Below are 139,932 nucleotides of genomic sequence, written 5' to 3'. Positions count from 1 at the left end.
CTTGTTTTACATGGTGACATACTAAGATGTGGTTTTACATGGTGGCATACTAAGCTGTGGTTTTACATAGTGACATACTAAGCTGTGGTTTTACATAGTGGCATACTAAGCTGTGGATTTACATGGTGGCATACTAAGCTGTGGTTTTACATAGTGACATACTAAGCTGTGGTTTTACATAGTGGCATACTAAGCTGTGGTTTTACATAGTGACATACTAAGCTGTGGTTTTACATAGTGGCAGACTAAGCTGTGGTTTTACATGGTGGCAGACTAAGCTGTGGTTTTACATAGTGACATACTAAGCTGTGGTTTTACATAGTGGCAGACTAAGCTGTGGTTTTACATAGTGACATACTAAGCTGTGGTTTTACATAGTGGCAGACTAAGCTGTGGTTTTACATGGTGGCAGACTAAGCTGTGGTTTTACATAGTGACATACTAAGCTGTGGTTTTACATAGTGACATACTAAGCTGTGGTTTTACATAGTGGCAGACTAAGCTGTGGTTTTACATGGTGGCAGACTAAGCTGTGGTTTTACATAGTGGCATACTAAGCTGTGGTTTTACATAGTGACATACTAAGCTGTGGTTTTACATAGTGACATACTAAGCTGTGGTTTTACATGGTGGCATACTAAGCTGTGGTTTTACATGGTGCCAGACTAAGCTGTGGTTTTACATGGTGGCAGACTAAGCTGTGGTTTTACATGGTGACATACTAAGCTGTGGTTTTACATGGTGGCATACTAAGCTGTGGTTTTACATGGTGGCAGACTAAGCTGTGGTTTTACATAGTGGCATACTAAGCTGTGGTTTTACATAGTGACATACTAAGCTGTGGTTTTACATAGTGACATACTAAGCTGTGGTTTTACATGGTGGCATACTAAGCTGTGGTTTTACATGGTGGCAGACTAAGCTGTGGTTTTACATAGTGGCATACTAAGCTGTGGTTTTACATAGTGACATACTAAGCTGTGGTTTTACATGGCGGCAGACTAAGCTGTGGTTTTACATAGTGGCATACTAAGCTGTGGTTTTACATGGTGGCAGACTAAGCTGTGGTTTTACATAGTGGCATACTAAGCTGTGGTTTTACATAGTGACATACTAAGCTGTGGTTTTACATGGTGGCAGACTAAGCTGTGGTTTTACATAGTGGCATACTAAGCTGTGGTTTTACATAGTGACATACTAAGCTGTGGTTTTACATGGCGGCAGACTAAGCTGTGGTTTTACATAGTGGCATACTAAGCTGTGGTTTTACATAGTGACATACTAAGCTGTGGTTTTACATGGCGGCAGACTAAGCTGTGGTTTTACATAGTGGCATACTAAGCTGTGGTTTTACATAGTGACATACTAAGCTGTGGTTTTACATGGCGGCAGACTAAGCTGTGGTTTTACATGGTGGCAGACTAAGCTGTGGTTTTACATAGTGACATACTAAGCTGTGGTTTTACATGGCGGCAGACTAAGCTGTGGTTTTACATAGTGGCATACTAAGCTGTGGTTTTACATAGTGACATACTAAGCTGTGGTTTTACATGGCGGCAGACTAAGCTGTGGTTTTACATGGTGACATACTAAGCTGTGGTTTTACATGGTGACATACTAAGCTGTGGTTTTACATGGTGACATACTAAGCTGGGGTTTTACATAGTGACATACTAAGCTGTGGTTTTACATGGTGACATACTAAGCTGTGGTTTTACATGGTGACATACTAAGCTGTGGTTTTACATGGCGGCATACTAAGCTGTGGTTTTACATGGTGGCACATTAAGATGTGGTTTTACATGGTGGCAGACTAAGCTGTGGTTTTACATGGTGGCATACTAAGCTGTGGTTTTACATAGTGGCATACTAAGCTGTGGTTTTACATGGTGACATACTAAGCTGTGGTTTTACATGGTGACATACTAAGCTGGGGTTTTACATAGTGACATACTAAGCTGTGGTTTTACATGGTGACATACTAAGCTGTGGTTTTACATGGTGACATACTAAGCTGTGGTTTTACATGGTGACATACTAAGCTGTGGTTTTACATGGTGACATACTAAGCTGGGGTTTTACATAGTGACATACTAAGCTGTGGTTTTACATGGTGACATACTAAGCTGTGGTTTTACATGGTGACATACTAAGCTGTGGTTTTACATGGCGGCATACTAAGCTGTGGTTTTACATGGTGGCACATTAAGATGTGGTTTTACATGGTGGCAGACTAAGCTGTGGTTTTACATGGTGGCATACTAAGCTGTGGTTTTACATAGTGGCATACTAAGATGTGGATTTACATAGTGGCATACTAAGCTGTGGTTTTACATGGTGGCATACTAAGCTGTGGTTTTACATGGTGGCATACTAAGATGTGGTTTTACATAGTGACATACTAAGATGTGGATTTACATTTTACATGGTGGCATACTAAGATGGGGTTTTACATAGTGGCATACTAAGATGTGGTTTTACATAGTGACATACTAAGATGGGGTTTTACATGGTGGCATACTAAGCTGTGGGTTTACATGGTGGCATACTAAGCTGTGGTTTTACATAGTGACATACTAAGATGTGGTTTTACATAGTGACATACTAAGATGTGGTTTTACATAGTGACATACTAAGCTGTGGTTTTACATGGTGACATACTAAGCTGTGGTTTTACATAGTGACATACTAAGATGTGGTTTTACATAGTGACATACTAAGATGGGGTTTTACATGGTGGCATACTAAGCTGTGGTTTTACATAGTGGCATACTAAGATGTGGTTTTACATGGTGACATACTAAGATGGGGTTTTACATAGTGGCATACTAAGATGTGGTTTTACATGGTGGCATACTAAGATGGGGTTTTACATGGTGGCATACTAAGCTGTGGTTTTACATGGTGGCATACTAAGCTGTGGTTTTACATAGTGGCAGACTAAGCTGTGGTTTTACATGGTGGCAGACTAAGCTGTGGTTTTACATAGTGACATACTAAGCTGTGGTTTTACATAGTGACATACTAAGCTGTGGTTTTACATAGTGGCAGACTAAGCTGTGGTTTTACATGGTGGCAGACTAAGCTGTGGTTTTACATAGTGGCATACTAAGCTGTGGTTTTACATAGTGACATACTAAGCTGTGGTTTTACATAGTGACATACTAAGCTGTGGTTTTACATGGTGGCATACTAAGCTGTGGTTTTACATGGTGCCAGACTAAGCTGTGGTTTTACATGGTGGCAGACTAAGCTGTGGTTTTACATGGTGACATACTAAGCTGTGGTTTTACATGGTGGCATACTAAGCTGTGGTTTTACATGGTGGCAGACTAAGCTGTGGTTTTACATAGTGGCATACTAAGCTGTGGTTTTACATAGTGACATACTAAGCTGTGGTTTTACATAGTGACATACTAAGCTGTGGTTTTACATGGTGGCATACTAAGCTGTGGTTTTACATGGTGGCAGACTAAGCTGTGGTTTTACATAGTGGCATACTAAGCTGTGGTTTTACATAGTGACATACTAAGCTGTGGTTTTACATGGCGGCAGACTAAGCTGTGGTTTTACATAGTGGCATACTAAGCTGTGGTTTTACATGGTGGCAGACTAAGCTGTGGTTTTACATAGTGGCATACTAAGCTGTGGTTTTACATAGTGACATACTAAGCTGTGGTTTTACATGGTGGCAGACTAAGCTGTGGTTTTACATAGTGGCATACTAAGCTGTGGTTTTACATAGTGACATACTAAGCTGTGGTTTTACATGGCGGCAGACTAAGCTGTGGTTTTACATAGTGGCATACTAAGCTGTGGTTTTACATAGTGACATACTAAGCTGTGGTTTTACATGGCGGCAGACTAAGCTGTGGTTTTACATAGTGGCATACTAAGCTGTGGTTTTACATAGTGACATACTAAGCTGTGGTTTTACATGGCGGCAGACTAAGCTGTGGTTTTACATGGTGGCAGACTAAGCTGTGGTTTTACATAGTGACATACTAAGCTGTGGTTTTACATGGCGGCAGACTAAGCTGTGGTTTTACATAGTGGCATACTAAGCTGTGGTTTTACATAGTGACATACTAAGCTGTGGTTTTACATGGCGGCAGACTAAGCTGTGGTTTTACATGGTGACATACTAAGCTGTGGTTTTACACGGTGACATACTAAGCTGTGGTTTTACATGGTGACATACTAAGCTGGGGTTTTACATAGTGACATACTAAGCTGTGGTTTTACATAGTGACATACTAAGCTGTGGTTTTACATGGTGACATACTAAGCTGTGGTTTTACATGGCGGCATACTAAGCTGTGGTTTTACATGGTGGCACATTAAGATGTGGTTTTACATGGTGGCAGACTAAGCTGTGGTTTTACATGGTGGCATACTAAGCTGTGGTTTTACATAGTGGCATACTAAGATGTGGATTTACATAGTGGCATACTAAGCTGTGGTTTTACATGGTGACATACTAAGCTGTGGTTTTACATGGTGACATACTAAGCTGGGGTTTTACATAGTGACATACTAAGCTGTGGTTTTACATGGTGACATACTAAGCTGTGGTTTTACATGGTGACATACTAAGCTGTGGTTTTACATGGTGACATACTAAGCTGTGGTTTTACATGGTGACATACTAAGCTGGGGTTTTACATAGTGACATACTAAGCTGTGGTTTTACATGGTGACATACTAAGCTGTGGTTTTACATGGTGACATACTAAGCTGTGGTTTTACATGGCGGCATACTAAGCTGTGGTTTTACATGGTGGCACATTAAGATGTGGTTTTACATGGTGGCAGACTAAGCTGTGGTTTTACATGGTGGCATACTAAGCTGTGGTTTTACATGGTGGCATACTAAGATGTGGTTTTACATAGTGACATACTAAGATGTGGATTTACATTTTACATGGTGGCATACTAAGATGGGGTTTTACATAGTGGCATACTAAGATGTGGTTTTACATAGTGACATACTAAGATGGGGTTTTACATGGTGGCATACTAAGCTGTGGGTTTACATGGTGGCATACTAAGCTGTGGTTTTACATAGTGACATACTAAGATGTGGTTTTACATAGTGACATACTAAGATGTGGTTTTACATAGTGACATACTAAGCTGTGGTTTTACATGGTGACATACTAAGCTGTGGTTTTACATAGTGACATACTAAGATGTGGTTTTACATAGTGACATACTAAGATGGGGTTTTACATGGTGGCATACTAAGCTGTGGTTTTACATAGTGGCATACTAAGATGTGGTTTTACATGGTGACATACTAAGATGGGGTTTTACATAGTGGCATACTAAGATGTGGTTTTACATGGTGGCATACTAAGATGGGGTTTTACATGGTGGCATACTAAGCTGTGGTTTTACATGGTGGCATACTAAGATGTGGTTTTACATGGTGACATACTAAGATGGGGTTTTACATAGTGGCATACTAAGATGTGGTTTTACATGGTGACATACTAAGATGGGGTTTTACATGGTGGCATACTAAGCTGTGGTTTTACATGGTGGCATACTAAGATGTGGTTTTACATGGTGACATACTAAGCTGTGGTTTTACATGGTGACATACTAAGCTGTGGTTTTACATGGCGGCATACTAAGCTGTGGTTTTACATGGTGGCACATTAAGATGTGGTTTTACATGGTGGCAGACTAAGCTGTGGTTTTACATGGTGGCATACTAAGCTGTGGTTTTACATAGTGGCATACTAAGATGTGGATTTACATAGTGGCATACTAAGCTGTGGTTTTACATGGTGGCATACTAAGCTGTGGTTTTACATGGTGGCATACTACGATGTGGTTTTACATAGTGACATACTAAGATGTGGATTTACATTTTACATGGTGGCATACTAAGATGGGGTTTTACATAGTGGCATACTAAGATGTGGTTTTACATAGTGACATACTAAGATGGGGTTTTACATGGTGGCATACTAAGCTGTGGTTTTACATGGTGGCACATTAAGATGTGGTTTTACATGGTGGCAGACTAAGCTGTGGTTTTACATGGTGGCATACTAAGCTGTGGTTTTACATAGTGGCATACTAAGATGTGGATTTACATAGTGGCATACTAAGCTGTGGTTTTACATGGTGGCATACTAAGCTGTGGTTTTACATGGTGGCATACTAAGATGTGGTTTTACATAGTGACATACTAAGATGTGGATTTACATTTTACATGGTGGCATACTAAGATGGGGTTTTACATAGTGACATACTAAGATGGGGTTTTACATAGTGACATACTAAGCTGTGGGTTTACATGGTGGCATACTAAGCTGTGGTTTTACATAGTGACATACTAAGATGTGGTTTTACATAGTGACATACTAAGATGTGGTTTTACATAGTGACATACTAAGCTGTGGTTTTACATGGTGACATACTAAGCTGTGGTTTTACATAGTGACATACTAAGATGTGGTTTTACATGGTGACATACTAAGATGGGGTTTTACATAGTGGCATACTAAGATGTGGTTTTACATGGTGGCATACTAAGATGGGGTTTTACATGGTGGCATACTAAGCTGTGGTTTTACATGGTGGCATACTAAGATGTGGTTTTACATGGTGACATACTAAGATGGGGTTTTACATAGTGGCATACTAAGATGTGGTTTTACATGGTGACATACTAAGATGGGGTTTTACATGGTGGCATACTAAGCTGTGGTTTTACATGGTGGCATACTAAGATGTGGTTTTACATGGTGACATACTAAGCTGTGGTTTTACATGGTGACATACTAAGATGGGGTTTTACATGGTGGCATACTAAGATGTGGTTTTACATAGTGGCATACTAAGAAGTGGTTTTACATAGTGGCATACTAAGATGTGGTTTTACATAGTGACATACTAAGATGGGGTTTTACATGGTGGCATACTAAGCTGTGGGTTTACATGGTGGCATACTAAGCTGTGGTTTTACATAGTGGCATACTAAGAAGTGGTTTTACATGGTGACATACTAAGATGTGGTTTTACATAGTGACATACTAAGATGTGGTTTTACATAGTGACATACTAAGCTGTGGTTTTACATGGTGACATACTAAGCTGTGGTTTTACATAGTGACATACTAAGATGTGGTTTTACATAGTGACATACTAAGATGGGGTTTTACATGGTGGCATACTAAGCTGTGGTTTTACATAGTGGCATACTAAGATGTGGTTTTACATGGTGGCATACTAAGATGGGGTTTTACATGGTGGCATACTAAGCTGTGGTTTTACATGGTGGCATACTAAGATGTGGTTTTACATGGTGACATACTAAGATGGGGTTTTACATAGTGGCATACTAAGATGTGGTTTTACATGGTGACATACTAAGATGTGGTTTTACATGGTGACATACTAAGATGGGGTTTTACATGGTGGCATACTAAGCTGTGGTTTTACATGGTGGCATACTAAGATGTGGTTTTACATGGTGACATACTAAGATGGGGTTTTACATGGTGGCATACTAAGCTGTGGTTTTACATGGTGGCATACTAAGATGTGGTTTTACATGGTGACATACTAAGCTGTGGTTTTACATGGTGACATACTAAGATGGGGTTTTACATGGTGGCATACTAAGATGTGGTTTTACATAGTGGCATACTAAGAAGTGGTTTTACATAGTGGCATACTAAGAAGTGGTTTTACATAGTGGCATACTAAGATGTGGTTTTACATAGTGACATACTAAGCTGTGGTTTTACATGGCGGCATACTAAGCTGTGGTTTTACATAGTGGCATACTAAGATGTGGTTTTACATGGTGGCATACTAAGATGTGATATCATATCAGCTGCTCACACAGTTAAAAAACACTGTGCCCTCTTAAGTGTAAATCTACTGGGCAGCAATTCAAATTCATGAAAATATAAATAGTATATTAATGAGATATTAAACTCACTCCAAGTTGAAATCAGGTATAAATAACATCATTTTCGTAACTGCATCAAACAAAATGTATTGTTGTGGTTAATGGATCTCTAATTACATTACAATTATTCTCAATAAGCAGCAACTTCTTAGTAAATGAGCTTGGGTTGAAATAGTGTGTCCAGCGTTCAGTGTTTCAAAGGAAATGATCCCATGGGAACGCAGGCTGTTGTTGAATCAGAAGTTCACCAAGATCTATAATAAGACCAACATGGACAGAAGTTATCCTCTGATGTCAGACCTTACAATTCACATTTTAACTTTCGTGATGTGAAAAACATTGCAAATAGAACATGTAAATCAGAATGGTATTTTGAATGCCCAGTTATAGAGGTACAACACTGTGACAGAATGAGGACCTTTGATGCCAACTCTGTTCAGTTCCCTTTCTGTGAATAATTAGTGTGTGTCAATATTGCGCCCCATAGTAACCATATGGTTAGTCCTGTCAGACAGGCAATTGTTTGGTGCTGTGAAATATTGTGTTGCCCTGTGAGTGCTGGAGCCAGTGGATGCAGGAACTGTTGTTCAGACTGACAGTTACATTGTGTGAGTGAATGGGAAAACTTCTGAGGCAGAGATGCGAGTGGACCCAGACAGAATGTCCTGACCCTGGATAGAAAGGTCGATTTGACATGGTATAGGCTCTTCCTTCATCTCCCAGCACTAGCCATTGGGCAGACCAAAAGGAAGCCCACTTAACTTATGGGTGCCTTTCAAATAGGAAATAAAAAAACTCATATTTATGTCAGACATGTTGCGGAAAAAGCCTTTCTCCCCCACTGCACTGTGATTTAGTTAAACAGGTTTCTTAACAATAGCGTACTAGTTAGCTTTCTTAAACAACAAAACAACAACAGTTGATATGACACCAGAATACAAATATTTTGTAAGATTTAACAGAACCTTTAGCTCTATAAATGGTCATATTTTATGGACTGTCTTGGTATTTATTTGGATGTCAGCCATCCACAAATGTTTTCTTACGTTTATTTGCCAGGGACCCTATGCATCTTTATTGCAGTCAAATGCAGTCTTTTGATGCAATGCACCAGATTTTTACTATTTGATTTCCATATGCAGTCCTTAGTTACACTGTAAATTCTGAGTGTATGTGAATCAGAAATGCTTTATTGACAGCTAGGTACAAAGAACCTCCTTTTTGTTTTTTTGTTTCAAATTTTTATATGCAATAGAGTAAATTAAATTAATTGTGCCTTAACTTTTGCTCACCTTATAATTATTATTCTGGATAACGTGGTGATTTCCATTTGGAGTTTATTTTAAATACAGAAATATATAAATACTTAAATACAGAAATATTTCAATATAGAAATTCTTAAATATAGAAACACTTCAATATTGAAATATAGAAATACTCAGAGCCAATATTAATCATGTGTACGTACAGTGGGTTATTGCTTCCCAAAATGTGTTAGATGAAAGTTGAAATATCTCAGAATGAAAGTAACATGGAATGCTTAATATCACCATAATATGATTCTCAACAATAATTTAACGTAAAGGCAGGGCCGTAACCAGGGTTTGAGTTTTACTGAGGTCCGAACGGGGGAAGCTCAATTGATGAAGCTCATTTTCTGCATTTCTATGCAATTAGAAAACTTTTAAATGCTATTTGGAGAACAGCAAAAGCCAAAATGACCGCAGCTGTAGGTTTATTCACCTCAGTCCATCTACAAACACATAGCCCATTAGCTATACAGTTGTAATGTCAAACCCCTGAAAGGGGATAATATGAGAAAAGATTCACACTGACACGTAGCTTCAGTGACTGTTCAGTCAGTTGTAATGATGAATTCCATAAAATCATCAATGCTTTACATACAGTGCATTCAGAAAGTATTCAGACCCCTTGACTTTTTCCACATTTTGTTACATTACAGCCTTATTCTAAAATGGAGTTTATAGTTTCAAAAAAATCCTGTTCAATCTCAACACAATACCCCATAATGACAAAGCAAAAACAGGTTCTTAGAAATGTTAGCAAATTTATTAAAAGTAAAAAACTGAAATACCTAATTTTTCCATAAGTATTCAGACCCTTTGCTATGAGACTCGAAATGAGCTCAATTATCATCCTTGAGATGTTTCTACAACTTGATTGAAGTCCACCTGTGGTAAAATCAATTGATTTGACATCACTTGGGAAGGCACACACCTGTCTACATAAGGTCCCACAGTTGACAGTGCATGTCAGAGCAAAAACCAACCCACGAGGTCAAAGGAATAGTCCGTAGAGCTCCGGGACAGGATTGTGTCAAGGCACAGATCTGGGGAAGGGTACAAAAAATGTCTGCAGCTTTGAAGTTCCCCAAGAACACAGTGACCTCCATCATTCTTAAATAGAAGAAGTTTGGAACCACCAAGACTATCAAGAGTTGGCCGTCTGGCCAAACTGAGCAATCGGGGGAGAAGAGACTTGGTCAGGGAGGGGACCAAGAACCTGATGGTCACTCTGGCAGAGCTCTAGAGTTCCTCTGTGGAGATGGGAGAACTTTCCAGAAGGACAGGCATCTGCAGCCCTCCACCAATCAGGCCTTTATGGTAGAGTGTTCCGCCAAAATCCCCCCCTGAGTAAAAGGTACATGACAGCCGCTTGGAGTTTGCCAAAAAGGCACCTAAAGACTCTCAGACCATGAGAAACAAGATTCTCTGGTCTGATGAAATCAAGATTAAACTCTTTGGCCTGAATACCAAGCGTCACGTCTGGAGGAAACCTGGCACCATCCCTACAGTGAAGCATGGTGGTGGCAGCATCATGCTGCGGGGATGTTTTTCAGCGACAGGGACTAAGAGACTAGTCAGGATCGAAGGAAAGATGAATGGTGCAAAGTAAAGAGAGATCCTTGATGAAAACCAGCTCCAGAGCACTCAGGACCTCAGACTGGAGTGAAGGTTCATCTTCCAACAGGACAATGACCCTAAACACACAGCCAAGACAATGCAGGAGTGGCTTCAGGACAATTCTCTGAATGTCCTTGAGTGGCCCAGCCAAAGCCCAGACTTGAAGCCGATCGAACATGTCTGGAGGGAACTGAAAATAGCTGTGCAGCGACACTCCCTATCCAGCCTGAAAGAGCTTGAGAGGGTCTGCAGAGAAAAATGGCAGAAACTCCCTAAATATTGGTGTGCCAAGCTTGTAGCGTCATGCCCAAGAAGGCTGTAGTCGCTGCCAAAGATGCTTCAACAAAGTACTGAGTAAAGGGTCTGAATACTTATGTAAATGTGATATTTACAAATGTCAAAACAAATGTTTTTGCTTTGTCATTATTGGGTATTGTGTGTAGATCGATAAGGGAAAAAAACAATTGAATCCATTTTAGAAAAAGGCTGTAATGTAATGAATGCATTGTAGATATATCTTTTCTCAAATTATAATGGCGTTTACATTTGTATTCCTAGGCATTACTAATCAAGCGCCGCACAAACAGACATTATTGGAGCACACAGATGATCGTATCACCACATTTACATTAATTATTAGAATATTATGTTAAGACACTGGGTGTCAAGTAAAGTGTTACCAAATATTACTTACGATTCTGTATTAATATCAGTGATGTAGTGGTAACATAAAGGTGGGTAATGAGTAAACTATAAACTCCAGTGGGCGATCATGATGAGACGAATAACTATCGATATAAATGAAAACTTAGGACATTTTTAGAACTGTATTATTTGCATGTCGATTGCACTGCCTAGGCCAATAGAGAAGACAGGCCATGTGGAGATGTTCATATTGAAACATATCTTCTTCTTTTTTAAGTCCCTAACTTGTTTGATAAGAGTAGAACAAATTTTCTCAGGGGACACCACATGGAGCCCCGACCGCAAGTTTGGGAACCACTGTACTAACCTCTCTCTCTGCTTTCTTCCGATCTCTTTCTGTCTCCTCTGCTTCCTCCTGAATGCATTGCAGCCTGCCTCAGACTCACCACTGAGCGCCACATCACTGTCTAAGTAGTCTACTCTCTGTAAAGCAAAGTTCATTTACGAACTTAGTAGCCATCCTTCAGCTGGATAAGTACTACTAGCCAGAGCCCTTCAACGTTACTGCAATAGAAGTCTGTGGCAGCCAGCCACCTGAATGACAGTCTATAAGAGACTATTTAACAGTTGTGCTCTTATTCTCCGAGAGTTGTTTGTTTGTTTGTTTGTTTGGGGGAAGTCTGTAGACACTGCAGGAGTCCAGCATCTCGCTGACACACTGTCATCAGCGTCTCTAATGTCTACTTGAGCCGACTCCGAGCTGGGGTAGTTTGTTTCACGTCTCAGGCCCTCGGCCTGTGCCACAAGGGCGGAGTTAGCCGGGCGGAGTTAGCCGTTTGAGAGAGTGGTGAATATGCTGCTAAAAAGGCAAATCCCGGAGACAAATCCGTGAGACGCAGGCGAACATAACGAACAAACCACTGTTGATGTTTCAACTCATTCGCAAAGAGGCAGGCGTGATTAGAAGTCAGACAATAATATTAGTGTTCTGATCTTCGATCAACACGGGAGTAATATGTAGATGTTGATCTGTACTACATTTTCTTTATTGTGCACAAAATCTCTCTCTCTCCCTCCATCTCCATCTCTCTTCCTCTTCCTCTCTCTCTTTCCCTCTTCCTCTTCCTCTCTCTCTTTCTCTCTCTCTCGCTCTCTCACTCTCTCACACTCTCTCTCTCTCTCTTTCTCTTTCTCCTTCTATTTCTCTCTTCCTCTTTCTCTCTGTCTCTGTCTCTGTCTCTGTCTCTGTCCCTCTCTCTTCCTCCCTCTTTCTCTGTATACAGTATACAGTATATATTTTTCATTTATTTATTTATTTTATTAGCAAAGATTACTGAGGTCCGGACCTCGGTGTCCTCATAGTTACCTAGGGCCCTGTGTACAGGCCATTACATATAGTCCCTAGCAACTTTATATAAGCTTACATTTGATATGTTGTTGTTTGTTTTGTTACCCTATATGACCATGGCTTGTTACCCTATTTGACCATGGGATGATACCCTATATGACCATGGTATGTTACCCTATATGACCATGGCATGTTACCCTATATGACCATGGCTTGTTACCCTATATGACCATGGCATGTTACCCTATATGACCATGGCTTGTTACCCTATATGACCATGGCTTGTTACCCTATATGACCATGGCATGTTACCCTATATGACCATGGCATGTTACCCTATATGACCATGGCATGTTACCCTATTTGACCATGGGATGATACCCTATATGACCATGGCATGATACCCTATATGACCATGGCATGTTACCCTATATGACCATGGCTTGTTACCCTATATGACCATGGTATGTTACCCTATATGACCGTGGCATGTTACCCTATATGACCATGGCATGTTACCCTATATGACCATGGCTTGTTACCCTATATGACCATGGCATGTTACCCTATATGACCATGGCTTGTTACCCTATATGACCATGGCATGGTCCCCACATCTTGTCATTGGATTTTCAACATTACAAAACATATTTTGTTTTTGTAAACTTAAGTTAAAACAAATATTTAGAAAATAAAGACACTACTTGGTTGCACAGCCTTTGGTCAAGATAATCGCAGACAAACTCTTCTGTAGCCACTAATTGAGCTTGCTGTACCTTTCTAATGGCAATTTGGCCCACCTTTCAGCAGCAAAATGAAGAAATTCTTTAATGTTTGAGGGGTACCTCCACCACCTGCTGTTTTCAGCTCAACCCATAGGTTATGGATGTGATTTAATATTATTCTTTTTCACCTTTATTTAACCAGGTAGGCTAGTTGAGACCAAGTTCTCATTTGCAACTGCGACCTGGCCAAGATAAAGCAAAGCAGTTTGACACATACAACAACACAGAGTTACACATGGAATAAACAAACATACAATCAATAATACGGTAGAAAAGTCTATATACAGCATGTGCAAATGAGGTAGGATAAGGGAGGTAAGGCAATAAATAGGCCATAGTGGTGAAATAATTACAATTTAGCATTAACACTGGAGTGATAGACGTGCAGATAATGATGTGCAAGTAGATATACTGGGGTGCAAAAGAGCAACTACAAAAACATAACAATTTGGGGATGAGGTAGTTGGGTGGGCTATTTACAGACGGGCTGTGTACAGGTACAGTGATCGGTAAGCTGCTCTGACAGCTGATACTTAAAGTTAGAGAGGGAGATATAAGTCAAAAGATATAAGTCGAAAGCCTTGGCCAGGTCGATGAAGACGGCTGCACAGTACTGTCTTTCATCTATGGTGGTTATGATATCGTTTAGGACCTTGAGCATGGAAGAGGTGCATCCATGACCAGCTCGGAAACCAGATTGCACAGTGGAGAAGGTACGGTTTGGATTTGATATGATCGGTGATCTGTTTGTTAACTTGGCTTTCGAAGACTTTAGAAAGGCAGGACAGGACGAATATAGGTCTATAACAGTTCGGGTCTAGAGTGTCTCCCCCTTTGAAGAGGGGGATGACCGCGGCAGCTTTCCAATCTTTGGGGATCTCAGACGATACAAAAGAGAGGTTGAACAGGCTAGTAATAGGGGTTGCAACAATTTCGTCAGATAATTTTAGAAAGAGAGGGTCCAGAATGTCTAGCCCGGCTGATTTGTAGGGTCCAGATTTTGCATCTCTTTCAGGACATCAGCTATCTGGATTTGGTTGAAGGAGAAATGGTTGAGGCTTGGGCAAGTTGCTGTGGGGGGTGCAGGGCTGTTGACCGGGGTAGGGGTAGCCAGGTGGAAAGCATGGCCAGCCGTAGAAAAATGCTTGTTGAAATTCTCAATTATAGTGGATTTGTCAGTGGTGACAGTGTTTCCTAGCCTCAGTGCAGTGGGCAGCTGGGAAGAGGTGCTCTTATTCTCCATGGACTTTAAAGTGTCCCAGAACTTTTTGGAGTTTGTGCTACAGGATGCAAATTTCTGTTTGAAAAAGCTAGCCTTTGCTTTCCTAACTGCCTGTGTATATTGGTTCCTAACTTCCCTGATACATCTGGACCCTATGATCACTCGGCTACACATGCCTCTCCCTAATGTCAATATGCCTTGTCTACTGCTTTTTCGGTTAGTTATTATTGTTTAATTTCAATGTAGGGCCCCCAGTCCCGTTCAATATGCCTTAAATAGCTCTTTTGTCCCACCCCCCACACATGCGGAGACCTCACCTGGCTTAACTGGAGTCTCCAGAGACGCAACCTCTGTCATCGTCACTCAATGCCTAGGTTTACCTCCACTGTACTCACATCCTATTTTATTTATTTTTTTATTTCACCTTTATTTAACCAGGTAGGCTAGTTGAGAACAAGTTCTCATTTGCAACTGCGACCTGGCCAAGATAAAGCATAGCAGTGTGAACAGACAACACAGAGTTACACATGGAGTAAACAATAAACAAGTCAATAACATGGTAGAAAAAAAAGAGAATCTATATACAATGTGTGCAAAAGGCATGAGGTAGGCAATAAATCGAATAATTACAATTTAGCAGATTAACACTGGAGTGATAAATCATCAGATGATCATGTGCAAGAAGAGATACTGGTGTGCAAAAGAGCAGAAAAGTAAATAAATAAAAGCAGTATGGGGGGTGAGGTAGGTAAATTGGGTGGATAGTTTACAGATGGACTATGTACAGCTGCAGCGATCGGTTAGCTGCTCGGATAGCAGATTTTTAAAGTTGTTGAGGGAGATAAAAGTCTCCAACTTCAGAGATTTTTGCAATTCGTTCCAGTCGCAGGCAGCAGAGAACTGGAAGGAAAGGCGTCCAAATGAATCCTACCATACCCTTGTCTGTACAATATGCCCTGAATCTATTCTATCATGCCCAGAAATCCTTTTCCGTACCACATTGGGTGAGGCGGGTTGCAGGAAAGTATATTCAATTCGTAGATGGAAAGTGAGATTTAAAGAAACGCAAAGTACACAGGACAAGACAAACACACGTCCAACTGCTACGCCATCTTGGATATTATGATTCAGCTCTCACCATAGGTTATGGATGTGATTCAGCTCTCACCATAGGTTATGGATGTGATTCATATCTCACCATAGGTTATGGATGTGATTCAGCTCTCACCATAGGTTATGGATGTGATTCAGCTCTCACCATAGGTTATGGATGTGATTCATATCTCACCATAGGTTATGGATGTGATTCAGCTCTCACCATAGGTTATGGATGTGGTTCATATCTCACCATAGGTTATGGATGTGATTCATATCTCACCATAGGTTATGGATGTGATTCAGCTCTCACCATAGGTTATGGATGTGATTCATATCTCACCATAGGTTATGGATGTGATTCATATCTCACCATAGGTTACAGATGTGATTCAGATCTGGACTCCTAGTGTTTCTTCTTGAACCATTCCAGAGTGCTTTTGATGTGAGTTTGGGGTTGATGTAATATCAACTAACTAATAATAAACACATACTGATGTTTTGAGGACATTTTTTACCTTCTGTAAGTTTAAGAAATATTGCCTTGTGATTTGTAATTTTGTTTGCAAAAATCTGCATATATTTAAGACATTTCTAAAATTCTCTCTGTCATGAGGAGGGACAATAATCCAGATGTTTATAAGAAATCCCGCTATGCCCTCAGACGAACCATTAAACAGGCAAAGCGTCAATAAAGGACTAAGATTGAATCCTACTACACTGGCTCTGAGGCTTGTCGGATGTTGCAGGGCTTGCACACTATTACGGACTACAATTAGAAACCCAGCTGCCTAGTGACGCGAGCCTACCAGACGAGCTAAATGCATTTTATGCTCGCTTCGAGGCAAGCAACACTGAAGCATGCATGAGAGCACCAGCTGTTCCAGACGACTAAGTGATCACGCTCTCTGCAGCCGATGTGAGCAAGACCTTTAAACAGGTCGACATTCACAAAGCCACGGGCCAGACGGATTACCAGGATTTCTACTCAAAGCATATGCGAACCAACTGCCAAGTGTCTTCTGATTTTTTCAACCTCTCCCTGACCGGGTCTGTAATATGTTTCAAGCAGACCACCATAGTCCCTGTGCCCAAGAAAGCGTAGGTAACCAGCCTAAATGATTACCACCCCGTAGCACTCACGTCGGTAGCCATGAAGTGTTTGAAAGACTGATCATGGCTCACATCAACACCATCATCCCGGAAACCCTAGACCCACTACAATTGGCATACCGCCCCAACAGAGCCACAGATGACGCAATCTCAATGGCACTCCACACTGGCCTTTCCCACCTGGACAAAAGGAACACCTATGTGAGAATGCTGTTCATTGACTACAGCTCAGCGTTCAACACCATAATGCCCACAAAGCTCATCACTAAGCTAAGGACCCTGGGACTAAACACCTCCCTCTGCAACTGGATCCTGGACTTCCTGACGGGCCACGCCCAGGTGGTAAGGGTAGGCAACAACACATCTGCCACGCTGATCCACAACACTGGGGCACCTCAGCGGTGCGTGCTTAGTCCCCTCCTGTACTCCCTGTTCACCCACGACTGTGTGGCCAAGCACGACTCTAACACCATCATTTAATTTGCTGATGACACAACAGTGGTAGGCCTGATCACCGATGAGACAGCCTATAGGGAGGAGGTCACATACCTGGCAGTGTGGTGCCAGGACAACAACCTCTTCCTCAATGTGAGCAAGACAAAGGAGCTGATCGTGGACTATAGGAAAGGAGGGCTGAACAAGCCCCCATTAACATTGATGGGGCTGTGGTGGAGCGAGTCGAGAGTTTCAAGTTCCTTTGTGTCCACGTCACCAACAGACTATCATGGTCCAAACACACCAATACAGTCGTGAAGAGGGCACGACATCACCTTTTCCTCCTCAGGAGACTGAAAAGATTTGGCATGGGTCCCCAGATCCTCAAAAAGTTCTACAGCTGCACCATCGAGAGCATCCTGTTGCATCACCGCCTGGTATGGCAACTGCTCGGTATCTGACCATAAGTTCGCTACAGAGGGTAGTGCATATTGCCCAGTACATCACTGGGGCCAAGATTCCTGCCATCCAGGACCTATATACTAGACGGTGTCAGAGAAAGGCCCAAAAAATTGTCAGACTCCAGTTACCCAAGTCATAGACTGTACTCTCTGCTACCACACGGCAAGCAGTTCCGGAGTGCCAAGTCTAGGACCAAAAGGCTCCTTAAAACTTCTCTAGGATAGGGGGCAGCATTTTCACTTTTGGATAAATAGCGTGCCCAATTTCAACTTCCTTCTACTCATCCCCAGAATATAAGATATGCATATTATTAGTAGATTTGGATTAAAAACACTCTGAAGTTTCTAAAACTGTTTGAATCATGTCTGTAAGTATAACAGAACTTATGTAGCAGGCAAAACCCCGAGGACTATGAAGGTAGCCATGAAGTGTTTGAAACTCCCAAGTGTAAGTCGCTCTGGATAAGAGCGTCTGCTAAATGACTTAAATGTAAATGTAAATGACTAACCATAATTTTTTTTAATTTAATTTAGGTCACTGTCTCTTCAATGAGATTTCATTTGAATAGTGGATTTCTAATCAACCTGTTCTCAGTTCCTACCGCTTCCACTGGATGTCACCAGTCTTTGGAAATAGGTTGAGGTTATTCATTTGTGCAATGAAGAAGTAAGGCCACCTGGAAACAGTGTAACGTCATGTGTACTGTTTGAGAGTTGCGCAAGACTAGAAAAGTAGCGTTAGTTTGTTGATCTCCTGTATTGAAAACAGATAGACCCGTCTTCAATTTGATCGATTATTAACGTTTACAAATAGCTTCAGTTGTATTACAAAAGTAGTTTGAAATGTTTTGGCAAAGTTTAGAGGTAATTTTTGAGATATTTTGTAGTGATGTTGCGCAAATTGGAAGCTGTTTTTTTCTGGATCAAACGCGCCAAATAAATGGACAATTTGGATATATATGGACGGAATTAATCAAACAAAAGGACCATTTGTGATGTTTATGGGACATATTGGAGTGCCAACAAAATAATCTTGTCAAAGGTAAGGCATGATTTATATTTTATTTCTGCGTTTTGTGTCGTGCCTGCAGTGTTGAAATATGCTACACTGTCTTTGTTTACTGTTGTGCTATCATCAGATAATAGCATCTTATGCTTTCGCCGAAAAGCCTTTTTGAAATCTGACATGGTGGCTGGATTCACAACGAGTGTAGCTTTAATTTGGTATCTTACATGTGTGATTTAATGAAAGTTTGATTTTATATTATTATAAATTTGGCGCTCTACATTTTCCCTGGCTATTGGCCAAGAGGGACGCTACCATCCCACATATCCCAGAGCAGCTTCTACCCCCAAGCCATCAGACTGCTGAACAATTAATCCATTGGCCACCCAGACTATTTACTTTTACACCCTCCCCCCTTTGTTTTTACACTGCTGCTACTCGCTGTTTATTAGTTGTGCATAGTCACTTTACCCCTACCTACATATACATATTACCTCGACTAACCTGTACTCCAGCACATATACTCGGTACCGGTACTCGTTATTGTTATTTTATTGTGTTACTTCTTGTTTTATTTTAAATGTTTTACTTTAGTTTATTTATTAAATATTTTCTTAACTCTATTTCTTGAACTGCATTGTTGTTAAGGGCTTGTAAGTAAGCATTTCAAGGGAAGGTGTACACCTGTTGTATTCGGCGCATGTGACAAATATAATTTGATTCAATTTGATTTTATAATGAAAGCTCACAAAAGTAACAAGTAATGGTAGACCTACCAATTATTTATAGTGATTTTACTGATATACATTTTGTTTATTCATTTTTAAGTGATAAAACTCGTAATTTCTTTTTTGTTTATTTCTGTTATTTTTCTGTGGCTTTATCCAAATTGAATTCTTATTCAGACTCTTGAAAAATTTGCTCTATACAGCCAAAACATACCCTTAACATGTGAATGTAATTATCACTCCTTTGTAAAGACAGCAAAGATATGTTGTGTATGTATGGTACATGTTTACTTTATAAGCTCTTGAATAAAAATGTCTACAAAATTCCGTTAACAAATTGGTAACGAATCACCCAAAAATCGGTAACGGAATTACTGGAATTGAATTGGTTACAATGGGGAAATCATAGGATCTCCTCCTACTGTCCTCCCTTCCACTGGCATATTGTTATGTTCAGCTCATAACTGTTTTATTTCTCTCTGTTGTCTGTGGTCAAACCAAGAGTGTTCAAACAGTCTGTCTGGACAACTCTTACTTTGTTCTCTCCCTCGCTCTCTCTGCCGCTTTCACTCTCTCTCTCTCCAAATAATGTCACCTGTCCCGTATCATACTGGCACCGACCTATCCATGAGCCCCCTCTCTTTCCATTTACTGTAACCAGCATCCTACCCATGAGCCCCCTCTCTTTCCATTTACTGTAACCAGCATCCTACCCATGAGCCCCCTCTCTTTCCATTTACTGTAACCAGCATCCTACCCATGAGCCCCCTCTCTTTCCATTTACTGTAACCAGCATCCTACCCATGAGCCCCCTCTCTTTCCATTTACTGTAACCAGCATCCTACCCATGAGCCCCCTCTCTTTCCATTTACTGTAACCAGCATCCTACCCATGAGCCCCCTCTCTTTCAATTTACTGTAACCAGCATCCTACCCATGAGCCCCCTCTCTTTCCATTTACTGTAACCAGCATCCTACCCATGAGCCCCCTCTCTTTCCATTTACTGTAACCAGCATCCTACCCATGAGCCCCCTCTCTTTCCATTTACTGTAACCAGCATCCTACCCATGAGCCCCCTCTCTTTCCATTTACTGTAACCAGCATCCTACCCATGAGCCCCCTCTCTTTCCATTTACTGTAACCAGCATCCTACCCATGAGCCCCCTCTCTTTCCATTTACTGTAACCAGCATTCTACCCATGAGCCCCCTCTCTTTCCATTTACTGTAACCAGCATCCTACCCATGAGCCCCCTCTCTTTCCATTTACTGTAACCAGCATCCTACCCATGAGCCCCCTCTCTTTCTATTTACTGTAACCAGCATCCTACCCATTAGCCCCCTCTCTTTCCATTTACTGTAACCAGCATTCTACCCATGAGCCCCCTCTCTTTCCATTTACTGTAACCAGCATCCTACCCATGAGCCCCCTCTCTTTCCATTTACTGTAACCAGCATCCTACCCATGAGCCCCCTCTCTTTCCATTTACTGTAACCAGCATCCTACCCATGAGCCCCCTCTCTTTTCATTTACTGTAACCAGCATCCTACCCATGAGCCCCCTCTCTTTCCATTTACTGTAACCAGCATCCTACCCATGAGCCCCCTCTCTTTCCATTTACTGTAACCAGCATTCTACCCATGAGCCCCCTCTCTTTCCATTTACTGTAACCAGCATCCTACCCATGAGCCCCCTCTCTTTCCATTTACTGTAACCAGCATCCTACCCATGAGCCCCCTCTCTTTCCATTTACTGTAACCAGCATCCTACCCATGAGCCCCCTCTCTTTCCATTTACTGTAACCAGCATCCTACCCATGAGCCCCCTCTCTTTCCATTTACTGTAACCAGCATCCTACCCATGAGCCCCCTCTCTTTCCATTTACTGTAACCAGCATCCTACCCATGAGCCCCCTCTCTTTCCATTTAATGTAACCAGCATCCTACCCATGAGCCCCCTCTCTTTCCATTTACTGTAACCAGCATCCTACCCATGAGCCCCCTCTCTTTCCATTTACTGTAACCAGCATCCTACCCATGAGCCCCCTCTCTTTCCATTTACTGTAACCAGCATCCTACCCATGAGCCCCCTCTCTTTCCATTTACTGTAACCAGCATCCTACCCATGAGCCCCCTCTCTTTCCATTTACTGTAACCAGCATCCTACCCATGGGCCCCCTCTCTTTCCATTTACTGTAACCAGCATCCTACCCATGAGCCCCCTCTCTTTCCATTTACTGTAACCAGCATCCTACCCATGAGCCCCCTCTCTTTCCATTTACTGTAACCAGCATCCTACCCATGAGCCCCCTCTCTTTCCATTTACTGTAACCAGCATTCTACCCATGAGCCCCCTCTCTTTCCATTTACTGTAACCAGCATCCTACCCATGAGCCCCCTCTCTTTCCATTTACTGTAACCAGCATCCTACCCATGAGCCCCCTCTCTTTCCATTTACTGTAACCAGCATTCTACCCATGAGCCCCCTCTCTTTCCATTTACTGTAACCAGCATCCTACCCATGAGCCCCCTCTCTTTCCATTTACTGTAACCAGCATCCTACCCATGAGCCCCCTCTCTTTCCATTTACTGTAACCAGCATCCTACCCATGAGCCCCCTCTCTTTCCATTTACTGTAACCAGCATCCTACCCATGAGCCCCCTCTCTTTCCATTTACTGTAACCAGCATCCTACCCATGAGCCCCCTCTCTTTCCATTTACTGTAACCAGCATCCTACCCATGAGCCCCCTCTCTTTCCATTTACTGTAACCAGCATCCTACCCATGAGCCCCCTCTCTTTCCATTTACTGTAACCAGCATTCTCACCCATTGAGCATCGACCGACACCGGACATCCATGAACGTTGAAAATAAGTTGACATTTTGCCATTCCACCCTGGCCACGATGTTAACGTCCACAGACGGACCGGACTGGACCAGTTTGAATCTATCATAGACCTATGTTTCACAAGTTTGGATAGCACAGTACAGTGCAGTACAATGCAGTACAGTGAGTAGAGAACAGTAGAGTACAGTACAGTACTGTGTACAGTAGAGTACAGTAGAGTACAGTAGGGAAAGCTGGATACCTAGTCAGTTGTACAACTGAATGCCTTCAACTGAAATGTGTCTTCCGCATTTAACCCAACCCCTCTGAATCAGAGAGGTGCGGGGAGCTGCCTTAATCGACATCCACGTCTTCGGCACCCGGGGAACAGTGGGTTAACTGCCTTGCTCAGGGGCAGAACAACAGATTTTTACCTTGTCAGCTCGGGGATTGGATCTAGCAACCTTTCGGTTACTGGCCCAATGCTCTAACCACTAGGCTACCTGCCGCCCCAGTACTGAGTACAGTAGAGTTCAGTAGAGTACAGCACAGTACTGTACAGTGAGTAGAAAACAGTAGAGTACAGCACAGCACGGTACATTCAGTAGAGTACAGTGGAGTACAGTACTGAGTACAGTAGAGTATAGTACAGTACTGAGAACAGCAGAGTATAGTAGAGTACAGCACAGTACTGTACAGTGAGTAGAAAACAGTAGAGTACAGCACAGCACGGTACATTCAGTAGAGTACAGTGGAGTACAGTACTGAGTACAGTAGAGTACAGCACAGTACTGTACAGTGAGTAGAGCACAGTAGAGTGCAGTACTATACTGAGTACAGTAGACTACAGCACAGTACTGAGTACTGTAGAGTACAGTACAATACAAAACAGTACAATACAATACAGTAGAGTAGAGTACAGTAGAGTACAGTATTTTGTACTGTACTCTATTGTACTGAACTATACTCTACTGTACTGTATTGTATTGTACTCTACTGTACTGAACTCTACTGCACTGTACGGAACTCTACTATGTTGTGTTGTATTGTACTGCACTGTCCTCTACTGTGCTCTGCTGTGCTGTATTGTACTGCACTGTCCTCTAGTGTGCTCTGCTGTGCTGTATTGTACTGCACTGTCCTCTAGTGTGCTCTGCTGTGCTGTATTGTACTGCACTGTCCTCTACCGTACTCTGCTGTGCTGTATTGTACTGCACTGTCCTCTGCTGTGCTCTGCTGTGCTGTATTGTACTGCACTGTCCTCTACCATACTCTGCTGTGCTGTATTGTACTGCACTGTCCTCTACTGTGCTCCGCTGTGCTGTATTGTACTGCACTGTCCTCTACCATACTCTGCTGTACTGTATTGTACTGCATTGTACTCTGCTGTGCTATATTGTACTGCACTGTCCTCTACCGTACTCTGCTGTGCTGTATTGTACTGCACTGTCCTCTACTGTGCTCTGCTGTGCTGTATTGTACTGCACTGTCCTCTACCGTACTCTGCTGTGCTGTATTGTAGTGCACTGTCCTCTACCGTACTCTGCTGTGCTGTATTGTAGTGCATTGTACTCTACTGTGCTCTGCTGTATTGTGCTGCACTGTCCTCTTCTGTGCTCTGCTGTGCTGCACTGTGATGTCCAAACATGTAAAACATAAGGAGCATGACTTTCATATCCATAATTATGCATTTCTGTGTAGTACAGATCAGGGACCCATGATGGAATTGCGTTACCATAATTCTGTTCCCGGGTGTAATTCCACGTCACTTACTGTAGTTCAATAACCAGGTTTCATGTCATAGCTGACACCCCATTCTTTCTGCAGACATCTATGAATCTTCATTAGGATCAGATATTTAACAGTTTTTGGAAAACGTGGTCGCATAAAAACCTGAGGAGATTTTACCGTAATTCCGTTACCTAAATTTGCAACTGCACAGTTCTTCCACTAAATTTGTTTTTGTGAAATGTTCACAAAGTAGTCCTTGTCTGTAAGTAGACTTGTATGGTTTGTTACATTTTGAAATCAATGGGGTTTTTTTGGCATACATTTCAAAGTAAAAAAAAATAATTAGTCACAGTGTAATTCCGTTAACGTGTGCCCATGTGCAACCTGATCAAAACCCATATCTACTCTGACACAGTAATCCACATCACTTCCATCATCCTTTGCGTTTCTCTGCCAATTAACATTCTGTTAGCCCATTGTTAGCCCATTGTGTTAGCCCATTCTGTTAGCCCATTCTGTTCTGCTCTTTAATAAGACAGGTTAAATTGATGCCCAGTCCGCCTTTATCTTAAAAATAAAGCTGAACAATTAAAACCCATGCCTCTTTGCACAGCTTTTGATCCTTCACAAAGCTTTCGCTTGCTGCTTTTGGGGATGTAATGTGAAGCGCCCTGGTGGAACTCAAGTGAGGCAGTAAGAGGCATGGGACTGTTCCCTTGTTTTTGCTCAATCAGGGGCATTGTTTAAACTATCAGTATGATTTATTTGTCTACATTGACCTGCAGACACTGCTTAATTATCCTGGGATAATCTCAGGGAGCGCCTCCTGACACCCGCAGAAAGGCCAGCGACTTGGGCTCTGTGGACCAACTGTTGACCTGATGGTCAGCCTGACAGGCAGGGGTTATAGGTCCGCACTGACCACTCCACCACTGTTTCTCTGTGTTGGCCGGAGCCAAAGCCCATGTAGTCAGGCCCTTATGGCTGCTGGGTAAATTATTCTCATTCCCCCTAATGAGGCGTTAAAATAGGACTACGGACAGGACAACTCCCATTAACATCAAGTGATGGCACTTAACCAGTCAGTCCGGCCATCAGTGATAAATTATTGAGTAAATGTGCTGCTCCTTTGCAAGGCTAAGCTCATAATTGTCATGTCCAACACCTTTCTCATGAAATATTCAGTGTTGCAAGAAAACAGTGATGTTGGAGTTTCACTTTCTTTAGAAAACCGTGATGTTGGAGTTTCACTTTTCTTTAGAAAACCGTGATGTTGGAGTTTCACTTTCTTTAGAAAACAGTGATGTTGGAGTTTCACTTTCTTTAGAAAACCGTGATGTTGGAGTTTCACTTTCTTTAGAAAACCGTGATGTTGGAGTTTCACTTTGTTTAGAAAACCGTGATGTTGGAGTTTCACTTTGTTTAGAAAACCGTGATGTTGGAGTTTCACTTTTCTTTAGAAAACCGTGATGTTGGAGTTTCACTTTCTTTAGAAAACAGTGATGTTGGAGTTTCACTTTCTTTAGAAAACCGTGATGTTGGAGTTTCACTTTGTTTAGAAAACCGTGATGTTGGAGTTTCACTTTGTTTAGAAAACAGTGATGTTGGAGTTTCACTTTTCTTTAGAAAACCGTGATGTTGGAGTTTCACTTTTCTTTAGAAAACCGTGATGTCGGAGTTTCTCTTTCTTTAGAAAACAGTGATGTTGGAGTTTCACTTTCTTTAGAAAACCGTGATGTTGGAGTTTCACTTTTCTTTAGAAAACCGTGATGTCGGAGTTTCTCTTTCTTTAGAAAACAGTGATGTTGGAGTTTCACTTTCTTTAGAAAAACGTGATGTTGGAGTTTCTCTTTCTTTAGAAAACAGTGATGTTGGAGTTTCACTTTCTTTAGAAAACCGTGATGTTGGAGTTTCTCTTTCTTTAGAAAACCGTGATGTTGGAGTTTCTCTTTCTTTAGAAAACAGTGATGTTGGAGTTTCTCTTTCTTTAGAAAACAGTGATGTTGGAGTTTCTCTTTCTTTAGAAAACAGTGATGTTGGAGTTTCTCTTTCTTTAGAAAACAGTGATGTTGGAGTTTCTCTTTCTTTAGAAAACAGTGATGTTGGAGTTTCTCTTTCTTTAGAAAACAGTGATGTTGGAGTTTCACTTTCTTTAGAAGTTCAAGTTTCATTATACGTGAGGGAAAGGAAAAGTTATTTTGCACTTTCAAATGTGAAATGTGAAAAAGGATATAGAATTGCTTGATGTGAATTAAGGCAAAGTTAATTACAAGACGAAGTGATGAAAACAAACATTTAAAAAACACAGCTTGATACCAAACATTTAACATGTTTCGTCTTTGTATATTCAATTGTGTTCTCTATATTCTTTGGAACCAGGGGGTAAGCTGTTTTATATACATTTGACCAGTCAATGAAATTAAATGAGAAGGTATGAGTAAATCATGAGACAGAAAGTCATTTTACCAAACAAAGTGCTGCCTTGTCATTGCAGAAAACTGAAAAGCAACTTGTACCCTGTCATCACGGAGCAGCAGGTCGCCTGGTGATTAGGAGAGTTGGGCCGAAAAGGTCAAATCTGTCATTCTGCCCTTAAGCAAGGCAATTAACCCTTATTGCTCCAAGGTCGCCGTCAGTAATGGTTGATCCCCTGGCTGTGACCCCACTCTACGATTTCCATTTCACACCTCACACCTATACAGGTTACCCAGAGTGAAACAGAACTATATAAGCACTTCCTAATTATTATTAGATGGTTTTTCTTTTCTTGATAGAATATGATAACATTATCAAAACAACATAAAATGTCTCTGATTAAATAAAAATATTAAACATTATCAATACAATGTCTTCGAGGGTTTGACATTGCAGCTACAGTATAACTTTGATCCCTCCTTGACAGTTCTCAACTACAGTAGGTTTCTTTCTCGTGATCTGTTATCAAATTAACTTTTCATATCATAACTAATCAAAGTTTTTCTGTAGATGGGTACATTTGAAAATCGGCATTTCACAAATTAAAAGTGTTAAACTTTTCCATCAAAACATCAATAAGGCATCATATGATCAAGGGGAATCAATAAGACAGCATATGATCAAGGGACATCAATAAGGCAACATATGATCAAGGGACATCATTAAGACAGCATATGACCAAGGGAAATGAATAAGACAGCATATGATCAATGGAAATGAATAAGACAGCATATGATCAATGGAAATGAATAAGACAGCATATGATCAAGGGACATCAATAAGACAGCATATTCAAGGGAAATTAATAAGACAGCATATGATCAATGGAAATGAATAAGACAGCATATGATCAAGGGAAATCAATAAGACAGCATATGATCAAGGGACATCAATAAGACAGCATATGATCAAGGGAAATTAATAAGACAGCATATGATCAATGGAAATGAATAAGACAGCATATGATCAAGGGAAATCAATAAGACAGCATATGATCAAGGGACATCAATAAGACAGCATATGATCAAGGGACATCAATAAGACAGCATATGATCAAGGGAAATCAATAAGACAGCATATGATCAAGGGACATCAATAAGGCAACATATGATCAAGGGAAATCAATAAGACAGCATATGATCAAGGGACATCAATAAGGCAACATATGATCAAGGGACATCAATAAGACAGCATATGATCAAGGGACATCAATAAGGCAACATATGATCAAGGGAAATCAATAAGACAGCATATGATCAAGGGACATCAATATGGCAACATACGATCAAGGGACATCAATATGGCCTCTTATGTGCAAAGACAAACAAAGTTCCCTTAAAGTCGTTGCCTCCTATGTTTGACTGATGTTGGGGGTGCTTGATAAAAGTGAAATAGCCTGATTCTTCTGGAGTGAACAAAAGCCCGTCTCTGCGGGCCCCAGCCACGCTCCCCACTGACTCCAGTTACCTGGGAGCCTGCAGCCTGGGGTCTGAGTTATGCTCCCCACACAAAGAGCATGACAGCAGAAGTGTGGAGAGAGTGAAGAGGCGCCCCACTGGCCCTGCCTCTATGCCTCTTCTCTGGCTTTCAGCCCCGTCCGCGCCGTATCGCCGGTTCCTTTCTCGTGCCGCCAATAGGGCCTGCCAGCAGCATGGCCTGAGGGGCTAATGAAAGCCTAGCTCTACTGCAAACACAACATCATTTTTGATTAAAATTGAAGGGGAGTTGTTTTAAAACAGACTGTTAAACAAATCCTAAAATATTCATAGTGCTGATAGTGATGAAGTAATGCATGTTGAATTTCACATTGATTTGTAACCAAAACATAAGGAATCAATAATAATATACTGAAAGTAAAATGACTCAATGCTTTTACCAAATCAAATCAAATTTGTTTGGTTGCATACGCATATTTAGCAGATGTTATTGCGGGTGTAGTGAAATGCTTGTGTTCCTAGATCTATCAGTGAAGTAATATCTAACAATACAAAAACAATACACACAAATCTAAAAGTAAAAGAATGGAATTAAGAAATATAGAAACATTAGGATGAGCAATGTCGGTGTATGAAGTGTATCTACATACACTACCGGTCAAAAGTTTGGACACACCTACTCATTCAAGTGTTTTTCTTTATTTTACTATTTTCTACATTGCGGAATAATAGTGAAGACATCAAAACTATGAAATAACACATACGGATTCATGTAGTAACCAAAAAAGTGTTAAACAAATCAAAATATATTTAATATTTGAGATTTTTCAAAGTAGCCATCCTTTGCCTTGATGACAGCTTTGCACACTCTTTGCATTCTCTCAAACAGCTTCATGAGGTAGTCACCTAGAACGCATTTCAATTAACAGGTGTGCCTTGCTAAATGTTAATTTGTGGAATTTCTTTCCTTCTTAATGCGTTTGAGCCAATCAGTTGTGTTGTGACAAGGTAGGGTTGGTATACAGAAGACAGCCCTATTTGGTATAAGACCAAGTCCATATGATGGCAAGAACAGCTCGAATAAGCAAAGGGAAATGACAGTCTATCATTACTTTAAGACATGAAGGTCAGTCAACGCAGAACATTTCAAGATTTTCGAAGGTTTCTTCAAGTGCAATTGTAAAAACCATCAAGCGCTATGATGAAACTGGCTCTCATGAGGACCGCCACAGGAATGGAAGACCCTGTCACGACTCCTACCGAAGGTGGCTCCCCTTCCTGTTCGGGTGGCGCTCGGCGGTCATCGTCACCGGCCTACTAGCTGCCACTGATCCTTTGTTTTCCTCCTTGTCTGTTTATTAGTTACACCTGTTTTTAGTTAGGTTAATTAGTTGGGCTTTATTATCCAGCCGGCCCGCCTGCTGGGTGTGCCGGATTGTTTTATGTGTACTCGCCTGTAAGTCACGGTTGTTCGTGTACGTGAGTTATTTTCGGGACTGTTTAGTTCCCCTGTGTTTTGGGGCATTTGTTTTGAGTGGCGTCGTTTTCACCTGTGTGGTGAATAAAGAAGTAGCGCTACTCTGAACTCTCTGTCTCCTGCGTCTGACTTCTTCCTCCACTACACCCCGGACATTACAGACCCAGAGTTACCTCTGCTGCAGAGGATAAGTTCATTAGAGTTAACTGCACCTCAGATTGCAGCCCAAATAAATGCTTCACAAAGTTCAAGTAACAGACACATCTCAATATCAACTGTTCAAAGGAGACTGCGTGAATCAGGGCCTCATGGTCAAATTGCTGCAAAGAAAGCACTACTAAAGGACACCAATAATAAGAAGAGACTTGCTTGGGCCAAGAAACACGCGCAATGGACATTAGACCGATGGAAATCTGGTCTTTGGTCTGATGAGTCCAAATTTGATATTTTTGGTTCCAACAACAGTGTCTTTTTGAGACGTAGAGTAGGTGAACGGATGATCTCCGCATGTGTGGTTCCCTCCGAGAAGCATGGAGGAGGAGGTGTGATGGTGTGGGGGTGCTTTGCTGGTGACGCTGTCTGTGATTTATTTAGAATTCAAGGCACTCTTGCAGATACCAGCCTGCAGATACCAGATACATGTGACTAACAGAAATTTAATAATGTGTCCCTGAACAAAGGGGGGGGGGGGGGGGTCAAAATCAAAAGTAACAGTCCGTATCTGGTGTGGCCACCAGCTGCATTAAGTACTGCAGTGCATCTCCTCCTCATGGACTGCACCATATTTTCCGTTCTTGCTGTGAGATGTTACCCAACTCTTCCACCAAGGCACCTGCAAGTTCCCGGACATTTCTGGGGGGAATGGCCCTAGCCCTCACCCTCTGATCCAACAGGTCCCAGACGTGCTCAATGGGATTGAAATCCGGGCTCTTCGCTTGCCATGGCAGAACAGTGACATTCCTGTCTTGCAGGAAATCAAGCACAGATTGAGCAGTCTGGCTGGTGGCATTGTCATGCTGGAGGGTCATGTCAGGATGAGCCTGCAGGAAGGGTACCACATGAGGGAGGTCTCCCTGTAGCGCTGTCTTAGGTGTCTCACAGTACGGACATTGCAAATGTATTGCCTGGCCACATCTGCAGTCCTCATGCTTCCTTGCAGCATGCCTAAGGCACGTTCACGCAGATGAGCAGGTACACTGGGCATCTTCCTTTTGGTGTATTTCAGAGTCAGTAAAATGGCCTTTTTAGTGTCCTAAGTTTTCATAACTGTAACCTTAATTGTCTACCGTCTGTAAGCTGTTAGTGTCTTAACGACCGTTCCACAGGTGCATGTTCATTAATTGTTTATGGTTATATATATATATATATATGTGTGATGGGATGGGATGTATAGACATTATGGACTGTATGTGGATAGACTGTAGTATATCTGAAGAATACAAGCAATAGTTGAGTAGGATGGACTTGACGAGAATACATATGAAGTGGCTAAAACAGTATGAAACATTATTTTTAAAGCCTGATGCAAAATCGCTGCCTAATGACTCTACCCTTTCTCATAATATCTTATCACCCTCCCCATAAACTCCCCCTCCTCCCTCCCTCCATCCCCCTCCTCCCTCCCTCCATCCCCCTCCTCCATCCCCCTCCTCCCACGGCCACAAGTGTCCCGCTTGGCAGAAGCGCCACTCTCTCTCCAGGGTGAGGCAGCCCTCTACTTGGGGCCCCATTGTCACCCGGCCCATATCCCCTGGCTTTGGGAACAAAATCGCCACAGTTTGCAAGTCTGTGTGTTTCACTCAGAGCCTGCAGATACCTTTGTCTCCAGCAGGCAGGGGAGCTGATAGGGAAGTTGGATCGTGTCATCCTAGGGCACCCCAAGTCTGCAGAGCAGCCACAGGGCTCCTGGGCCTCCCAGCCACCATATCCAACAGGACATTAAGAGCACTGGCCATTGGTTAAACAGAGACTGGGACCCAGTCCGCTTCCTGGTTTCATTGCTGTGGCAACAAACAGTAGAGAGTATGGATTTGTAAAGGCTAGAAGTACCGTTTCTAAAGGGATGTTCTTAAGCCCTCAAGTTCCCGCTGAACAAGCTTAAGAGGCTTTTGGTTGGTTGCGGGATATTGTCCCATTGCATTAATAATGCAATAATATCCACATCTAGATCCACAACATATACTTGCTCATATTTCAGAGCAGGTGAGGGTCTATATTTTTTAGGAATAATTGTGGATAAGTAATTGCATACTGGAAAATAATAACAGTTGACAGTACAGGTTTGTACTGTAAGTAAATGGGGAGACACCATTATCAACAATTGTTGTTATTGATATATAATGGCAATGACATCAAATATTTGGTCACATTTGCCACTAAATTTCTGATATGTTCACATACAATTTGAAGCTAGGGGGCCGAATTTTTATGTTTGGAAAAAATAGCGTTCCCAATGTAAGCTGCCTATTTCTCAGGCCCAGATGCTAGAATATGCATATAATTGACAGATTAGGATAGAAAACACTCTACAGTTTCCAAAACTGTCAAAATATTGTCTGTGAGTATAACAGAACTGATTTTGCAGGCGAAAACCTGAGGAAATCCAACCCGGAAGTGCCTCTTATTTAGAAAAATCCCTGTTCCATTGCCTGCCTTTTCCTATGGCTTCCTCAGGGTGTGAACAGTCTTTAGACATAGTTTCAAGCTTTTATTCTAAAAAATGAGCGAGATTTATCAAATCGTGTCAGTGGATAGCTGAATGTTCTTCCATTAGTTCATGCGCGCAAAAGTTGTAGCTCAACATTTTCTTTATGTCTTTTATTGAATAGTTTACCGTCCGGTTGAAATATTATCGATTATTTATGTTAAAAACAACCTGAGGATTGATTATAAAAAACGTTTGACATGTTTCTACGAACTTTACGGATACTATTTGGAATTTTCGTCTGCCCTTCATGACCGCTCAAGCCTGTTGATTTCTGAACATAAAGCACCAACCAAATGGAGGTTTTTGGGTATAAAAATAATATTTATCGAACAAAAGGAACATTTATTGTGTAACTGGGAGTCTCGTGAGTGCAAACATCCGAAGATCATCAAAGGTAAGTAATTCATTTGATTGCTTTTCTGACTTTCGTGACCAATCTACATTGCTGCTAGCTGTTCATTTTGTCTAGTGATCGATAAACTCACAAACGCTTGGATTGCTTTCGCTGTAAAGCATATTTTCAAAATCTGACACAATAGGTGGATTAACAACAAGCTAAGCTGTGTTTTGGTATATTTCACTTGTGATTTCATGAAAATAAATATTTTTAGTCTTTTTTTTTTAAATTTGGCGCTCTGCAATTCAGCGGTTGTTTACGAAATGATCCCGTTAAAGGGATCCGTGCGCCAAGAGGTTTTAAGGTCCCCATTCAGCTAGGCCTTCAAAAGAGGGCTGTCTCAATGACACCAGAAACCTTCTCAAAGAGCAAGACGACAGCCAGGGCAGGAGACGTAGTCAGGCAGTTAAATCCTGACGGGATGAATTGTTTCTGCCTCTCTCTATTTCCCAGCCTCTGGTTGCCACGGTAAATGTCACAGTGACCATGGAATCAGTTCACAGCCCAGCAGGGAGGGTCAATGTAATGTTATGTGTGACATGATATTCAACAATTCCCGTCCATAGCAACAACACAAGAATGCTGCTGAGCAAAGCGCTCAACAAACATCTATGAAATGGCATTAATATCACAACATGTCCATGTCTTTGTGGAGGAAACCTCTTAATGAAGACGTGTCAGGATCAAAGGACTGCTGTTGGAGATGTTGGTGGGTTGTAGACGCTATATGAAAGGCCTGCTGTTGGAGATGTTGGTGGGTTGTAGATGCTATATGAAAGGCCTGCTGTTGGAGATGTTGGTGGGTTGTAGATGCTATATGAAAGGCCTGCTGTTGAAGATGTTGGTGGGTTGTAGATGCTATATGAAAGGCCTGCTGTTGGAGATGTTGGTGGGTTGTAGATGCTATATGAAAGGCCTGCTGTTGGAGATGTTGGTGGGTTGTAGATGCTATATGAAAGGCCTGCTGTTGAAGATGTTGGTGGGTTGTAGATGCTATATGAAAGGCCTGCTGTTGGAGATGTTGGTGGGTTGTAGATGCTATATGAAAGGCCTGCTGTTGGAGATGTTGGTGGGTTGTAGATGCTATATGAAAGGCCTGCTGTTGGAGATGTTGGTGGGTTGTAGATGCTATATGAAAGGCCTGCTGTTGGAGATGTTGGTGGGTTGTAGACGCTATATGAAAGGCCTGCTGTTCGAGATGTTGGTGGGTTGTAGATGCTATATGAAAGGCCTGCTGTTGGAGATGTTGGTGGGTTGTAGACGCTATATGAAAGGCCTGCTGTTGGAGATGTTGGTGGGTTGTAGATGCTATATGAAAGGCCTGCTGTTGGAGATGTTGGTGGGTTGTAGACGCTATATGAAAGGCCTGCTGTTGGAGATGTTGGTGGGTTGTAGATGCTATATGAAAGGCCTGCTGTTGGAGATGTTGGTGGGTTGTAGACGCTATATGAAAGGCCTGCTGTTGGAGATGTTGGTGGGTTGTAGATGCTATATGAAAGGCCTGCTGTTGGAGATGTTGGTGGGTTGTAGACGCTATATGAAAGGCCTGCTGTTGGAGATGTTGGTGGGTTGTAGATGCTATATGAAAGGCCTGCTGTTGGAGATGTTGGTGGGTTGTAGACGCTATATGAAAGGCCTGCTGTTGGAGATGTTGGTGGGTTGTAGACGCTATATGAAAGGCCTGCTGTTGGAGATGTTGGTGGGTTGTAGACGCTATATGAAAGGCCTGCTGTTGGAGATGTTGGTGGGTTGTAGACGCTATATGAAAGGCCTGCTGTTGGAGATGTTGGTGGGTTGTAGACGCTATATGAAAGGCCTGCTGTTGGAGATGTTGGTGGGTTGTAGATGCTATATGAAAGGCCTGCTGTTGGAGATGTTGGTGGGTTGTAGACGCTATATGAAAGGCCTGCTGTTGGAGATGTTGGTGGGTTGTAGATGCTATATGAAAGGCCTGCTGTTGGAGATGTTGGTGGGTTGTAGACGCTATATGAAAGGCCTGCTGTTGGAGATGTTGGTGGGTTGTAGATGCTATATGAAAGGCCTGCTGTTGGAGATGTTGGTGGGTTGTAGACGCTATATGAAAGGCCTGCTGTTGGAGATGTTGGTGGGTTGTAGACGCTATATGAAAGGCCTGCTGTTGGAGATGTTGGTGGGTTGTAGACGCTATATGAAAGGCCTGCTGTTGGAGATGTTGGTGGGTTGTAGACGCTATATGAAAGGCCTGCTGTTGGAGATGTTGGTGGGTTGTAGACGCTATATGAAAGGCCTGCTGTTGGAGATGTTGGTGGGTTGTAGATGCTATATGAAAGGCCTGCTGTTGGAGATGTTGGTGGGTTGTAGATGCTATATGAAAGGCCTGCTGTTGAAGATGTTGGTGGGTTGTAGATGCTATATGAAAGGCCAGGGTAGCCTAAATTACTTGAGATATTACGGAGACGAGACTTTATATAAATATTATAAACACACAATACACTGACAATAACTTGATTGAAATAAAATGGAATAAAAAAAATTGCCTAAATAGATTTTAAACCTATAATTTTACAGAAAGTATTGATATACCATGAAATACTGTAGCATGATATACCATGATATACCATGATATATCTACAGGTGTAATCGACACCATAACACAGTAAGACCCTATTATACATTAATAAGTGATTTGCAGGTCACCAGTAATAAAAGTATAGTTACTGTGCAAATACAAGCCATTACTAATATCCACCCCCAAAAAGGTAAATATAATTTAACCATGTGGTGTTTGTGCAACTAAACTTATTATGAAGTGTCACATTAAATTGAAACGTGGGAAAAACACTACCCCTATTTGAATGGTTACTCTCTAGTAAAATAACTTACAGAGGACCACAAGGAGAAACATCAAGTGGTCACTGAACCCAGTTGAGCGAACCAAAATGGATGAGACTAGAGTGGCATGCAGAGGAGTACTGGGACTTCTGCTCTCCCTGGTGGAACAGAATGCCTGTGTTCCTGACACTAGGACAGTGTCTGCCATCAGGTACCGACTGGCCACGTAGTTCAGATAAGTCTACACTGCCACCAAGTGGTGATTCTTTGCAGCCCCTTACTCTCTTTCAGACATTGATGGAGCACAATCCTATTGAAGGTTTAGGAAGTGTATCATCATTTGTATTATTTAAGCAGGGAGTCCTATTGAGACCAAGGTCTATTTTACATGGGAGCCCTGCATGTACTGTTATTCATAAAACACAATCAGGATGTGTTCCCTGTCATAAAGCCATTAAACAATCAGGATGTGTTGTGTTTCGACCTTCGTCTCTCCCGAGCCCGTACGGGAGTTGTAGCGATGAGACAAGATAGTAATTACTAGCAATTGGATACCACGGAAAATTGGGGAGAAAAGGGGGTAAAATAAAAAAATAAAAAAGGATGTGTTCCCTGTCATAAAGCCGTACACAATCAGGATGTGTTCCCTGTCATAAAGCCATTAAACAATCAGGATGTGTTCCCTGTTATAAAGCCGTACACAATCAGGATGTGTTCCCTGTCATAAAGCCGTTAAACAATCAGAATGTGTTCCCTGTCATAAAGCCATTAAACAATCAGGATGTGTTCCCTGTCATAAAGCCGTACAAAATCAGGATGTGTTCCCTGTCATAAAGCCATTAAACAATCAGGATGTGTTCCTTGTCATAAAGCCATTAAACAATCAGGATGTGTTCCCTGTCATAAAGCCGTACACAATCAGGATGTGTTCCCTGTCATGAAGCCATACACAATCAGGATGTGTTCCCTGTTATAAAGCCGTACACAATCAGGATGTGTTCCCTGTCATAAAGCCGTACACAATCAGGATGTGTTCCCTGTTATAAAGCCATTAAACAATCAGGATGTGTTCCCTGTCATAAAGCCATTAAACAATCAGGATGTGTTCCCTGTTATAAAGCCGTACACAATCAGGATGTGTTCCCTGTCATAAAGCCATACACAATCAGGATGTGTTCCCTGTCATAAAGCCGTACACAATCAGGATGTGTTCCCTGTCATAAAGCCGTACACAATCAGGATGTGTTCCCTGTCATAAAGCCGTACACAATCAGGATGTGTTCCCTGTTATAAAGCCGTACACAATCAGGATGTGTTCCCTGTTATAAAGCCGTACACAATCAGGATGTGTTCCCTGTTATAAAGCAGTACACAATCAGGATGTGTTCCCCGTCATAAAGCCGTACACAATCAGGATGTGTTCCTTGTCATAAAGCCATTAAACAATCAGGATGTGTTCCCTGTTATAAAGCCGTACACAATCAGGATGTGTTCCCTGTCATAAAGTCGTACACAATCGGGATGTGTTCCCTGTTATAAAGTCGTACACAATCAGGATGTGTTCCCTGTCATAAAGCCGTACACAATCAGGATGTGTTCCCTGTTATAAAGCCTTACACAATCAGGATGTGTTCCCTGTCATAAAGCCGTTAAACAATCAGAATGTGTTCCCTGTCATAAAGCCATTAAACAATCAGGATGTGTTCCCTGTCATAAAGCCGTACACAATCAGGATGTGCTCCCTGTCATAAAGCCATACACAATAAGGATGTGTTCCCTGTTATAAAGCCGTACACAATCAGGATGTGTTCCCTGTCATAAAGCCGTACACAATCAGGATGTGTTCCCTGTTATAAAGCCATTAAACAATCAGGATGTGTTCCCTGTCATAAAGCCATTAAACAATCAGGATGTGTTCCCTGTTATAAAGCCGTACACAATCAGGATGTGTTCCCTGTCATAAAGCCGTACACAATCAGGATGTGTTCCCTGTCATAAAGCCGTACACAATCAGTATGTGTTCCCTGTCATAAAGCCGTTAAACAATCAGGATGTGTTCCCTGTTATAAAGCCGTACACAATCAGGATGTGTTCCCTGTCATAAAGCCGTACACAATCAGGATGTGTTCCCTGTCATAAAGCCGTACACAATCAGGATGTGTTCCATGTTATAAAGACGTACACAATCAGGATGTGTTCCCTGTCATAAAGCCGTACACAATCAGGATGTGTTCCCTGTTATAAAGCCGTACACAATCAGGATGTGTTCCCTGTTATAAAGCCGTACACAATCAGGATGTGTTCCCTGTCATAAAGCCATACACAATCAGGATGTGTTCCCTGTCATAAAGCAGTACACAATCAGGATGTGTTCCCTGTCATAAAGCTGTACACAATCAGGATGTGTTCCCTGTCATAAAGCCATACACAATCAGGATGTGTTCCCTGTCATAAAGCCGTACACAATCAGGATGTGTTCCCTGTCATAAAGCCGTACACAATCAGGATGTGTTCCCTGTTATAAAGCCATACACAATCAGGATGTGTTCCCTGTCATAAAGCCGTACACAATCAGGATGTGTTCCCTGTCATAAAGCCGTACACAATCAGGATGTGTTCCCTGTCATAAAGCCATTAAACAATCAGGATGTGTTCCCTGTCATAAAGCCGTACACAATCAGGATGTGTTCCCTGTCATAAAGCCGTACACAATCAGGATGTGTTCCCTGTCATAAAGCCATTAAACAATGAGGATGTGTTCCCTGTCATAAAGCCGTACACAATCAGGATGTGTTCCCTGTCATAAAGCCATTAAACAATCAGGATGTGTTCCCTGTCATAAAGCCATTAAACAATCAGGATGTGTTCCCTGTCATAAAGCCATTAAACAAACAGGATGTGTTCCCTGTCATAAAGCCGTACACAATCAGGATGTGTTCCCTGTCATAAAGCCATTAAACAATCAGGATGTGTTCCCTGTCATAAAGCCATACACAATCAGGATGTGTTCCCTGTCATAAAGCAGTACACAATCAGGATGTGTTCCCTGTCATAAAGCCATTAAACAATCAGGATGTGGTCCCTGTCATAAAGCCATTAAACAATCAGGATGTGTTCCCTGTCATAAAGCCGTACACAATCAGGATATGTTTCCTGTCATAAAGCCATTAAACAATCAGGATGTGTTCCCTGTCATAAAGCCATTAAACAATCAGGATGTGTTCCCTGTCATAAAGCCGTACACAATCAGGATGTGTTCCCTGTCATAAAGCCGTACACAATCAGGATGTGTTCCCTGTCATAAAGCCATTAAACAATCAGGATGTGTTCCCTGTCATAAAGCCGTACACAATCAGGATGTGTTCCCTGTCATAAAGCCATTAAACAATCAGGATGTGTTCCCTGTCATAAAGCCATTAAACAATCAGGATGTGTTCCCTGTCATAAAGCCATTAAACAAACAGGATGTGTTCCCTGTCATAAAGCCGTACACAATCAGGATGTGTTCCCTGTCATAAAGCCATTAAACAATCAGGATGTGTTCCCTGTCATAAAGCCATACACAATCAGGATGTGTTCCCTGTCATAAAGCCGTACACCATCAGGATGTGTTCCCTGTCATAAAGCCATTAAACAATCAGGATGTGTTCCCTGTCATAATGGCCTGATTTCTATTGCTTAATTTATGGGTATGTTTGAAATTAGTGAACATTGTCATCAAACCATGTTCATATTACCCTCGTATGTGCTTGCACTGTGCACTCAGCAGGGACACGTTTTTGACTGGTAGAAAAACTTAACTCGCCGAACAGAGATGCCAGAAGAAAGATGAAGTGTCAAGCAGAAAGAGACAAGAGAAGGCTGCATACATGTCTCCCTTTGGGGGAACAGGACTTTTGGCACCAGTGGAAAGCAGGGTCCATGTATGGCAGTGAGCCAATGTTGTACAACTCAGTCCTCTCATCTTCAAGTCTGTTGATGTTTAGAGGAATAACGGCAGAACATACTGTCTTTAAAGTAATGGGACTATCTGTGCAGAGCCGTGGTGTAGTGGTAACAACAGGGTTCAATCCCTGTGTCCACCCTTCCTACTGTTTCTTCCACTTGGCTGTCTCCCTGTCTGATTTCCTTACTGTGAAAATAACAAGAAGTAATGGCACCATGTGAGACATTGTGCTGCGCAAATCAAACCCACTCCTAGATGGAACTTGTGAAAATACACCATCTGCAATGATTGAATCCTGACCTTATCATATTGAAATGACCAAAAGGAGAAACATTCTGTTTGGTCAACAGTGATTATGAAGATTGCACACAGTTGCAGACATAGGTACTGGCAATGTTAGGTATATTGGCAATGTTAGCCGAGAAAAAAGGAATCTGCATTAGTATATAAAAGTTACAAATATACAGGAAGTCTCTGGTAGCTTGACTTTAGAGATCTGGGGAAGGGAGGATTCATTGCTGTCTATATTGGTTTGAATGGTATAGGCCTTCACATTGGATTCTCCCAGCAGCACTGAGCTGTGGATGATCCCTAGCCTGGCCTCTTTGTAGTAAGGTGCACCCACGTCCCTCCCCAGTATGATGTCATGTGTCTGGCCAGACAGCCACAAGGTGTATGACAGTCAGCCTCTGCAGATGCTGTACTGTGAAAGAGTCCTAGAAGGCTGGCTTGTCTCCTACAGATTTGCACTTGATCAGTGTGAGATGCCACACCTCTGCGTTGTTCAGCAGGAGGGCCACGTTGAGCGGGCACGTGTACCAGACGGTCAGGAGCACTATCAAATCAAATGTTATTGGTCACATACACATGGTTAGCAAATGTTATTGCGAGTGTAGTGAAATACTTGTAATAATTTTCTTGGCTAACAATGTAAGATATAATACATAAAAATAAAAAAATACTGCAAAGTTTCCTAAGGACTAGAAGCGAGACAGCCCTCTCTGTCGGCGCCATCTTGAGTCTGCGCCATTGGCCATTGGCGCCATCTAAACTGGAGCTGTCTGCCCGGTGCAGCACAGAGAACAGGTGGTTCTTACAGGTACACTCTCTGGGGTTGATGACACCACAGGCCACCATCTCATGGACACAAGCACAGTATAACAGGCTGTGGTCAGTCACATATGTCAGTTAAACTCTGGCCTGAGGAGGCCGGACACCACCATCCATATCAAGCAGGACAACAGAGCCTGACTAAGGTGCCTGAGGTTCGACATCTCCAACGATCTCCAGCAAGCGTGATTAGGACTCATCTGTGTATGTGTGTATGTGTGTGTGGGGTGGGGGGGGGGTGGGGGGGTGACAGACCACACAATCCATTTAGATGGAGGCACACCTCATTGAAGTCAGGCCAAGATGGTGCCTCTGATCCCTTTATGAAATGGATCCTGTTCCCCAGCCAGAGACTGAGGGAATCTTAGGACCTAACTAAGCAATTTTTGGCCAATGAAGAGAGAACGTCCAATCACAGACTGTCTTTGTTATGTTTGTAGCTCCGTCCAGACTGAGCTGCTCAATTGGCTGTTTGAGGCTGTCCTGACCAGATGGAAGGGAGTATATTGGCTCCGGAGCCTTGTTAGCACAGGGTCACATCTGTCAACAACAGAATGAACACTAAATACTAACAGTTCATCCTGGAACTCAAAGATGACTCACACAGTACATCTATCAAGTCATTTATCTATATACTTGTAGCATTCCTGTGTCTCTCCACATAGGCTTGATTTTTCAGGCCACCTGGTGACATATTGTCAGATATTAGCCTCATACCTGCTGTAATTACCTGATTGTCTGGAGGTGTTGCTTTGAGTAATGACAGAATATTAATTCTGCAAAATAACTGAAAACCACAAGAGGGCCTTGGATTGCAAGACAGACTAAGCCGAGGATTTATGGAGTTAGGTAGAGTTAGAAAGTTAGCTGTCAGGAGTATTACAATGTACATTCACTTTTAATCCATCTGTCTGCATATTCCAAGATGTTATACGAGGGTGCAGTGAGATACCCGATAGGTTGGACGATACTCTTCTCGGCAATTATCTTGAAAAAACGTATACTTAAAAACTGTAAATCGACCAATCCTCCATCGTTAAGACAATGGAAAAATCATATACTTCATTATCTAAATATGGAAAAAGCGTAGGCAACAGAGAGGAACAAAATGGTGCAATTTGAGGACATGGCGAAGAGTAGTGCAGGCATCGAGATAGGGGTGAGAGTGGTTGGGTCTTAGCAGGAGTGATGTTGTTGATATTTTTTAGTATGTTGTCTTTTGTCTTTTGTATGTGTATGTTTTGTATTGTTCACTGAACAAAAATATAAACGCAACATGTAAAGTGTTGGTCCCATGTTTCACGAGTTGAAATAAAATATCCCAGATATTTTCCATGTGCACAAAAAGCTTATTTCTCTCAAATTCTGTGCACAAATTTGTTTACATCCCTGTTAGTGAGTATTTCTCCCCTGTCAAGATAATCCATCCACCTGACATGGGACAACAGGCCACTCAAAAATTAGCAGTTTTGTCACACAACCCAATGCCACAGATGTCTCAAATTTTGAGGGAGCATGCAATTGCCATACTGACTGCAGGAATGCCCACCAGTGCTGTTGCCAGATAATTTAATGTTCCTTTCTCTACCATAAGCCACCTCCGACGTCGTTTTAGAAAATGTAGCGGTACGTCCAACCGGCCTCACAACCGCAGACCTGAACCTGAATTAATTTCAATTGACTGATTTCCTCATATGAACTGTAACTCAGTAAAATCAATAAAATTGTTGCATGTTGCGTTTATATTTTTGTTCAGTATAAAATCAAAAAAATTAAATAACAATAACTACAGTTTACAGTTTACAGTACATGTATATTTTGTATTCATAAAGTTATTTTTGAATGATAATTAAGTTGAGTGTTTAAGGTTTCCAAAAGGATAAATTGTTTTTATTTGGAGCATTTCATGCTTTGGCCAATTACCCTCAGCTAATCAAAAGGAAGATTCAATACCTCCAATGGAGTAATGGAGTCAGAAAGGGCAAGTTTCCTGTACATGGGATGAAAAGGACACCAGTCAGGTCTGTAGGATTTAGCATGACAACCAGTTCTAGGGCCTTCGCCATTTCGTTACAGCAAAAAGCAAGAATTTCATCAACATTTCAATTACAATTGAAAAGTATATTTAATTATCAATAATAATAAAATCAAATAAATTAAAATATGTTTTTTTGTCACATACACCGGATAGGTGCAGTGAAATGTGTTGTTTACAGGGTTAGTAGTCTGGCACCCCTGGAGCAAATTAGGGTTTAAGTGCCTTGCTCATCAGGAGGATGTTAATAATCTGATAAAATTATACTTTTGTCTGAAATGTCAGAATGTATTAGGCCTAGAACAAGTCAGTGCTGCTGGTAGGGCTACAAAAGAGATACAGGAAAATGCACCCTCTTTTCCCAGACATGGAAACCTAATTGAAATTGAGTAATAGCCTATTAACAGGGAAAACAGCTGTTTGGGGTGTAGTGCATTTTTTTGTGAAAAATTACTTTTATTTATACATTACATTCATAAGCCTGCATATTTAAGCGGTAAGGGCCGAGCGTATGTGGCATTTGGCCAATATAACACGGATAAGGACTGTTCTTAAGCACAACGCAACGTGGAGTGCCTGGATACAGCCCTTAGCCGTGGTCTATTGGCCATATACCACAAACCCCCTTTGGTGCCTTATTACTATTATAAACTGGTTACCAAGGTAATTAGAGCAGTCTGTCCGGCGTACTGTGTGGACCTGTACTGTGTGGACCTGCCTAGCTGCGCACTGGCCAAGATAAATAAAGCTCACCTAGCTAGTGTGGTGGGTGTAGACCGGGCTAAGTTGCCCCTTGGCGCTGATCTTGGGTCAATTTTGCATTTTCCCACTAATAGTTAAGGTTAAGATTGGGGGAGGGCCCGAGAGAAGCTGATCCTAGATCTGTACCTTGGGTAAACTTCACCACGGCACAATATCATACTGTAGCTCAACAACATGTAAACAATGTGTGACTTAAGCCATTCTCTGCTTCAGATGCACAATGTCAAGGGGGGCATTGCAAATGCCCATAAGGCTAATGTCGTCATACTGTAGGCCAGTGGTTCCCAACTCCGATCCTCGTGTACCTCTAACAGTAGACAGTTTTATTGTAGCCCCGGACAAGCACACCTGACTCAACTTGATAACTAATCATCATGACCTCAATGAGTTGAATCAGGCATGTTTGTCTGGGGCTGGAGTTGGGAACCACTGCTAAGTGTAGGCCTATGGCTGCATTGGCGTTACATGCCATTATCATCCGCGAAATGGGTTCACATGGCTATAATCCTAAAATAAATAATTGGAGAGCTTATGACTGATCAAAAAGGTCATGTTAATTTGAGAATACAACACAGACAAATTAGTGACAGATTCCCTTCCTCTCTTTATTGAGACAGATTCCCTTCCCCTCTTTATTGAGACAGATTCCCTTCCCCTCTTTATTGAAACAGTTCAATTCCCCTCTTTATTGTAGGATTGTGAGCTGTGATTAATCAACATTGACACTAGTTCATCTTGAGTAAGAGTTTCAAGTTAACAATTAAAACAAATTTAAACACTTCACTTCAAAGAATCAACACTTCAAAGTGTACAAGTAAGCTAACTCATATGAAAAGGTTAGAAATCTTAGTAACAAGTAGGCCATTATTATTAAAGCATAATTTCAGGTGAACAAAAAAAGGTTTATCTAAGGTTTGATAAATTGAATGCTGGGCTGGAACAGAAGCCTGCACTCCCAGCAGGGCTGGCCTGCTCCAGTTGTAATAGGTTAATACATTGTGACTTTTAAAATGTATTTTTGTTCACAACATGTGCTAACACATGTACACATATAATCCATGGTATACAAGGATGTACCCTTATTCTGTTGGGACATTCATTGGGACCTCTTCATCTGCAGACAGGGTTTTATAGCTCTCTGTATCTAAGGACAGAAAACATTACAAAGACACAGGCTTCATTATACTCAAATTAAACAGCACTGAATATGATGTTGCTATGGCTCTATGTCCTCAGTTTTCCGCTCTAGGGACTGGAACTGGAGAATATTTTAATAATGTCCTCCCACAAAGTTACCTGTCCTATCCAGAGTAGCCTACTCTCCCTTCTCTGACAGCTGGAACTTCTGGCTAATCCTTTCACCCTCTTCCATGGCTGTTAGCTAGCTAGCTACCTAGCTACAAATGCATTTTGAGTTACAACAATAAATACATCAAGATAGGTAGCCAAATAGCTAATATGAAGTTATCTAGCTGGTGATATTGAATAGGTTTTCCCACTGCCTCCATTTTCTGGGTCCTTAGAAAAACAAAAGAATGCTCAATCTTAGTGAAGTTTCCGGTGATAGCAAAATGCAGCCAGCCACGTGGATGATTGGGGGACTTCAACTAGACTGACTGGTCTTCCAACATGGCGCCTGCTGCAGTTGCTAGGTGATTTGTGACGCAACTGTAAGCCCTATATAGTATCTCTGACCAGGGCAGTTTTGTTAAGAGCCCTGACGCTTGCACAAAACATTAATCTAACTGCACTGTCCAATTTACAGTAGCTATTACAGTGAAAGAATACCATGCTATTGTTTGAGAGTGCACAATTTTGAACATGAAAAGTTATTAGTAAACAAATTAGGCACATTTGGGCAGTCTTAATACAACATTTTGAACAGAAATGCAATGGTTCATTGGATCAGTCTAAAACGTTTAAAATACCCTCCTGACATCTAGTGGCCAAAATCTAAATTGCACCTGGGCTGGAATAATACATTATAGATTTTCTCTTGCATTTCAAAGATGATGGTACAAAACAATACAAAAGAATGCTTGTTTTTTTCTTTGTATTATCTTTTACCAGATCTATTGTGTTATATTCTCCTACATTCCATTCACATTTCCACAACCTTCAAAGTGTTTCCTTTCAAATGGGACCAAGAATATGCATAACCTTGCTTCAGGCCCTGAGCTACAGGCAGTTAGATTTGGGTATGTCATTTTAGGAAAAAATTGAAAAAAAGGGGCGGATCCTTAATAGGTTTTAAGTGACTCTGTCAATCTCTACAAGCCAAATACTTTGAATGGTTGTTAATCACAAGCCTCTGACATTCTTGTAACTTCCCTTAGTGTGTCAGTGAATTATTTTTCCAATGGAATCAAGCTGCAGGGAACCTTGATTTCCAGCTTTCTAACGTTATGATGGAGGTAACTCAAGACAAAGAGCGGTCAACACGTTTCTGTTTGAGTTTTATTAGCCTACCCTCTAGTGGACTCTTTAGGATAAAACAATCAGTAAAATATCTGTATTTCTTAGGTACTGTATACAGTGTATTGCAACATCAGTTGGATAGATTGAATTGCTGTTCTGTTATGCTGCTATACTGTATTAGTAGTATTGGGGAAGCTACTCTGAAAATATAGTTTACCAAGCTACTAATTACTTCACACTGGAAGAAGGTAAGCTACACTAAAGATATATTTTTTTAAAGTTATAGGCTACTTAGAAAAAGTAGTTCACTACTTTGTGAAAAATTATCATATGAAATTATCACAGCTCACTTTGGGGGTCACATTTTAACAAAATGTGTACTTTAGCTTATTAAACACACAAGGGAGATTTAGGTCTGATGCCTGAAAAAGGAAATGATTTTCCTACTTCACCCATATTTTATTTTTGCCAAAAGAGTAGTGTAGTTAGCTGCACGGCAAACAACGTCATTTACTACTGAAAACACTACCTAGATTTGAATTGAGTTAAACTACCACCAAGCTACTGCAAAATGTACTTAACCTCTCCCATTGATATGTTTCACCAAATAGGCTATCCAGAATAGTGTATAGCTAGTGAATATGAAATGTTTGTTGCCACAATACCAGGCAGTTATTGGTGTTCGGTTCTAATTTCTGGTACAATAATCCAGACGGACTCCGAGAAACTAAAACTAGATTTATTCACCACTGGGTGTCGCAGCTGCATAGCACCTCTACAGGTCACACAAGCACATATATTTCTATCTTCTGACTAGGTGCAGTCCCTTTGTATTTCTAGAATAAACAATCAAACTCTCTTGCTGGGCAACAACCGAGTATGTTCCTCCTGTTGGTGTTGTCGTAGCGCAGCTTGAGTCCAGAACCTACATACTCCTCCTTTCACAGGACTTCTTATCAGTCAGAAGAGGCTTTGAGTTATTGGAAGTACACATTACACTTCTCATACACAAAGAGCTTAAACCTAACACTACTTTCAATCTAAGAATATATCAACTGTATATTCATACTAAGAGTATATAATGATATAAAACAGTTAAGATTTTAGACAGTTATAGAACAGTAACTATGATCTATCAGCTCTAGACACATGGCTCCTATTCAACATATATGGAATTATTCTGGCCCTCAGACAGGCTCCCTTCGTACAGTACTTTCCCTCTGCACAAATACTATGCACATAGATAATTCCATCTAACCCATAACACAATTACTACTGCTAGGCTAATTATACAAGTATAAACAGATTAAAATGGGCTCAGGTCTTCCTGCAAACATTGTCAAGGCAATAGTACATTAAAAACCTATTTCACTCACAGACTGAATGTTTTCTCATTATCTGGTAGGCTTCCATGCTGTCACACTGTGCAGGTGGATCCCCTATGCACCCCGAGAGAGACATTCTGAGTGAGGCACAAACTGGTGGCTCCCACCTGCTGCAGATCCCGGTGGAATCTGTGCCAGATGAGAGCCTCAGTCATCACTACAACCTCAGAAAGAAGTCCTCCACCTCCCCATTGGACTGAAGGACCAGGAGAGGAGCGGTGGGGAGGTAATGTCACCCAACAAGGGTTCAGGCTCTTCACTGGAGGTAACAAGGGGGTGGGAACCGGATGGACTTTGAGCTGTCAGACTGACTGACCCCATAGACCTGTGATAGAGGAAATTAGTCCTGGGGACACAAGATCTGAGTCTCTCTCAATAACCTAGTCTCAAAGCAAATGTTACGTTACTCAAATCCTTACCATTCTATTTAGTATGATATGTTAAATTATGTTACACTGGCCTACTAATGTAATAGCCATCGTACAATACAAATAGTACATATATGATACAATATGATACAAATTGCAATACATATAATGTTACAAATTTCCATTTGTTGTTACTAACGTTAGCTAGGTGGGTAGATTGCTAATGCAATGTTAGCTAGGTCACTAATGTTAGCTATGCATTAGGGTTAGCTAACATGCTAAGTAGTTGCAAAGTTGCTAAAATGCTAAAGTTGTCCATGGATGAGATTCGAACACACAACTTTTGAGTTACTGGACATTCGAGTTATACACCAACCCATCCAACCACCCACCCTACTTTCATTTTTGTAACCTACTCTTATCGAACGTAATATATCATACTAAATATAGCCCCACAATGGTGGTGTCATAATACCCATAACCTAGCGGTCCAACAGGGAAATCGTTTTGTGTAGTCTTACCCTGGCGGGGCGTGTTGAGAACGATGTAATTTTCTCTCGGACAAGGTGACATCAATATATTTGCCTCTATTTACTCTCAGATTTAAAAAAGATAATTAGCATCAAAGTAGAAAGCATTCAAAACTACACATCCCTGAAAGTCATCTCTAGATGCCACCTTTGCTAACATGTAGTGTCAATTTAAAACTTGCACAAGACAGAATTGCCCATTTAAAGAATTTATTAATTACTATGTTTAGCTAAGACTTAATACAGAGATTCTTACCTTTGCCTCAATTAAGGCAGTCTCATCCAGATCATGGCCTTTGTAGTGCTTTACGATAGCCACATTAGCATTTCATTTTTGGGGAATAAATACAGGTGACTATATTGATAAACGTCACAATGTCCTAGAGAGATTTACACAGTTATCAAAACATCACACCAGGGTAAGCCTACTTGAAACACAGCCCTTATTAAGTGTTTCTAAAATCCCCTGTGAGAAAAATGGTGGAAAACTAATTGGAATAATTTCCCTGTTTGACCACTAGGTTTACTGTGGTACTCTATTGGTCAAACAACGTAACAGCATACTAAATGAAGTGGCACAGATTTTAGTTACATATAATACATTTTGCTCTGAGACCAGGCTGCTCAAGAACATTTATTTTTTAAACAGGAAAATCCCATTGAAACCAAGGCATATTTTACAAAGGAGCCCTGCATAGTCACATTCACAGTATTTACAATTCCAACACAATATAAACAGTATTACAACAATTTAAGAAAATAACTTACAAAACGCAATCATGAAAAATAGAAATGTTTCTTTGAACATGCTCAGCTTGGGCATTTGCTTGGCCACCCCTGAATCTGTTTGCAGAGTATCAATTTAGTATTTGATTGGTTGTTCTACAAAAACAAGTTCCTCTTGTCCAGATACTTTCACTGTGCCCAGGGCTCTAAAGCACAGATTTGTTTTCGTCATGGTTGCACCATTACAACAGCAAAAACAGCCTTCTAGACCACGTGTCAAACTCATTCTGCCAATTTTCACTCCTCCCTTGTTCTTGATTGATAAAATAAGGTCACTGATTAGTAAGGAACTCCCCTCACCTGGTTGTCTTGGTCGAAAGGAAAAAACAAAAAACAGCAGACACCATGGAATGAGATTGACACCCCTGGTGTATCCCAACCTGGTCAAAAGATCTGACCCATATTACTGGCGCTACATTTTTATCTTCCTGTAGCGGATCGCCGGGACTGCATTTTGCATTCATAAACCATGTCATGGGCCGTTCTAAAACTACTCACATGTCAACGTCGTTAACCATTTGTTCAGTGATGGTACACCATTGAAGGGCTCTCCAATCCTGTTCCTGGAGTTACCAACCTGTAGGTTTTAGCTCCAACCCTAATCTAGCACACCTAATTCTAATAATTAACATTATTTTATTTATTTATTTAACCTTTATTTAACTAGACAAGTCAGTTAAGAACAAATTCTTATTTACAATGACGGCCTATACCGGCCAAACCGGACGACGCTGGGCCAATTGTGCGTCGCCCTATGGTACTCCCAATCACGGCTGGATGTGATTCAGCCTGGATTTGAACCAGGTACTGTAGTGACACCTCTTGCACTGAGATGCAGTGCCTTAGACCGCTGTGCCACTCAGGAGCCTGATTGACTGGTTGGCACGTTGAATCAGGTTAGTCACAACTGGGTTTGGAGTGAAAACCTACAGGAGGGTCTCTCTCCAGGAACAGGGTTGGAGAGCCCTGCCAAATTGGCTAGCTAGCTAACAACCATAGAGATAGAGGACACACCTTTGTATGTGTGCCATTATAGCGTCGGTAACAGCATGGGCTTTGCCATTGAGGCTATCTCCATTTTAATTAAAGTAATCCATTTTTTTCTTCATGATTAGCTCATCACTCCTGATGACCCGTACATGACTCCAACATGGTCACCAGGAGGGATCAGCCAATGAAGTTGGAAGTCCCATCCAGCTGACTACATGACAACCTACAGGACAGTAGCTCTCCAGGAACAGGGTTGGAGAGCCCTGCTATATGCTATCAGTCTATCCAAACATTTGGGGGCACAGAAAGCTTCTTCAGTGATCAATGATCAAAGCAATGGATGAATGACATATCTTGCATGACGTCATCGCAAACCTGATGTATTTAAAGAGACAGGGTAATGTAATGCATCTCAATAAGAAAATATTGCTTTTACCTAATGTAGAAACCTACTATTCCACAAATGACTTTTGTGACAGGTATTCCTATCAACATTTTAGCTTTTATAATAAAGAAATGTATTTACAGTGTTACATATTCGTTTCTGGGGCACGTGTTCTTCAAAAATAGCTAGAATTCAAATCAAATCCCACTTATTTTATTGGTCACATACACATATTTAGCAGATGTTATTGCGTGTGTAGCGAAATGCTTGTGCTCATATCTCTAACACCACAGTAAGATCTAAATATTCACAACAATACACTCCAATCTAAAATAATTGAATTAAGAAATATATAAATATTAGGACGAGCACTGTCGGAGTGGCTTTGACTAAAATACAGTAGATTAGAATATAGTATATACATATGAAATGAGTAAAACAGCATGTAAACATTATTAAAGTGACCAGTGATTCCATGCAGCCTCTATGGTGCAGTGTTGAGTAACCGGGTGGTAGCCGGCTAGTGACAGTGACTAAGTTCAGGGCATGGTACTGGGTGGAGACCGGCTAATGATGGCTATTTAACAGTGACATCGGGTGGTGAGGTGCCCCGGAGGCCCATATAGGCCCAATATAAGCTGTAGCTCAATCAATTTAAAAAATCATATTTTCTAGTGCTCTTAAATTTCATGTGGTGCTCCTAACTTTTTAAAGTTTGGAGCACCACTGCTACCAATTACATTTTTTAAATTTAGACCCCTGACTTAAAAAAAAAATGGAAATATTTAATCTTTATTTAACAACAGCAACCTGGCCAAGATAAAGCAAAGCAGTGCAACACAAACAACAACACAGTTACACATGGAATAAACAAACATACAGTCAATAATACAATAGAGAAAGTCTATATACAGTGTGTGCAAATGAGGTAGGATAAGGGGGGTGAGGCAATAAATAGGCCATAGTGGCGTAATTATTACACTATGGCAAATTAAACACTGGGGTGATAGATGTGCAGAAGATGTTTGCTTTTGTTTTGCATTTTAAGCAAGCACTACCTGTTTCTCTAAATGGGATGGCCTAACTGTGCATCAGGAGAAGAGGCCCCTAGAATAACTTCCAGTAAGAGGAGCCAATTCCACTGCCTTTAATTCCTACCAGTGAAAAAGTAAATCAGATATTCCCATTGTTCTTGCTCTGAGAATCGATGTGAAGTGGGAGTCTCAGGGCCGTTACGAAAGCTTGGCTCTCAGGGGGAGCAGGAGGAGAAAGGACGGCCGCCGTGAAACCGTGGTGGGACAGAACAGCTGGGGACGCTCCAAAATGGCTCCAAGGCAACCAGGTCAAAGGTTGTCAGGATTCTTCAACAAAAGCATTCTTCTTAACCCTTCTTATTCCGTGGGTTGTGCCGTGGCGGAGATCTTTGTGGGCTATACTCGGCCTTGTCTCAGGATGGTAAGTTGGTGGTTGAAGATATCCCTCTAGTGGTGTGGGTGCTGTGCTTTGGCAAAGTGGTGGGGTTATATCCTTCCTGTTTGGCCCTGTCCGGGGGTATCATCGGATGGGGCCACAGTGTCGCCTGACCCCTCCTGTCTCAGCCTCCAGTATTTATGCTGCAGTAGTTTATGTGTCGGGGGCTAGGGTCAGTTGGTTATATCTGGAGTACTTCTCCTGTCTTATCCGGTGTCCTGTGTGAATTTAAGTATGCTCTCTCTAATTCTCTCTTTCTTTCTCTCTCTCTCTCGGAGGACCTGAGCCCTAGGACCATGCCTCAGGACTATGATGACTCCTTGCTGTCCCCAGTCCACCTGGCCGTGCTGCTGCTCCAGTTTCAATTGTTCTGCCTGCGGCTATGGAACCCTGACCTGTTCACCGGACGTGCTACCTGTCCCAGACCTGCTGTTTTCAACTCTCTAGAGACAGCAGGAGCGGTAGAGATACTCTTAATTATCGGCTATGAAAAGCCAACTGACATTTACTCCTGAGGTGCTGACTTGTTGCACCCTCGACAACTACTGTGATTATTATTACTTGACCATGCTGGTCATTTATGAACATTTGAACATCTTGGCCATGTTCTGTTATAATCTCCACCCGGCACAGCCAGAAGAGGACTGGCCCACCCCTCATAGCCTGGTTCCTCTCTAGGTTTCTTCCTAGGTTTTGGCCTTTCTAGGGAGTTTTTCCTAGCCGCCGTGCTTCTACACCTGCATTGCTTGCTGTTTGGGGTTTTAGGCTGGGTTTCTGTACAGCACTTCGAGATATTAGCTGATGTACGAAGGGCTATATAAAATAAACTTGATTAGATTTTTTTTACCTACCTTAGTTGACTGATATGTGGGTGTTTTACCTACCTTAGTTGACTGATGGTTGTTGTTTTACCTACCTTAGTTGACTGATATCTGGGTGTTTTACCTACCTTAGTTGACTAATATGTGGGTGGGTGTTTTACCTACCTTAGTTGACTGATACGTGGGTGTTTTACTTACCTTAGTTGACGAATACGTGGGTGTTTTACCTACCTTAGTTGATATATATGTGGTTGTTTTACCTACCTTAGTTGATTGATGTGGTTGTTTTACCTACCTTAGTTGATATATATGTGGTTGTTTTACCTACCTTAGTTGATTGATGTGGTTGTTTTACCTACCTTAGTTGATATATATGTGGTTGTTTTACCTACCTTAGTTGATATATATGTGGTTGTTTTACCTACCTTAGTTGATTGATGTGGTTGTTTTACCTACCTTAGTTGATTGATGTGGTTGTTTTACCTACCTTAGTTGATATATATGTGGTTGTTTTACCTACCTTAGTTGATTGATGTGGTTGTTTTACCTACCTTAGTTGATTGATGTGGTTGTTTTACCTACCTTAGTTGATATATATGTGGTTGTTTTACCTACCTTAGTTGATTGATGTGGTTGTTTTACCTACCTTAGTTGATATATATGTGGTTGTTTTACCTACCTTAGTTGATATATATGTGGTTGTTTTACCTACCTTAGTTGATTGATGTGGTTGTTTTACCTACCTTAGTTGATATATATGTGGTTGTTTTACCTACCTTAGTTGATATATATGTGGTTGTTTTACCTACCTTAGTTGATTGATGTGGTTGTTTTACCTACCTTAGTTGATATATATGTGGTTGTATTTACCTACCTTAGCTTGATTGGACTGCTGGTTGTTTTACCTACCTTAGTTCGATCATATATGTGGTTGTTTTACCTACCTTAGTTGATTGAGGGTGCATAGTTGATATATATGTGGTTGTTTTACCTACCTTAGTTGATTGATGTGGTTGTTTTACCTACCTTAGTTGATTGATGTGGTTGTTTTACCTACCTTAGTTGATATATATGTGGTTGTTTTACCTACCTTAGTTGATTGATGTGGTTGTTTTACCTACCTTAGTTGATATATATGTGGTTGTTTTACCTACCTTAGTTGATATATATGTGGTTGTTTTACCTACCTTAGTTGATTGATGTGGTTGTTTTACCTACCTTAGTTGAATGCACTGACTAAGTCACTCTGGATAAGTGTCTGCTAAATGTCCAAAATCTAAAAAAGAAAATGTAAATGACTAATTCCACTGTCTGTATTCAAATGCAAATAGTCTACTCATTTTGCTTTGATCAACATATCCTTGAGGAGATCTTTATTTACACAAGTGACATGTGTCAAGAAAAACAATTCAAATCTACAATTCCTAAATTGCAATATTAGATCTTACAATAAATAATTTTGTATAAGATGGAGAATTTGATCTCTTTACATTCTACCTCATACTGTATCTTAAACATCACTATACCGTCTTAGAACAGAAGGTTCTGGATAGAACCAAAAGGGGTTCTATACTTGCTTCATATGGCACCCCTAAAATGTTCTATATAGAACCCAAGAGTTCTATATGGTACCAGTTGTGGTTCAGTGAAGAACCCCTAGGGTTCTGACCAAACAACCCTACAAGAGGGTTCTATATAGAACCTTTAGGGGTGCCACATATGAAGCAAGCATAGAACCCTTTATGGTCTATCCAGAACCTTTTTTTCTAAGAGTGTAGATTTGGTTCCGTTTTCACCAACCTATATGGAGCATGACATGGGATAGACTCATACAATATATTTAATTATTTAGTGTCACACGTGCAAAGTCAGTAGTTTTAACCCCACACAATTTAGGGAAATTAAACTTTCTATTATGCTCAGACTTAGTTTTGAATTGATTTGTAACAGAATGCCAATGTTCTCAGACCATGGATTTTGCTAACCATTTAACCATCAAATAAAAGGGAAAGGGGGATACCTAGTCAGTTGTACAACAATGCATTCAACTGAAATGTGTTTTCCGCATTTAACCCAACCCCTCTGAATCAGAGAGGTGCGGGGGGCTGCCATGTGTATTATACATGTATAATATCATTTTTTGTTTTAAAAATCATACATTTTCTTTACTGATTTAACCTCGTCTAAGTAGTAGGAGAAGAATCTATTAATCCCAAAGCCACTCCTGAGGTAAACATTGTTCCTTAAAACACCATACAGGTGATTTATTCTGAGACCAAAAAACTAGAATACTGTACATACACTAGGTCACAAATAAAAGTATGTAGATGGGTACTATGTAACAAACTTTTTTTTAAATAAAATACATTTGTCAATTTGACTTAAATAATTTCAAACCAAATGGCTGGTTAAAAATACAGTATAAAAAATCTGTCTCATGAACTATGAGCTTTGGTGATAGTTTTGGGAACAGGAGACATTACATTATTTTGTCTCTCAACACAGACTGTCTGCAGATCAACAGCAGAGCTCCTTCCCGTGTATCTTGCAGCTTGTTGAGTGCAACACCACTCCGACTACACAAGCACTTAGTGTACGGGAAGTCAATGTCTCACACGAGTGGAATGATTGTGCTTTGTCAATCGCCCTGCTAGCCTAGTCTCATACTATATGTGCTGTAGCAAACTCTATCATAACCATGAGCCATACTGTATAAGACTAAACTATTGGCTTACATGGTCCTCCAGAGGCTGGATATCATCATCACCTAGTCATCCTACTACAGGTTATTACACTCAGAGAGGAGTCTGAAAAGTGGTCACGTCACCAGAGTTTCTTTGACCATGTCCTCATAACATCTACACAGCACTATTGCAGCTGTTGGTCCACGCAGGTTATTGAGAAGACATGTCATACTGCATGTCTGCAAATTAATATTTGCCTCCCACAGTGAGACTACTTGCAGCATAATTAATTCATTGATTTGAGACCCAACATGAAACATTTCAGAGAATACTATTTCATTATAATTACTGTATTTCAGTCCATTTTCATTCCAAGATACTAAGACAACAAAAATAGGCATTTTGGTCTTGATTTCCAGGTATTGACACTACACAAGGTAAAGGGTATGGATTCACATTTGTTTGGTATGGTCATCTTGAGTTGATTTACATTTCCAGAAAGAACATGGAGGGTTTGAGGATTCACACTGGTTCAAAGACCTATCATTCTAATCAGACAGCCATTCTTGAAGTGGTTTAAGTATGCTTGCGAGTATAAAAGTAAGAAGTTTGAGGTCAACTGACGTATTCCTGTTAACATGGGGATACATGAAGATAAAACAACGCTGGGATTCTGTGGTGTGAACAAAAACACTGATAAACAGGTTTGATCAGTATGTACTGTATGTTGCCATCTCAATCACTTGAACCAGTTTCCTCACACAGAGCTAACACAATGCTAATAAAAAGGAAGATAAGGCAAAAAAAATACTTAAGTTGTTGTTCAATTAATGGAATGCTTAACATGTCAGGATATAGCAGGGACTCCAGCTTTGACAGTGATGAGATTTGATCTCAAAGGCAGTGTTAAAAAAAAGCTATTCTTCCAGTTGTAGTGACTTCAACAGCTGTCTGGGATGTACTGTTAGGAATGTCGATTTAAATAAAGAGAAAGTGCTCATGATTTAAACAGAACTACAAAAAGAGAGATTTAACATTCGGTATTCTTTGTAAATGGGGACGAACAACAATACATTGGATATTTACGGACAGTTTTACTTGTTGCTCAGTACTAATGACTTGCATGGTACTTAAATGGAGACTGAATATTCAGATGATAACAATTTGTGTAGTTTAGTGGCATCAGAGACAGTTCCTGTCAGCTTTTTATGTTAATATGAAAATGATTGCTAATGAATACAGCATTTAACTGTTACTCAAACAAGTATTGAAATATATTTAATTCCCATCTCTTTGTTCTTCAAAATAGTGTTTTCACAGGAACCTAGGTAGACTAACCCCCATGTGAACTGATTTCGAGCCAAATGGTCATATTCCACATAAACCATAGCAGCTAATAATGCTGAATAGTCTTTATGTACAGTACTGGTACTAGTCCAGCTGCTGGTAAGGCTTGTCGTATAGTGGTAGAAGTAGAAGCTGACCAGGCCTAGTTTAGTGTTTCAGTGTTGAGACTAGGTTCTCCAGTGTTGTTGGTTGCACTGTTACAGATGTAGGATCTTAATTTGATCGCCCTGTTGCAGAAGAACTGTCCTGCTGCAGCATTATTTTCCTGCTGTAGCAAACTGGCTCAAATTAAGATCCTACATTTGTAAATCTGTCAGTTGCGCCACATGTTGATGACTTCAATATTACCTCTCAGACATTGGACAGAACTCATCCTAAAATAAACACTGTTGTATCTGTCAATATAAAAACAAAAACAAAATCAATACAATACAAAATAATTACCAGCATTAAATCAAAACGGAGAATAAAAGATCCACAGACAAAAGCAAATTAACATTTTAACGGAAGCATCATTTTGTAACTTAAGATGCCATGGTCCTAACCAGTATGTGCGCACAAAAATGTAAACATTTCTGCAACAACAAAAAATTAAATGTGTTCCTTCGTTGTTCAATCAACCTGATGCTATTGAAACACGTTTTTCCAATATTAAATTACCTATCAAAATATTACAGAATAAATAAAGTGTTCAGCAGCAGTGGCCTACATTCAGGTAAAAACCACAGGAGGGCAGTGGAATGCCCTGGAATGTCAAATAAGACTTGTTGATCCAACTCATAAACGTTACTTAGAGATTGGATCCTGGTAATAAGGCAGCTTATTTCTGCTATCACAAGAATTTTTTCTCTAGTTCGAAGACGGAGGGGCGACTGGGGCCGCTCTGAATTCGACAGAGGGGCACGGTACAGTCACGTTTCTGCCCCTCCGTGTCCATATCCAGCAGAGAGCAGTCCATCTTGACCTCGGCGGAGGAGAGGACGATGTTGAGGCTCCTGGCGCTCTTCTCTCCAGAATAGTGGCCCAGGGAGTAGCTTTTGTTGCGGCCCCTCAGGAGACCCCATGAGTGGGGTTTGCCCCGGAGGGACAAAGGCCGGGACCTGGAGGTGACAGTCTCCCCACTAGCTGCTCTCTTAGGGGTGTCCTCCCTGTCAGACTTCTTCTTCTGAGAGGTCGTGGTGGAAGACTGTCCCGATGAAGTTGTGAGAGAGCCAGATGTACCGTTAGCTGGGGACAGAAAGGAGAAACAGAGGCTGTTTCATTGTTCACGCATCATTTGTACAGTGGTGTCACCTCACAATCAAACACTACTGCATTAAATATATACAGTCTCTATGTGTCACCCACGGTCCTGATGTCACGTTCACTCACTGTCCTGAATGATGGCTGACTTCTTCCTCCGGAGGCGAGAGCCCATGCTTTGACTGTGAGTCTTCTCTAGGGCAGCAGGCTGGGGGAGGGGGGAGGCCGGAGTCCTGCGGCCGGGCGCCTCTGGAACCTGGGGCTGGGAGCCGCTGCTGGGCTGTGGCCTGGCGTGCGACAGGTTGACAGGGGCCACTTCCTTCACAGGGCTGGGCTCTGGCCCCTCCGAGGCTGACCGCAGGAGGCTCTTGGTGGAGTTATACACTGAGATGGAAGACATGGAGATGAGGTTGATGGGGCTTTGGGAGGCTGCCTCCTCCTTATGGGAAGAACGTCCACCAGGGAAGCGTGTGGCGCGCTGGAACAGACCCTCTTTCTTTTTCTTCTCCACGCTGGGCTGAGGCTCAGGGTCATCTGCCGGTGGGGCCTTGAGCACATCACGCAGGTCAAAGCCCAATGCCACCGAGGCCAGCATAGAGGCACAGCAGTAGAGTACGGTGTCTGTCCGGCGACGAGCGGAGGTCCTCTTCAGGCTGTTGGTGGGGGTGTGCTGGGGGGTGGTGCTGGTGGAGCTGGCTGAGGTGGTGCTGGAGTCCTCCAGGCTTTCCCCAGGGCAGCTTCCTGCCGTCCCCTCGCCCCCCTGCTGCTTCTCATCTTTCCACAGAGGTAGATCGATGTACACCTGATTGGGGAACTTCAGTTGCTTTGGTTTGGTGTTGTCCGATCCATCCGGCGAGCACATCTCTTCTTTACTGGTCCCTGAACATGAAGGACGAGGACAGAGACAGGCTGTTGACAGGAACTAAGAAATGGTCTTGTTGTGTTCCATCTGATTATATTAGAAGACACATTTCCCCTCACCTTGCTGCTCTGCAAACAACGCAGCCAACGGAACAGACTTCTGGGACTTCCCCAGACTGGTGGACCAGGGGTTGTTTCCATCAGACAGTGGCCTCACTCTGCCAGGACAAGTCAGTTTCATAAAACAACCCACACAGACACAATGAAGATGACAGAAGAAATAATGAACAGAGATGAAAAGAAACCCTAATGTCCTGTACCTTTCAGCACAATTTCCCCGCTCCTTGGTCTGAACGGAGCTCGGTCCCCACGTTCGCCCCTTCTTCTTAATCCCCTTCTTGACGTCATCAAACTCCTCCGGCTTGTAGATGGTGCTTCGTCCCCATGTCCTGTTGCTCTCGTCCAGAGTCACTGTGATGAAGGAGAGAACATCAGTCAACAACTGGCAGAGTACTCCAATACACCAGTGACAAATCTGAGTGTCCAGGCCAACAGCAGTTACAGTTCCAGCCAAATATATTGGCACCTTTGCACTTTCTTAAATAATTCCCTATTTCTTCTAGAATAAGTTGAAAATCCAATAACAAGGTGTGGTGACAAATACTTTTAAAATGAAACTTATTTTAGAAGAAATAGGGAATTATTTAAGAAAAGTACAAGGGTGCCAATATATTTTAGACTTCAACCACTTGAGTAGCATTTAGAGGACTGGATGATTTGAGAAGATAACCTCCACCATCAACCGCAATGGGAAATATTCATATAATCACTGCAGCTGAACAGTGGTTAGGAAATCAAAAATACTCTGTATATAGATATGTGAACATTTCAAGAACACGTTGGGTTGCAAATTAAGAGAACACCTGTGATCAGGTGATTAACATTACAGGTTACAAATGACCTCGGATGCATCCCAACGTGTCCTTCATTTCAAAGCAAACCTATATTATTATTATTAGTAAAAACGCTGCGATGCAGTGCCCTAGACCACTGCGCCACCCGGGAGGCTGAGTTGAAGCTCCTGACGAACAGTTCTTGTGCTGACGCAGTTTGGAACTCGGTAGTGAGGGTTGCAACCGAGGACAGACAATTTTTATGCGCTTCAGCGGTCCCATTCTGTCAGCTTGTGTGGCCTAACACTTCGCGGCTGAGCAGTTGCTGCTCCTAGACGTTTCCACTTCACAATAACAGCACTTACAGTTGACCGGGGCAGCTCTAGCCGGGCAGAAATTTGACAAACTGACTTGTTGGAAAGGTGGCATCCTATGACGGTGCCATGTTGAAAGTCACCGAGCTCTTCAGTAAGGCCATTCTATTGCCAATGTTTGTCTATGCAGATTGCATGGCTGTGTGCTCGATTTGATACACCTGTGAGCATCGGGTGTGGCTGAAATAGCCGAATCCATTCATTTGAAGGGGTGTCCAGATACTTTTGTATATATAATGTAGTACTTTTCAAAGAATCTCTAAGCGTTTCAAATCACAAAAAAAGATAACCAATTTAGAAAAACAACACCACAACATCATGACAGTCATTGTGTGGTCATCGGAGGGAGGTAGGCAGGAAGTGCGCTGTCATCAAGATGTCTCTGGCTTTTCTGTAGTAGAACTGAGATTAAGTTTGGACTCCGTAGTAGATAGCTAGCTAGCTACTCGTTCACTACAACCAAAATTAAGCACTCACTTGGATGCTGCTACGGCAGTTACGTGGCCCCAGAAAGTACACCACCTTTCAATAATAAATCAATATTATATACAATTTTCAAAATACAGGGTATGCTTTTTTTTGATAAAAATAAACGGAATCGAGCTAAGCACAGGGAAAATCCTAGAGGAAACCTGGTTCAGTCTGCTTTCCAACTAAGGTTGACCCCAATTAGTCTAATGATTGATTGTTAGGCTGTAACAATGCCGAGGGCTCTGTATAACTCCGCATGATTGGTTGACGGTAGGTGGGGGCAGTACATCCTGTATAAACACAAACTCACTTCCTTGACAACAGCTCTGCACTGCTCCATGAAGCGCAAGAAGTATGAATGCCCTGCCTTCTACTGAGGTCGTATCCCTGTAAATGCTGCATGGCCAATGCAGACGTCGGATTGACCATGCGACCAGATGCACAATGCACTTCTCTCTCCAGAATGCGCTCTCTCCTGCCGATTTGTGCACATTCAGTTTCATAACTTCATTGTGTGAATTGTTTGCATTTGATTGTTAGTGTATATCAATTCCCCATTACATAATCACCAGCCGTACATTTACAGTTAATTCCTATAATTTCTAATCTACAATGTTTGTTACTTTGGTTAAGGTAATTTATTTTAATGCATTCAATATTATTATTCCAGTCTTCCTGTTCCCATTGTTTGAGTGGACACATTGAAGCTATTCTACACTTGTGAGAAACAAGTTTTTGTTTTGTTTTGTCAATTTAGTCATTGTCTTTTGTTTGGAGCACTCCTGTCAATGTTGAGTAACGACGCACACGCATAGATAAATCACCGATCATCGCACCGATAAATCCACTATAATTGAGAATTTCAATAAGCATTTCTCTACGGCTGGCCATGCTTTCCACCTGGCTACCCCTACCCCGGTCAACTGCCCGGCACCCTCCACAGCAACCCGCCAAAGCCCCCACCATTTCTCCTTCACCCAAATCCAGATAGCTGATGTTCTGAAAGAGCTGCAAAATCTGGACCCCTACAAATCAGCCGGGCTAGAGAATCTGGACCCTCTCTTTCTAAAATTATCCGCCAAAATTGTTGCAACCCCTATTACTAGCCTGTTCAACCTCTCTTTCGTATCGTCTGAGATTCCCACAGTTTGAAAAGCTTCCACGGTCATCCCCCTCTTCAAAAGGGGTGACACTCTAGACCCAAACTGCTACAGACCTATATCTATCCTACCCTGTCTTTCTAAGGTCTTCGAAAGCCAAGTTAACAAACAGATCACCGACCATTTCGAATCCCACCGTACCTTCTCCGCTATGCAATCTGGTTTCAGAGCTGGTCATGGGTGCTCCTCAGCCACGCTCAAGGTCCTAAACGACATCATAACCGCCATCGATAAGAGACATTACCGCGCAGCCGTATTCATCGACCTGACCAAGGCTTTCGACTCTGTCAATCACTACGTTCTTATTGGCAGACTCGACAGCCTTGGTTTCTCAAATGATTGCCTCGCCTGGTTTACCAACTACTTCTCTGATAGAGTTCAGTGTGTCAAATCGGAGGGCCTGTTGTCCAGACCTCTGGCAGTCTCTATGGGGGTGCCACAGGGTTCAATCCTCGGGCCGACTCTCTTCTCTGTATACATCAATGATGTTGCTCTTGCTGCTGGTGATTCTCTGATACACCTCTACGCAGACGACACCATTCTGTATACTTCTGGCCCCTCTTTGGACACTGTGTTAACCTCTCTGGGATCGCGGGACGCTTGCGTCCCAACAGCCTGTTAAAATGTAGAGCGCCAGATTCAAAAAAAAATCTATAAAATCAAACTTTATTAAATTACACATAAGATACCAAATTAAAGCTACACTCGTTGTGAATCCAGCCAACATGTCAGATTTAAAAAAGGCTTTTCGGCGAAAGCATAAGATGCTATTATCTGATGATAGTACAAAGGCTACACTCTCTTTTTTGACAATTTCAAACATGCCGGCGCTACTCAAAACGCAGAAATAAAATATAAAACATGCATTACCTTTGACGAGATTCTTTTGTTGGCACTCCAATATGTCCCATAAACATCACAAATGGTCCTTTAGTTCGATTAATTCCGTCCATATATATCCAAATTGTCCATTTATTTGGTGCCGTTGTACGAGGAAAAACAGCGTTCAAAATCACGACAAAATATCTAAAAAATTACCTATAAACTTTGCCAAAACATTTCAAAGTACTTTTGTAATACAACTTAAGGTATTTGTAAACGTTAATAATCGATCAAATTGAAGACGGGTCAATCTGTTTTCAATACAGGATATCAACAAACTCACGGTACTTTTCAAGTCTTGCTCAACTCTCAAACATAAACACACGACGTCACTCCACTTCCGGGTCAATATCTTTCTCTGTTTACTAAGGAAAAACCTTAACCTTTTTCCATACAATGGCGACATCCAGTGGAAGCAGTAGAAACTGCGTGGATAGTGATTAGAATTCTGGTGTGCCCATGATAACCCATTGAACATACAGGAACTTAACAATAAAAAAGTTAGTCCTCAGGGTTTTGACTGCTATATAAGTTCTGTTATACTTACAGATATGATTCAAACAGTTTTAGAAACTTCAGAGTGTTTCCTATCCAAATCTACTAATAATATGCATATCTTATATTCTGGGGATGAGTAGCACGAAGTTGAAATTGCGCACGCTATTTTTCCCTAAGTGAAAACTCTGCACCCTATCCTCAAGAAGTTTAACTAACCACCAGACGAGCTTCAATACCATACAACTCTCCTTCCGTGGCCTCCAACTGCTCTTAAACGCAAGTAAAACTAAATGCATGCTATTCAACCGATCACTGCCCGCACCTGCTCGCCCGTCCAGCATCACTACTCTGGACGGCTCTGACTTACGTGGACAACTACAAATACCTAGGTGTCTGGTTAGACTGTAAACTCTCCTTCCAGACTCACATTAAGCATCTCCAATCCAAAATGAAATCTAGAATCGGCTTCCTATATCGCAACAAAGCATCCTTCACTCATGCTGCCAAACATACCCTCGTAAAACTGACCATCCTACCGATCCTCGACTTCGGTGATGTCATCTATAAAATAGCCTCCAACAGTCTACTCAACACACTGGATGCAGTCTATCACAGTGCCATCCGTTTTGTCACCAAAGCCCCATTGCCCCCTGTACGCTCTCGTTGGCTGGCCCTCGCTTCATACTCGTCGCCAAACCCACTGGCTACAGGTTATCTACAAGTCTCTGCCAGGTAAAGCCCCGCCTTATCTCAGCTCACTGGTCACCATAGCAGCACCCACTCGTAGCACGCGCTCCAGCAGGTATATCTCACTGGTCATCCCCAAAGCCAATTCCTCCTTTGGTCGTCTTTCCTTCCAGTTCTCTGCTGCCAATGACTGGAATGAACTGCAAAAATCTCTGAAGCTGGAAACACTTATCTCCCTCACTAGCTTTAAGCACCAGCTGTCAGAGCAGCTCACAGATTACTGCACCTGTACATAGCCCATCTATAATTTAGCCCAAACAACTACCTCTTCCCCTACTGTATTTATTTATTTTGCTCCTTTGCACCCCATTATTTCTATTTCTACTTTGCACATTCTTCCACTGCAAATCTACCATTCCAGTGTTTTACTTGCTATATTGTATTTACCTCGCCACCATGGCCTTTTCTTTGCCTTTACCTCCCTTATCTCACCTCATTTGCTCACATTGTATATAGACTTATTTTTCTACTGTATTATTGACTGTGTGTTTTGTTTATTCCATGTGTAACTCTGTGTTGTTGTATGTGTCGAATTGCTATGCTTTATCTTGGCCAGGTCGCAGTTGTAAATGAGAACTTGTTCTCAACTAGCCTACCTGGTTAAATAAAGGTGAAAAAAATAAAAAATAAATAGAAGTAGGCCTATAGGCTACCTGACAAATCTTTCCAGCTCTCTCCCTTTCGATAACCACTCATCCAGTGGAAACGTCATAAAATAGGCCTACGTAATTATTTCTTTACAGTGCTTGACTTGGACTGAAATAGGTTCCGGTACTCATTTTGGGTGCTGGTACTGTTTCTATTCAGGCGCAGGATTTAATATTCTATAAAGAGGAACAGGAGCTAAAGGAGTAGAACATTTGAGGTGCTGGTACTCAGCTCCGGTGAGCTCCTGCCCAAGTCAAGCCCTGCTTCTTATCCCTTGCGCAAATAGCCTACAGCTGTTTCTGTCCCGAGCTCACTGGCCTGGGGAAACTCTTAGGGCCCAGAATATTTTATACAATGTTGCAAGTTAGCTAGTGCAAGCTTCAGGGCTAATAGTTGATACAATGATTCAAGTTCGTTGCAGACAGGCCATGTGTAGCCAAAGTGATTTATAGGATATTTATCAGGATATTTTCTACCTGCAGGCTGCAATGTTTTTATTTGTTGGCTTTATGTAGGCTACTTTTACATAGTTTGCAATGGCAATAGAAGTTAATTTTTAGGTGTGTATCATGTTCATTTAAGTTTGGATAGAATCTTGATTAACCACATGACAATGATTTTGAGATATGAAGACGTTATTATAAATTAAAATTAAACTTTCACGAAAATGTGCATATGAATACCATAACTGGTATGCAAATCGGTAGAAATGGTAAGAAAAATTCAACATTCAACATGCTCTACAACATTCGCAGAGTACGACCCTGCCTCACACAGGAAGCGGCGCAGGTCCTAATCCAGGCACTTGTCATCTCCCGTCTGGATTACTGCAACTCGCTGTTGGCTGGGCTCCCTGCCTGTACCATTAAACCCCTACAACTCATCCAGAACGCCGCAGCCCGTCTGGTGTTCAACCTTCCCAAGTTCTCTCACGTCACCCCGCTCCTCCGCTCTCTCCACTGGCTTCCAGTTGAAGCTCGCATCCGCTACAAGACCATGGTGCTTGCCTACGGAGCTGTGAGGGGAACGGCACCTCCGTACCTTCAGGCTCTGATCAGGCCCTACACCCAAACAAGGGCACTGCGTTCATCCACCTCTGGCCTGCTCGCCTCCCTACCTCTGAGGAAGTACAGTTCCCGCTCAGCCCAGTCAAAACTGTTCGCTGCTCTGGCACCCCAATGGTGGAACAAACTCCCTCACGACGCCAGGTCAGCGGAGTCAATCACCACCTTCCGGAGACACCTGAAACCCCACCTCTTTAAGGAATACCTAGGATAGGATAAAGTAGTCCTTCTAACCCCCCCCCCCCCTTAAAAGAGTTAGATGCACTATTGTAAAGTGGTTGTTCCACTGGATATCATAAGGTGAATGCACCAATTTGTAAGTCGCTCTGGATAAGAGCGTCTGCTAAATGACTTAAATGTAAATGTAATGAGAAAGGTTGCCGACTCCTCGTGTAGCCTATTACTGGCAACTTCAGGAGAGTAATGGCAGAATCTGTGAAAGCAAGCAGGAGCGGTAGGAGAATAGTTGGGTCAGGTTAAGTTTTTTTCCCTTCTGGTTATCTAGCTGTCTGGCGCCCTCGTGAGGCATCAAACCATAAGCTCAAAGCATCAGACAAACTCGATGCTTATAGTTGATTTTAATAATACACATAGGGTGTGTCTATATATGGAAAAATACACGTATAAAAATGTAAACCAATCTATTGGTTTAAAGAACAGACAACATTTGGTCGACCAATTTTTTGGGGGGACGGGGACAGCCCTATTTCCAACAGACACTTGGAGACAAATTCACCTTTCAGCAGGACATTAACCTAAAACACAAGGCTAAATATACACTGGAGTTGCTTACCAAGATGACATTGAATGTTCCTGAGTGGCCTAGATAGTTTTGACTTAAAATCGGCTTGAAAAGCTATGGCAAGACTTGATAATGGCTGTCTAGCAATGATCAACAACCAACTTTTTAAAGAATAATGTGCAAATATTGTACAATCCAGGTGTACAAAAGCTCTTAGAAACTTACCCAGAAAGACTCACAGCTGTAATTGCTGCCACAGGTGATTCTAACATGTATTGACTCAAGGGTGTGTATACTTATGTAAATTAGATATTTAATTTAATAAATTTGCAAACATTTTTAAAAACATGTTTTTACTTTGTCATGATGGGGTATTGTGTGTAGATGGGAAAAATAATCTATTTAATTAATTTTGAATTCAGGCTGTAACAAAACAAAAAACGGAATAAATCAAGGGGTATGAATACTTTCTGAAGGCACTGGATGCCATGATAAGGCACACGTACAAAGCTTTGTTTCACAGCACACTTAAGCACATACTTTATTTGATACTTATGTATCTGACCCAGGTCTGACGTGTTGCAGTATGTTGGATTGTCTGAGGTGTACTTACACTGGATGGCCCGGAGGCGGGGTATGAGTGTGGGGCTGCTGGGGGGGCTGGTGTTCAGACTCCTACTGTCCATGGAGGGTGACGCCTGCACCGTGATCTTGTGCTGGAAATCTAGAAAACAGAGACACAGGTAAGGGTGGTCGGTCACTTTGACCATTGGTGTAATCTCTCGTTGACAGACTACGTAACATAAAAAGGTATTGTAACGTCTGTCAAAAGACTGGCATGCAACGACCAATGAGCGAAAGTAGTTCCGCTTTGACTAGTCTTAGTCAAAGTATGCTCTGGATAAGAGCGTCTGCTAAATGACTTAAATGTAAATGTAAATGTAGTATGCTGTCTAGTTAATATGCTGTCCTACATGATGTCTAGTCAGTATGCTGTCCTCCATGATGTCTTGTCAGTATGCTGTCCTCCATGATGTCTTGTCAGTATGCTGTCCTCCATTATGTCTTGTCAGTATGCTGTCCTCCATTATGTCTTGTCAGTATGCTGTCCTCCATTATGTCTTGTCAGTATGCTGTCCTCCATTATGTCTTGTCAGTATGCTGTCCTCCATTATGTCTTGTCAGTATGCTGTCCTCCATTATGTCTTGTCAGTATGCTGTCCTCCATTATGTCTTGTCAGTATGCTGTCCTCCATTATGTCTTGTCACTATGCTGTCCTCCATGATGTCTTGTCAGTATGCTGTCATACGTCTATGATAGATTCTAACAGAGCTTCTAAATAAAGATAGGTGTAAATCTATTGAACTTTTTGTCAACTCGAAGGTAACACTGACTTTGACAAAGACAGACTATCAGCCAACCCGACAAGACAGAAAGAGAGTCAGAAACAGACAGACAGAAGCACCCACCTGAGGGCAGGCTGATGCGGTTGCCGTCCTTGAGTTTGAGGCGGCTGCGTTTGAACTTGCCCTTCCTCTTCTTGACGTTGGGCTTGTCCTTGTTGAGCTGAAAGATGAGGATGTTGAGTTCCCTCTCCAACACGTTGATCTCTCTCGCCGCCAGCTGCTGCTCCCTCCTCTTCAGCAGCTCCTCGTGGGACTTCTGCTGCAGCGCCGCATGCGTCAGCTCCTCCTCCCGTGAACGCAGCTCCTACAGGAACACATGGAGGGTCAGACGAATAGATGGACAACTCTGTATGATAAGGGCCGCGTTCCTCTGCCCAGGCGTTGCTGACGCATGCCAGATCTTACAACGCCTGGATAGGTATTTTACGTATCAGGCAGGGGTGCCCGCCCCTGCTATACAATAGTAGGGAAAACACTACCATAATGATCCACACACAGGTTCCAGGCAGTGCATTATTTCCTTAGCCCTTCTGTCTGTCATTTCTACTAAAAATAACTTGCATACCTTCATTGTTCACGCATTTCACAGATTGAACTCTGTAAATGATAAGAAACAAAGTTCTCTGCAAACACAGCAGTGATCAGTGCTCTTCCCCCCCAACCTTCACAATCAGTGAACTTACTCTGGTTGATAGAAAAACAAAGCATTAGCTTTAAGCTAGAGTGGCCTGTGACCCTCAGCCACTCAGTCCACAGAGCTGTCCCAGGCCCTCTGTCTGCAGTAACAGCAAGGTGGGCCCATTGTAGTGCTGCATGGCACTGAAGCATAGCCCTTACTGAAGGAAAGCTCCTTTAAGAGAGGCTGGCCAGCACTCACAAGTTGTAAATCTCAACTGGCTTTATGGAGCTTTGCAGAAATGTTGTGGTGCTCGGGGAGAGGATGACTAAGCCAAAGATCACAAGCTAAAGGGGGCCCTCAGTTTCTGAGGCACATCCACAGAGATGTAGAGAGTCCTTTGACTGATTGGGTAAGAGGCTTCTCCATCGCTTGATCGTCAACTAGGTTGTGAATGAGTAGGGTTGACAAAATCACTTGAACTATTACGTAGAGCAGCATTTGGATTTTGTTTTGGTTCCTCTCAGAAAACATAATAATCCTTAAATGAATGACTTCTGCAAAGCAGCTTTACAAACCCACTGGAGTGAAATGAGATATGTTATGTAACAACGTTGCAACTTGTGAGGTAGAAAAAATATACAATAATTTCATTGTTAAAAAGAACAGAAAAACAATAGCCCTATATCTGGACTCAAAACTTCACTTTGTATTTACAGAAGAAATACGTTTTGCAAAATGGCGCATGAAGCAAGCTGAACCTCACTTTACCTACAGGCCTAGGGTCAGACTTCAGCCCCTCAGAAATATACATGAAGCAAGCTGAACCTCACTTTACCTACAAGCCTAGGGTCAGACTTAAAGCCCCTCAAAAATATACATGAAGCAAGCTGAACCTCACTTTACCTACAGGCCTAGGGTCAGACTTCAGCCGCTCAGAAATATACATGAAGCAAGCTGAACCTCACTTTACCTACAGGCCTAGGGTCAGACTTAAAGCCCCTCAAAAATATACATGAAGCAAGCTGAACCTCACTTTACCTACAGGCCTAGGGTCAGACTTCAGCCCCTCAGAAATATACATGAAGCATGCTGAACCTCACTTTACCTACAGGCCTAGGGTCAGACTTAAAGCCCCTCAAAAATATACATGAAGCAAGCTGAACCTCACTTTACCTACAGGCCTAGGGTCAGACTTCAGCCGCTCAGAAATATACATGAAGCAAGCTGAACCTCACTTTACCTACAGGCCTAGGGTCAGACTTAAAGCCCCTCAAAAATATACATGAAGCAAGCTGAACCTCACTTTACCTACAGGCCTAGGGTCAGACTTCAGCCCCTCAGAAATATACATGAAGCAAGCTGAACCTCACTTTACCTACAGGCCTAGGGTCAGACTTCAGCCGCTCAGAAATATACATGAAGCAAGCTGAACCTCACTTTACCTACAGGCCTAGGGTCAGACTTAAAGCCCCTCAAAAATATACATGAAGCAAGCTGAACCTCACTTTACCTACAGGCCTAGGGTCAGACTTCAGCCCCTCAGAAATATACATGAAGCAAGCTGAACCTCACTTTACCTACAGGCCTAGGGTCAGACTTCAGCCGCTCAGAAATATACATGAAGCAAGCTGAACCTCACTTTACCTACAGGCCTAGGGTCAGACTTCAGCCTCTCAGAAATATACATGAAGCAAGCTGAACCTCACTTTACCTACAGGCCTAGGGTCAGACTTCAGCCTCTCAGAAATATACATGAAGCAAGCTGAACCTCACTTTACCTACAAGCCTAGGGTTAGACTTAAAGCCCCTCAAAAATACATATGGATAAGTGTTTCAGATCATATGCAACCCCTAACTATGAAATGTAGAAACTCACACTCAGTAGGAACAGTGTGTGACTATCTGTGCTTCCGTTACATCGTTATCCTTTTAGAGGTAATTAAATGAACCAGTGTCATATGGGGAAACAACATGAAGAATTGACATACTAGACAATCCCTGGGAGAGCTTTGGTATATTGCACCATTTGCCAAGTTTGATGCTTAACGATTCAGCTGAAGTTGCAGGAAAGGGCATTCTCAATACAGCAATTACAAATCCCATTTGATTTAACGAGGAGGGACTAAGGAAAGCAGCTTATTGCATTACCAAGGGGAAATACTTAAAACCATCAACGCTAATAGCTTGTTTTGTTAAAGATACGATTAGCTCGCCTACAGAAAGTAACCAATTAAAATCAAAGCCGATCAAAGCACTCCCTTAACTACAGGTTTATTGCATCGCTGCCTTCCACGTGCTTCTAACCTTGTACTTTACACAGTGGAAAGGTCTTGTTCCCACATTGGGTTCATATTGGAGGTTTACCTATACAATGTATCTACTTAATGAGTCACAAAGGATGAGTCTAAGTTATGAACAGGACAAATGTACTTAAGGAACATAAAAAATACATTGTACAATTTCTCTCAATGTGTCCTGACTACTGAAAATGCCATGTGAATGGTGAGAGGCGCTGTTTGGGAATACATCCCCCCTACGCTGATCAACTGAACAAAGACATACAGGGAGAGAGGTGACATTTGCAGCAACAAGATTTGAACGTTTAGTCCATAATGTTGTTTGATCGGTGGTTAGGCTATTAGCTGGCCAAAAGTAGGTTACATGAAAAGTGCAATACTGTAAATATAACTGTGTTTCTAGTGAATTTATGTAAATCACGAAACTAATCTGTATTTCCTGCAGTGCAGGAAAATTCTCAGCAACAAACGAGTGATCAAATTAAGATCCTACATCTGTACCTTCTCTTTTGTCCTGAGCTCATCAAACATCTCCTGGATCTCCACCCTCCAGTTCTCCTGCATGGAGTGGAAGGAGTCCTGGGGCATGGTGGCCATCACGGCTTCCTCTATGGCTGTTAGCTGCTCCAGGATGGAGGCAAACGACGGCCGGATGTGGGGGTCCTGCTCCCAGCACTCTGAGATACACAACAAGGTGGAACCAAGACAGATCAATGTTCTGGAACTTTGACAAGTAAATTAATACCATTATCTAGTTGTGTGACACTGACACACACACACACACACACACACACACACACACACACACACACACACACACACACACACACACACACACACACACACACACACACACACACACACACACACACACACACACACACACACACACACACACACACACACACACACACACACACACACACACACACGTTCTTGAACAACAATATATCATCCAATGAATGCAGCTACTTCAGGCAACATTAATTGTTCTTGAAAAGTGGGTTGAGGAATGGCAACAGCAGATGGATGGTCTGACTTGGTGACTGCACCTTCCATGAGCTTGGAGAAGGGTTCTGGGCAGGTGGATGGAATAGGGAGGGTTAACTTGTTGACAGCCACACCATAGGCCACAGCCAGCCCATCAATCCCACGGTAAGGCACCTCTCCTGTCAGCAGCTCCCATAAAAGAACACCATAACTAGAAGAGAACACAGATATAGTGAGTACAATGTCCAAACAACAGTGTTATTACAGCACTATTATAGTGCTGGGGGGAAAAAAACTATAGATACATATCAGGATATTATGTTTGACAAAAAAATGTGATAGTTTTGACAATATCATTTTTGCACTAGTTGGCTGTACCTGCACCAAAACTCCAGTATTTTCCTTCATTGCTTATTCTCCATCTATTTTTAAATAGTGAGCCAATTTGTTTTCAGCACTTTAATTTCCATGACTAATAAAAACTAATTTAGTCATGACTCTTGTCCTTCTGCAGCAGACATATAGTGAACAATATGTTTGGAAAAATCGAATTACAATAAAATCACAGTATCGAATCGCAATACATATATAATTGTGAGAATTGCAATACATATCATATCGGTATGTGATAGTATGGTGAGGTCCTTAAGTACGGCGATAGTATAGTATGGTGATAGTATAGTATGGTGAGGTCCTTAAGTATGGTGATAGTATAGTATGGGGATAGTATAGTATGGTGATATTATTGAATGGTGAAAGTATTGAATGGTGATAGTATAGTATGGTGGGGTCCTTAAGTATGGTGATAGTATAGTATGGCGATAGTATAGCATGGTGACAGTATAGCATGGTGATAGTATAGCATGGTGATAGTATAGCATGGTGATATTATAGCATGGTGATAGTAAGGCTGGGCAGTTTACGATATACCGGTATTATTGATGCAGGGACCGGTTTGGTTTTTACTTTACCTTCTATACCGGTATTTGAATGTTTGATTTATTAAATGTGAAATGCCATGTTTAATGTCAATTTTTATAGTTTACTTCGCTACTTGAGTCATCTCTCTCCGCGCCACTTTCCACACAGACCTAGCCACGCCCCCTGTCACTCAAGAAGCGCATTTGATGTTCCTCAACCACGAGACACTTGCCTTCAGTCTGCATGGCCAATGCAGCACAGTCAACAATGTTGACTTCTTAATATAAATCCACTAGCGTTCTATAAGGAGACTATTAGTTTGTGTTTGTTACATCAGCTAGTTTATATTTTCTTAGCAAGTTGCCCTAAATCTTGAGAGATGCTAATTGTTAGCCGCTAATGCTAATAGCTAGCTAATAAATGTACTGAGTAAGAGCAAACGTAGCTAGCTAATACTGCCTGATAATACCAGCGATGGTGTAGACCTAAATCAGCATGTGGTTGTGCAACAGTATCTTCTAAATCAAAAAGGAATATGCAAAGCAAGAATATGTTAGCTACATGAAGTAGCTAAGAGAAAACATCAATGTAGCCAAAGCTTATAGGGTCCCCTAAGAAACAATCAACACTTTAGTTCCTACCCTGTCACAATAACTCCTCCCTGGCATTATAATTTGTTGTCATCTCAAACAACACTGTATTCAAAGTGCCCACTATTATATTCTAAATATAGAATTAGAAGTCATTCTATTTCTATGATTCCAACAGTTTTGCTCTAATTCGCAAAGTAAAATCGCAATTGCAACATTTAGTTAAAAATAAATCCTAGATTATTTGCCCATATCGTGCAGCCCTACGTGGCAGTGTGGAAATGATCTCAATTGAGCAGTGGAGTGAAGTACTTAAGTAAAAATACTTTCAAAGTACTACTTAAGTAAAAATACTTTCAAGTACTACTTCAGTCGCTTTTTTTTGGTACCTGTACTTTACAATTATTATTTTAGACAACTTTTACTTCACTACCTTCCTAAAGAAAATTCTGTACTTTTTACTCCATACATTTTCCGACACCTAAAAGTACTCGTTATATTTTGAATGCTTAGCAGGACAGGAAAATGGTCCAATTCACACACTTGTCAAGCTACTTGTCATCTACTGCCTCTGATCTGGGGGACTCAAACACAAATGCTTTGTTTGTAAATTATATCTGAGTGTTGGAGTGTGCCCCTGGCTATCTGTAAAATGAAATTATTTATACTTTTACTTTTGATACTTAAGTACATTTTATCAATTACATTTACTTTTGATACTTAAGTATATTTAAAACCAAATACTTTTACTTTTACTTGAGTAATTTTCTATTAACGTATCTTTACTTTTACTCAAGTATGACAATTGGGTACTTTTTCCACCACTGCAATTGATTGCAGAAAATGCAGAAATGATAAAAGTGCTGAAAGTTGTTTTGGTTGAAGATGAATTGAACAGTATAAAACAATCAGAATAGAGAAAGATTCATTGAAATCACTAAGAATGTAAGTGTTGCCACCCTAGGATCACTCACTACTCAAAGCAAACGTAGGACTTTTATTATTCAAAAACTAAAAATACCGTCATTTTTTTATTTTTATATATCGTGATATAATATTTTGGCCATATCGCCCAGCCCTAGGTGATAGTACAGCATGGTGATAGTACACCATTGTGATAGTACAGTGATAGTATAGTATACATTCCCACTATTATAACACATGATAACACTCAAATTCACATTGCCTAAACCTTTGTTGTGCCTAGGACTGCCATTTAGAAGACCTTCGTCTTGAATAATGGACGTGTTGAATGCTAAATAATGGCAGTAAAATGTTGTTTACCAGTACAGTGCAAACAATGATCCTGTTTTGATTAAGCACCAAGCCTACAGTCATCATTTATCATGTAATTAATGTAAGCTCTGGATGCAGCAGATTGTAGTTACCAGTGGAAGGTGTTCAGGGCTACTGTAGTCTATACTGCACATCCTAGTAGCACAGAATGTACAGAAAGTTGTGATCTGATAAAAAACTGTTTTGGTTTGAACAAAATAACAACGAAAGCACTTATCAGAAATAGGCTAGGACAAATGTTTCCAAATGTCTGAAATAAAAGGAGTATCATGGTGCCACCTTTCCAAATCCTCATCTCCTAAAAGCCTATTGATTCCAGTCTGACATGGGCCTGTTTGGAACAGGGAGTAGAGGGAGAGCAATCCATGGTAACATAATTACGCAGAGACTCGATTTTTCACTTTATAATGTATGCCAAACAAAAACCATTAATATCAAAGTTTAACAAACAACTCTATGCACAATGAATACTTTGAACAATTTACACAGTAAAACAAAAAAGCAATTACTGGAAAAATTGTGCAGATGCAAAGTTTGGTAACAGAATCACAGTCAAATTGACCTCAGTTTTATTCTGTAACCAAACTTTGCATCTGCACAGCTCTTCCTGGAAATGTGTTTTTGTAAAGTTTATTGTAAATTGTTCAAAGTAGTTATTGTGCATAGAATTCTATGGTTAATTAAACTTTGAAATCAATGGTTTTTGTTTGGCATACATTTTAAAGTGAATAAGTCTCAGCGTAATTCCGTTACCATGGAATTTCCCAGGAGCGTGCTGTTAGTTTTACCTCCAGACATCGCTGCCTTTGGAGAAGAGAGAGGACTTGATGACTTCAGGGGCCATCCATGAGTACGTGCCAGCAGCACTCATCTTGGTGGTGTTGTGCCACTCTCTGGCCAGGCCAAAGTCTGTGATCTTCAAGGTCTTCCTTCCAATGTCATCGTTCTCGATTTTTTCAAGTAATAAAACTAGAAGCAGAGGAGTGGGTTGGTTAGGTATTTGGTGAACCACAATGGGATATCTTCATGGTATAAAAAACAAAATAAAAATGTATATCTTTCATGATGATCAAATGGGGAAAATGACAGCATTATAATAGATCTGTACCCAGGTCTTAAACACGCTATATACCTACAGTGCCTTCAGAAAGTATTCACACCCCTTGACATGTTCCACATGTTGTTGTGTTACAGCCTGAATATAAAATGGATTAAATTGAGATTTTGCATCACTGGCCTACCCACACACACCATAATGTAAAAGTGGATTTATGTTTTAAGACATTTTTACAAATGTACAAAAAATGAAAATTGGCATTGAATCAAGACATTTCGTATTCAACCCCTTTGTTATGGAAAGCCAAAATAACTTCAGGAGTAAAAATGTGCTTAACAAGTCACACACACACACACACAGTATCAGTCAAACATTTGGACACACCTACTCATTCCAGGGTTTTTCTTAATATTTTCTACATTGTAGAATAATAGTGAAGACATCCAAATTATGAAATAACACATATAGAATCATGTAGTAACCAAAAAAAGTGTTAAACAATTCAAAATACACTACCGTTCAAAAGTTTCGTCGAACGGAACGAGGCTTTGGTTTTCTGAACATAACGGGCAACCCAAATGGAGTTATTTTGTTATAAAAGTAATATTTATCGAACAAAAATAACATTTGTTGTGTAACTGGGAGTCTCCTGAATGCAAACATCCGAATATTATCAAAGGTAAGCGATAAATTTGATTGCTTTTCTGACTTTCGTGACCATGCTAATTTGGGGCTAGCTGTTGTAGCATTGATTGATACACTCACAAAAGCTTGGATTGCTTTCGCTGCAAAGCATATTTTCAAAATCTGACACGATAGGTGGATTAACAACAAGCTAAGCTGTGTTTTGGTATATTTCACTTGTGATTGCATGATTATAAATACTTTTAGTAATATTTTGCGCCCTGCAATTCAGCGGTTGTTGAGGAAAATGATCCCGCTAAAGGGATCCGTAGCGCAGATAAGTTAACGTTAGCTGTCTGACTTTATTAGCCTGCTAATTTTCACACCATAAACTCAATTATTTGATCAGTTAAGTTGGCTAATGTTGCTCAACATTTCCCTGGCTAGCTAACGGAGAATTCGATCCAGCTAGCAAGATACTTAACAATGCTAACAATTAGGGACGCACAATATATCGGTGAACATATCGGAATCGTCCGATATTAGCTAAAAATGGCAACATCGGTATCGGCCCGATGTTTAGTTTAATGCCGATGTGCAAAACCGATGTCAAAGCTGACGTGCATACCTATTAGAGGTCGACCGATTAATCGGAATGGCCGATTAATCGGGGCCGATTTCAAGTTTTCATAACAATCGGAAATCTGTATTTTTGGGCGCCGATTTTTTTATATATATATTTTTTTACACCTTTATTTAATCTTTATTTAACTAGGCAAGTCAGTTAAGAACACATTCTTATTTTCAATGACGGCCTAGGAACGTTCTGCCTCGTTCGTTTTAATCTTGTCAGCTCGGGGGATCCAATCTTGCAACCTTACAGTTAACTAGTCCAATGCTCTAACACCTGATTACATTGCACTCCACGAGGAGCCTGCCTGTTGGCGAATGCAGTAAGCTAAGGTAAGTTGCTAGCTAGCATTAAACTTATCTTATAAAAAACAATCAATCAATGACTGTCATTGCTCCAATGTGTACTTAACCATAAACATCAATGCCTTTCTTAAAATCAATACACAAGTATATATTTTTAAACCTGCATATTTAGCTAATAGAAATACAGGTTAGCAGGCAATATTAACCAGGTGAAATTGTGTCATTTCTCTTGTGTTCATTGCATGCAGTCAGGGTATATGCAACAGTTTGTGCCGCCTGGCTCTTTGCGAACTAATTTGCCAGAATTTTACGTAATTATGACAACATTGAAGGTTGTGCAATGTAACAGGAATATTTAGACTCATGGATGCCACCCGTTAGATAAAATACGGAACGGAATAAACGTTTTGTTTTCGAGGTGATAGTTTCCGGATTAGTCAAAGGTATATGGTTTAGAAAGAAATAGTCGACGCGTTATAATTCCTGTAATAACTTGCGGCTGAATTTGAAAGGGGTTCCTTCGTTATTTTACCGTTCATGTCTTCCATAGAGAATGTCTTGATCTACGTCAAATAAGGTCTGTGTTTCGTGCAGGCTTAAACCGCCTCGACGTTTTGATACCCGTGTAAATCTCACTAGGATAAGGTAACGTTTGTCAACATATTTTCATAAATCCACTCTACAATTTTTTTAAATCTTATATTTATCTTATCTTACATTTAGCCAATAATGATCAGAGTTACCTTGTCCTATGGATATCTACACAGTTATAAAATTGGCACGGTGATGTAAGCCTACACGAAACACAGACCTTATTTTAAGTGAATCTAAAAATATCCTATGCAATAAATGAAGGAACCGCTTTTCAGATTTTGCTAGGTGTCATGGGAATTATGACTCGCACTTTGGTTGTCAATTCTTACCATGCCCATTATTAAAATAGGATTTCCTGCATATAGAAATTAAGGTTTTTGTTTACAACATTCATCACAGGTAACTTAAACTCTATTTTTATTCAAACAGTTGAGAGTATTTGTCTCCTAAGCAGACTCTTCAGTATCATTATCACTTCAGAGCTGTGTGCGTGTGTTTGTATTTATGTATTATATTAAGTTAAAATAAGTGTTAATTGTTCATTCAGTATTGTTGCAATTGTCATTATTACAAAAATGTGTGTGTATGATATATATATATTTAAAAAACATTTTTTTTTATTTTTTATAAATCGGCCGATTAATCGTTATCGGCTTTTTTTGTCTTCCAATAATCAGTATCGGCATTGAAAAATCATAATCGGTCGACCTCTAATACCTCAAAAATCAAATCAAATCAAATTTATTAGTCACATACACATGGTTAGCAGATGTTAATGCGAGTGTAGCGAAATGCTTGTGCTTCTAGTTCCGACAATGCAGTAATAACCAACAGTAATCTAACCTAACAATTCCACACTACTACCTTACACACACACACAAGTGTAAAGGGATAAAGAATATGTACATAAAGATATATGGATGAGTGGTGGTACAGAACGGCATGGCAGATGCAGTAGATGGTATAGAGTACGGTATATACATATGAGATGAGTACTGTAGGGTATGTAAACATAAAGTGGCATAGTTTAAAGTGGCTAGTGGTACATGTATTGCATAAAGATGGCAAGATGCAGTAGATGATATAGAGTACAGTATATATACATATGAGATGGGTAATGTAGGGTATGTAAACATTGTATTAAGTGGCATTGCTTAAAGTGGCTAGTGGTACATTTTTACATAATTTCCATCAATTCCCATTTTTAAAGTGGCTGGAGTTGAGTCAGTATGTTGGCAGCGGCCGCTAAATGTTAGTGGTGGCTGTTTAACAGTCTGATGGCCTTGAGATAGAAGCTGTTTTTCAGTCTCTCGGTCCCTGCTTTGATGCACCTGTACTGCCCTCGCCTTCTGGATGATAGCGGGGTGAACAGGCAGTGGCTTGGGTGGTTGTTGTCCTTGATGATCTTTATGGCCTTCCTGTGACATCGGGTGGTGTAGGTGTCCTGGAGGGCAGGTAGTTTGCCCCTGGTGATGCGTTCTGCAGACCTCACTACCCTCTGGAGAGCCTTACGGTTGTGGGCGGAGCAGTTGCCGTACCAGGCGGTGATACAGCCCGACAGGATGCTCTCGATTGTGCATCTGTAGAAGTTTGTGAGTGCTTTTGGTGACAAGCCGAATTTCTTCAGCCTCCTGAGGTTGAAGAGGCGCTGCTGCGCCTTCTTCACAACGCTGTCTGTGTGGGTGGACCAGTTCAGTTTGTCCGTGATGTGTACACCGAGGAACTTAAAACTTTCCACCTTCTCCACTACTGACCCGTCGATGTGGATAGGGGGGTGCTCCCTCTGCTGTTTCCTGAAGTCCACAATCATCTCCTTTGTTTTGTTGACGTTGAGTATGAGGTTATTTTCCTGACACCACACTCCGAGGGCCCTCACCTCCTCCCTGTAGGCCGTCTCGTCGTTGTTGGTGATCAAGCCTACCACTGTAGTGTCATCCGCAAACTTGATGATTGAGTTGGAGGCGTGCATGGCCACGCAGTCGTGGGTGAACAGGGAGTACAGGAGAGGGCTCAGAACGCACCCTTGTGGGGCCCCAGTGTTGAGGATCAGCGGGGTGGAGATGTTGTTACCTACCCTCACCACCTGGGGGCGGCCCGTCAGGAAGTCCAGGACCCAGTTGCACAGGGCGGGGTCGAGACCCAGGGTCTCGAGCTTGATGACGAGTTTGGAGGGTACTATGGTGTTAAATGCTGAGCTGTAATCGATGAACAGCATTCTCACATGGGTATTCCTCTTGTCCAGATGGGTTAGGGCAGTGTGCAGTGTGGTTGCGATTGCGTCGTCTGTGGACCTATTGGGTCGGTAAGCAAATTGGAGTGGGTCTAGGGTGTCCGGTAGGGTGGAGGTGATATGGTCCTTGACTAGTCTCTCAAAGCACTTCATGATGACGGAAGTGAGTGCTACGGGGCGGTAGTCGTTTAGCTCAGTTACCTTAGCTTTCTTGGGAACAGGAACAATGGTGGCCCTCTTGAAGCATGTGGGAACAGCAGACTGGGATAAGGATTGATTGAATATGTCCGTAAACACACCAGCCAGCTGGTCTGCGCATGCTCTGAGGACGCGGCTGGGAATGCCGTCTGGGCCTGCAGCCTTGCGAGGGTTAACACGTTTAAATGTTTTACTCACCTCGGCTGCAGTGAAGGAGAGCCCGCAGGTTTTGGTAGGGGGCCGTGTCAGTGGCACTGTATTGTCCTCAAAGCGGGCAAAAAAGTTGTTTAGCCTGTCTGGGAGCAAGACATCCTGGTCCTCGACGGGGCTGGTTTTCTTTTTGTAATCCGTGATTGACTGTAGACCCTGCCACATACCTCTTGTGTCTGAGCTGTTGAATTTCGACTCGATTTTGTCTCTGTACTGAGACTTGGCCTGTTTGATTGCCTTGCGGAGAGAATAGCTACACTGTTTGTATTCGGTCATGCTTCCGGTCACCTTGCCCTGGTTAAAAGCAGTGGTTCGCGCTTTCAGTTTCACGCGAATGCTGCCGTCAATCCACGGTTTCTGGTTTGGGAATGTTTTTATCGTTGCTGTGGGTACGACATCGTCAATGCACTTCCTAATGAACTCGCTCACCGAATCAGCATATTCGTCAATATTGTTGTTGGACGCGATGCGGAACATATTCCAATCTGCGTGATCGAAGCAGTCTTGAAGCGTGGATTCAGATTGGTCGGACCAGCGTTGAACAGACCTGAGCGCGGGAGCTTGTTGTTTGAGTTTTTGTTTGTAGGCTGGAATCAACAAAATGGAGTCGTGGTCAGCTTTTCCGAAAGGGGGGCGGGGGAGGGCCTTATAAGCGTCGCGGAAATTAGTATAACAATGGTCTAGTGTTTTTCCAGCCCTGGTAGCACAATCGATATGCTGATAGAATTTAGGGAGTTTTGTTTTTAGATTAGCCTTGTTAAAATCCCCAGCTACGATGAATGCAGCCTCAGGGTGTGTGGTTTCCAGTTTACAAAGAGTCAGATAAAGTTCGTTCAGGGCCATCGATGTGTCTGCTTGGGGGGGAATGTATACGGCTGTGATTATGATTGACGAGAATTCCCTTGGTAGATAATGCGGTCGACATTTGATTGTGAGGAGTTCTAGATCAGGTGAACAGAACGACTTGAGTTCTTGTGTGTTGTTATGATGATCACACCACTTCTCGTTAATCATAAGGCATACCCCCCCGCCCCTCTTCTTACCGGAAAGATGTTTGTTTCTGTCGGCGCGATGCATGAAGAAACCAGCTGGCTGCACCGACTCCGTTAGCGTCCCTTGAGTTAGCCATGTTTCCGTGAAGCAGAGCACGTTGCAATCCCTGATGTCTCTCTGGAATGCTACCCGTGCTCGGATTTCATCAACCTTATTGTCAAGAGACTGGACATTGGCGAGTAGTATGCTAGGGAGTGGAGCGCGATGTGCCCGTCTCCGAAGCCTGACCACGAGACCGCCACGTTTTCCCCTTTTTCGGCGTCGCACAGGGTCGCCGGCTGGGATCAGATCCATTGTATTGTGTGGAAGGCAAAACACTGGATCCGTTTCGGGAAAGTCATATTCCTGGTAGGAACGATGATGAGTTGACGTTAATCGTATATTCAGTAGTTCCTCCCGACTGTATGTAATGAAACCTAAGATTACCCGGGGTACCGATGTAAGAAATAACACGTAAAAAAACAAAATACTGCATATTTTCCAAGGAACACGAAGCGAGGCAGCCATCTCTTTTCGGCGCCGGAAGTGAACCTATACTTTATTCTACGTCTGGATGAGAAGCGTGCCCAAAGTAAACTGCCTGTTACTCAGGCCCAGAAGCTAGGATATGCATATAATTGGTAGATTTGGATAGAAAACACTCTAAAGTTTCCAAAACTGTTAAAATAATGTCTGAGTTTAACAGAACTGATATGGCAGGCGAAAACCTGAGGAAAATCCATCCAGGAAGTGGGATTTCTTTTGATGTGGGTAGTTTTCAATTGAATGCCTATAGAATATCTAATGGGTTAGGACCCAGATTGCAGTTCCTATGGCTTCCACTAGATATCAACAGTCTTTATACATTGCTTCAGGCTTGTTTTCTGAAAAATGAAGAAGAATGAGACCTTTCTGTCAGTGGACTGTAAAATCATGCAGTGCTGGTTGCGCACGTGACCGAGTGCACGCCCTTTGTTGTTTTTCCTTTCAATTGAATACGCTATTGTCCGGTTGAAATATTAATCGATTATTTAGACAATTGACAACCTGAGGATTAATTATAAACATTGTTTGACATGTTTCGACGAACTTTACCGGTACTACTAGGATGTATTCGTCTGCATGTTTTGACCGCCTTTGAGCCAGTGGATTACTGAACAAAACCAACAAAACTGAGTTTTTGGGATATAAAGAGGGACTTTATCGAACAAAACAAACATTTATTGTGTAGCTGGGACTCTTGTGCCTGCAACCATATGAAGATCTTCAAAGGTAAGTGATTAATTTTATCGCTATTTCTGACTTTTGTAATTCCTTTACTTGGTTGTAAAATGTTTGTATGCTTTTGTAAGCGGTGCGCTGTCCTCAGATAATCGCATGGTATGCTTTCGCCGTAAAGCCTTTTTGAAATCTGACAAAGTGGTTGGATTAGCAAGAAGTTCATCTTTAAGCCGATGTATAACACTTGTATTTTATATGAATGTTTATTATTCCTATTTCTGTATTTTGAATTTGGCGCTCTGCAATTTCACCGGAGGTTGTCGAGGTGGGTCCCTAGCGGAACGCCTGAGCCAGAAAGGTTTTAAGAACAAATTCTTATTTGCAATGACGGCCTACACCGGCCAAACCCGGACGCCACTGGGCCAATTGTGCGCCGCCCTATGGGACTCCCAATCACGGCCGGTTGTGATACAGCCTGGATTCGAACCAGGGTGTTTGTAGTGACGTCTCATGCGCTGAGATGCAATGCCTTAGACTACTATATAAACATAGGTACATGACGTGATGACGCCACGTAAAATTTTGCGCTACACTTGCAACACAGCATTCCTAACCTAGCCCACAATGTCTGCTGTGTGGATCGAGCAGTCAACATGTCGAGCAGTCACTTGAAAGATTAAGAACATTTCAGCGAGACAACTCAAAGGCGAAATCCATTAATGCCAAGATAATGGAATTCATTGCCCTTAACTATCAACCGTTCTCTGTCGTGGGTGATGGTGGCTTTCGCCGACTGGTTGAGCACCGGTACACGTTGCCCTACCGGAGTTACACAGTAACAGCGTCTCTGCTATTAGCTTCATGACATACTATGGAATGTCAAAAAATACTATTTGATTACTCAAATAACACTATTTGACATGTTAGTAGAGCTTTTAATTTGACACGTCAAATAACACAATTCTATTATAGAATGTTGTGTGTTCTGAATTTGCACGTGCAAGCCAAGCGCCACCACTACTATCAGTATCACTGTCAAAGCTGAACAAAAAGTCTATATATAGCATTATTTGCATTATAGCATTATTTGTTCGAACGCAACTTCTGGAGTAGCTAGCTTTAGCTTGGTACCTAGCTAGCACCAATACAACCAGCCTGAAAACAATGACCAGCAGAAACTGCAGTCATTTTCATTATTCTTAGCAATGATTTAGGAATCCTTGTGAGTAAGTATTAGCTAGGTAGCCACTTGTTGTTTGCCTATTGAAATTGAACTTCAGTTCATGGAAATAAATAGCTAGCCAGCTACTTAACCCTGTTGCCCAAAGCTAACGTTATGAGCAGCCAGCTAGCTTTATTTGGCTAGTGAGGCTCGACCGGACTGGGTAATGTGTTGTGAAGCTAGCCACAACAAGGATTAGGCACAAGAGTGGAATTTGCGGTTTGCCTTTAAAATAAAAGTACCTCTTTGAAAGTGATGCAGAAGGTTTCAATTGGTGGAATCATGCCATATTTCGACTAGATAATGTTAAACAAGGTTGAAATGTGAAGCAATGAAATGGGGTATCAGTCTACTCGGTGACAAGCACAGAACACAACTGAAGAGTTTACGTAAATATTAGCGCTGTAGCTCTTATCGCAGGACTGTGACTTTGTGAAATCACCTCCCCAGTCAGCCTATTGTGTGTATTGACATTCATATTGCACTGTACAGCTTTACCTAAGGATTGGGGATCAATGAAATGGGGTATCAGTCTGATCAATACAAAATATAATTTTATATAATACAATTTTTTTCCATTTCACTTCACAAATGTGGACTATTTTGTGTATGTCCATTACATGAAATCCAAATAAAAATCTATTTCAATTACAGGTTGTAATGCAACAAAAGGAAAAACACCAAGGGGGATGAATACTTTTGCAAGGCACTGTAAGTAAGTATGCCCCCAATTTAATTCTAATGTAAAATACATCCAGTGTGATTTCAACAGATTTGTCAAATAAAAAAATTGTCTTTTGTTGATTTTATATAACAACATTCCAACCTCGTTTAGCATGATCTATTCAATTATGGCATAATTCTACTATTTGTATTCATTTGTATCACTGTCAATGACATTCTTTTATTTTGAAGGCTAACCGCAAAATCCACTATTGTGGCTAATCCTTATTGTGGCTAGCTTCACAGATGGGTCCGACCACCATTAATCAAATAAGAACGGTCTTATAAATTAGAGTTATTTTAGATGACACCTAACTACATAGTTAGCTAGCTAACTATAGCTACTGAAACAGATGTCGTTTTGCTATGTTTTTGGGGAAGAACATCGTTTGCATCCATGAGCTAGCTAGCTTTTTTTTTATGACCACCACTGTAAGTGAGCGAGACAACTTTACCAGCATTATAGCATACGTATCGATGAATCATTGTGACATATGAAATACGAGTGAAAGTGTAATCAATGTGTAATAACTACGTAAAAAATGTATGAACGTGTTCATTTATTATGTGACGTGCAGTCATATTCAGGTCCTGATTGGTCAAAAATCTTATTTGACACGTCAAATAGCATTATTTGACACGCAAAGACCCAAACGGCATCCCATAGTATGAGAAATCCTGGTTGAGAATGAAACGACCGAACAAATGAACAACAAAACAGCACAGCATGTAAGTGAAATAAATAGGTTTTGATTATGTTTGGGGACATACGTAAATGCCAACAAAATAACACTTGACACTTTTTGGTCAGTGTGGTGTGTGTGTGTAACCTTTATTTAACTAGGTAAGTCAGTGAAGAACAAATTATTATTTAAAATGACGGCCAAACCCGGACGACGCTGGGCCAATTGAGCGCTGCCCTATTGGACTCCCAATTTCGGCCGGATGTGATACAGCCTGGATTCGAACCAGGGACTGTAGTGACACCTCTTGCACTGCCTTTGACCGCTGCATCCATGTGTGTGTGTTAACTATTTAACTGTACTAGAATGCTTAAAAGGCCAATAAAATTTTAAATGTCACTTATTGGTATAGTTTTTTTTGGCAAGGAAAATATCGGATATCGGTATCGGACAAAAATGTAATATCGGTGTGTCACTACTCCATATCAACACCACAGCCAACTTGGCCAAGCTAACAAAAAGCCATTATCCAAAGACTAAACACATATTTCATTTTTACAGGGGAGCACTTAAACGTTCCCATGTCCTTAGTGTTGATATTTAATAATCATCTACTCCAGAATAGAGCCTACAGTAGATAAGGTCTTGTGGGCAGGCTTGACTCTACTGCCAGCTCACAGTCACGAACTTGCCAAATGGGAGGGTGACAACAAAGCTCAAACATAGGCTACACCTGGAGAATGGTAATGTAGCAAATATGCTACATCTGGCGGAGGGTAATGTAGCAAATATGCTACATCTGGGGGAAGGGTAATGTAGCAAATAGGCTACATCTGGAGTGTAGGACTATTTGTGTCTTCTGTTCTGTTATTTTTAGTAGATAAACATTATACTGTAACTGACATAGCTTCTACCTTCACTTAGATTAAAACAAATACGCCCCAGTGGCGCAATATCCAAAACAGGCTTCTAGGAAGAAACAAGGCCTATTCCATTTCAAACATGTTTCACTGGTTTAATGAGAGCCTATAAAATACAGCAGTTTAAGCTCATCTCCATTTCCCTTTGCTTAGTCTTGTGTGTTTCGACCACACTATATACAAAAAGTTAGCCGTAAAATTACCCGCTCAAGGTGATAATGCATCATTTGTAGACAGAATACTGGGTTGAGTCAGTCAGGTTTTCACCAGCTGTTGGGCTATGCAAGGTGCCTAAGTGGCCATAATAAAAACAATATTCAAAGCATTTCCAGTTGTCCTTTCAGAAAAAGCCTGTAGTAGGCTAACTATGCATTAATGTGGTTAATTTCAAGGAAGAGACAAAAAAAAGTTGCCTTGCAATCTATGGTTATGCCCTCCTCTGAATGGGCCTATATATTTTCAGTTCCCATTTTATAGGTTGGGGTGTAAACGTGAGAGCTAGACACAACAATAACATGACTTGGATCGACAGGATAACACTGACTTCCAACAGGACACTATTGTTCCCTGGTTTCATTTCAAGTGCATGCCTTCTGGAGCGAGAATCTTGAAATTCTTTAACCTTCACATCTCTGTAGCTGAAACTACAAAATGAAAGTGTTAGGAGGGCTGGCAAGAGGCCACGTTTCAATGTGCTGTGCCCTGTCTGCCAAATGAACATTGCTTCCACCTACAGTACCTCCCTACTCTACTCTACAGCCCCAATCAGCAGGAAGGAACAACCTATTGTGTTAAAATAAAAAGAGAGTTGCAGCTGTTGTGGAGATTAAATATAATCAAAATAAGCCTTTCAGACCCGGGAGTCTGGGCATTCTTGTGGCTGGCGTCACCTAGCAACTAGTGCTTGACCACTCCATTGTGCAAACTTATGTTAAGCTTTTGCCCCTCATTAGCAGCATTCCTCCTTCGACCAAGAGGTATTAAAAGATTAGGGAACACAAAGACACAATTTCACTGACTTTTTGATATTCCCTGAAGATAATCATTGATCAAGTCAGTGTGTGTTATACTACACTAAGTCAATTGTGGGTTGATCACTTCTGAAGGTAGTCGGTTGTGAAAGTTTGTGCACTGCATTAGCCCTCCTCTCAGAATGCATGCTCAAGAGAAACCTTCACAATGATATCCCACAGATGAATTGCCCTTTAGGCTGCCTTAGTTGTGGCTGGTGTCCTGAGTAACTGGTTTAAAAGTATGAAACAAGAGAAAGTGTATAGTTCCCAGTGGGTGGGGGAGGGTGGGCGGGGGTCGGTGAATTCAGTGCGCACCTAAACAAACATGTTATATTTTCCAATTAAAGTCAGCTGCAAGTGTTATTTGACACAATAATGTGGAAAAATAAAACACACTACATTGTGTTAGCAGTGCAGTTACCGTAATTCTATTACCGGATGTAAATTCACTTCACCAACTGTAGTTCAATAACCAAAAAACATCATTTCTAACTCAAGGTGTCATGTCATAGCTGACACCCCATTCTTTCTGCAGACATCTTTGAATCTTAATATTTAACCGTTTTTGGAACGAGTGGTCGCATAAAAAACAGAGGGAGATTCGACCATAATTCTGTTACCAAACATTGTACCTCCACAGTTCTACCAGTAAATGTGTTTTTGAGAAGTATTCTGTGTGAATTGTTCAAAGTGGTCCTTGTACATAGAGTTGCATGGTTTGTTAAACTTTGAAATTAATGGTTAATGAGGGGGGGGGGGGGGGCTTACCATGGAATTACCCTGTTCAATAAAATGAGGTTGGGTTTGTTTGGTTAGCCCACACCCCCATCTGACAGTGATTATGTAGAATGATTCCCTGGTGAAAAATAAAATGCAGCCAGAAGGATTGCTGAACAAGGTTCACCTTCGGTGAAAGCAGAGCCTGATGAGACACACCAGAGAACAGACAGTCACCAAAATCATGTTTCACACAACACAGAGGTCTCACTTTGAAGTATGTAGCCACAGTCATAGTCCACTCTGAAACTTTCTCATGCATTATTCAGAGGGACGACTCCGAGGCAGTATCAAAAAGTAAACAACGCCACATAAAAATTTGAGTCTGGAAATCGTATCACCTATTGAAACAGGCCTAAAAGTTAACTGTAGCATGTTTCAGTTCTAAAATCTTCAGGATTTTTTCCAGTGGCTCAGTCGGTTGGTTCTTGCAACTTGTGGGTTGTGGGTTTGATTTCCACATGGGCCATATAGGCCTAATTTGAGATGCTTTGGAAAATTTAGGAGCACATAGCCTAGACTGATGACATGGTTTGAAGTTGAGTGTTTAGTAAAGCAGGGGCTATATTTGAGACAACATTTCAGGGTGGTGGGGGTTAGGGAACCCAGCTGAGCAAACGTAGACCTTATTTCACATCCTTTCGAGGGTCCCCCCTGCATACACAGATCCTTCTCTAGGGTCCTGCCTGGTTTTCACATGCCCTGAAGGGGATCTGTGTTTGTGCGGATCAGACACATGTCAGACCGACAAGCAGATGTTTTCACATGCCCTGAAGAGGATCTGTGTTTGTGGGGATCAGCCACATGCCAAACAGACCAACAAACAGATGGAGGAGAGAGCTCAGTCTCATCTGCTTGTACAGGCCTCTGGAGTCTATACGGGTGACCGAAAAACAACAGAGTTGAAAGAGGGAATGTTGTCTATGCTGAATGACTGTGGAAAGGAATGGAATGCAGAGATGGTGCAATTTCATCGCAGTCACAATGAATCTGCACTTCCCAAAATGTAATCTGCACTTCCAAAAATGTCAAACATTACTGCTTTGCAAACTTAAATTAACTTCATGTACTGTCACGCAATCAGGCAAGATGGGACAGATATGTCAACAAAACCTAGGTGGCAGGTAGCCTAGTGGTTAGAGCGTTGGACTAGTAACTGAAAGGTTGCAAGATCGAATCCCAGAGCTGACAAGGTAAAAGAAGAAAAAAAAATTGTTCTGCCCCTGAACAAGGCAGTTAACCCACTGTTCCTAGGCCGTCATTGAAAATAAGAATTTGTTCTTAACTGACTTGCCTTGTTAAATTAAGTAGTTTTCTTTCAACATGCCACTGTGACTGATGAATATGATCATAATTGTGTTCTAGCATATCATTAATGTGAGGATAGCCCAAGAAGGCTTCAGTGATAGTTTAAACAGGGAAAGTCATGGCCGGCGAAGCCCTCGCTCTTAATCATTCCTTCAAATGCCAACCTCAACACTCAGTTGCTAGTGAGCCTATCAACAACATGCATGCAATGCCATTTAGTAGATGCTTCTGTTGAAAGCGACTTAGTGCATACATTTTATATATGGGTAGTCCAAGGAATTGAACCCACTATTCTGCACTTGCATTCTAGGCTTATTGCATTACTTAGTGATGGATGTTTCAGTTGTGTAGAATATCAATTGTATCCTCATGCATTAGTTTAGTAATAGTAAATAGTAATAAGCTTTAGGATTATTTTTTAGTTGGTAGAGGACATTGTGGACCATTCTAGATCCGGCATCCTTCACACTGTTTCAAGAGGGGTGTGCCCAAAGGTAATAGTGCATGCACAGGTGCATTTTTGGAAACAAGTGCACCTATGGCCATGCTCTGTTTTAATCTGTTCTGAAAAGTAATGCAAGGTTATTTTTAGCAGATGGTAATATTAATGTTTCTTACTGTTGCAGGATTTCAGGTCGCGGTGAATAATAGGCACAACAGCCTCCTCATGTAGGTAGTGCATGCCCCTGGCGATTTGAACAGCCCAGTTGACAAGAATGTGTGGGGGTATCCTCCGACCAGTCAAAGCCCGGGTAAGAGTCCCTCCACGAGCATATTCCATCACCAAGCACAGGTTCGGCTCCTCAAGGCAAACACCTTCAAGTTTTATTATATTGGGATGTTGTAGCATAGAAAAGAGCTTGGCCTCTTGTTTAACACCATCCGAAGTTGCAGTGATGTCTTCGTCAGGATCCTGTCGCGCTGCCTTCACAGCGACCTCTTGGTCCTTCCATGCCCCTCGGTAAACTTTACCAAATCCCCCGACACCGATTATTTCCTCTAAAACGAGTTCGCTAAAATCTATTTGGATGGGAGTACTCGGACGCTCCCTCACCCCTACCGTGCTACCGTCTGGAAGTCTGTAAATGGCAGGTTGATCGGTAACATAATTTGCAGGGAAAATCCCGACTCGATGGTTAATTTTACCCGTCCACCATCCTTCATCTCCCGAGATGGCAGCATCCTTCGAGAGGACCTCAACAATGTCCCCCCGCCGCAGACTAAGTTCGTCTTCTCCAGTACTTCCATAGTCAAACACTGCCGTCCACAGCGATCGGGACAGGGGAGCAGAATGAGCCCAAGCTCTTGCAGTGGGGGAATCTGTCCAGGCATGCTCTCCCGTGTCTTTCGGTCGCCCCTCACCGTTTGGGAAACCGCCCTTGGAAACATCCATTTCTCGGTGGCTGTAGCCGCACCATATAGGGTGCAAACTGTTGACGAAAAAGCAAACGATCAAAGGACCTCTAATCGGAATGCTCGTGAATCGTTCAGAACGATATCACAAATGGGCAAGACGGTTCCAGCATGGTATTCCAAAGTCTTGGTAAAACTCGTTTGCTACTTTCATCTCTCCACGTCGCCACAGGGAGTTTCTTTGTGGGTCAACTTTTGATAACTAACTAGGTAAAACTAGCTAGCTAATACCTAGCGTGTTATAAAGTTACGCTAGTTGGAAAAAACAAAGCATATTTATGTAGCCAACGAGCTACTTATCAGAAAGTGTACATTAAAGTTTACCCAGTCCCAACACGGACAGAGTGAAAAATAAGCCCATTACAGCTACTTAACTTAGTAGCTAGCAAAAAGTGCATAGCTAAATGTACTAACGTTAGCAGCTACCTAATTTAGTAGCTAGCAAAAAAGGCATAGCTATACGTGAAAACGTTAGCTCCTGAATTTTCAGGCTATGACGTTTATCAAGTGCCAAAACAGTACCTGCAGTCACATTATCGAAATAAACTTTGGTTAAACACCAGAAACATACACCAACACCAGGATTAGCTATATTATTGCTGGTAACTACGCTATTGCCAAGCTAAGTTTTCAGTTAGCTTTTAGCTGGCAAGTTTAGCTAACGTTAGTTGAATCGCTCTCCAAAACCTTTAGCTGGCCAGCTAACTCATTCGCTATACTACTATAGTAACGTTACTGCACTGACACTTGAACATTTGGAGCATACATTCTGCTAATGTCTTGTCGTGTAACCACCAATGGAACGTTTTGTTGCGTTGAAATGATTCGCTAGGATCCGAAAGATATCAAACGTTTCCGCAACTTCCCTCAAAACAACCCGTACGGCACCGCCATCGCTCCAACTTATGCGAACTGTCTGACACACTATTCAGCGTCTGGCTGGTCCTGGAAAGTTTGCGAACGCTGCTGGAGCTGTTCTGTTCTACACGTAGATTGGTGAATTTAGCCTCACGTGACATGCCTGTCCCTATAGGAAAACGAGGAGGAGCAGTTGGGAGAGTAGCCTCCGTGTGCAGAAGAGGGCGCGCTGTGATGGAAAATTATGCAATATTATCGATGATAGCAATAGTAGGCTGATAATGAATTACAGTGCAGCCATGCGTAAACTCATTATTTGACAAGCACCAACACGACAATCACATCTTAAACCAAAGAGTAATAACTGTTTATTAATGATTCATAAACTAGCTTACATTAATTTGGCCTATAATTTAGGCCAGTAATTAACTGTCTAGGCCTATTTATTAACCCTTTTAGACCATATTTTTCAACAATTGCATGTACTTTTTAGGCCCTGTAAGAAGTTTATTTTCGTGGGTTTTGAAGAATATGGCTAAGACCTGAAATAGCTTAGTTGGTTCTAATAGCCTTATAAAAAATCTATTGAATGTCAATTAGTTATATATTAGTGTTTTATAACCACCAAAAATTACCAGTTATAAATAGGGCCAAGAGCTAGGCTTTAGCTCAGCAAGCTAACACAGGCCTGTGGCACACATTTGCTGACAACACGGCGGTGGTAGAACTGATCACCGACGGCGATGAGGCAGTGTGGTGCCAGGACAACAACCTCTCCCTCAACATCAGCAAAACAAAGGACCTGATCGTGGACAACAGGAAACGGAGGGGAGAGCACGTCCCCATCCACATTGATGGGGCTGTAGTGGAGCGGGTTGAGAGCTTCAAGTTCCTAGGCATCAACATCACTAAGGAATTAACATGGTCCGCATACACTGTTCACCCACACAGTTGTGAAGAGTGCACGTCAGTTCCTTTTTCCCCTCAAGAGGCTGAAAAGATTTGGCATGGGCCCTCAGATATTCTATAAGTTCTACAGCTGCACCATTGAGAGCATCTTGACTGGCTGCATCACCGCTTGGTACTGCAACTGCAAGGCACCCATCCATAAGGCGCCACAGAGGGTGGTGAGTACGGCCCAGTACATCACTGGGGCCAAGCTCCCTGCCATCCAAGACCTCTACAAAAAAAAAAGAGGAAGGCCCAAAAACTTGTCAAAGACTCCAGCCACCCTAGCCATAGACTGTTCTCTCTATTACTGCACAGCAAGCATTACCAGTGCACCAAGTCTGGAACAAACTGGACCCTGAACAGCTTCTACCCCCAAGCCATAAGACTGCTAAACAAGACTGCTAAATAGCTAATCAAATAGCTACCCGGACTACCTGCATTGACCTTTTTTTGCACTAGCTTTCTTGTACTGACTCTATTAACACACACTGGACTCTACCCACACACTCACACATAGTTACACTGACACCACAACATACACATACACACACACTACATATGCCGACACGTGCATAGCACGTGCAGACATGCATACTGACGCCATACTCACGCACACACTCACAGACACATTCCCACTCATCACATATGCTGCTGCTACTCTCTATTATCTATCCTGTTTCCTAGTCACTTTACCCCTACCCATATGTACATAGCTACCTCAATTATTCATTATTCACTGTGTATTTATTCCTCGTGCACATTTCTATTTTATTTTGTATCTTTATCTTAACCCTGCATTGTTGGGGGCCTCCTGAGTGGCGCAGTGTTCTAAGACACTGCAGTGCTTAAACGCGTCACTACAGACCCGGGTTTGATCCCAGGCTGTGTCACAACTGGCCGTTTCCAGAGACACATGAGGGGCGAAATTTCCTTGTCCCATCGCGCTCTAGCGACTCCTTGTGGCTGGTCGGGTGCCTGCAAGCTGATTTCGGTCGCCAGCTGGAAGGTGTTTCCTCCGACACATTGGTGCGGCTGGCTTCCGGGTTAAGTGAGCAGTGTGTCAAGAAGCACTGCGGCTTGACAGGGTCGTGTTTCGAAGGATGAATGGTTCTCGACCTTCGCCTCTCCCGAGTCCGTAGGGGAGTTGCAGTGATGGGACAAGACTATAACTACCAATTGGAGAGAAAAAAAGGGGTAAAAGTACAAAACAAACAAAAAAATGCATTATTGGAAAAGGACCCATAAGTAAGCATTTCACTAGTCTACAACTGTTGTTTATGAATACAATTTTATTTGACATACTGTACCTGGAGTTGAACCCAGTCATTCATACCTACAAATGGCTTCAAAACGGCATACATAAAAGTATATATTGTAGGCATATCTCATGGAATTTGGGTGACTTGTCAAAGACTCCAGTCACCCAAGTCATAGACTGTTTTCTCGGCTACCGCACAGCAAGCGGTACCGGAACACCAAGTCTAGTTCCAAAAGGCTCCTTAACAGCTTCTACCCCCAAGCCATAAGACTGCTGAACAATTAATCAAATGCACTATTTACATTGACACCCCATCTCCCTTTGTTTCTACACTGCTACTACTCGCTGTTTATTATCTATGCATAGTCACTTTACCCCTACCTACATGTACAAATTACCTCGACTAACCTGTACCTGTACCACATTGACTCTGTACCGGTACCCCCCTGTATCTAGCCTTGGTATTGTTATTTTATTGTCTTACTTTTTATTTTATTTTTACTTTAGGATATTTAGTAAATATTTTATTTTTAACTCTATTTCTTGAACTGCATTGTTGGTTAAGGGCTTGTAAGTCAGCATTTAATGGTAAAGTCTACACCTGTTATATTTGGCGCATGTGACAAATAACATTTTATTTTATTATTTTACTTCGTATATACATTACCAGTCAAAAGTTTGGAGACACCTACTCATTCCAGGGTTTTTCTTTATTTTTTCTATTTTCTACATTGTAGAATAATAGTGAAGACATCAAAACTATGAAATAACACATCTGGAATCATGTAGTAACCAAACAAGTGATAAACAAATTAAAATATATTTTAGATTTTAGATTCTTCAAAGTAGCCACCCTTTGCCTTGATGAAGGCTTTGCACACTCTTGGCAATCTCTCAACCAGCTTCATGAGGTAGTCACCTGAAATGCTTTTCCAACTGTCTTGAAGGAGTTTCCACAAATGCTGAGCACTTGCTGCTTTTCCTTTACTCTGCGGTCCAACTCATCCCAAACCATCTCAACTGGGTTGAGGTCGGGTGAGGCCAGGTCATCTGATGCAGCACTCCATCACTTTCCTCGGTCAAATAGCACCTACACAGCCTGGAGGTGTGTTTTTGGTCATTGTCCTTTTGAAAAACAAATTATATGCCCACTAAGTGCAAACCAGATGGGAATGGCGTATCGCTGCAGAGTGCTGTGGTAGCCATGCTGGTTAAGTGCCTTCAATTCTAAATAAATCAGAAACAGTGTCACCATCAAAACACCCCCACACCATCACACCAACTTCTCAATGCTTTCCACCGGTCTAATGTCCATTGCTCGTGTTTCTTGGCCCAAGCAAGTCTCTTCTTATTATTGGTGTCCTTTAGTACTCGTTTCTTTACAGCAATTCGACAATGAATGCCTGATTCATGCAGTCTCCTCTGAACAGTGTATGTTGAGATGTGTCTGTTACTTGAACTCTGCGAAACATTTATTTTTGTACTGCAAGATGAGGTGCAGTTAACTCTAAGGAACTTATCCTCTGCAGCAGAGGTAACTCTGGGTCTTCCTTTCCTGTTCTTGCCATAATATGGACTTGGTCTTTTACCAAATAGGGCTATCTTCTGTGTACCACAGAAGGTTCAAATGCAATCAAATGATTGGTTCAAATGCATTAAGAAGGAAATAAATTCCACAAGTTGACTTTTAAGTAGGCACACCTGTTAATTGAAATGCATTCCAGGTGACTACCTCATGAAGCTGGTTGAGAGAATGCCAAGAGCGTGCAAAGCTGTCATCAAGGCAAAGGGTGGCTACTTTGAAGAATCTCAAATATATCATATATTTGGATACGTTTATCACTTTTTTGGTTACTACATGATTCCATGTGTGTTCTTCGCTATTATTCTACATTGTAGAAAATAGTAAAAATGAAGAAAAACCCTTGAATGAGTAGGTGTGTCCAAGCTTTTGACTGGTACTGTATATTATAGACATTATGTAAGCCTAATATTATTATTATAAGAACTCATGCGTTAATTTTGATTTGCATCACTGCAAGGCTACTGTCATTGACACGTTCCACGAATTAAGCCGCGCAAAAATGCACGAAATTTGATGAAATGCATTATGTACATATATGCACGAATTGTATGTGAGACTGTGTTTATGCTTTATATTCAATCATCAGGATAGTACTTAAAAATATATATATATATATTGTTTATATAATGTTCGTACCAAAGAAGTGAAAAACATTTCATGATGATTTACAGTCAATTTTAAATGGGAAATTACGTCAATAACCATAAGGTAGATTCAATTCGATTCAGGATCAGCTCATAAACCGCATATGAGTGTTAGTGATGCAGCACTGTATAACTGCTCGTGCTCTCTCAGGATCTGCGCATCTTGGACCCACGAACAGAGGATTAGAGACAGCCGTCCACCATGTGAGACCTGACATTCGGATAGAATGATGCAGCGAGTAAATCTCGAATGATAGTTTGATAGAACCTGAAGGCCTAGATTTTCAACATGGTAGAGGCGTAATAAATGGGCTACATATGCATTTGTACATCGTTTGTAGAATCCATCGCATTTGAGGAGGATGGGCTCGCAACTGGTACAGACTTTGCGTCAAGGGGTTTGGGCATCATTGACCGGAGGATGGTACCATGACCCGGACCAGAACAAATTCAATAACTCCTGTCACCTCTATTTGTGGATGTTCCTTCTGATGTTGCCACTATTACTACATTTGGTGAGTAAATTAAATCGAAGGCCCAGATCTTGTGTAGTCTAGGCTATAAGGTTTTAGTGCGCCGCCGCATCACGAAGAGCCCTTTTAGTTAAAACAAACACGGTTCTCTTGGAGAAACATTCCAGTCTCATTTTTTATTTAGAGCGATATTTTTATCTTCAGCACTGAAACTTTTCCGCTTATTAATTAATTAATTATATTGACAGAAAATGGAATTGTTGCATTTGGGACGTATGTCTGCCAGCCACAGTGATGAAAAAGCAGAGAACTCCAGGCATTGTAACACTGACTACACAGCGTTCATAAAGACAAGCGGCAGCACAGCTAAACCGTCTCTCTCTTTTGGATGTGATAGTAAGCCTACAGCAGGCACTCATTCGCATTTGAGCAAATTAGTGTCTAGTAGGCCTAGGTCATGAATGCTGTTTGGGTTTGGTTTAATTTAGTCAAGATAGCCTATACAATTATTTCGGGCACCAGATGTGGGCTCTTAAATGTGTCCCTTTATTGCCATCGTAATGGAATTGCATCTATTATCTTGCAGAAATGCTATACACTTATCAGACCTACTGTGTTTCAGAATAGTACCTCTTGTCTGCTTAAATACATGAGTGGTTTCAATTAGTAAAAAACCCACAAAGCTTGTTTCATAGTTTATTTAGAATTAATTTGATAAAAAAACGTCCAACAACATATGAACTGTTCTGAAGACCAAAAGCCTCCTGGTTATTTGTGCAGATGTTAAAGTGATGGAGTACTGCCATTGTTATGTAATGGTGTAATGTTGTCTCACGCTAACCACTTTCAAGCAGATTAGTTTTGTCCTCTATTTCAAGTTCCTATTTTATTCTCTATATCATAGAATGTGAGATTGTGCCACTTCATAAGGGCCAGAATTTCTATTCTCTCGATTTCTCCGAAAATAGTTCTAGAAGTTGATAGGTCGACTTGTCGAAAGACTCTTCTCAGAATGTGGCTGAGGAGCCAAATGATCACATTATATGGGTGGAGCATTGACTTCTCAATCAGATCATCCATAGGCAATAGTTTTTCAGTATTGCCTTTGGCTGTTTGAGCATAATGTTACATACAGTTGAAGTCGGAAGTTTACATACACATAGGTTGGAGTCATTGAAACTCGTTTTTCAACCACTCCACACACTTCTTTTTAACAAACTATAGTTTTGGCAAGTCGGTTAGGACATCTACTTTGTGCATGACACAAGTCATTATTCCAACAATTGTTTACAGACAGATTATTTCACTTATAATTCACTGTATCACAATTCCAGTGGGTCAGAAGTTTACATACACTAAGTTGACTGTGCCTTTAAACAGCTTGGAAAATTCCAGAAAATGATGTCATGGCTTTAGAAGCTTCTAATAGGCTAATTGACATGATTTGAGTCAATTGGAGGTGTACCTGTGGATGTATTTCAAGGCCTACCTTCAAACTCAGTGCCTCTTTACTTGACATCATGGGAAAATCTTTGGCGATGTCATCTACAAAATAGCCTCCAACACTGTACTCTGCAAACTGGATGCAGTCTATCACAGTGCCATCCGTTTTGTCATCAAAGCCCCATACACCACCCACCACTGCGACCTGTATGCTCTCGTCGGCTGGCCCTCGCTACATATTCGTCGCCAGACCCACTGGCTCCAGGTCATCTATAAGTCTTTGCTGGGTAAAGCTCCGCCTTATCTCAGCTCACTGGTCACGATAACAACACCCACCCGTAGCACGCGCTCCAGCAGGTATATTTCACTGGTCATCCCCAAAGCCAACGCCTGATTTGGCTGCCTATCCTTCCAGTTCTCTGCTGCCAATGACTTGAACAAATTGCAAAAATCGCTGAAGCTGGTGATGTATATTTCCCTCACTAACTTTAAACATCAGCTATCTGAGCAGCTAACCGATCGCTGCAGCTGTACATAGCCCATCTGTAAATAGCCAATCCTATCTACCTACCTCATCCCCATATTGTATTTACTATTCTGCTCATTTGCACACCAGTATTTCTACTTGCACATCATCATCTGCGCATTTATCACTCCAGTGTTAATTTGCTAAATTGTAATTACTTCGCTACTATGGCCTATGTATTGCCTTACTTACTCATGCCATTTGCACACACTGTATATAGACTTTCTTTTTTTCTATTGTGTTATTGACTGTAAGCTTGTTTATTCCATGTGTAACTCTGTGTTGTTTGTGTCGCACTGCTTTGCTTTATCTTGGCCAGGCCACAGTTGTAAATGAGAACTTGTTCTCAACTAGCTTACCTGGTTAAGTAAAGGTGAAATAAAATGTTAAAAATTAAAAAATCTGAAGAAATCAGCCAAGACCTCAGAATTTTTTTTTTGTAGAACTCCACAAGTTTGGTTCATCCTTGGGAGCAATTTCCAAATGCCTGAAGGTACCACGTTCATCTGTACAAACAATAGTACGCAAGTATAAACACCATGGGACCATGCAGCTGTCATACCGCTCAGGAATGAGACGCGTTGTGTCTCCTAGAGATGAATGTACTTTGGTGCGAAGGCGCAAATCAATCCCAGAACAACAGCAAAGGACCTTGTGAAGATGCTGGAGGAAACAGGTGCAAAAGTATCTATATCCACAGTAAAATGAGTCCAATATCGACATAACCTGAAAGGCCGCTCAGCAAGGAAGAAGCCACTGCTCCAAAACCGCCATAAAAAAGCCAGACTACGGTTTGCAACTGCACATGGGGACAAAGATTGTACTTTTTGGAGAAATGTCCTCTGGTCTGAGGAAACACAAATAGAACTGTTTGGCCATAATGACCATCATTATGTTTGGAGGAAAAAGGGGGAGGCTTGCAAGCCGAAGAACACCATCCCAACCGTGAAGCACGGGGGTGGCAGCATCATGCTGTGGGGGTTCTTTGCTGCAGGAGGCACTAGTGCACTTCACAAAATAGATGGCATCATGAGGCGGGAAAATTATGTGGATATATTGAAGCAACATCTCAAAACATTAGTCAGGAAGTGAAAGCTTGGTCGCAAATGGGTCTTCCAAATGGACAAAAAACCCAAGCATAACCCAAGCATAAAGTTGTGGCAAAATGGCTTAAGGACAACAAAGTCAAGGTATTGGAGTGGCCATCACAAAGCCCTGACCTCAATCCTATAGAAAATTAGTGGGCAGAACTGAAAAAGTGTGTGCGAGCAAGGAGGCCTACAAACCTGACTCAGTTCCACCAGCTCTGTCAGGAGGAATGGGCCAAAATTCACCCAACTTATTGTGGGAAGCTTGTCGAAGGCTACCAGAAACATTTGACCCAAGTTAAACAATTTAAAGGCAATGCTACCAAAAACGGATTGAGTGTATGTAAACTTCTGACCCACTGGGAATGTGTTGAAAGAAATTAAAACTGAAATAAATCATTCTCTACTGTTGTTCTGACATTTCACATTCTTAAAATAAAGTGGTGATCCTAACTGACCTAAGACAGAGCATTTTTACTAGGATTAAATGTCAGGAATTGTGAAAAATTGAGTTTAAATGTATTTGGCTAAGGTGTATGTGAACTTCCGACTTCAACTGTACATTACATTACAGCCTCAAATAGCTCCTCTGGTGTTAAGTACACCCAAGATGAAGGGTTATGTTTCAGACTTCTTGTCATATTATTGAGGAAAGGGTGGGATGCACTCTGCTCAATGTGATGAAGAAGAATAAGAAGTATTTTTGAATAATTATACTTTTTTGGTCAAGATCGGAGTTTTGAGATATTGAGGGAGTTGGTGTGTTCTTTCCTCAGGCTCTTCCGCCCACCTCCATGGCACTTAGTATATACTGCACCTCAGTCACCATTTTCTTCATCACCATAAAGATGGTCAACTATCGCCTCCATGTGATGTTTGATGAAGGCGACGTTGTGACCCCAAGCAGTCTCTCTGATGTCATCCAAGGTGCAGAGAATAAAAGCAACACCTCAGATTCATGTCTTCCAGCTAAATTAAGGTGAGCATGTTTATAAAAACAAAATGTATAACCAATATATTCCAAAGTATATATAGTTTGAAGTAGTGCTTTTGTCTTGAAAAACATGTCATCCTTTGATAAAGGAACTACCACAGATGACCACATACTCTCTACATCTTTCCAAATAGGAAAAGCAGCACGGTTCCTGACAGTGTTGCCATGACAACGTTGACCAGAAACAGGCCGAATCCAGTCATCCAGGTTACAGTAAAACAGACAGAGACGGACCCTGGGTTGATTGGAGTGGTTAGTGTACCATTTTAACTACTCTTGAGCTACATTCTACCACTTGTTATACTGAACTAAAATATAAATGCAACATGTAAAGTGTTAGTCCATGAGCTGAAATAAATGTTTCATGAGCTGAAATAAAAGGTCCCAGAAATGTTCCATTCACACAAAAAGCACATTTCTGTCAACCTGTGTTTATATCCCTGTTAGTGAGCATTTCTCCTTTGCCATGATAATCCATCCACCTGATGGCTGTGGCATATCAAGAAGCTGATTAAACAGCATGACCATTACACAGGTGCACCTTGTGCTGGGGACAATAAAATGGCCACTCTAAAATGTGCAGTTTTGTCACACAACACAATGCCACAGATGTCTCAAGTTTTGAAGGAGCGTGCAATTGGCATGCTGACTGCCAGAATGTAAACCAGAGCTGTTTTCAGAGAATTGAATGTTCATTCAGAATTTGGCAGTACGTCCAACCAGCATCACAACTGCAGACCACAACTGCAGACCAGCCCAGGACCTCCACATCCGGCTTCTTCACCAGCGGAATCATCTGAGACCAGTCACCTGGGCAGCTGATGAAACTGAGAATTATTTCTGTCCGCAATAAAGCTCTTTCGTGGGGAAAAACTCATTCTGATTGGCTGGGCCTGGCTCCCTAGTAGGTGGGCCTGGCCCCCATGTGAGTGGCCCTCCCATGTTGGTGGCCCACCCATGGCTGCACCCCTGCCCAGTCATGTGAAATCCATAAATTAGGGCCTAATGAATGTACTTCAATTGACTGATTTCGTTATATGAACTGTAACTCAGTAAAATCATTGAAATTGTTTCATGTTGTATTTATATTTGTGTTCAGTATATATTATGGAATAGACATTTTTTGTTTGTTTAATGAGCACCATTTTCCCCCTTTTTCTTTCCACAATCATCCATATCTCTTGCCCTTACAGGAGTGCCCAAAATCAGAAAACTTAAAGAATACTGAAGGTACTGTGCGCTCATATGTTTTTAAAACTGGTCTGATTCCCCCTATAGCAGGAAATGTATTTTCTATTCTCAAATCTCACTGTGAGAATGAGATGATCTTCCTGGAATGCATTGTATGGATGTAGTGATACATTGATTAGCACTCTTTATGCTCTTTATGCACTCTTTATGCACACATTATTCAAATTCAAATATGCTCAGATAAGCATGCCATCAGCTTCCAGTAAATGTTGTCTCATCATGTTGGTTTTGCAAAGTGTTGCTGAGAAGATCAATATCCTTTATTGTTAGTTAAGAGAAATTGTAACGACTGATATGTCATTTTTTTGTATTTATGAGTCTAAATTCCTGTCAATATGCTCTTTGTAACATAGTGTATCTGTTGCAGCCCAGAGTGACAGTATCCCTGAGGAGAAACAACCAACAGAGAGCCTGCAGCATGAGGAGGAGCTCTCCCCAGAGGACCTGTCTAGCCCCAACCCTGACCAGGCCACCCCTCTTCTGCTGGGGGAGCAGAAGCATGTGGCTCATAGGGAGATTGCTGATGAGGGATTGCTCTCCTCCAAGAGGACTGATGAAGAAAGAAGAGAGCAGAAGGAGCTGGAGAAACAGCCTCAAAAGGACCCCAACAACAACTCTCTAGAGGTCATTCGGGAGCATGATGACCCCCTCCCACCTCCTCCTCAGAATGACCAGCCAGAGGAGACATACTGCTCGGACGAGATAGCTGTTGTCTTGGTTGACAACTCTGGGCCATCAGACCGCCTGGACGAGAACGACACAGTCAAGATCATCATCACAATGATCTGTGATGCCCAGACGGCTGCGGAGCTGGAGGAGTTGGTCAAACAGAGCATCCTGGAGTCTGCCCAGGCACAGATGGTCATCGGCCACCATGGAGGGGCTGCTGGCGACTGCCTCATCAAAATTCCTGTTATCACCTTTGACTCGCCTGAGGATGATGAACAGAGCGGTGCAGAGAATGAAGGGGAACCGTTATCTGAGGTTGACCCTGCTCAGCTGCAGACTCCAAGCCCAGACGGCCAGATCACCAAAGAGTTGATGAGCTCTGACTCTGCCGCTCTGGACTGCCGGGACTTAGAATACAACAAGGCAGACCTGGAACGCCCCACCCCCCTGTTGACCACAGCCGACAACAGCTCCTCTGGCATCGACGTCCACTCCCACCCTGATGAGAACGACCCTCCAGACCTCAATGTGGATGCAGATGGCTTCCTGCGAATCCCGTCTACGTTCAGGAAGTACGGCCCGGGGGGCAGGACACACGTGCGAGGCCTGAGCATGGATAGTGGGAAGGATGCAGTCCTCATTGCGGACAGATCACAGAACAGACAGACTACCATGACCTCGTCTAAGTCAGACCTGGAGGCCAAGGAGGGCCAGATCCCCAACGAATCCAACTTTGTGGAGTTTGTGTCGCTGCTGGAGTCCATTAACAGCACCAGGGGAGCCAGTGGAAACCCACCAGAGGAGGCGACAGAGGAGGGGGACAGAGCCGTGAAGGAAGGTGAGTTAAGCCATATGCATGGTTTCCTGTCTTTCCTGAAATGTATCTTCACGGAGGGTTCTTCATATACAGCGCATTCGGAAGTATTCAGACCCCTTGACTTTTTCCACATTTTGTTAGGTTACAGGCTTATTCTAAAATTGATTACATAATTTTTTTACCCTCATCAATCTACACACTATACCCCATTATGACAAAGCAAAAACACGTTTTTAGACATTTTTGCAAATGTATTCAAAAAAATATATATAATTTTTTTTTAAATACAGAAATCAGCCAAGACCTCAGAACAAATATTGTAGACCTCCACAAGCCTGGTTCACACAGACCCTTTACTCAGTACTTTGTTGTAGCACCTTTGTCACCGATTATAGCCTCAAGTCTTCTTGGGTATGACGCTACAAGCTTGGCACACCTGTATTTGGGGAGTTTCTCCTATTATTCTCTGCAGATCCTCTCAAGCTCTGTCAGGTTCGATGGGGAGTGTCACTCCACAGCTATTTTCAGGTCTCTCCAGAGATGTTCGATCGGGTTCAAGTCCGGACTGTGGCTGAGCAACTCAAGGACATTCAGAGACTTGTCCGGAAGCCACTCCTGCTTTGTCTTGGCTGTGATTAAGGTCTTTCTCCTGTTGGAAGGTGAACCTTCGCCCCAGTCTGAGGTCCTGAGCGCACTGGAGCAGGTTTTCATCAAGGATCTCTCTGTACTTTGCTCCGTTAATCTTTCCCTTGATCCTGACTAATCTACCAGTCCCTGCCCCTAAAAAACATCCCCACAGCATGATGCTGCCATCACCATGCTTCACCGTAGGGATGGTATTGGTCAGGTGATGAGCGATGCCAAACTGAGGAGTGGCTTCCATCTGTCCACTCTACCATAAAAGCCTGCATGGTGGAGTGATGCAGAGATGGTTGTCCTTCTGGAAGGTTCTCCCATCTCCACAGAGGAACTCTGGAGCTCTGTCAGAGTGACCATCGGGTTCTTGGTAACTCCCTGACCAAGGCCCTTATCCCCCGATTGCTCAGTTTGGCGGGCAACCAGCTCTAGGAAGAGTCTTGGTAGTTCCAAACTTATTTCATTTCAGAATTATGGAGGCTACTGTGTTCTTGGGGACCTTCAATGCTGCAGACATTTTTTAGTATCCCTCCCCAGATCTGTGCCTCGACACAATCCTGTCTTGGAGCTCTACGGACAATTCCTTCGACCTCATGGCTTGGTTTTTCCTCTGACATGCACTGTCAACTGTGGGACCTTATATAGACAGGTGTGGCCTTTCCAAATCATGTCCAATTAATCAAATTTGCCACAGGTATACTCCAATCAAGTTGTAGAAACATCTCAAGGATGATCAATGGAAACAGGATGCACCTGAGCCCAAATTCGAGTCTCATAGCAAAGGGTCTGAATACTTATGTAAATAAGGTATTTCTGATTTTCTGTAAGTGGCTCTGGATAAGAGTGTCTGCTAAAATGTAACTAACATTTTAGGAGAGAAGCTATTGTCTCTGTGTTTTAATCATTCTTTACTGGTAAAATTGAAAAGGGAAGTTGTTTTTTCAGAGGACGTCACTGACGCTGACACAGAGACAGAGAGCCAGCAGGAGCGTCCAATCCCTCCCAATACTCTGGCCACAACAGAAACCCTCCACACCATCCCTGAAACACGGATCCCCATTGTGTCTCCAGACAGGTAAAACTTTTCAAATGTCTCTTTGATATAAAAGGCCATCATCACAATTGACTTTCTTTTGTTCTTTAATCTGATCTTTATTCTAAATGAATAAATGTTTTGATCGTTGTACAGTTTGTCCTCTACTCTCAGTCCCCAGACAGACCAGGATAAAGAGCCAGACTACAACTCCCTGCCTTCCCAAACATCTCAGACAGAGAGCTCCATGCTCCAGGTCATATGCAGACCAGAGGCCACTAACAAGGAGGAAGCCTATACTTTCCATACAGTCCACAGTAAGTGCAAAATGTTGTGGTGTGACGTAAATTCACTGAAGACTGCAAACTCGTTACAAACCCTGGATAATGTATTAGTGAATTGTCTGTGCTAATATTGCCAAGCTATTGTATAACATATGTGACTTATGTCACATCAGGTAGGTGTTTAAAACTTGAAGTTCTGTCTGTTCTCTATTCAAGGAGACAGACCTCGTAAGCTGTATGCTGAGAGAGCGCTAAACCTACCCCTGGGAGCTGAACTTATCACAGGCAACATGTGGTGCAAATTTTTATTTGATATGTAATATTTGTATAAAGTTCTTGTTGTGTTCTATCCATATTTGACATTTTAGTATTTTAAAACTTCATGTGTCTTTACATGTCGTCCTTGTCGTGTACCCAGTGATCTCCTGTCCACTTCCTCCAACTCGGAGTACCAGGACGAGCTGGCGGGCCCACACACAGACTGCCCCTTCCAGCGCCGCATCATCCCTGCACACAGGCTCCGGCCTCGGAGAACGCACTCCGAAATCTTTCAGGTGACCACACCCCTTTCTCCCCCTCCCGTCTTCCCCTCCACTCATTCCTCCTCCCCTTCCCCCTCACAAAATCTTTCAAGTGATGTTACCCATCCTTCACCCCTTCACCCCCCCTCCCCTCTCCTCCCCACTCCACCCATAAACCACTATTCGTCCCAGACAGTGGGCGCAGACAGCCAAGGCCAAGCAGTGGTCTGACTCAGCACTGCAAATCAGAGTGCTGGCCATTCATCACACTATAGCAGGGATTCAGCCACGGGCTGATTGTTTCTTGAGCAGATGGTCAGCAGGCCAGAACATAATTACAAATAATTTGTAGACTGCAAATTGACCGCAAGAAGCCCAAACAGATATGATATTTTACTAAAACATAATAATTTCAAACCTTGCTTCAAACCCGCCAGCCACCAGTTGGGGGATCCTACACTATAGTGACTCTGTGAGCAGAACAGTATCTGTCAGCCTGGCTCAGACATCATATAGCTCACTGTCCCTCTCAGCAGCTAATTCACAGTATATGGTTCACAGAACATGCACACGCGCAAACATACACACACACACCAGGTTTGAGTTATCGGATGGCCGTTAAGGGATATAATGCCAGCTGCACATGGCTGAAAGATGATTGATGGACAGGAAATACACTGGGTGAAATGCACTGATGATTATTACTGAAATGTTATAGCTGTATGAGAACTGATCTAAACATTATCTGTGCCTTGACAGTGTGTAGTCAGTTGTCAAAAGCTGAAACAAACAGTCATGACAGTTTCATCTATTATGTCAATGTTATGTAACCCGTATGACTAAAGATTAAATTAAAGTGTTATTGAGATCGCTTTTACACTGCAACCTGAATTGCACCTCTGACAGGAGGAGGACTCGATCGGTGAGTCGTCAGAGACCTCCACACATGGAAAGCCCTCTCCTAAGCTGTACTATAAGCTTAAGCTTTTTCCTGGGAAGTGGGTGAACTTCTTGTATGACCGGCTGACCTTGTTGGCGCTATTGGACAGGTAAAGAGAAAAGGCTCCTATTCTGTCTTTCCTTTTCCGTCTCTCAGCGATTGATCAACTGGTTGATGGAGACTTTACTTAGATTTTTGCCCTTAGGAACCAGGATGTGGTGGAGAACATAGTGGCTGTGTTCCTGGCCTTCCTGGTGGCCTTCCTGGGGTTTATCCTGCTCAACCACGGCTGCTTCAAAGACATCTGGGTTTTCCAGTTCTGCGTGGTCATCGCTAGCTGCCAGTACTCATTGTTAAAGGTAAGGAAGGTATCTATTTTTGTAAGAAGGGATAAGGCCTAATCAACCGTAATCATTGCTTATCTGTGTTGACAGAATTCAGATCGTTGATAGGGTGTGATAAGACCATGCCATTGTCACTGCCCCACCACATACTTTCACTGCCCCACCCATTTCACTGCCCCACCCATTTCACTGCCCCGCCCATTTCAATGCCCCGCCCATTTCACTGCCCTACCCATTTCACTGTCCCACCCATTTCACTGCCCCGCCCATTTCACTGCCCCACCCATTTCACTGCCCCGCCCATTTCACTGCCCCGCCCATTTCAATGCCCCGTCCATTGCAATGCCCCGCCCATTTCACTGCCCCGCCCATTTCAATGCCCCGCCCATTTCACTGCCCCACCCATTCCACTGCCCCACCCATTTCACTGCCCCACCCATTTCACTGCCCCACCCATTTCACTGTCCCACCCATTTCACTTTAGCTAACTACTTCTTATCTGACACATTACTGATGGAAACATTTCTCTGTCAGTCATTGACTGTATCAGTCAGTCACATTAATAACGCTTGGAACAAATTGTTTGTATTACAGAGTGTGCAACCTGATGCAGCCTCGCCAACACATGTGAGTCTAAGTGGAACATACTATATTCTAAAAGTGTGAAGATACATTTTCTCTGGTTGTTACATTTTTTCCAAGTAGACGGTTCGAGGTTTCTCTGTTTCATTTCTGTCCCCTCTTGATGTTTCCAGGGACACAATCAGATTGTTGCCTACAGCCGGGCAGCTTATTTCTGTATTTTCTGTGGCCTTATTTGGATTCTGGAACAGATGTTAAGAAGGAAGGACCTGCCTGTGTCCACTGTATATGGCATTCCCATAGTATTAGCAGATGCTCTCAAATTCCTGAGAGACATTTTAGTGGGTAAGTCACATACAGTAAATCATTTCTATGACCATTTCCAGTCATCTCAAGGAAATTATTTTAGATGAGGTGTTTTATTTTTTCATTATACAATCTTAGTTGTAAAGTCCTGTCTGTTTCATGTTTCACAGGCCTCACCTTCTGCTTTCCTATCACATTTCTCCTTGGCCTGTTCCCACAAATCAACACCTTTATGATTTACCTGCTAGAACAAATAGACATTCATTTCTTTGGTGGAACAGGTGAGTAGCACTCTCTTCTCTGTTAACGTTGAGCTTCATAATATCATCAACTAATGCATACTGTACCACCAAAGTCTTACGCCTCAACCTGATGCCTGTGTATCCACTTCCTGTGTCAGCTGCAACTGGACTCCACTCAGCAGTGTACAGCATATTCCGTAGTCTGACGGCGTTATCTTTGCTGTACGGGTTCTGTTTTGGAGCTTTGAAGGTAGGATTGAATTCATTGTTGAGACGTGTGTATATGATTACGTGGAGGATATGCTTTGCACTGCGACAGAACAGTTTCTTGCTGCAGAGGCAGCTAAGTCAAGCATGAGAAATCAAATAGCTTTTTGGGTAGCAGCTCTCTCTTCCTCCAGGCTAGTGAAAGCACTGTTCTGTTTGGGCGATGATTTAGTATTCCAAACTGCTGGTAAAACGGGTTGAAGTCAAACATTGTAAATAGCCTTAAGAAGGCTCTCTGATGGGAAAAGGTATGCCACTATGCCTGCAGGAAAGCAACGTGTCCATATTCATCCTTACAAATATTAGGCCTGAATGAGGCAACCATTAGCAGTTCTCTGTTTTTATAGAGGATGGTTGGCAGTCAACATTTTTAAATAGATGTTCTGCCTAGGTGCCATTATCAATATTTCTATTTGATTCTATTCTATTCTGAAGGAGCCCTGGGATGAACAGCACATCCCAGCCTTGTTCTCTGGGTTCTGTGGCTTGCTGGTGATTCTCTCCTACCATCTGAGTGGGCAGAACAGTGACCCGACTGTACTGATGTAAGCTGCCTAATCCTCCTAATGTAATGCCTGCTAACATGCTGACTTTATGAGAGGTGGTAGTGCAAAGACATTCTCCTTTGTTGACCACGACAGGTCAATAATCAAATCCAAACTGATGCCCACTCTTGTGGACAGTGAGGAAGAGGGGGAAGACTCAGAAGACATCAGGGACCCTCTTCCTGAGAAGCTCATGAATTCAGTGGTAAGTCAAGAGACTTGCATTGTCTCCTATACTTCTAAATGTATTTGTTCCACTCAAACGCTGTCCCCCGTTTTAGTTTGACTTTAACACACTATTACATTCCGTTGTGATATTGGATAATTTGATTTTGCTTTTGCAGAAGGAGATTCTTCTTTCGGATCTTGTGGTCTGCTCCATTGCCTACATTTTAACCTTTGCTATTACTTCAAGCACTGTCTTCCTGTCCCTAAAGGTGGATTTCCTACCGCCAAACACCATCCCTAAACTATGTGTCATGAATGTCTTGCGTCATAAAACAATGTTGTTTCATCAGGAAATAATTACTTTCGTGTCGTAAATAAAATGTTTTTGCATCGGTTTGGTATTCAGTCAACCACCCTGGCGCTCCCTCTCTCCCCCTTTCTCTCTCTCTCCTCTTTCTCTCCCCCTTCGCTCTCTGTCTCTCTGTCTCTCTGCCTCTCTCTCTCCCCCCTTTCTCTCCCCTCTCTCTCTCTCTCTCTCTCTCTCTCTCTCTCTCTCGCTCTCTCTCTCTCCGCCTCTCTCTCTCCCCCTTTCCCCCCCTCTATCTCCTCTCTCTCTCTCGCTCTCCCTCTCTATCTCTCTCTCCCTCCCTCTCGCTCCCTCTCTCTTCTTCTCTCCCTGTCTCCCCCTCTCTATCTCTCCCTCTCTTTCCCTCTCGCTTCCTCTCTCTCTTTCTCTCCCTCTCTCCCCCTCTCTCCCTTGCTCTCCCCATTTTTGTTTCTCCCTCTCCCCCTTCTCTCCCCCTTCTCTCTCTCTCTCTCTCCACCTCTCTCACTCTCCCCCTTTCTCTCCCTCTCCCCTCCCTCTCCGCCTCTCTCTCTCCCTCTTTCCCCCCCTCTCTCTTTCTCTGTCTCTCCCTCGCTCCCTTTCGCTTCCTCTCTCTCTTTCTCGCCCACTTTCTCTCTCTCTCTCTCTTTCTCTCTCTCTCCGCCTCTCTCCCTCCCTCTCTCTCCCCCGCTCTCTCATTCCCCCTCTCTCTCACCACCTCTTTCTCCTTCTCTCCCTCTCTCCCCCTCTCTCCCTTTCTCTCCACAGCCCTTTGTGACCATAGTACTGTATGCTCTGGCAGGGACTGTGGGCTTTGTCACCCACTATCTCATACCTCAGTTACGGAAGCACCACCCTTGGCTCTGGATCTCTCACCCAGTACTAAAGAGCAATGAGTACTCCCAGTATGAGCCCAGAGGTCAGTCCTAGCTTATTTATTGGATGTTTGAAATGTTTTCTGGCACAATGTGGTCTTTCCTACAGTAGGCCTTTTGTGTCTCTCTAGCATATATGTCTCTCTAGCATATTTTATAGAACATTTGATGAAAGACTACATTTAATAGCCTATAGTTCTATACACATATGTGGGCCCAGTTATTTGGGGCACCTCCTCTCTGTGCCTTCATCTTTTTCTGAGGTTGCTTTTAGGTTATTTCCCATTTATATCAGTTTTCATTCCCACTCTTGAAATCCAAAACCAAGGCATGCAGTGTAGTCATTGATCCATATTCACATGCCAAGAAGGACTATAAATATGTGTCAAATGCTGCAAATATAATGAACAGCGTTTCGTGATTAAAGTTGATTTCATTTTCCAGACAATGCTCAGTTGATGTGGTTTGAGCGTCTGTACGTTGGCCTGCTGTGTTTTGAGAAATACGTTGTTTACCCAGCCATCATTCTGAGTGCGCTCACCAATGATGCCTTCTCACTCAGTCACCGCAAGAAGCTAGGCATCCAGTGAGTTCCTTTCTCCTATACACATACTGCCTCCTGTCCCTGTCCCTGACACCAAGACCCAGACCTGGGTCAAATTCAACACATACTCCCTCCTTTGCCTGACACTAAGGCCCAGACCTGGGTCAAATTCAACACATACTCCCTCCTTTGCCTGACACCAAGGCCCAGACCTGGGTCAAATTCAACACATACTCCCTCCTTTGCCTGACACCAAGGCCCAGACCTGGGTCAAATTCAACACATACTCCCTCCTTTGCCTGACACCAAGGCCCAGACCTGGGTCAAATTCAACACATACTCCCTCCTTTGCCTGACACCAAGGCCCAGACCTGGGTCAAATTCAACACATACTCCCTCCTTTGCCTGACACCAAGGCCCAGACCTGGGTCAAATTCAACACATACTCCCTCCTTTGCCTGACACCAAGGCCCAGACCTGGGTCAAATTCAACACATGTTACAGATGTTACAGAGGGTTTATTGGTTGCATACACAGTTTGGCAGATGTTACAGAGGGTTTATTGGTTGCATACACAGTTTGGCAGATGTTACAGAGGGTTTATTGGTTGCATACACAGTTTGGCAGATGTTACAGAGGGTTTATTGGTTGCATACACCGTTTGGCAGATATTACAGAGGGTTTATTGGTTGCATACACAGTTTGGCAGATGTTACAGTGGGTTTATTGGTCACACACACCGTTTGGCAGATGTTACAGTGGGTTTATTGGTTGCATACACAGTTTGGCAGATGTTACAGTGGGTTTATTGGTTGCATACACAGTTTGGCAGATGTTACAGTGGGTTTATTGGTGACATACACAGTTTGGCAGATGTTACAGTGGGTTTATTGGTTGCATACACAGTTTGGCAGATGTTACAGTGGGTTTATTGGTGACATACACAGTTTGGCAGATGTTACAGAGGGTTTATTGGTTGCATACACAGTTTGGCAGATGTTACAGAGGGTTTATTGGTTGCATACACAGTTTGGCAGATGTTACAGAGGGTTTATTGGTTGCATACACCGTTTGGCAGATATTACAGAGGGTTTATTGGTTGCATACACAGTTTGGCAGATGTTACAGTGGGTTTATTGGTCACACACACAGTTTGGCAGATGTTACAGTGAGTTTATTGGTGACATACACAGTTTGGCAGATGTTACAGTGGGTTTATTGGTGACATACACAGTTTGGCAGATGTTACAGTGAGTTTATTGGTGACATACACAGTTTGGCAGATGTTACAGTGGGTTTATTGGTTGCATACACAGTTTGGCAGATGTTAGAGGGTTTATTGGTCACGTACACAGTTTGGCAGATGTTACAGATGGGTTTATTGGTCACATACACAGTTTGGCAGATGTTACAGAGGGTTTATTGGTCACATACACAGTTTGGCAGATGTTACAGAGGGTTTATTGGTCACGTACACAGTTTGGCAGATGTTACAGAGGGTTTATTGTTTGCATACACGGTTTGGCAGATGTTACAGAGGGTTTATTGGTCACGTACACAGTTTGGAAGATGTTACAGAGGGTTTATTGGTGACATACACAGTTTGGCAGATGTTACAGAGGGTTTATTGGTCATGTAGAAAGTTTGTTCAGATGTTACAGAGGGTTTATTGGTTTTATACACCGTTTGGCAGATGTTACAGAGGGTTTATTGGTCCCATACACAGTTTGGCAGATGTTACAGTGGGTTTATTGGTTGCATACACAGTTTGGCAGATGTTACAGAGGGTTTATTGGTGACATACACAGTTTGGCAGATGTTACAGAGGGTTTATTGGTCACGTACACAGTTTGGCAGATGTTACAGCGGGTTTATTAGTCACGTACACAGTTTGGCAGATGTTACCGTGGGTTTATTGGTCACGTACACAGTTTGGCAGATGTTACAGAGGGTTTATTGGTCACTTACACAGTTTAGCAGATGTTACAGAGGGTTTATTGGTCACATACACCGTTTCGCAGATGTTACAGAGGGTTTATTGGTGGCGTACACAGTTTGGCAGATGTTACAGAGGGTTTATTGGTTGCATTCACAGTTTATGCAGATGTTACAGAGGGTTTATTGGTTGCATACACAGTTTGGCAGATGTTACAGAGGTTTATTGGTCACGTACACAGTTTGGCAGATGTTACAGGGGTTTATTTGTCACATACACAGTTTGGCAGATGTTACAGTGGGTTTATTGGTGACATACACAGTTTGGCAGATGTTACAGAGGGTTTATTGGTCACATACACAGTTTGGCAGATGTTACAGAGGGTTTATTGGTTGCATACACAGTTTGGCAGATGAGGGTGCAGCGAAATGATTGTGTTACTAGCTCCTACAGTGCATAAAAATGTCAAACATACACTATAATAATCAAACATTAGAAACAATAAATCCCGAATGTCAGAACAAATCCAGTTTTTGAGGTGCTCTGAGTTTATCTTGGGGTTTCCACTTTTGGAACTATTCCAGTGGTTCCATTGTACCGAGACTAAATCAAGAATTTGACCCAGGTCTTCTAAGAACCATTTTCAGTTTAAAACCAGTTTGTTTAGATATTCTGTCTAACATTCAGTTTAGAATGTAGAGTTAATGTTTTTCCAGGTAGACAGTGTGAAATACTTTAAACTTGCCTCTGTCCCACTTATTCGATTAGCTTAAAATGCCAAGCTTCATGTACTGTAGCACCTGGGGAAACCATTTTCCAGAATCACACAGTTCTTCACAGGTTTATACTATATAGTCTTCACCAAGGTTATTATAGTTTTGTGTTTTTTTATTCGCTTTTATTTCTCTTAGTCTTTCATCCTGATTTACTAGTTTTTACTTAGTTTGAGTTGGATAAAAAGCTATTTTGTTTTGATATTATTTAGTTTCAGTTTTAGTGTTTAGAAAGTGGCAGATTTCTTCCCTGTTAACTAGTGATAGCTAGTGATAGTGATGCTAGGCCTATTTGAAACATCGCCACCTACTGGCAGCTTTTACCTGCCAGATTCAGGCTTAAGAGGCTTAAAAACCCCATTAGAAAAAAGCTTGAAAAACCTATTTGATTTTTGCCCAAAGTAAAAAAAACTTTAACTTCTCTAGGGTAGGTGAGACGCTAACGTCCCACCAGGCCAACATCCGGTGAAACTGCAGAGAGCTAACATTTTAAATACACCATTCGTTGTTGTTAAAGGAATTTTGATTCCTGTTTATTAACCAATTCAATTAAAACACTCTGCCCATAAATAAGAATTTGTAAGATAATTATCAGCGTAAAATGGACAGATACCAGTCTTAAAATCAATCAATCAATAGCGTTTATTCTCGAGAGTACTGAATCATAGTACAATTTACATCAGGTTATATAATAAAGATGATGTCATAGGTTTTAATGTCCAACCTCCTCTCGGATACAATGGCAATACAGTTCGAGTTCTCATTACTGTCTGCCACCTGTTAAACTATCTACAACCAACCCAAGGTCTTTCCCCTCCCTGGGTAGAGACATCATTCTAGCCTGTCTGAAGATAAACCCATTCTTTCTAACAAGGAACACATAACATTCAACATTTATGAGTTATAATTCTAAGTCAAATGTATACATATTTTAGTCATTAAACACAAAAATCCCGTAACAGTTGTATTAAACATTCTTGTAAATACGTGTATCTTATATCATTTAAAAGATGAACGTCTTATTAATCCAGCCGATGTGTCAGATTTCAAAAAGGTTTACTGCAAAAGCAAACATGCGATTTTCTGAGGACGGCGCCCCACACACACAAGTATTACTAGCGTTTTCCAACCAAGCATTAGCGTCACGAAAGTCAGAAATAACAATAAAATAAATCGCTTACCATTGAAGATCTTCCTCTGGTGGCAATGCCAAGTGTCCTAACTACACAGTGAATGTTCGTTTTGTTTGATAAAATCATTTTTTATAGCCTAACACGAAACATTTGTAAACCGGTTGCGTCGTGATTTCCGTCTCATTCAACTTTGGACGAAGCGTTCGTGGTAATTACACACACTAAACAAATGTTTATCCAGTCATGGTTGGTTTCATTGCAATCCTCTGGTTGTTACTAACACAACCATACGTGATGGCTCTTTTCCCGGGACGTATTGACCGAAACAAACCGATTTGAAGACACCAATCAATGACCTCATTGCGCACCAATGGTAGGACCGGTCTATCGTTGATTGACTGTATTTTGACCCAATGACCACTGATCATCTTGAAATCTAGCTTGGAAGATAGCCAATGAGCTGAGGTAAACGGCAATATGTAATGGTTATACGTTTGAAGACCAGCCTTTGTCGTAAACTCTGGCGCAAAAGAGGTTCATTCGCCATTGCAAATCCTACTTGACGGAGCCACGAGTTTTACGCATAGCAGTACATATTCAATAGCATTTTCAACAAGTTTATATATTTAAATTTTGGCGAATAAATCAGGAAAAGCTAAAACAAAGTCTAAGTATACAGATTTAACCCAAATTATAGAGGAAATTGATAGAGACAGCCCCCCATCTCACAGCTAGCCTTCAGGGAGCTGCTCATCCAGGAGCTTGCTAGCTACAGCAAGTCCACTGCAGCACCTTCTGCTCCTTCAACCAGTGGTGTTCACCTGCCCAGATTCATCTCTGCAGGCATGAATGTGCCTCAGGGCAAAAAGGGCACAGTGGGGAGGCGACGTTGTGCCCTTTGTCACAGGAAATGCCCCATCACCTGCACCACCTGTTCAGTAAGCCTCTGCTTTACAGCAGAAAGAGACTGCTATGGGCCATGGCACCAGGACTGAGGGCTGAGGGTCTTCACAATATTTATCTATTTATTTATTTATAAATTATACAATATTGTAAATAGAAAATGTGTAAATAGTTACCCTTGTTATTTGTTTGTTTATTATTATTATATATATTTTTTTCTTAATATATATATATATATACAGTGGGGAGAACAAGTATTTGATACACTGCCGATTTTGCAAGTTTTCCTACTTACAAAGCATGTAGAGGTCTGTAATTTTTATCATAGGTACACTTCAACTGTGGGAGACGGAATCTAAAACAAAAATCCAGAAAATCACATTGTAGGATTTTTAAGTAATTAATTTGCATTTTATTGCATGACATAAGTATTTGATACATCAGAAAAGCAGAACTTAATATTTGGTACAGAAACCTTTGTTTGCAATTACAGAGATCATACGTTTCCTGTAGTTCTTGACCAGGTTTGCACACACTGCAGCAGGGATTTTGGCCCACTCCTCCATACAGACCTTCTCCAGATCCTTCAGGTTTCGGGGCTGTCGCTGGGCAATACGGACTTTCAGCTCCCTCCAAAGATTTTCTATTGGGTTCAGGTCTGGAGACTGGCTAGGCCACTCCAGGACCTTGAGATGCTTCTTACGGAGCCACTCCTTAGTTGCCCTGGCTGTGTGTTTCGGGTCGTTGTCATGCTGGAAGACCCAGCCACGACCCATCTTCAATGCTCTTACTGAGGGAAGGAGGTTGTTGGCCAAGATCTCGCGATACATGGCCCCATACATCCTCCCCTCAATACGGTGCAGTCGTCCTGTCCCCTTTGCAGAAAAGCATCCCCAAAGAATGATGTTTCCACCTCCATGCTTCACGGTTGGGATGGTGTTCTTGGGGTTGTACTCATCCTTCTTCTTCCTCCAAACACGGCGAGTGGAGTTTAGACCAAAAAGCTCAATTTTTGTCTCATCAGACCACATGACCTTCTCCCACTCCTCCTCTGGATCATCCAGAGGGTCATTGGCAAACTTCAGACGGGCCTGGACATGCGCTGGCTTGAGCAGGGGGACCTTGCGTGCGCTGCAGGATTTTAATCCATGACGGCGTAGTGTGTTACTAATGGTTTTCTTTGAGACTGTGATCCCAGCTCTCTTCAGGTCATTGACCAGGTCCTGCCGTGTAGTTCTGGGCTGATCCCTCACCTTCCTCATGATCATTGATGCCCCACGAGGTGAGATCTTGCATGGAGCCCCAGACCGAGGGTGATTGACCGTCATCTTGAACTTCTTCCATTTTCGAATAATTGCGCCAACAGTTGTTGCCTTCTCACCAAGCTGCTTGCCTATTGTCCTGTAGCCCATCCCAGCCTTGTGCAGGTCTACAATTTACCCCTGATGTCCTTACACATCTCTCTGGTCTTGGCTATTGTGGAGAGGTTGGAGTCTGTTTGATTGAGTGTGTGGACAGGTGTCTTTTATACAGGTAACGAGCTCAAACAGGTGCAGTTAATACAGGTAATGAGTGGAGAACAGGTGGGCTTCTTAAAGAAAAACTAACAGGTCTGTGAGAGCCGGAATTCTTACTGGTCGGTAGGTGATCAAATACTTATGTCATGCAATAAAATGCAAATTAATTACTTAAAAATCCTACAATGTGATTTTCTGGATTTTTGTTTTAGATTCCGTCTCTCACAGTTGAAGTGTACCTATGATAAAAATTACAGACCTCTACATGCTTTGTAAGTAGGAAAACCTGCAAAATCGGCAGTGTATCAAATACTTGTTCTCCCCACTGTATATATATATTTGTTTTGGGGGGGGGGGGGCGTTAGAATAGCATTTATGTATTTTGTATATAGTTATTTCCTTCAAAATGTATCACTGTACCAATTCGGCCACTTGGGTACATTTGGGTACATTTGTGTGGGACACCTGGGTGACTTCATGCTCAATGTCATGTAGCTCGCTCATTTTGAAGTTATCTGTCTAAAACTTTGCTCAGCTATTGTTGCCATCTTATGTTCTTCATTCAAATCCTCCACAGCATCCTATCTGTATGTTTGGCTGTTCTTGGTCATTTGAAAGATGACGCAGCAACAATAAAAAACAGAAAACGTATATTTATTTCCTTGTATTTTCTTCTACCAGATCTATTGTGTTATATTCTCCTACATTCAATTCACATTTCCACAAAATACAGAGTGTTTCCTTTCAAATGATACCAAGAATATGCATATCCTTGCTTCTTGGCCTGAGCTACAGGCAGTTAGATTAGGGCATGTCTTTAGGCGGAAATTGAGAAGAAGGGGGGGTACCCCAAAGAAGTTAAAGGACATCATTCATGATGGTTTTATTTCATTAGAGTTAGTTTTGGAGTCAAAGATAATAGTTTCAATATCATTTTAGTTTTCCAAACAGGTTTTTTAATTATTTTATTTCCGTTTACAAAATAGTTTTTTCATGATTCGTTTTCATTTCAGTGTCAGTTTTCGTTTACTATAATAACCTTGGTCTCCACCACTCCCCTCTGTGCATGTTGGAGGTGCAACAAAACCCTGAGTACCTTCATCAATCAAAGAAATATCACTTTGTCAGTCACTATGCATGACCTTTGCTAGGGAAGAATGTGTGATGTATATACAGTATTAGCTAGTATTGGTGCATTTGCCCTCCCCCTCCATGTCACCCCTTTGCTTTGCTCTGCTCTGTCCCGTCTGTGCGCCTGAGTTGCTCAGGTCTCTGTGTCTCGCTCCAGCTGTGATGTCTTGTTGATGACAGTTGCTGGGATGAAGCTCCTCCGCGCCTCCTTCTGCAATCCCAGCTTCCAGTTCGTCACTCTCATCTTCACTATCGTCTTCTTCGAGTTTGACTGCAGCAGAGCCTCTGAAACCTTTCTGCTGGACTTTTTTATTATGTCTATTGTCTTCCACAAGGTCAGTCAGTGACGTGACCAGAGACTGGTACACACTCTCCCAATAATAGACCTCTGAATACCATAAAATAGGGAAGTTTATGCAACTCACTATGGCTGCGCTTCCCAAACTTCCTACAATTGATTTAAAAAATGTACAGTAGTATTATTCGGGGTCTGTGAAGCAGCGGACACAGCTGCTCTGTATGTAGAGTGACCTTCTTTTTTTTTATTATCTTGGTTTTATTTTTAGGATCTAAAAAAGAACTGTCTTTGTTGTCTGTCAGTGACTCACAGCAGGTGTTTGTTCCTCTACAGCTCAGCGATCTGCTTCACAAGCTCAACTTCATCATGGTTTACATCGCACCGTGGCAGATCACATGGGGCAGTGCCTTCCACGCGTTCGCTCAGCCCTTCGCTGTGCCTCGTATCCTTTGGTTTTGACGTGTGTATGAACTACAAATGCTTCCACATGTTTTGACGTTGCTCTGACTGAAACTGTGACAGCGAATTTGACAGCAGGTATGTGAGTATGGTAAACCTGTTGATACCTGATAGTTGTTCCTTGGTTGTGGGTGTTCTCCTTCATGATGCAGCTCAGACTCAGCCATGTTGCTGCTGCAGACATTCATCACAACTCTGTTCTACACCCCTCTCAGCCCCTTCCTGGGCAGCGCCATCTTCATCACCTCCTACCCGCGGCCCGTCAAGTTCTGGGAGAGGAACTACAAGTAATGACCTTTCATCGCCCACAGCATGAGATAAAGTACCATTAAGCCCTTTAAAGCACTTACCTTAAAGGGATACTGCAAGATTATCTACTTCCCCAGAGTCCGATGAACCTGTGGATACCATTTTTATGTTTATGCATGCAGTATGAAGGAAGTTAAAGGTAGTTTTGCTAGAAAATGCTAACTAGTGTTAGAGCAATGACTGAAAGTGTACAGGTACAGTAGCATATGAGTTCATCTGACACTGGGTAAATAGAAAAGCGGCTTATTGTCTGAATCTCGCAATATGCCCTTAAACCACCACAGTGTGTCGACGGCCCCCATCTATCCAGCCTCAGAGATGGGACAAGGGAAAGTCCATTACGAATAAAGAGGGGGATGAGGGACGTCCAAATCAGTTTTAGTCTATGACCAAACCATTGAGTGAGGTCACTGTCAATAATTAATTGTTAGTCTGTTTCTAATCTACTCAGAAAATATGCAAGTGGCCTCCTAGAGCCCCTGTTGACATCCATATAAGGACATTTCTGTCTCAGAGATGATGTCATACACTCAGCTGACAGCGAAGTGTTCTAGGCGTAGACAAATAGTCTAGCACCTCTACTCCAGTCACTAGGTTATTGTTGAGGATTTATATAACTATTTTAATTATAACTAACACAGGTCCTAAGAAGAAACCAGAATTCTCTTTGTTAGACTTTGTTTGTTGTATGTAAATTAATGTACTGTCTCCCTAATCTTGGTTTTGTACCATTTTGCAGCACCAAACGTATTGACAACGCCAATAGCAGACTGATATCTCAGGTTGATAAAGAGACAGGTAAAATATTACATTTATTTAATAAATATGATCATGTTATCCTCCCTAATTAACATTAACCAGAGAAGCTGATTTAGAATTTCTCAACTCGACAATGATCTTCTCATGGTTAATACATGTTGTTTTGTTGGTCATGTCAATCAGTGTATTTTACATAAACTTTTATTCCTCCAGGATGTGACGACAACAACCTGAACTCCATCTTCTATGAGTATCTGACGCGCTCTCTGCAGCACTCTCTGTGTGGTGACCTGATGCTGGGCCGCTGGGGGAACTACAGCTCTGGAGACTGCTTCATCCTGGCCTCTGACTACCTCAACGCCTTCGTTCACCTCATCGAGATCGGCAACGGCCTGGTCACCTTCCAGCTCCGAGGCTTGGAGTTCAGAGGTCAGATACTGACTAATACAAATGAGGAGCACTATACCACACCCAGAGCCATATACACCTACACTGCCTTCGGAAAGTATTCAGACCCCTTGAGTGTTACACATTTTGTTACGATACAAAATGGATGACATTTAAAAAAATCCTCAGCAATCTACACACAATCTACTCACAATACCCCATAATCAGGTACATCCTGTTTCCATTGATCATCCTTGAGATGTTTCTACTTGATTGTGTCCACCTGTGGTAAATTCAATTGATTGGACATGATTTAGAAAGGCACACACCTGTCTATATAAGGTCCCACAGTTGACAGTGCATGTCAGAGCAAAAACCAAGCCATGAGGTCAAAGGAATTGTCCGTAGAGGTCAGAGACAGGGTTGTGCCGAGGACAGATCTGGGGAAGGCTACCAAGACTTTGGAACCACCAAGACTTTTCCTAGAGCTGGCTGCCCGGCCAAACTGAGCAATCGGGGGAGGGCCTTGGTCAGGGAGGTGACCAAGAACCTGATGGTCATTCTGACAGAGCTCTATAGTTCCTCTGTGGAGATGGGAGATGGGTTGCTCTGTGGAGATGGGAGAACCTTAAAGAAGGACAACCATCTCTGCAACACTCCATCAATCAGGCCTTTATGGTAGAGTGGCCAGAAGGCAAATGACAGCTTGCTTGGAGTTTGCCAAAAGGCACCTAAAGTTTGGAGTTTGCCAAAAGGCACCTTTTTGGCCTGAATGCCAAGCATCACGTCTGGAGGAAACCTGGCGCCATCCCTACGGTGTAGCATGGTGGTAGCAGCATCATGCTGTGGGGATGTTTTTTAGCTGCAAGGACTGGGAGACTCGTCAGGATCGAGGGAAAGATGAACGGAGCAATGTACAACGACCATAAGCACACAACCAAGACAAAGCAGGAGTGGTTTTGGAACAAGTCTCTGAATGCCCTTGAGTGGTCGAGCCAGAGCTCGAACATCTGTGGAGAGACCTGAAAATAGCTGTGCAGCAACGCTCCCAATACAACCTGACAGCGCTTGAGAGGATCTGGATAGGAAAATGGGAGAAACTCCCCAATTACAGGTGTGCCAAGCTTGTAGCGTTATACCCAAGAAAACTTGAGGCTGTAATCACTGCCGAAGATGCTTCAACAAAGTACTGAGTAAAGGGTCTGAATACTTATGTAAATGTGATATTTCAGTTTTTTTTTAAATAAATGAGCAAAAATTTCTCAAACCTTTTTGGCTTTGTTATTATGGGGTATTGTGTGTAGATTAATGAGGGGAAAAAAACATTTCATAAATTTTAGAATAAGGCTGTAACCTAACAAAATGTGGAAAAAGTCAAGGGGTCTGAATATTTTCCGGTTACAAGTTTCTTAAAAAAAATATATATATATTCAAATTTTCTTTGAAATTGTTTTCTAATAATCATAAGCCCCACATCTCGACCACTGACGTACAATCACCATTAACATGATGGTCTGTGGTCCTTCTCCTTCTGATTCAGAGGGGTTGGGTTAAATGCGGAAAACACATTTCGGTTGAATGTATTCAGTTGTGCTACTGACTAGGAATCTCCTTTCCCCTTCTCCTCCTCTCCAGGTACATACTGCCAGCAGAGGGAGGTAGAGGCCATCACTGAGGGGGTGGAGGAGGACGATTCCTGTTGCTGCTGTGAGCCGGGCCACCTGCCACACGTCCTGTCCTGCAATGCGGCCTTCAACCTGCGATGGCTGGCCTGGGAGGTCACCACCACCAAGTACCTGCTGGAGGGCTACAGCATCAGTGAGAACAACGCTGCCACCATGCTTCAGGTGTACGACCTGCGCAAACTGCTTATCAGCTACTATTTGAAGGTTGTATACCTTTTGAAATCTTATGGAAATGTAACAGACAATAAAGACTTGAATTTGAATTTAACCTATGATCGAAGCAGTTTAATATTCATTTATTTTTTATACTTTCAACATCTTTGTAATTCATTACTGCTTTTATTTCAAAAGCAATTAAGTCTGAGCTTAACTGCTGAGCTTCAAAACCTTTGCAAGCAAGGAGTAGGCCATGAAAATATATACTTCATCATCAAACCTTATTCCCTCTTGTTTCACCTCTAGAGCATAATCTACTACCTGATCCAGTCCCTGAAGCTACAGACGTGGATCAAGGATCCCTCTATCACGAAGGCTTTGGTGTCCTACACCAAGTGGCACCACATAGAGAGAGACCCGGCCGTGTTCAGCGTTAAGATAGACGAGGACTACGTCCACTGCCTCCAGGGCGTCACCAGGGCCAGCTTCTGTAACATCTATCTGGAGTGGATCCAGTACTGTGCCAACAAGCTGGAGGAGGTGAGTGGAGATGTGAGATTGTAATGCACAGTACAATCATGCATGTAGTAAGGAAAACTCCAGGCCCTTGTCTAGTTCATTTTTCCTTGTCAGGAAAACTCCATGCCCAAGTCTAGTTTATTTTTCATGGTCAGGAAAACTCTAGGAACTAGTTCATGCTTCCTGATAAGGTAATGTGGTCAGGGAAAAAAACAGGGCCCTATCAAGACATGCAGTCTGGATGACCCCATGTTGTACCGTTTGGTTTCCTTGCTGCTGGTCATTTCAGAGGATGTGAACACTGATGACCTTTGACCCTTGTGTTTTGCCAGCCTGTGGACTGTGACGAGGACTCCCCTCTGGTCACTCTGTGCTATGCCTTGTCTGTGCTGGGCAGGAGATCCTTGGGCACAGCATCTCACAACATGTCCAACAGGTGAACCTTCCATAACTGTCAAATATTCATTTCTTTCATGTTATGGGGTTTTACTACCCTCCAGGGATGTTGTGTTGTGTTATATATGGTGTTTTATTACCCTCCAGACATATTGTGTTATATATGGGGTTTTACTACCCTCCAGGGATGTTGTGTTGTGTTATATATGTGGTTTTATTACCCTCCAGGGACATGTTGTGTTATATATGGGGTTTTATTACCCTCCAGGGATGTTGTGTTATATATGGGGTTTTATTACCCTCCAGGGATGTTGTGTTATGTTATATATGGGGTTTTATTACCCTCTAGGGATGTTGTGTTATATATGGGGTTTTATTACCCTCTAGGGATGTTGTGTTATATATGGGGTTTTATTACCCTCTAGGGATGTTGTGTTATATATGGGGTTTTATTACCCTCTAGGGATGTTGTGTTATATATGGGGTTTTATTACCCTCCAGACATGTTGTGTTATATATGGGGTTTTATTACCCCCTCCATGGATGTTGTGTTATATATGTTGTTTTTTTTACCCTCCAGGGATGTTGTGTTATATATGGGGTTGTATTACCCTCCAGACATGTTGTGTTATGTATGTTTTTTTTATTACCCTCCATGGATGGTGTCTTGTGTTATATATGGGGTTTTATTACCCTCTAGGGATGTTGTGTTATATATGGGGTTTTATTAGCCTCTAGGGATGTTTTGTTGTGTTATTTATGGGGTTTTATTGCCCTCCAGACATATTGTGTTATATATGGGGTTTTACTACCCTCCATGGATGTTGTGTTGTGTTAAATATGGGGTTTTATTACCCTCCAGGCATGTTGTGTTGTATATGTGGTTTTATTACCCTCCAGACATGTTGTGTTATATATGGGGTTGTATTACCCTCCAGGGATATTGTGTTGTGTTGTATATGTGGTTTTATTACCCTCCAGACATGTTGTGTTATATATGGGGTTTTATTAACCTCCAGGGATGTTGTGTTATATATGGGGTTTTATTAACCTCCAGGGATGTTGTGTTATGTTATATATGTGGTTTTATTAACCTCCAGGGATGTTGTGTTATATATGGGGTTTTATTAACCTACAGGGATGTGGTGTTGTGTTATATATGGGGTTTTACTACCCTACAGGGATGTTGTGTTGTGTTATATATGGGGTTTTATTAACCTCCAGGGATGTTGTGTTATATATGGGGTTTTATTACCCTCCAGGGATATTGTGTTGTGTTATATATGGGGTTTTATTACCCTCCAGGGATGTTGTGTTGTGTTATATATGGGGTTTTATTACCCTCCAGGGATATTGTGTTGTGTTATATATGGGGTTTTATTACCCTACAGGGATGTTGTGTTGTGTTATATATGGGGTTTTCTTACCCTCCAAACATCTTGTGCTATATATGGGTTTTTATTACCCTCCATGGATGTTGTGTTGTGTTATATATGGGTTTTTATTACCCTCCATGGATGTTGTGTTGTGTTATATATGGGGTTTTATTACCCTCCATGGATGTTGTGTTGTGTTATATATGGGGTTTTATTACCCTCCATGGATGTTGTGTTCTGTTATGTATGGGCTTTTATTACCCTCCAGGGATGTTATGTTATATATGGGGTTTTATTACCCTCCAGGGATGTTGTGTTGTGTTATATATGGGGTTTTAATACCCTCCAGGGATGTTGTGTTATGTATGGGGTTTTATTACCCTACAGGGATGTTGTGTTGTGTTATATATGGGGTTTTAATACCCCCCAGGGATGTTGTGTTATATATGGGGTTTTATTAACCTACAGGGATGTGGTGTTGTGTTATATATGGGGTTTTATTTCCCCCCAGGGATGTTGTGTTATGTATGGGGTTTTAATACCCCCCAGGGATGTTGTGTTATATATGGGGTTTTATTAACCTACAGGGATGTGGTGTTGTGTTATATATGGGCTTTTATTACCCTCCAGGGATGTTGTGTTATATATGGGGTTTTAATACCCCCCAGGGATGTTGTGTTATATATGGGGTTTTATTAACCTACAGGGATGTGGTGTTGTGTTATATATGGGCTTTTATTACCCTCCATGGATGTTGTGTTATATATGGTTTTTTTTACCCTCCAGGGATGTTGTGTTGTATATGGGGTTTTATTACCCTCCAGACATGTTGTGTTATGTATGGGGTTTTAATACCCTCCAGGGATGTTGTGTTATATATGGGTTTTTATTACCCTCCATGGATGGTGTCTTGTGTTATATATGGGGTTTTATTACCCTCCAGGGATGTTGTGTTGTGTTATATATGTGGTTCTATTACCCTCTAGGGATGTTGTGTTATATATGGGGTTTTATTACCCTCCAGGGATGTTGTGTTGTGTTATATATGTGGTTCTATTACCCTCTAGGGATGTTGTGTTATATATGGGGTTTTATTAGCCTCTAGGGATGTTATGTTGTGTTATATATGGGGTTTTATTGCCCTCCAGACATATTGTGTTATATATGGGGGTTTATTAGCCTCCATGGATGTTGTGTTGTGTTAAATATGGGGTTTTATTACCCTAAAGACATGTTGTGTTGTATATGTGGTTTTATTACCCTCCAGACATGTTGTGTTGTATATGGGGTTTTATTACCCTCCAGACATGTTGTGTTATATATGGGGTTTTATTACCCTACAGGGATGTTGTGTTATATATGGGGTTTTATTACCCTACAGGGATATTGTGTTGTATATGGGGTTTTAATACCCCCCAGGGATGTTGTGTTGTGTTATATATGGGGTTTTATTACCCTACAGGGATGTTGTGTTGTGTTATATATGGGCTTTTATTACCCTCCAGACATGTTGTGTTGTGTTATATATGGGTTTTTAATACCCCCCCCAGGGATGTTCTGTTGTGTTATATATGGGTTTTTATTTCCCCCCCGGGATGCTGTGTTATATATGGGGTTTTATTACCCTCCAGGGATGTTGTGTTATATATGGGGTTTTAATACCCCCCAGGGATGTTCTGTTGTGTTATATATGGGTTTTTAATACCCCCCCCAGGGATGTTCTGTTGTGTTATATATGGGTTTTATTTCCCCCCAGGGATGCTGTGTTATATATGGGGGTTTTATTACCCTCCAGGGATGTTGTGTTATATATGTTTTTTTTACCCTCCAGACATGTTGTGTTATGTATGGGGTTTTAATACCCTCCAGGGATGTTGTGTTATATATGGGTTTTTATTACCCTCCATGGATGGTGTCTTGTGTTATATATGGGGTTTTATTACCCTCCATGGATGTTGTCTTGTGTTATATATGGGGTTTTATTACCCTCCATGGATGTTGTGTTATATATGGGGTTTTTTACCCTCCAGGGATGTTGTGTTGTGTTATATATGGGGTTTTATTACCCTCCATGGATGTTGTGTTATATATGTTTTTTTTTACCCTCCAGGGATGTTGTGTTATATATGGGGTTTTATTACCCTCCAGTAACGAAATAACACATCAATCCACAATGAGCTGTAGTTTCATTGATATTCCATAAGGGGGCAACTATGGCTCTCTGTTGTATCACAGTGATACGTGATGTGAGTCTCCAAATTCTACCCCTCTGTTGCTGTAATGTGATAAAAACCTTCACAATGCTCCCTTTCTCTGTGTCTCTAATTCAGTTTGGAGTCGTTCTTGTGTGGGTTCAACACTCTGTTCAAAGGAGACTTCCGTATCGCTACTAAAGATGAGTGGGTGTTCACAGACATGGATCTGCTGCAGAAAGTGGTGGTCCCAGGCGTGAGGATGAGTCTCAAGCGCCATCAGGTATTCACAATATTCTACCTTGAAGACAATAGCATTTGCTCACTTTCTCCCTTATTGAAGTAGAATATGTAGGTAACTGTACATTTAACCTTGAGCTTTTCCTGTGCTTTCTCAGTGGACTGCACGTGTACCTTGATGTACATTGGTGTTGCAAATATAAGCCAGGTGGCACATTGTCGATAAGTGCACTGCACTTGACTTTTAAAGGTAATTTACCCTTGAGCTGCTTTTATTATGAATACGATTCCCGCAAATATCTGGGAAAATTGCCTTTAAAAGGTGCAATTCACTGTAAACCACAGGAGGCTGGTGAGGGGAGGACTGATTATATTTATGGCTGTAATGGAATGAATGGAATAGTATCAAGCCCATTGAAACTGTGTTTGATACTGTTCCATTTATGCCATTCCAGCCATTATTCTATTCACTCTCATTATTAAGGCGCCACCTGTGCTGTAAACGCTGCGGATATAAGCTCAAGCGTAAATTACATTTTAAAGGTCAATAAATTGTAGACAATGCTCCGTTAATTGAATCCCATCCTTAAAGTGGTTCAGTTAATCCCTGTAATAAAGCTTTTCCTCACGGTGATATATTTACTGCTCTTGTTCCTTGGTTGCTCTCAGGACCACTTTACATGTCTGGAGGAGACAGAGGAGCCAGCCATCTTGTACGAGGCCATTAGTAACTACAAGACCAGTCTGGTGATCTGCCATGAGAGCGACCCAGCCTGGAGGAAGGCGGTTCTGTCCAGCCGGGACACTCTGCTCACACTGAGACACATGGTGGACGACGGCACGGACGACGGCACGGACGAGTACAAGATCATCATGCTCTACAAACGCCACCTCAGCTTCAAGGTTATCAAGGTGCGTGTGAGATGACTGGTGTAGGATGGTATTGCCCCTAGACACTGATCTTGGGTCAGTTTTGCATTTCCCCCACCAATGTTTAAGGTTAGGATTGGGGAAGGGGAACCTGATCCTAGACCTGTACAGTTGTGCTGAACACATGCTGAATTCCAAGCCCCTACTCCGTAGCCACCTCTGTAGATCTTAGAGGATTTGATAAATATGGCGTTATTACATCTATCCAGAAGTTATTACCATATTTCTTGCACCTATCCAGTCATCTCAGATCTACTGAAGGGGCTATGTTACTATAGGTCAAACTGGAATTATTCAGCATTGTTGTCTGTTCAAGCTGTCTGGAACATGAGATGAAGTTACTCTGATCAACTCTACATATTGATCGAGTTTAGCGTGAGAAGTGTGGGGTGGATGAGTTGTTGGTTTGATTAATACATAAAGAAACTTGATCCAAATGGTTCTGCCATATCCAGTTGATTAAAATGGTGATTTAATCAGAGTAAAGAAATGTGGAGTTGGACGGTGTGTAATGTGTATTTAGATGTCAGTAATACTACCCTCTTCATCCTCTCCTCCTCTAGATCAATAAGGAGTGTGTTAGGGGCCTGTGGGCCGGCCAGCAGCAGGAGCTGGTGTTCTTACGCAACCGCAACCCAGAGCGCGGCAGCATCCAGAACTCCAAGCAGGCCCTCCGAAACATGATCAACTCGTCGTGCGACCAGCCACTGGGCTACCCCATGTACGTGTCCCCCCTCACCACCTCCTACATGGGCACCCACAAGCAGCTGAGGAGCATCTGGGGCGGCCCTCTCAGCCTGGACGGCATCAAGACCTGGCTCTTGTCCAAGTGGCTGCGGTGAGTTCTGGCTGCTGGAGGCAGGCCAAGGGGGAACAGAGGGTCATCTTTATCAGTCAGTCTGCCTGTGTTCTGCTCCCCTATGGATGGAATCCAATCAGGGCCTTTCCTGCTGTGACAGCACCACTCTTCCCAAACCATATAGGGCTAAAGTGCTGCGACATGTTCAGCTGTATCCAGCGCATTTGAATAACTGCCATCTACTGTTAGGCTTATGGGCCTTTTTATGTTTAGTGTGAGGCGTGGCCTGCACTGTAAACCACTTATAGGGACATGTTTTCATTTGACGTCAGATTTAGATTTTTTTATCCAGATTCATTGCCCTTCAGTGATAGTTAAATGTTTTAACTCCATTTTAATAAAGCTGTCAAGGTGTTTAGAAAGGTAACATAGGCCTACTGGGTGTTTGTGTTGTAGGGTGCGGAAGGATAACCTGACCAGCTGTAACAGTGGTGTGAACATGGAGGATGTGGACTGTGCAGGGGGCTCCTCTTCTCTGAGCCACAACCCAAACTCCATCACCTCCCAGAGCCTGAGTCTGTACCAGGCCAGGCCCAACAGTACCTCTCAGAGCCTGGGTCTGTACCAGGCCAGGCCCAACAGTACCTCTCAGGCTAATAGGCAGCACACTGCAGGTTTGGTCCTCTACAGGAAAGGCACACATGATACATTTAAAGGGATAGTTCACCCAAGTTACAACATTAAATTGGTTTCCTTACCAGGAAAGCATTACACGTCTAAGTAGAGCCTTGCGCAGCTATGTTCATGGTTCTGCCATGTTAGGTTCTGACAGCTATGTTCACGGTTCTGTCATGTTAGGTTCTGACACAGACTGGGTCGTTTTATCTGTATGTGCATCCATCCAGGGAGGAGAGAGTACCGGAGCCGCTCAGTGCAGCCCCAGAGCCAGCGGCCTCCAGTCACCAGCCAGTCAGGGCCCATCCTGGACAGTCAGCAGGTGTCAGCTTCGGCCAATGGCCTGGTGCAGCGCCTCTCCAACAGCCAGCTGTCCTTCAACACCTCCATCGCCTCTGTCTTCTCCCAGGTCCCACGACTCTCCACGGCCGGGGGCCAGCTGAGCTCCCAGCTCCAGGCTGCAGCCCACCACCGCTCAAGCCAGGTGTCCTCCTCCAGCTCCACCCTCAGTCTGCTGTTCGGCAAGAGGAGCTTCTCCAGCGGCCTTGTCATCTCTGGCCTGTCGGCAGCCGAGGGTGGTAACACCACGGACACGCAGTCGTCCAGCAGCGTCAACATCGCCATGGGTGGACTCTCCTGCCGGTCCACCAGCAGAGCCACACAGGTAGAAGCCAGAGCTCCCGCCCCAGAATATATTTAGTTGCATTTATTAAGCTTAATTCTTGAAATTATATCACCATTTAACAATGTTGTGGTTATCTATGTAGGCGTTTAATGTCAACAGTTGTAGAGGACACTTATCAGACATGGGTCAGAACCTCTACAAAAATTAGCTTTTTAGCTGGTATAATGTATCAGATTTCAGATTGTATTAATACATTACTTTCATTGTTTTTCCAGTGGACATCAGAGCCCTACGAGAGTGTAGATGCAACCTACTCCAACACTCCCAATGGCGTGAAAGACAACACACCGTCAAATGATAAAGGCTGCACACAGGGCGCGGATAAGAGCCAGGAGAAGACAACAGCCTCTGCAACCCATAAACTTCCAGAGCAAATTACTATCTGAGAGCACCAACACATGCCTCACTCCGCAGCATGTTCAGACCCAGTGTTCTGAATGTAAGCAACAATGTCCTTTGCTCCAGTGACAAAATAAAGAATTTTTATGAAAAACACATGGTTCATTATCCTACGCCGGGGAGGGTTGTCCAAATGGTTATGAATTATGTGGTGTTAATAGTGTTCTAAAATCTCAAACACTTAACAAATTAAACACCAGTGGTGGAAAAAGTACCCAACTGCCATACTTGAGTAAAAGTAAAGATACCTTAATAGAAATGACTCAAGTAAAAGTGAAGGTCACCCAGTAAAATACTACTTGATTAAAAGTCTAAAAGTATTTGATTTTAAATATACTTAAGTATCAAAAGTAAATGTAATTTCAAATTCCTTATATTAGGCAAAGCACGATTTTTCTTTAATTTTACAGATAGTCGGGCACACTCCAACACTTGACATAATTTACAAATGAAGCATTTGGGTTTAGTGAATCCGCCAGATCAGAGGCAATACGGATGACCAGGGATGTTCTCTTGACAAGTGTGTGAATTGTACCATTTTCCTGCCCTGTTAAGCATTCAATATGTAACGAGTACTTTTGGGTGTCAGGGAAAATGTATGGAGTAAAAAGTACATTATTTTATTTAGGAATGTAGTGAAGTATAAGTTGTCAAAAATATAAATAGTAAAGTACAGATACCCCAAAAACTACTTAAGAATATATATTCTAAATATTTTTACTTTAGTACCTTACACCACTGTTAAACACATTAAAATATTCAGTCATGTTCACGGTGTCGTTGGATCACTGGATTCATTCAACACTGTGGAGTGTGGACAATAATCACTTATGCTATTTGCACCACAAACAGATCACTTCAAGGATATCTGGTGCATGAGATATGGACACCTTTTATGGACTGATGTTCATTTTTCACAACACACCCAGCGTACCAATAAAAAAAATCTAACAAATAGGTGCTTGAAACAATGTTTGTAGGGTTAATAAATTGGAGAATGTTTGGTAATTTTCTAAAGGTTGCATCTCTGGAGTAGAGACGGAAGAATGCACTTTGGGAAAGTAAAACACTTAGGCCTTTTCTCAATTGGCAAAAGTACCTCTCCTCGATTCCTCTGTACTCTACTCCATGACACGTAAACAAATATTTGGTCACCATATGTAGGAGTGTCAATTTCGGTAATAGGTGAAAAGGAGTTTGCTCCTCTCCTCGATTGCCTACTCCAGCAGAGGACACACAGGTGTATCCTATCATAGGAACGTTTTGAAATCAGCCACACACCCTTAGAAACAGCTGTTGTTTTCTCAAAGGAGAAAAGCATGAACTCATTTTAAAATCTGGTGGGAGGAGCTATAGAAGGACAGGCTCATTGTAATGGCTGGAATAGAATTCATGGAACGGAGTCAAACGTGGTGTTTGACTAAATGAAACGTGGTGTTTGACATCGTTCAATTTATTCCATTCCAGCCGTTACAATGAGCCCGTCCTCCTACCGCTCCTCCCACCAGCCTTCTCTGTTATATATAGAATGTCTAGCACAACTAGCTTCATTTCTTTTTGCCACATTATTGAACTGGATGGCCGTCTGCGCTCTTTAAAGGCCCTTTATATCAAATAGTGTCTGTTATAGGTGTGTAGGTTACAAAATAAGAATACTAATAAGAATCTAAACTGAAGCTTAAATTTAAAAAAATAGAGCTGATTTATTGGGACATCATAATGAAAGAACAAAACACAAACCTTTTCGGCATCAAGCCATTGGCTTAGATTCAATCAGGACCGCAGAAGATTTGTGTTATAGCGCAATTGACATTGAGTTGACATTTCCAATTGAGTTGACGAGCGAGCAGTGTGTCAAGAAGCAATGCGTCTTGGCAGGGTCATGTTTTGGAAGACACATCACTCTCGACCTTCACCTCTCCTGAGTCCGTACGGTAGTTGCAGCGATGGGACAAGACTGTAACTACCAATTTGAGGAAAAGGGGTAAAAAAATACCAACTTTTTTTTGTATCTAGCACATCAGTGTAAATGGTAGACACCAGCATCTAGTTCAGGTTATCTGTATATGTCACGAGATCTAGTTAGAATATACAGATAATCTATTAATTTAGATTATCTTTATTTACTCTAGTTCTGGCAGTGTTGATGCTTTCGGAGTTGAGGACAGGGAGGCATAAGCCTAAAAAACCCATCCCTCATTCTTCCCAAATTGCCCACAGTCTGTCGATGGCGTAGTTGGTTTTCTGGTGTTGTGTCTTCACGGGTAGCACTGTGAGTGGCCTTTGTTGGGTTCAGCTGTGAGTCTCACGACGCCTTACTCGAGAGTGAATGTGTGTGTGGGCACAGTCAGGTACCCCCCCGGAACCCCTGGGCAGTCATTAGCAGGCCTGCCCTCACCAAACTTACAAGTCTGGGAGCATTGCATTAAAATAACACCTGCTTTGTACAGGGGACAGAAAAGACAAGCTGTGTGTATTAACACTCAACACAGTCAGACCCAGGGTCATGCAATATACTGTAGGACAATGTTCAGTAGAAGAAGTGACAGAGATGATATTGTCTTCAATATTACTGAGTCCAGTTATTTCAAATAATAGAATTGACATCCCCTCCATAGTGCAGTAAGTAGAACTCTGAATCAGATTTTTTCATTAGAATAAAATTATTCTTAGGTGGCCTCACTCTCTTTACCTTCTTCCTCACGTGTCCTGAGGTGAATTCTTCATACGGTGAAGAACACAGAGACCCACCGTCCTTCCTGTCTGCCTCTGCAGAGTTATCAGTTGCAGCAGTGTAACATACAGGCTCCATCTGTCACTTTTTTTAACCTATATTTAACTAGGCAAGTCAGTTAAGCCTAGGAACAGTGGGTTAACTGCCTTGTGCAATGGCAGAATTACATATTTGTACCTTGTCAGCTCGGGGATTCAATCTTTTGGTTACTAGTCCAATGCTCTAACCACTAGGCTACCTGCCACCCCTTAAATTGCCTCAGGAGAAGTCCCAGCTTTCCCTACTCTTCTTTCTGCCCTCTCAGGACCAGTGGAAAGAGCATGCTCCCTGGCCATCTAGAACACTTGTTAGTGCAGACACAGAGGGGGCGATTTGCTACCATGTTATCAGTTTACAAGGGGCTAGCGATCGCTAGTGATCGAGTTACTGGGCAAATGGGCCAGACAGTAAGCATTTTCAGGGGGAAATGGTAATCGCAGGGGGTGTTGTTTTCGTGGTAATAGGTGAGCAGATGGCCAAGAGTAACAACAACATGTCTCTTGATGATGTTTCCTAGTAATACTATACCTCCCTTCCTCCTTATCCAACCTGACCTCAGGGCAATTTGTATAATTTGGGATGTTTCTTTGTATCCCTCCATTTAGTATATGTTACATAATGTTACCAATGGAATAGCAGTCTTACAATATCATACAAATTTGAGGACGTTTAGTAACGTACGTCTTGTGATGTACAGTATTATACATCTTGCTCTGATGCCTCTAGGAGCATTCACATGCCCCATAGAGGTATCCAAAGGATCCCACCCTGGTCACCAATGTAGTGGAATGCAATCTTACGATCCTGCGGTCCAGAGATGAGAACTCCACCATCTACCGCAAAAGCCCAGGCTCCTGACAGGGAATAGAATTCCCATCACTGTATGTTACAATGGTAAAGTCATAATCATTTTGTCAACTTAGTAAACTGATTGTATATTGAAATAAGTATTTAAAGATACTCAGATGGTCAGTTTAAGTTAACCGTTTTGTTTTCCCGAGTTAAAACAGCGCAATAGGGAACAAGAAAACAGCAAAAAATATATCATTTTGGGATAGAAATAGAAAAATACTTTTCTAGTTGTTTTTTAAAACCAAAAAAACAACTTGATATCGATTTTCAGGTGTGTGTGGGGTTAAATGTGGAATTACTGTCATTGGCCAAATGCAAAGCTAACACTTCCTGTCCCTTCAAAATAGCTGTTCACCCTTCTAACGCCGTTCTATTAATTACTGTGTCGCAGTGCCAAGATAAGGTGGGCTTTCTACATTTCTGCTTTAGATTTAAGCTGAACCTTTTTAAGCTAGCCACAACAATGATAGTGTGTATTGACTTATTAATGAACTGCTGTTACTGTAAATGGCTAGCTAAATTATATCCTAGCTACCTAGCTAACCATTGGTAATCTTATTCAATGATGCCATACAGCCAACACATGCCCCTAGCTATAGTTAGTCAGTGGTTGCACATCTAACTAGCTGGAATGAGGGAAGTGTGTGAATACTAGACATGTAAATATCCTTTCACTGTTAATAAGTCTCAAGCTTTTCACAACCATACTCTGAGGCGGAACCAGAAGTCCTCCGCTGCACTATCAGCCTGACAGGGTGCCGTGGGTGTGTATAGCTTACATCTGTCTAATCCGTGTGTGTCCAGCAATGGAATGAAACATCAAAAAAAGAGAGGCAAGGGAAAAAAAGAGAGGCAAGGCTGTAAAAGAGAGGCAAGGAATGGAAGAAACAAGGACGGAGGAGGCAAGGATTTGACATCTAGTTTTCAGACACTCACAAGATACCAACAGGGCTCAAATATACTCCAGGGTTAATTCCTGCTCATTGGTGCCATCTAGTAGAATGTATCAGGCTACAACACAGGGAAACCCAGATGGGTCACATAGGGTGAAAACCAGAAGCATCCGGTTGGTACTTCCACTCACCACCAAATATGGTGATGAGAGGATGTCTAGTTGTAGGCATCAATGGAGCAGATAAAATAGACGTTCTGCTAGTTCTCATATACCAAACATCCAATCTCAATACAGCTTTCTGTTCCCTACACTAACATCTGTTACTTCTACAAAGTTTTGTCTACCTGACCCTTTTCCAAATGTTCTAAACATTGTGTTGTTAGGCCAGGGGTTTGCAAATGTTTTTGACCCGTGACCACATTTTGAAAAAAATTATGTAATCAACAGCCAATGTTGGGCTATGACAGTCTATTACAAATCAGTCTGACAGTACTTTTGACAGTTTGTCAATCTGAAGACAGTATGGTTTGAAGTGACTGAAATGCATCAGAAAGGTATTGGGAATTTCAGAAGATTAGCATCCAATAACCGTGCATTATCTTCTGTGTAGGAAAGAACACCATTATTGCTTTCAATGATGATATTAATTTCCCCCCAGTCTGATTTGATGCCTAGTCCTGTACACTCTGTTCTAACGAGCCCTGAGAGTCTTGACTTTCAGGAACAGGGTCATAATAGCTTATAACTCCAACCGTTCAACAGTTAGACACATTTGTTGGAAGAAAACAGCTGTTTGTCACAACCGCATTTAGTGGATATCGGAGGTTACTTACATAACCACGGTTCTATGAACCATTTAGTGGATATCGGAGGTTACTTACATAACCACGGTTCTATGAACCATTTAGTGGATATCGGAGGTTACTTACATAACCACGGTTCTATGAACCATTTAGTGGATATCGGAGGTTACTTACATAACCACGGTTCTATGAACCATTTAGTGGATATCAGAGGTTACTTACATAACCACGGTTCTATGAACCATTTAGTGGATATCGGAGGTTACTTACATAACCACGGTTCTATGAACCATTTAGTGGATATCGGAGGTTACTTACATAACCACGGTTCTATGAACCATTTAGTGGATATCGGAGGTTACTTACATAACCACGGTTCTATGAACCATTTAGTGGATATCGGAGGTTACTTACATAACCACGGTTCTATGAACCATTTAGTGGATATCAGAGGTTACTTACATAACCACGGTTCTATGAACCATTTAGTGGATATCGGAGGTTACTTACATAACCACGGTTCTATGAACCATTTAGTGGATATCGGAGGTTACTTACATAACCACGGTTCTATGAACCATTTAGTGGATATCAGAGGTTACTTACATAACCACGGTTCTATGAACCATTTAGTGGATATCGGAGGTTACTTACATAACCACGGTTCTATGAACCATTTACATTTTTTCCAGAGTTTCTCTCGCGACCCCATTTTTGGGAAATGCTGCAGTTGTGGTTCCCTAACAGAAATATGCAAAAACCTGTGAATAGAAACTCGCTAGCTTGTGCTTGGCTCTGCCCACCTCCTTGTTTGTTCTGCACACCACAGGAGGTTGGTGACATCTTAATTTGGGAGGACGGGATCTTGGTAATGGCTGGAGCTGAATAGGTGGAATGGTATCAAACACATGGTTTCTATGTGTTTGATGCCATTCCATTTGCTGCGTTCCAGCCATTATTATGAGCCGTCCTCCCCTCAGCAGCCTCCACTGCTGCACACTGTGCATCTTTGGCTCCCATCATAAACGACGCCGATGTGCTCATCCTCTTTCGACACAGGCGCATGCTCTTTAGACAACAGTTCGCTGATAAAGTGGAGAGGGTAGGTTACATAAAGAGAAACTGCTGATGCACGACCAAATTTCTCAATTTCACCTTGTGTGTTCTACTATTTCTAACTATCAACAGTAAGTTGAGACAATGACGGAGCTCCCAAACAAATATATATATAAAAATTGGTCAGGGGCTCCCTAGCAGGCCTGGGGCCCTAAGTGGTCGCTTAGTGGCCGACTCCTTTCACAGTGTTTATGTTTATTGGATTGAGGAGAGATAGTGCTAGAGCAGTGGGTCAGATTACACAGCACATGTCACGCCGCAGCATACACAGCACATGTCACGCCCCGAATGATCACAGCACATGTCAAGCCCCGAATGATCACAGCACGTCACGGCCCGAATGATCACAGCTCAAATCCATGAAAATAAAAGACAAAAAAATAAACACACAAAACAGATACAGACAGTGAGACAGATTTAGTAAGTGTAGAATATGCCTACTTTACAGTACTTCTGGTACTGATTAGTCCACTAGGATGTCACACATACAGTAGGGTACTACTCAGTCCTAGTAAGTGATACAATATACAGTATATTAGTGCTAGTGTACTACTTGGTCCTACTAAGTGATACAATATACAATACATTAGTGCTAGTGTACTACTCAGTCCTAAGTGATACAATATACATTATATTAATGCTAGTGTCCTACTAAGTGACACAATATACAATACATTAGTGCTAGTGTACTACTCAGTCCTAAGTGATACAATATACATTATATTAATGCTAGTGTACTACTCAGTCCTACTAAGTGATACAATACATTAGTGCTAGTGTACTACTCAGTCCTACTAAGTGATACAATACATTAGTGCTAGTGTACTACTCAGTCCTACTAAGTGATACAATACATTAGTGCTAGTGTACTACTCAGTCCTACTAAGTGATACAATACATTAGTGCTAGTGTACTACTCAGTCCTACTAAGTGATACAATACATTAGTGCTAGTGTACTACTCAGTCCTACTAAGTGATACAATACATTAGTGCTAGTGTACTACTCAGTCCTACTAAGTGATACAATACATTAGTGCTAGTGTACTACTCAGTCCTACTAAGTGGTACAATACATTAGTGCTAGTGTACTACTCAGTCCTACTAAGTGGTACAATATATTAGTGCTAGTGTACTACTCAGTCCTACTAAGTGATACAATATATTAATGCTAGTGTAGTACTCAGTCCTACTAAGTGATACAATACATTAGTGCTAGTGTACTACTCAGTCCTACTAAGTGATACAATACATTAGTGCTAGTGTACTACTCAGTCCTACTAAGTGATACAATACATTAGTGCTAGTGTACTACTCAGTCCTACTAAGTGGTACAATACATTAGTGCTAGTGTACTACTCAGTCCTACTAAGTGGTACAATATATTAGTGCTAGTGTACTACTCAGTCCTACTAAGTGATACAATATATTAGTGCTAGTGTAGTACTCAGTCCTACTAAGTGATACAATATATTAGTGCTAGTGTAGTACTCAGTCCTACTAAGTGATACAATATGGAGGGAAAACGTAGTTCTAAATAACTCATCACGTATGGGGGAAAAGTCTAAAAAGTGTTTATTGTAAGATGTTACATTTAGAATGTCTCTCTAGCAGCACTATTTAAATAACACAGTTATTCAAGGGCAGTTACAATAGATTGGACTTTGTTTCTTATGCAAGATGTTTTGTAAACAAAGAAAAAGACAGAACATTACATCAATATGCTTACCAGTTCCACAATTTCTAACAAAGGTATTCCATACTTAAAAAAATAAGTTAAACATTAATAAACACTGTCTTGAGTTATAAAATATAGACCAGTTAAAATAAATAAAACAGAAAATGCTAATTGAAATACACAAACTTTACAATTTCAGCATTACGTGATATACCACATACTCTTTCAAAAATCTATTTTTCAATTCTGTTTAGGTGGGAGCACAGGTTCTCTGAAATATTACAAAATGTTGACCTTGTTGACAACAATTCAAACATAGCCCCCTTATGTTCTTCTAATATGTATAACTTTAAATGTTTTATCTCAAATGACAAATGGAAATGTCAAGGTTTAGCGTGAAAATGAATTTTGAGGAGGAAAAGTGACATACATTTTCTGCATTTTTCACATGGCCCTACAACAGTGAAGTGAATAGGGAGGGTTTATAACAGGCTATTCTGTGTTTGTTAAAAACATGAGTGCAAGAAACAACACCATCCAACTCCAACAACATTACTCTTTCCCTGCATGTCTAGAAAGGGATGGCGATGGCCAGTTCAGCCTCCTGTAAATGTTGTGGCACATTCTAGCAGAGAAAGCAACTACAGGCAACAGGAAACGTTTGGCAACTTCACATGCACTCCATAGAATAAGATGAGATTTTCATGACCAAATTATATCAGGTCGAAATGTTAGCCTATAACAACCACATAGAATCAAGCAGCCCAGTGTTTATTTAAACCAATAGCCTGGTGTGATTTTGTCAAATTGTCATGTTGAAAAAGGAAAATAGTGACTGACAAAATGCTTGAGGCCATTCATGGTTTCCTAAACACAACCCCTCTAATTATAGTAGGCTATGCACCTTTTGAAGAAGATATCTGTCACTGAAAGGGAGCAGCTACAATAGCACAGATCATGTCAAACTTCAGGCTCAATAAAGGGTGTACTACTTACTGGATCCAATTTGTAGTTTGAATGTTGGTCATGCTCTTTCTTGAATATACACTGCTCAAAAAAATAAAGGGAACACTTAAACAACACAATGTAACTCCAAGTCAATCACACTTCTGTGAAATCAAACTGTCCACTTAGGAAGCAACACTGATTGACAATAAATTTCACATGCTGTTGTGCAAATGGAATAGACAAAAGGTGGAAATTATAGGCAATTAGCAAGACACCCCAAATAAAGGAGTGGTTCTGCAGGTGGTGACCACAGACCACTTCTCAGTTCCTATGCTTCCTGGCTGATGTTTTGGTCACTTTTGAATGCTGGCGGTGCTTTCACTCTAGTGGTAGCATGAGACGGAGTCTACAACCCACACAAGTGGCTCAGGTAGTGCAGTTCATCCAGGATGGCACATCAATGCGAGCTGTGGCAAGAAGGTTTGCTGTGTCTGTCAGCGTAGTGTCCAGAGCATGGAGGCGCTACCAGGAGACAGGCCAGTACATCAGGAGACGTGGAGGAGGACGTAGGAGGGCAACAACCCAGCA

The 139,932-nt window shown here is 41.9% G+C and overlaps 3 protein-coding genes across 6 annotated transcripts; 1 reads left to right on the top strand and 2 right to left on the bottom strand.

Annotated features, from left to right (window-relative positions):
* Nucleotides 1–39,940: 39,940 nt before the first annotated feature.
* On the bottom strand, nt 39,941–40,638 carry LOC139569660 (uncharacterized). Its single transcript, XM_071391070.1, is given in 3 exon segments — nt 39,941–40,178; nt 40,180–40,336; nt 40,464–40,638. Coding segments are annotated over 3 exon segments (570 nt in total).
* Nucleotides 40,639–53,900: 13,262 nt separating this feature from the next.
* Nucleotides 53,901–91,417, bottom strand: LOC139571428 (mitogen-activated protein kinase kinase kinase 21-like). 2 transcript variants are annotated; one of them, XM_071394290.1, is made up of 10 exons: nt 89,661–91,417; nt 75,083–75,263; nt 71,550–71,698; nt 70,999–71,174; nt 67,645–67,885; nt 66,788–66,898; nt 59,016–59,166; nt 58,816–58,913; nt 57,964–58,743; nt 53,901–57,819 (listed from the first exon to the last, which is right to left on the bottom strand). In XM_071394290.1, exons 1-10 carry the CDS (start codon nt 90,433–90,435, stop codon nt 57,425–57,427), a joined length of 3,057 nt encoding a protein of 1,018 aa, XP_071250391.1. In that variant the 5' UTR covers nt 90,436–91,417; the 3' UTR covers nt 53,901–57,424. The 2 variants fall into 2 exon arrangements, with proteins under 2 accessions (XP_071250391.1, XP_071250392.1); XM_071394291.1 differs by having other exon boundaries at nt 57,964–58,713.
* Nucleotides 91,418–95,849: 4,432 nt separating this feature from the next.
* LOC139571427 (pecanex-like protein 2) lies at nt 95,850–131,032 on the top strand. 3 transcript variants are annotated; one of them, XM_071394288.1, is made up of 34 exons: nt 95,850–96,266; nt 100,058–100,260; nt 100,410–100,527; nt 101,469–101,505; nt 101,894–103,033; nt 104,594–104,723; nt 104,856–104,998; nt 105,182–105,260; nt 105,384–105,519; nt 106,393–106,535; nt 106,632–106,785; nt 107,365–107,397; nt 107,526–107,697; nt 107,829–107,939; nt 108,059–108,150; nt 108,603–108,712; nt 108,809–108,917; nt 109,057–109,149; nt 109,974–110,124; nt 110,525–110,666; nt 118,175–118,352; nt 118,649–118,757; nt 118,932–119,061; nt 119,823–119,881; nt 120,056–120,271; nt 121,865–122,118; nt 122,377–122,610; nt 122,922–123,025; nt 126,692–126,836; nt 127,463–127,705; nt 128,287–128,561; nt 128,979–129,196; nt 129,428–129,861; nt 130,098–131,032. In XM_071394288.1, exons 1-34 carry the CDS (start codon nt 96,114–96,116, stop codon nt 130,266–130,268), a joined length of 6,219 nt encoding a protein of 2,072 aa, XP_071250389.1. In that variant the 5' UTR covers nt 95,850–96,113; the 3' UTR covers nt 130,269–131,032. The 3 variants fall into 3 exon arrangements, with proteins under 3 accessions (XP_071250389.1, XP_071250388.1, XP_071250390.1); XM_071394287.1 differs by having other exon boundaries at nt 104,838–104,998; XM_071394289.1 differs by lacking the exon at nt 109,057–109,149 and having other exon boundaries at nt 104,838–104,998.
* The last annotated feature ends 8,900 nt before the right edge of the window (nt 131,033–139,932 follow it).

The sequence above is a fragment of the Salvelinus alpinus genome, chromosome 3 (genome assembly GCF_045679555.1).
Source record: "Salvelinus alpinus chromosome 3, SLU_Salpinus.1, whole genome shotgun sequence".
Classification (NCBI taxonomy): domain Eukaryota; kingdom Metazoa; phylum Chordata; class Actinopteri; order Salmoniformes; family Salmonidae; genus Salvelinus; species Salvelinus alpinus.
This window is presented reverse-complemented; position numbering and strand designations above follow the sequence as displayed.

Bases quoted from the DNA above. Each gene is read 5' to 3' on its own strand.
- LOC139571428 (XM_071394290.1), bottom strand. From the start codon at position 90,435: ATGGATGTTTCCAAGGGCGGTTTCCCAAACGGTGAGGGGCGACCGAAA. The intron at 66,899-67,644 runs GTGGGTGCTTCT...TCTGTTTTCTAG, and splicing joins CCGCATCAGCCTGCCCTCAG to ATTTCCAGCACAAGATCACG. The intron at 57,820-57,963 runs GTGAGTGAACGT...TTCTGTCCCCAG, and splicing joins GTCAGCCATCATTCAGGACA to CTAACGGTACATCTGGCTCT.
- LOC139571427 (XM_071394287.1), top strand. From the start codon at position 96,114: ATGGGCTCGCAACTGGTACAGACTTTGCGTCAAGGGGTTTGGGCATCA. The intron at 105,261-105,383 runs GTGCAAATTTTT...TCGTGTACCCAG, and splicing joins CTTATCACAGGCAACATGTG to TGATCTCCTGTCCACTTCCT. The intron at 129,197-129,427 runs GTTTGGTCCTCT...GCATCCATCCAG, and splicing joins TAATAGGCAGCACACTGCAG to GGAGGAGAGAGTACCGGAGC.